The 144,179-nt window shown below is 50.9% G+C and overlaps 1 pseudogene; it reads right to left on the bottom strand.

Annotated features, from left to right (window-relative positions):
* Window positions 1-73,659: 73,659 nt before the first annotated feature.
* On the bottom strand, window positions 73,660-75,351 carry LOC125518777 (annotated as a pseudogene).
* Window positions 75,352-144,179: the final 68,828 nt, after the last annotated feature.

Below are 144,179 nucleotides of genomic sequence, written 5' to 3'. Positions count from 1 at the left end.
GGGGCAAATAGAAGTGGCATGGGGGAGCCGTGCCAGAACGTAGTGGAGCTGCGGCAATAGCCAGCGTGCGGTCAAGGCGGCAGCAGGAGCAATGGGTGTGGCCAGAGCCATAGACAAGCACACGGGAAGCGAGTTCCGGCCACGGCGGTCGAGCGTAGGGACGGTGCTACGGTGGCCAAAATGAAAAAGGGGAGGGGGGAATCGACGGTGGAGCTCACCGCGAGCTCACGAGAGAGGTCAGGACGGCCGGAGGTGGACCGGAGCCGCGGCAACGACGACGAACGTCGGTGATATACGCGATGGAGATGAGCTCGATGGCGAGCATACGGGCTGTCTCGGCTCAATTTAGAGCACATAGGCGAAGGAGACAATGATGGAGAAGCTCTTGGATGCCTTGGCGCGACGAGGGGAGGCTGGTGGCTGCGGGATCGACGGTGGCGCGTTGGCGACCGCGCTCGGGCAAACGAGACAGAGAGGAAGAGGGGAGAATGAGGGGGTGGGAGGCGACTAGGGTTAATAGAGGGGTTGCGGAGCACTTGTAGGTCGCCAGGGATCGATGGATGCTCAGCACGTGGAGAATCCCCGCCATGGACGCGCGGGCATCATCCACGGCGCCTCTGTTAAAAGAGGTAGGAGAAAAAGGTGAAGTTGGGCTGGCTGCGCTACCAATTTTACCAGATGGGCCAAGTGCCCTGTAGTTTAGTTTTTTATTTCTATTTTACATTTTGTTTACTATTTTTTCTTTTATAGCTATTGGTTTGTATTTAGTTTAGATATTATTTTAGTTAAAGTTGAAACTTCCCACATAATTACCTGCTAATATTTTGGTGTTGTCCAAAAAGTTTGAGGTTATTTGGAAATGTTTGAAAAATAGGTTTATATTTAAATGGGAATAATAGGTGTTGCTTGTGCACTTAAATGATGCCTAGGGCAATTTTAAAAATCCATTTAATGTTGGTTCCTACATGTTAAATACTTGGGGAATATTTGCAAACCCTCGAACATTTTTATTTGACAGTTTGAAGAAATAAGAATTTGACTTGTTATTTGACATTTGAATTTGACTCAGATTTCATCAAGTGGCAAATTGGCTTAATAAAACATGGTGACATGGCACATTAGGGTGAGGTTACTGTACCTTGATTATCGGGGTGTTACAAATCTCCTCCACTACAAGAAATCTCGTCCCGAGATTTAAGAGGTAGAGTAAGGAGGAAAAGTCTGGTTGCGAAATTCTAACGGATCTTCTCGGTCTTGGCTGCTATTCTCGAAGAAGTTAATCCCTTTCGTTGATGTCTTCAATTCTCTGCTTCAGGTCATCATGATGAAGTCATCAGCCTTGCTTCGTGAACTCCATCATAATTACGGATAGGTAAGGGGCAACTGGACAACGATAGAATGCTATAAGTGGTAATCATCTGGGGGTTGTCCCGTGAATGAGCACATGACCATCTCTCAAGTTGAACAAATAAAACACATCGAGAGCAAGGTAATAAGGTATAATATGAAGTTTCGAACGGATAGACAATTGTTCAATGTCTGAGACAAGGTGTGAAAGGGGTCCAAAGCAACAAGAATAAGTATTGCACCTGATACCAGAATAGATTACTAGGAAGGTGACCCGTGTATTACCCATGAGGACACGCGCGAGGAGTATCTTTGGAAACAGGGGGTGTACGAGAGAGTCAGGTTTCGATCCTGTGGAACTGTGGGTTATGGGCCCATCATGTGGTTAAAAGTGGGAAGGTCGGTGACATCTTGCACGATCATGTAAGCAAGGCATGTCAGAGGATAGTCTATCGGTCATGTCGGCAACACATCAGTACCAAGGGCGTGGGAGGAAGAGAACCGTCTTCCTGCTCGTTGAACGAGGCAGACCAGTAGGCAAGATTCTCGTCCATCGGTGGTTACCGGAATGCCATCAACAAAAGTAACAAGGTCTTTCTAACAAAGTGGTACAACTTCTTATACAATATAGATCACAAGAAGGTTTAAACAAACCAATGGAAAGGAACAGTGATTATCAAGTTTAAACAGAACAATGGAAAGGAAAATGTGTTTAAACACATATTTCAAGGGCATATTCTTCCTAAGGACAAGCAGAACATATTATCCATGACAGGATATAATGTAGAAAACTCTTTAGGTAAGGGGAGAAAATTTTCATGACATTAACCATACAACAGTGTTTGGACAATAGAGCGAGAAACATTTAGCATGGGGCTTCAAATGTTCTTGTTGAAAATCAGAGTACCACAGACATGCTTCGAGATAGCATTGCATGGTCTTCAATCAAAGGTCAGACTCTGGATACACGAAGGGATTCATCATTAAGCCAAGGAGAGGATGAGGAGGTAGCTGATCGACTCAGCGATAATACAACGAGGTATCCAAAAAGATGGATTTCCACAGTTATGTGAACAAGGAGATAACATTTGTCAGATCAAATGATATAATGATGTATGCTCAAGGAAAAACATACACAATTAAACATTAGTGGAAAAGGGTGCCCAAAGTAGGGTCTTAGGTAGCATGATCAAATTCTAGAATGGTGATTCAGTGATAAATAGTCTAAGAATGAACGTTCGACCATTAACTTCAAAGCAATAGGGTTGCTAGAAATTTAGAATTTACACATCACAGACCATTTGTCGGTATTCCGGTTAGAAACAACACGGAGACCAAGAAATGAACGCAAAAGGCGAGAGATATTACTATATCAAGAATTCTCAAGAGGTGGTAAAATTACCATGACATTCTTGACATAAAAGGTGGTAACATTCCAAGGTAAAGAAGAACAAATGCTGGATTGCAAGGATCTCAAGGTATAACACAAAACATGAATAAGTTTGTGTTTAACGGAAGGCAATAAAGTGGTCGGTGATAACACAAACCATTGAGGGGCGAGGATGGTATTTCTCATCAAGAATTCGATATATATCTTGGAAGAGCTCAGGATGTTGCTGATAACCACGACACATTTTTTGAGAGATTTCATGAAGATGTAATCGGTCGGCGATGACATCAAGTCAAATGATGGTGCAGCGAAAGTGAAATAATACTTGAAGAAGAACTCATAAGAAGTTATGCAGTTCCATGACAATCTCGAGATACTAGGGGGTTAATACTCGACGACAGACCAAAGTAAAGGTTGGACAGGTGTATTGATCCACAGAAGACAAGTGCTTAAACTTTGCCCGAGAAATGAGTTCTTGGTGGCAAGATTACGAATGTGATTGACATCCACCGAGAGACTATGCATTTGACGCTTCAGCCAGTCATGATGCTTATCTTGCTTTTGATGAAGTGCGACAAGAAGTTCTCGGACATTTAGAACACGAGAGCGCTTCCGAGGCCTTTGAGCAATAGTGCTTTCTATGTTGGCTTGAAGAGGGGCACGAGTATTGACTGCCAATGGATAAACACGAGTGATAGCATTGGGCACATAATGACTTGGAATAGGCTAAGTGAAGCTTTGATGGTCTGCATTGTGAAGACATAGCGGCTCCTTTGCAGGGTCAGGGTAAATGGCATCAATATATAGATTGACCTCTGGCAAAAAGACAAGATGATTTCGTGCAGAGGGCTGATAGTTGATTGCAGAGTGAAGATTGATGAGGCGCATGACCCATGGAGCATAGAACTTCAGTCCAAAGATGTCTGAGCCTGATGCTGCCAGTTGACGAATGAAGAAATCTTGTGCATTGAAGCTCTTGCCGTTGAGAATATAGAAGACCAATGTCTTCATTGTACCTTCAAGTTTTGCAGCTGGAGAATGTCCTTTGATAGGCCAGAGAGTTCGCCGTATGATGTCGTAGATGGTGCGTAGCAAATAGTCAAGGTCTTCAACAAAGAACGCCTGGGGATATTCAGCATCTAGAGGCAAAGGCTTCATCATACTGAGCATCTGGCTCATGTTGGGCTCGGGCTTCTGAAAAATGCTCTCCAAAGCATCATGGTGAAGCCTACAACCAGGTTCAAATAGATCGCCTGGAGTGGACAGGCCAGTTAGCTCAATGATATCAAGAGCTTTGGCTTCATGATGGACATTTCCTGTCATCCACTCAAGGACCCAAGTCTTTGGATCCCTATTGTAGCCGCGAATGTGAAGAGTTGCATAAAACTGTAATAGAAGCTCTTCATTCCAGTGTTCCTTGTTTGTGACAAATTGCAGGAGTCCAACATCTCTAAAGCAATCCAACGCTTCTTCTAGACAGAGCAGGCCAGCTATAGCTTCAGTGTCGAGACGCATATGTGGAAATATGCGCCCTTGATTGTATAAGACGCACGAATAGTAGCTGCGGTGCTGATAGCTCCAGAACCGATCCGATGAAATGCGAGGTTTGGAGTATGGGTTCTTGGCGCTGTTGAAGAAGGTGTTATGTTCCACGAAGCCAGTCACATTGAAGACCCTAGGTGAGGTTGCAGTGCCTGGGAATCTTGGAAGTCTTGGCTTGGGCTTCTGGACTTGAGGCCTGTGCTTGAGATGATAGTCAAATTGTGGACCCGCAGCAGGTGGAGGAACCAGAATGGGCCATCGGACCATAATAGGCTGACCATGATCAAATGCCAGCTCAACAGTATGAGGTCTAGGAGGGGGTACAGGAGCATTGGCATTTTCGTTGACATGGGCTGCAAGTGGCACAATAACTTCAGGAGGAATGATTACGTCTGGTGCAACATTGGCTTCAGGGGCCACATTGGCTTCAGGTGCTTCATTATTGGCTTCGGGCATGACGACATCAGTGTCGTCAGCAGTGTTGTTGGTGGTGGTGATGTTAGCTTCAACCCCCACTTGTGTGGCTGGAGGGTTGGACACATTTTCCTCGGGAGCAGCATCTTGGTGGACTGGGGAAGTTGCAACTCGTTTTTCTTCAACTCTTGGTTCTTCTTTATCATCGGCTGATGCAGCCGGAATATCTTCAGCCGTTTTGGCTTCAAACTCAGAGACGTTCACAGTTGGAGTGGCTTCTGGGAACACTTGACATGCAACAGATCGGTGGTGCGCTTCTCCTTCTGGAACACTCGGAAGAGTGACTTGGGGCCTTGGTCCTTTGCGAAGCCTGCGTAACGCTGGCGACGCCTATGGAGAAGGAGTTGGTTGGGCCTCAAAGTCATCATCATCTTGCACTAGTGAGGTGACTTGTGGTTGGGGAGTACTTGGGTTGTCTTGTTGTTGTGGGTGATCAGCCCATGATGCATCCTGAGCAATTGGTGTCAGAGGACGACCAATGCTAATGAGCTCGCTCTGCGTGAGCACAAGCGATGATACCACATTGTGTTCAATCTGAGGAAGGACTTCATCATCTGCTACATTGTCGTGGTTACCAATGTCTTCAGCTGCGGTGGGGTCAACAGCTGGAATATCTTCAGCTTCAGGAGCCTCTGTGGAAGCAGGCTCATGAACTATCATATGTCTTTCTTGTTGTGTGGATTCAGGACGAGCAACAAAAATGGGCTCGACAACAAGGGGCTCTGTGGGAGCAGCCCGATCTTTCTTGGTTTTGCGCTTCTTCTTTGAGGGTGCGTCATCAGATGCTTCAAGATTTTTCCTTTTTCTGGCTTCAGCTTCAGCTTCTCTAGTTTTCTTGAATTCTGAAGCCACTGTGGGGACCTTAGGCTTCGAGCCTGTCATACTAGCTGGGAAGACAATGTGAGGTTCTTCCTGCCTTGATGCTTCTGGTTCTGCCACAGCTGGCTTCTTCTTCTTCCTGGCATCCATTTTGGGGTTGATGCCTGGTCGCCCCAAGGCCTTGCGCTTTTTAGCTTCATTGTAGCCTTGAACACATTTGGCAGCAAGATTCTTCATGCGCTCACGAGAACCTTCGGCTTCATCATGTTTCTTGAGAAATGCTTCCTTGAGCTCGTGTAGCATGATCTTGAAGTTCTGCACATCCTTCACACTGAGTCTGGCCATATGCTTCTTGAGCTGAGCCTTTTCAAAATCAATCTTGTGCTTCAGCTCAACAATTTTCTGCGCAAGAGCTAACTCAGAAGCAATGGCACCGTTGAAGGAGACGCTGAGGCCAATTGGAAGTTGTAGATCATCAAAACTGAGTTCTGTATTGTCAAACCATTCATCGATGAACTTGTTCAGAATCTCAACATCGAAGAGGGGAAGATCATTGAAGATTTCCGCATGCTTGTTGCTCTTAATCAACAGCTCAAGAGCGTCATTGGTAAGATCGTCGTCACTTGACAGATCAATGGCCTCATTTCTCAGAATGGCAGCAGGGGTCAGAGCAGGACTGGAGGAGTGCATAGGCTTTTCTTCTTCATCTCGGTCTTGGAGACGCGAGAGAGATCTTCAGACTGCACACTTGGTGTAGGTGGAGCGGTAGCCAAGGGCTTCACTCATGAAGCTTTTGGTGGAGAGGAAGGCTTCGGAGCCTTGGGTTTCTTCTGCTTCTTCGGCTTCGGAGGTGCAGGCGCTTCATCAGAGTCAGCGTCATCTGCAGGTCGATCCACATCTGCCCCTTGAACCCTGATATGAGTGATGAGATCTTCTAAGTCATAGAAGGGCCCAACCAGATTTGGTTCAGCTTTGCATGTGCCATCGGCACGAGGCGCAGAGGGGCCAGGATTGAATTCTAATCCCCAAGATTTCTTGTTCTCCTTGGCTGAATTCTTGGCAAACTGGAAGTTGCGCTTGAACAGATTGTCATCCCGACAACATAGCAGAGATGTGGGATGAGCATCAGTAGGTTGAGGTCCACGGACCATGCAAGGGAAGAAACCCTGAGCAATGGCTTCAGTTTTGGTCTTGGGTTGAATATTTTTATAGAGAATATCTCCCTAGGGACGCTTGATAGCATTCTTCTCAGCGTACTCCTTGGTGATGAATCTGTACTTAAACCATTGCTCGGCCCAATATCTTCGAATCCTTTGGATTCGAGTTTTGCGTTCATTATAGGTTTCTTAAGGATCAGTTTTGTACAGTTCATGCAGATCAGCTGGCAAATCCTTTGATGTTTCCCTGCGGCGCTGTCTGCCACCCTTCCTCACTGACTTTTGCGAAGCCATGAAGTTCAAACTGTATGGCTTCAACACAGACAAACGCTTCTTGGTCAGACAAGAACTGGCTTCGGGAGAGTTGATATGATGCTGTAAGAATTCTGCAAATGAATGCAGACTATGAGAACCAAGGGATTCTCCCATGGACATGTACCTGTGACAGCAGTAAAGATGCAAGGGAAGGGGAAGAGGTCATATGCATTCTCAGAATATTTTGAAGATAAATCAGTTTGAAGACATTGACCTCATAACGCGAAGACATTCACTTATGTGTTTGAAGTTGGTTCCAGATTTGTACGAATCCAAGAATAGGTACAAGTGAGGATCCAACTAGTTTGGATGCATAAGTGAATATGCTAGGCACAGTATGAGATGCAGAACTAGATAGATCCAAGTTTGTAGTCACAAAAACCACTTTTGGTGAAGAAGGATGAATTGATTAGATCAAAGGACGATAAAAAGTGAGATTTTAATTACCACATGATGAACTGCTAGATGGGAAGAGTAGGAGACCGACCAGTTCGATCCACCGTGCCCTAACTTGGCGACGGAGGACACCTACGGTGGTGGCGGAGAAGACGATGTCCGCGGCCGGTGTGAGCACGGCGTCGGTGAAGTCGCGACAGCTAAGCGCTTCGTCGCCGGCGTCGTCGAGAGCTAGCGGAGGCGCTAGGGTTTTGACGAGGTGGAGAGGTGGAAGAAGGATTTTTGACCGTGAGGGGAAATGTATTTATAAGGAAAAGAATGGCACAACGCAATTACGCAGGTGCCACTGGCGGTTCACATCTGAGGGACACGTGGCGAACATGCAACACATTGAAAGTAGTTCCATGTTCCCACGCCCGTCTGGATTGTCGGGCGGTTGTTCCGGCTTCTCCGGGTTTCAGGCAATAAGGATTAAGCATTTAAAACAAATTAAATGTTTGTCTCTGTGTCTTCTGCTGACAAGGACGCAGAGAAGACATTTGACAGTTTCAATAGAATGCATATGATTTGGATAGATAGATTTGAGGTAGATGCATAGAGAGGTTAGGGTCCGATCACATTCACTTAGATCAAAAGATTCAAATGAAAAGACATAGCTATAAGTGAATGCTGTAGAGGACAGAACACTTAATATATGCATATACCAAGTCAACATTGTGAAGATAATCAAGAAAGCAAATCAATGTTGAAGACAAATCAAGTGTGAAGACTTTCCAAAAGTAACGCCATGAGAAAAACACTTCTAAAGGAAGAATTTGGTGGTGGCGTTACCCACCGTATAGGAAGTATTAGACCCAGACACGGCACACAATTATCGTGGCGCTCCGAAGTCAAATTCCATGTTAATGTATTCACACTCAGAATGTAAGTCTTCATTGATTGAAGATATACTTTACTTCATGTGTTGCACATCTAAGTCATCAACATGCATAAGTGTTAGGATGTGTGCTTGATCACAGGACATTTGAGGATTCCAAGATATTTAGCTCACACGTAACTTGCAAAACCTTTTCTCATCCAAGGGCTTTGTGAAGATATCTGCCAGTTGCTCTTTAGTGTTGACGTGTATGATATCAATATCTTCCTTCATGACATGATCTCTGAGAAAGTGATGACGAATTTCAATGTGCTTTGTCTTCGAGTGCTGAACTGGGTTCTTGGCAATCTTGATGGCGCTTTCATTGTCGCAGTAGAGTGGTACTTGTTTCAGATGGATGCCATAGTCCTAGCGAGTTTGCTTCATCCATAGAAGTTGAGCGCAGCAAGACCCAGCAGCAATGTATTCAGATTTAGCAGTGGAGAGAGATACACAGTTCTGCTTCTTTGAAGACCAACATACAAGTGATCGTCCTAGAAAATGACATGTGACTGATGTAGACTTGCGATCCACCTTGTCACCAGCATAATCAGAATCCAAGAATACAACTAGATCAAATTCTGAGCCCTTTGGATACCATAATCCTAGTGTTGGGGTGTGAGCCAAATATCAAAGAATTCGCTTCACTGCTAAGTGATGCGATTCCTTTGGTGCCGCTTGGAATCGAGCACACATGCAAACACCAAGCATAATATCTGGCCTAGATGCACATAAATAAAGCAAAGAACCAATCATGGAGTGGTATACCTTTTGATCAAACTCTTTACCATTATCGTCGGGACCCAGATGGTGTTTAGCTGGCATTGGTGTCGTGTAACCTTTGCAATCTTGCATTCCAAACTTCCTCAGGCAATCTTTGAGGTATTTCTCTTGAGATATGAAGATGCCATTTCTTTGCTGATGAATTTGAAAACCAAGGAAGAACTTAAACTCAACCATCATGGACATCTGATATTGCTCTTGCATCATGTATCCAAACTCATCACTGTATTTCTGATTAGTGCAGCCGAAGATAATGTCATCCACATATATTTGGCACACAAACAGTTCACCATCATATGTCTTCGTGAAGAGCGTGGGATCCAGGGAACCAGGTTTGAAGCCTTTTCTCTTCAGGAAGTCCTTGAGTGTGTCATACCAAGCACGACGGGCTTGTTTGAGGCCATACAGTGCCTTGTTGAGCTTATAAACCATGTCAGGATGTTTTGGATCTTCAAAGCCAGGCGGTTGTGCAACATACACTTCTTCTTCAATCTTGCCATTGAGAAAGGCACTCTTCACATCCATTTGATACAGAAGAATGTTATGATGATTTGCATAGGCCAGCAGTATGCGTATAGCTTCAAGCCTAGCCATAGGAACAAATGTTTCATCGAAGTCAATTCCTTCAACTTGAGTGTATCCTTGAGCAACGAGATGAGCCTTGTTTCTGACAACTTGACCATGCTCATCTTGCTTGTTGCGATATATCCATTTAGTGCCTATGATATTGTGCTTACAAGGATCAGGACGCTTGACCAGTTCCCGTACATTATTCAGCTCAAATTGTTGAAGCTCTTCTTGCATAGCTTGAATCCATTCAGGTTCCATGAAGGCTTCATTGACTTTCTTGGGTTCAGATATTGAGACGAATGCAAAGTGCCCACAGAAATTTGCTAGTTGTGTTGCCCTTGAACTAGTGAGTGGACCAGGTGCATTGATGCTATCAATTATTTTCTCAATCTGTACTTCATTTGCAACACAAGGATGAACAGGACGAAGATTTTGCTCTCGCTGATCATTGTCATTGTTAGAAGGATTGTCTTCAGGTTGATCAGGTGCAGAGATGATGACTTCCTCTTCGGGCTGTGCTTCAGATGGTATGATTTCTCCAGTTCCCATAAGCTTGATGGATTCACTGGATGTAACTTCATCTAGCACATTTGGCAGGTGCTCTCTTTGCGAGGCGTTAGTCTCATCGAACCGCACATCCACAGTTTCAACCACTTTATTGTGAAAGAGGTTGAAGACTCTGTAGGAGTGCGAATCCTTTCCGTATCCAAGCATAAAACCTTCATGTGCTTTTGGTGCAAATTTTGAAGTGTGATGTGGATCCTTGATCCAACACCTGGCACCAAATACTCTGAAGTAACTGACATTTGGCTTCTTACCAGTGAGGAGCTCATAGGATGTTTTGCTCAGAAGCTTGTGAAGATAAACATGGTTGATGATATGGCATGCAGTATCAATGGCTTCAGGCCATAACTTTCTTGGAGTCTTGTATTCATAGAGCATCGTCCAGGCCATCTCGATGAGTGTTCTGTTCTTGCGTTCCACGATGCCATTCTGCTGTGGCGTGTACGGAGCTGAGAACTCATGAGTGATGCCCAAAGTATCAAGATAAGTGTCGAGGCCGCTGTTCTTGAATTCAGTGCCACTGTCACTTCTCATGTGCTTGATCTTGACGCCATAGTTGTTCATGGCTCGATTGGCGAAGCGTCTGAAGACATCCTGCCTTCAGTCTTGTAGAGGATTATATGCACCCATGTATATCTTGAATAATCATCAACAATGACGAAGCCATAGAGACAAGCAGTAGTAGTAAGAGTTGAGTAGTGAGTGGGACCGAAGAGGTCCATGTGTAGCAGTTCGAAGGGTTGAGCCGTTGTCATGATTGTCTTCGAGGGATGCTTGGCCCTCGTCATCTTTCCAGCTTCGCAGGCACCGCATAACTGATCCTTCTTGAACTTGACGCCCTTGAAGCCTATGATATGCTTCTTCTTTGCAAGAGTGTGCAAATTCCTCATGCCAGCATGCCCTAGCCTCCGATTCCAGAGCCAGCATTCTGAAGCTTTTGCAAGAATACATACGGCAAGCTGTGGTCCTCCTGAGAAATCTACCATGTACAAATCATCTTTCCGATACCCTTCAAATACTAGAGACTTGTCAGATTCCATTAGAACAAAGCAACAATATTTTCCAAACATCACAATCATGTTTAAATCGCAAAGCATTGAGACAAACATGAAGTTGAAACCAAGGGATTGAACAAGCATCACTTTATCCATGTGCCGATCCCTTGAGATTGCAACTCTACATAGACCCAATACCTTGCTTTTACCAGTATCAGCAAATGTGATGCGACTCTTGTCAGATGGATGTAAGGTTGAGTCCATGAGAAGACTTCGCTTGCCAGTCATGTGATTAGTACATCCACTATCAATAATCCATTCTGAAGCAGCTGGTGTCATACCCTATAGTGAAGTTAGGGGGATAGGCTTCACGAAGAGAATTGTGAAGCATAAACATTTGACGGGCAAGTGGATTATGAAATCTTAGATGAAGGTTAGGACTGATAGGGCAAGTAGCAAGCGACTCAGGAACAAAATACATAATAAGACCATTTGGGCATTTGATCTTGCGCCCTACAAGATGTTTAAGGTCCCCGGCAATAGCTTCAGACGCATTTGATTTTCGGCTGGAGACCCTTCCCTACAAAAAAGAGTTAAGCTTTCTTAGCCACCCACATCTTCAAGGGTGGCTTCAAAGCAATGAGTCTAAGTGCATCATCTGAGAACTTTGGCTTTGGAGCCCTAGCAAATAGTCTTGCAGGTGGACAATAGTACTCATAAGAATAAGCAGAGTAGTACTTGGTCTTATGAACATGGCGGTTTGATGAAACGCGCTCATATTCATAGGCCTGAGTATGGTTTCCCTGCAAAACATTTGCGTTACTGCGACTCAGGTGAGTCCTCTGTCTGTATGAAGCCTTTGGACCATATGAAGCCTGTGGTCTGGGGTTTGTCTTGTTCACTTGTGGTGTCATGACGACATACACATGAAGATTTTCTAGACACCTTTTTGGCACCCAGACTTTCTTCATAAGTGGCCCATTCTTGCAGTTAGTACCGATATACCTGGCAAACACTTCACCATTCTGATTCTTAAACAGTTTATAGTTTGCATCAAAGGATTCATCAATAACAATGGGATTAGCACAAGTGAAGCCAGATAGGGTGGATGGATCCACTGAAGGTTCCTTTGCAGCAACCCATGTGGTTTTGGGGTACTGCTCAGGTTTCCAGTAAGAGCCATCAGCATTCATTTTCCTTTCGAACCCAACACCCTCTTTCCTAGGGTTTCGGTTCAGGATCTGCCTTTTGAGGACATCACATAGTGTCTGATGACCTTTGAGACTTTTGTACATCCCTGTTTCAAGCAATGTCTTCAACCTAGCATTTTCATCAGCAATAGCAGTGGCATCCTCAGCAGAGGGGTTAGTTACCACATGAACAGTTGAAGATATTGCAACAGTAGCAGCAGTAGAACATCTAGCAACAGAAGTAGCGTTGTCACGCTCAATGAATTTAAGACATGGTGGTCCAAATCCTTCCTGAGTGGAACTGATCTGTTTGGCGCGAAGTGACTCGTTTTCCTTTTGAAGATCTTCATGAGCCGCTCTCAATTTCTTAAGATCTTTCTTCCTTTGAAGATAATCATAGGAAAGCTTTTCATGAGTTGTTGAGAGCGTTTCATGGCGACTTTCAAGTTCCTCATACTTAACATGAGGATTTTTTATGTCTTCAATTAAGGACTGAGATCGAGTCATTTCAGCGTCTAACAGGTCATCGCTTTTGTCAAACAGTTTTTGAATATGTTCCATAGCTTTCTGTTGTTCAGTTTCAATTTTAGCAAGTGTTTTGTAGCTGGGTTTGGAACCACAATCAGAGTCATCTTCACTGGATGTTTGATAGTGAGTAGTGCGTCAGTTTACCTTGGCACCGCGTGCCATGAAGCAGTAGGTGGGAGCGGAGTTGTCCTTGTCATTAGCATCGGCGTCAGTGATGAAGTCATTGTCTTCAATGTTGAAGATGGACTTGGCAACGTAGGCTGTAGCCAGACTTGCAACGCCAGAATCGTACTCCTCCTCAGACTCCACCTCCGCCTCCTCAGAAGCAGACTCCTCCTCTAAATCCATTTCCTCACCAACAAATGCACGAGCCTTGCCATATGAGCTCTTCTTGTGTGATGAAGACTTGGAAGAAGACTTTGAGTATTTCTTCTTCTTCTTGTCGTCAGAATCATATTCCTTGCTCTTCTTCTTCTTGTTCTCATTGTCCCACTGCGGACACTCAGAGATGTAGTGACCAGGTTTCTTGCACTTGTGGCATGTTCTCTTCTTGTAGTCATGAGCAGAAGCTTCATCATTCCTTGAGCTGGATCGTGAGGACTTTCTGAAGCCTTTCTTCTTGGTGAATTTATGGAACTTCTTCACAAGCATAGCAAGCTCCTTTCCAATGTCTTCAGGATCATCAGAACTGCAATCAGATTCTTCTTTAGATGAGGAAACAACTTTTGCCTTCAAAGCACGAGTTCGCCCATAGTTGGGACCGTAGATGTCTCTTTTCTCAAAAAGCTGAAAATCATGTATGTTGAGCCTTTCAAGTATGTCAGACGGATCGAGTGTCTTGAAGTCAGGGCGTTCTTGAATCACCAGGGCTATGGTGTCAAACGAGCTGTCAAGCGATCTCAGGAGTGTCTTGACGACTTCATGCTTGGTGATCTCAGTAGCGTCGAGGGATTGAAGCTCATTTGTGATGTTAGTGAGTCGATCAAACGTGAGCTGAACATTCTCATTGTCATTTCTCTTGAAGCGGTTGAAGAGGTTGCGAAGGACACTGATTCTTGGATCTCTCTGGGTTGAGACGCCTTCGTTGACCTTGGAGAGCCAGTCCCAGACTAGCTTGGATGTTTCCAGAGCACTCACACGGCCATATTGTCCTATGGTCAGATGACCACAGATGATGTTCTTGGCAGTGGAATCCAGTTGAATGAACTTCTTGACATCAGCAGTGGTGACACCTTCACCAGCCTTGGGGACGCCATTCTTGACGACATACCAGAGGTCGACATCAATGGCTTCCAGATGCATGCACATATTATTCTTCCAGTAGGGATATTCAGTTCCATCAAAGACTGGGCACGCAGCGGAGACTTTGATTATCCCTGCAGTCAACATAGCTAAAACTCCAGGTGGTTAAACCGAATCACGCAGAACAAGGGAGTACCTTGCTCTGATACCAATTGAAAGTGCTAGTGATCGACTAGAGGGGGGTGAATAGGCGATTTTTATGAAAGTCTTCAAAACATGGAGGTGTCGAAGACAAACGATAGAAATAAACCTATTACCATGCAGCGGAAGGTAGACTACACTGAACAAGCCATAGTCAAGTATTCAATGAAATGAAAGCACAAAGACTAATAACAGCTGGGCAGTATAGATCAGGATGGAAGATAGTATGAAGCCAATCAGAACAAGCAGTCACACAGTGAAGACAAATAGATAATGCAAACAGGCAATGACTTCACAAGGACCAATCTGCAAATAAAGAGATGGGAAGGATAGAACCAGTGGCTCGTTGAAGACAATGATTTGTTGGACCAGTTCCAGTTGCTGTGACAACTGTACGTCTAGTTAGGGAGGCTGAGATTCAACTCAGAAGACCGTGTCTTCACCTTATTCCCCTTGAGCTAAGGACACCCAGTCCTCACCCAATTACTCTGGTAAGTCTTCAAGGTAGACTTCCAAACCTTCACAGACTTCATTCACCGGCGATCCACAATGACTCTTGGATGCTCAGAACGCGACGCCTAACCGGCTGGAGGATTCACAATCCTCAAGTGTAATAAGTCTTCAGATCACACAGACAAGAAGACTTAAGTGATGCCTAACACTCTTTGGCTCTGGGTGTTTAGGGCTTTGTCCTCGCAAGGATTTCTCTCTCAAAGCCTTCGAGGTGGGTTGCTATCAAACGACAAAAGCCGTGCACTAACTTTGAGCAGCCAACCAATTTATGGTGTAGGGGGTGGGCTATTTATAGCCACTAGGCAACCCGACCTGATTTGTCCGAAATGACTCTGGGTCACTAAGGAACTGACACGTGTTCCAACAGTCAGATTTCAAACACACACGACAACTTTACTTGAGCTACAAGCAAAGCTGACTTATCGAGCTCTGGATAAGATTTGCTCTCCTTGTCTTTGCTCGAAGACATAGGATTTTAGTTAAGCATCACTTCAGTCATTCTGACTAGTTTACTTGGACCCCACTTAACAGTACGGTGGTTCCTATGACTCAACAAAGAGGAAAAAGAATGACGAAACAACTAAGTCTTCGCGCTCCATAGTCTTCACGCGATGTCTTCTCTTGTCATAGTCTTCAATGTGAATGTCTTCACATACCACCTTTGACATCAATGTCTTCATACATTTTTAGGGGTCATCTCTGGTAGGAAAACCGAATCAATGAGGGACTTCTACCTATGTTATCCTGCAATTCTCACAAACACATTAGTCCATCAACCAGGTTTGTCGTCAATACTCCAAGATCAACTAGGGGTGGCACTAGATGCACTTACAATATTGATGAATATGGGGTTACAAGAGTTGATCTACCACGAGATCAAGATGGCTAAACCCTAGAAGCCTAGCCTATATGACTATGGTGATGAATATATCCTTTCTGGACTAACCCCTCCGGTTTATATAGACACTGGGGGGATCTAGGGTTTACATAGAGTCGGTTACATTAAGAATGAATCTTCATAGTCGGTCACGAAGCTTGGCTTCGATGGCAAGGAGAGTCCAATTCAGACACAGGTACAGTCTTCGGCCTTCATATCTTCACAGCCCATCAGTCCGGCCCATGGATAATAGGCCGGACACCCGAGGACCCCTTAGTCCAGGACTCCCTCAGTATCCCCCAAACCTGTCTTCAGTAGCGAGGTTTTCGGCACACAAATTGTCTTTCGACATTGCAAGGCGGCTTCCTCCTTTAATGATCTCCAAGTGATGTATTCGGCCATTGGTTCCATGTCGCTCCCCTCGGCTTCTGCGCGTTAAATAACTTCGCCTCCCATGTGCCAAGTGAAGGTGGAAGGTCAGGGTATTTTTGCAGATAACACCCCGCCCATGCAAGGGAGAGCGCATATTTAAAGAGATCTGATCTTAGATCCATTTGGCACCATACCGAGGAAATCCCCGGAAACTGCTTGGGAAAAACCATTCCAGCATGGCTAGTGTCCCCAGCTCCTCCACCCGTTCTGGCCCAAAGAAGGGCCAGTGGGAGAGGTGTTCAGTGTCCCACAGTCAATTGATGGAGCTGCAGACGCAGGGATTTCTTCCCCCTGCAGATCTAGTTCCTGTTCGAGTGGGGCTAGATTCCTTCAACGGTGAGATTCAGGCAGAGGACTTCCCCAATCCATCCGGGGGAGAGCGAGTATGTTTCGTCCCCTACGTGCTAAGGGGTGTTGGATTTCCCATTCATCAGTTCCTCCGAGGGCTTCTGGAATACTATGGCCTCCAGTTGCACAACCTCACGCCTGCCTCCGTTCTGCACATTGCAGGTTACGTCACTTTATGTGAATTATTCCTGGGTATTGAGGCTCATTTTGAGCTATGGAGGAAGTTGTTCTGTCTTGTCCCGCGTAACCACGAGGGGTCAATATTTGATGTGGGCGGAGCCGAAGTATGGCGCATCGCTGATACCGGATATCTGTCCGGCACACCAAGGAAGGCATCCAAAGAATGGCCTTCCGAATGGTTCTATATTGAGGACGTCGTGCTTCCCGACGCAGGTGGAAAGGGTCTTCCTGAATTTGCAAGTGTTCCGCTAAAGAAACGCCACAGGTGGCGTCCTCGGAGTCTTGAAGAGGAGGATAGCGTAGAAGTTCGCTAGCTTATGAGCAAGATAAAGACACTAGCTCAGTTAAGACTTACAATAATCAAGGTAATGGCGATCTCCATAGTGCGTGGGGTTCAGTCGCTACAATACAGAGGGCTGCCCATGTGGCACTATAATGGAGAGGATGACGCCTCCCATTATGGCCAGAAGGGTCCAGATACCCCCGCCGCTCTGGCAAAAATATTGGCCGAGCTTTTTAAAGGGGAGTAAGAGGATGTCGGATGTGGGGTTCCGGTAAACCCTTAAGGTTCGAACACTGGGGTGCGCACGAAGTCTTTCCCTCCTACCGATCTACGCTCTTGCTCGCTAAGATCTTGTGGACGAACTTGAAGAACTCGCAACACAGAAAGACACGGGGTTTATACTGGTTCGGGCCACCGTTGTGGTGTAATACCCTACTCCAGTGTGGTGTTGGTGGATTGCCTCTTGGGCTGATGATGAACAATACAAAGGGAAGAACAGCCTCCTGAGGTTGAGGTGTTCTTGTGCTTTCGGACTTGTGTGTATCTCTGTGTACGATCGTCATGGCTTTCGGACTTGTGGTGTAATACCCTACTCCAGTGTGGTGTTGGTGGATTGCCTGGCACCGATCGTCATGGCTTACGTCACGAGAGTCTCGTGAGGTTCGCCCCGCCTTGGTATCTCCGCTCCTCGTGAGCCTGCCTGACCAGGCCACTCCAAAGGAGGTCTTGCGTCGTCCGCCTCGCGAGGCTTGGCCCCTCGCGAGGGTCTTGGATGCTTTGTTGGTGAAGACGGGCCGTACGGCCTGCTAGCTCAGCCATGCCATGGGCCGCAGGCAGGCAGGTCTGGGGACCCCCATTCCCAGAACACCGATAGTAGCCCCCGGGCCCAAGGTGCGCTCGGGCTTGGCTTCACGGTGAAGCCAAGGGTCAAGTTCAGAGCACCGCGGGCCCCAAAAGCCTGCGGCCTTGGTCGATGCGTTGCGGTTGATTGGACGTGGGCGTCTTCCGCTTCCCCAAATTGCCTCGACAACTGCACGACTTGACAAGTCCCTGCGACATGCAAGGGAAACCATTATTACCTGCGATCGTGGGAGACGCTGGTTGGCCTTCTCTTGCTATAAATGGGGAGGGGGCGTAGCCCCCGTTGCCCATCTCTTCCTAGCTTGCTTGCTTCTTCCTCCTTGCTCTACTGGTTGCTCCAATGGCGCCTATCAGAAGGTTCTCCACCGAAGAGAAGGGGCAAGCCCCCCGGGATGTCCCGGAGCCACTCCCACCGAAGAAGAGGTCAATCCATCGCTGTGACGAAGCGGCGATGCAAGTGCCGACGAGGCCTTGGTGCGAGCGGCCTCCACCGGGGTACCCGCTACCCCTGTACGCCCAAGCCGAGGGCTCGGGAGGACGAAGTGACGAGCAGCACCACCCATGCTGCATCCGGGGTCGCCGCGCCACGGCAACGCGTGCTGTCCATGCCGAGGACTCCTCGCGCGAGTTGGTGCTGTGGGTGCCAATGCCTCCGAGCTCCTGGATCCGCTTCCCACGGTTCTTCTCCGACGTGATGCCGCCGAGGGGGCCTCTCAAGCTCTGGCTGCACCACGCCAACTGCAGCGCTCCGGTGACCGGAGCGGAGATCGAAGCGGTCCCCACCGGCAAGATCTTCATGACTCGCGGCTGGGGCGAGGTCGCACGGGTCTGTCGTGCGAGGGGCGCCCTCGCGATCCACTTCGAGTACGACGGCGCCTCCACGCTCTTCTTCAAGGTCTTCGACGCCGAGGGCCGTCACCTGGAGCGTTGCTCCGGAGAAGAGCGCGAGGCTGATGCGCGCTCCGCTCGCGACCACTCCAGCAGCAGCAGCCCTTTGGAGTCCAGCAGTTCTCCTAAGCTCTACGAGACTCCGGAGACAAGCAACGACAGCTACGTCCCCCTGAGCTCTCGGCGTGCTTGGAGCAGGGCTACGGCGTCTGGCCGCCGCCGCCGCTGATCTGGATGGGGTTGGCGCCGGCCTCCCGTGGCCCACTGTTGATGATGGCGTCCGCCATGGAAGGATGTAGATAGGATCCCCTTAGCATCAGCTTTTGTTTCCTGCGAAGAATCATGAATCACCCCGTGGGGGCATGTAAGGATTTGAAATGCCTCTGTAGTTATCTTCCTTATTATGAAGATTTGATGAGCGCGTGTCCCGTCAAGGCTCGGTCCCCCTTTCTTTCCTCGTGATAGCTTGTTGCTCTACGCTGAGGGGTCCCGGTCCCAAGGCGGCTACAACCGTCACTGGTATGCCAGGTCGCGATGCCATGGTCAAGGCCAGAAGTTGTGTAGCCCGAGGTCCAGTAAGAGCCCCTGAGGCGCAATGCTCAGGAGGTCCCCCTAAGCGCCGAAGAGGCCATGGTAAGGAAAGAAAGGAAGATGATTTGGCCGCAACGGGGTTGCAGCATGGTGTCATCGACTACTAGGCCCAAATATTTAGCCGATCCGAGGGCGAGACTTATCTTGCTGACTTCGCGGTGATTCCTAATGTTGCGCTAGGGCTACGCGCAAACTTACGCGACATAGCTAGGCCGGTCCATACGAGTTTTCCTTCTCCCGTGCTCTTCTTAGTGCTCTACGTCCTCAGGTCCTGGCCCTCGAGCGAGCTCAGCCGCCACTGGTATGCCAGGTCTCGATGCTGTGGTCAAGGACAGGGGGTGAGGGCTGGAGAGCCAGTAAGAGCTCCTAAGTCGCGATGCTCAGGAGCCCCCCTTTTAACTCGCAAGTGAATCGCACAAGAGAAAAAGGAGACTCGCTGTGCCGCTTGCTATCCTTCCCGCGGGGTCCCTGTGGACAGGAACAAGAAGAAACATGGTTTGCCGTTACTGCCGCCTGCCTGCCGCTGGTTGGTCCAGATGAAGTGAAGGCACTAAGGGCCTGGTGAGGTGACGTGCATGGCGCGTGCCGCGAGCCAGAGCTCGACCACTCAGATTTCTCGGTCATGGCAGGGACAGACCCATGCACCAGCGTCGTGCCTGTGTAGAGGCCCCGAGGTAGGCGATGATCGAGCAGGTGATAGCAGTTGGCAGGTTAAGCATGAAGAGAAGATTGACTTAGGTAAATGCAGGAAGATACATGCCACCGGGTCCGGCCCGAGCGGCGTGGGGATGATGCAGCCCGAGGGGCGCCCCCAACAAGGTAAGCCAAAGACTTAAGCAAAAGGGGTACATGCCACAGGGACGGACCCATGTGGCCTGGGAATAATGCAGCCCGAGGGGCGCTCCCAGCTTAAATGAACTTGGAAGATGTCACCTGGTTCTGTAGACGAAGTAGAGTTGGTGCAGCTGAGGCCACGCGTTGAAGGAATGGCTCCTCATGAGCCACCGGAGCCCTGAGCCTCGGGAGGCTATGGGGATCGGGAGGCTCCCTGAAGACTGTCTCCATCTCTTCCAGGATGACATGGTACCTGGCCTCCTGAGCCGTCAGTACACGCCGCAGGTTGCGTTGGTAAGCCGACACTACGCTTGGCAAGTCTAAGGGAATGCGAACGTAGTTGTGTGGTGGGCCTCACAATGACCCGCACTTGAAGGCCAGAAGTGCTCTTGAGATGCGGCCCTGTTGAGCCCTGGGATGCCGATGCAGATGCGCAGCCCGGCATCCTCGCCTGGATGGGGGGCTGCGCCTTCTGAGCGGCTGTGGCCGCGCATGGCTCTTGCTTCTTGCAGTTCCTGGTCTTCGTGAGGAACTCCTGAGTGTTGGGCACTCCTTGCCCTATGCTCTCCTGAGGAAAGTGTGCCGTGAAGCACGCTTCCAAGTGGTGCCCAAGCGCCTCCCTCATGAGGTTGGTATGGTCTGACGCTCTCCAAGAGAGAGCCCCCAAGTCCTGCCTGAGGAGGGCGCCGGGTGCGCTTTCCTATGCGGTGGAGGGAGGCACCCCTGGAGCAGGCGCTGATCCTGACGAGGCACCTGATGCGACACCATCTTCTTGGGGTCCTACGCGATGCGGCTGCTTCTTCTTGGGGATGGTCTCCGGAGGGCCTTCACTTCTGCTGTCAGGGATGTCGATTGCTGCGGCTTGGAAGGCGCGCTCAAGGGAGTACACCGCATCCCTTTCTTCACATGGGACCGTGATGATTCCCCCGCTTCCTGGCATCTTGAGGACGTTGCAGCCGTGGTGAGTGACTGCCATGAACTTGGCCAGGGTTGGATACCCAAGAATGGCATTGTACGGTAGGCGGATGTGCGCGATGTCGAAGTCGATGAGCTCGGTGCGGTAGTTCTTGCGCTCCCCGAAGGTGACAGACAGGCGGACTTGCCCTATCAGTGTGGTGGAACCGTTGGTCACTCCAGAGAAAGGCTTGATTGGCTGGAGCTGCTCGTAGGGCACTTGGAGGTTGTCGAACGTGTCGACGGATAGGACGTTGAGCCCTGCACCGCCGTCGATGAGAGTCTTGGTGACTTGCACATTGCTGATGACTGGGGAGCAGAGCATAGGGAGTGCACTAGCGGTGGCTGCGCACTTGAGCTGGTCGGTGATTCGAAGGTGATGGCGCATTGGGACCACCTGAGCGGGCGCGTGGCCTCAAGCTTGGGGACCGTCGCGTTCACCTCGCGAGTGAACTGGTTGAAGATGCACTGAGAGGCTGGGGCCTGAGCATCACCCAAGATGCAAGCGATCGCACGCGGCTCCTGGAAGCCCCCAGCCCCCTCGTCCTGGTGGTGGTCGTCGTTCCTTCTCGGTGGCGGCAACAGGGGAAGACCGGCGTTGCCCTGGGGGCGATCCTCACGACGCGGGTCCCTCCAGGCGCCCTTGCGAGGTTGGTGCTGCCAGCGGTCCTCACGAGGCCGGTCGTGCCACTCCTGGCACGGGCCACGGTCATCCCAGCGTCCGCCTCCGCGTCCTCCTGCACGGCCGTCGCCCCGGTCGTTGTGCTCGGGGCCTCGACAGTAGCGTCCTTCCCGTATGGCTTTGAGCTCTTGGCAGTTGATGGTGTTGTGGGTGTTCAGGTTGTGGAAGGCGCAGAATGGTCGGCCGTTCTTGGACGACTCGGGCCGATCTTTGCCTCGCTTGGTGTCGGGCTCCGCTGCGAGCACTACTGCCTCTTTGCGCTTCACGTCCTTGGCCTAGACCTTCTTCTCCTCCACTCCTGTAGCTGGCAGCTCAAGGTGTAACGCCCCAAGACCGGAGCTTCAGATGCCTTCCAGTGTTTCCGAGATTCATTGTTGATTTGTTTCATCGGTTGCATTCATCTCTGAATCATGTGCATTGCATCATGTCATCATGCAACCCATTTTAAAGCTCAACTAAATAAATTGCATGGATCTTCAGTCCATTTACACCGAGGGAATTCACATGGTGATTCTCTTTATAACATATCCTCCCGATATTAGGGAGCTATTATAAATATTTCCATTCTTTTGGAATTCACCTTAACACACTTGCAAAATCCCAATGCTTTAGTCATCACGTCTCTTGGCCTTTAACTTTGCCCATAAATTCTTTCGTCATTTTCCGGAGCTCCACCAAAAATCGGAACATTTTTCGACACCTCTAATTCCTAGCCCTTGTTCAAACCATTTGAATTAAATTCAAATGACTTTGAATTAAATCCTTGCAATCATGCCTCTCATATTTTTCTTGGAACCAACGCATTTTTGCGAGTCCGGGAATATTATTTGCGTGCGCTAATTCTTTCCCAAGCCCCCTCCATCTTTCTTTTCTTCTCCAATTTTGTTTTATGCTTAGAAATAAAGTTAAAGAGAGAGAGAGAGCAGAGAGCCCAACTGGGCCTCCCTAGGCCCACTCTCGCGCCAGCCCACCTAGGCCACCCGCAGCGAGGCCAGCAGACCTCCCGCGCCGGCCCATAGGCCCAACCGACCCCCACCAATTCTAACCTAGCCCGATCCCCCTCGGTCCTCTTTTTCCCTTCGTCCACCTCCTCGCGCCGCCAGGAGTCCCCGCAGCCCGATCCCCATCTCTCGCTCTCTCCTTCTCCCATCGATCCCTCCTGCGCCGCCTCCACACACATCGCTAGGGAGAGGAGCTCCTCGTGCCTCGACCCGATCCCTCCTCAATGCTGGCCCGCCGACGAGCGTTGTCCCATGCCTGTGCCTCCCTCTTCCGCGAGGCCGCCGTCTCCGCACACCCCCGATCCCGCGCGCCCCTCCTCGTTGCCATGGCCTTCCTCCTGCTTCTCCTCCGCGCGCCATGGCCGCCTCCCGCTTCCTCTGCCGAGTCCTACCTCGTTCCCGTGCCCGCATCCTTCGTCCTCCACGGCCAGCAGGAGCCCCCACACTACTCGTCCCAACCAATTTGGCCAGAGCTCGCTGGAGCCCCAGCACCGGTCGTCGCCGGACGTCCTCCTCGGCTCCACCCTGCCGGCTCACGGCACCGCCGACCTCACTTCAGCTGCGCACCGTCCTCCACCGCCTCCCCGCCAGGGTCCCTCGCAGGCTCCTCCTCGTCGCCTTGCCTTGCCGCTGGACCCTGCTCGGGCGCCGCGCCGCTGCGGCCAGGAGCTCCAGCCTGACCTCCGCCCGTGACAGCTGCTGCTCCCGCGACTCGAGCTGTTGCTCCATGCTTCATCATCTACCGTCGCCTCATTGACATGGCCATCGCCAAGTCCTCCAGGACCCGTGGAGTCTTATATAGGAAAAACCAAGTTCAAAGACTGCCGTGGCCGTGATCTCGTCTAGTACCACTATGGATTCATCAAGACCGCAAGTAACCTTTTGATCGCCAGGACTGAGACCCTAGTTCGACTACATGTTGCTGCCCCGTGCGAGTCCGCCAAGTACCTCGACGTCCGATGCCGAAGTACTAGGTCAACGAGGACCGCCAAGTTCGTCTTCCGCCGTCTCCAAAATCGCCAAGTTCCACGACGAAATGAGAACAACTACCATCGCCGAAGGCCGTCGAGTGAACGTCTACCCACGTCATGTATTTGACCAAGTTCGATGACGACCTCCGAAGAACTCGGATTCGCCAAGTTTTCACTACCATCACCGTGGATCCGACAATATCACGAGTACGACTACTTCCTACGACGACCTTGTACCACCACCGTCGCGAGAACGCCTACTTCCTCTATGAACCCGAACCGCTCCGAGAATGCACCTGGAAGGTATAACCGCCGAGACGATGACCCGTGGACGAAAGCATCTGTTGTATGAGATGCATGTTTAGTTGTTGTTTTCGCCCGTGAACGTTAGTGGTTCCTCCTCGTTTTCATGCCGTCGTTGACTCGTGGGAACCCGGTAACCGGGATCACCTCACCATCTTTTGCACGCTCCCGCCACACTTTCTTTTGCAGCGACGTTCTCAATGAGTTGTCGGAACCGGAACATTGCAGTGGCACCGTTTCGTTATCGTCGCCGTGGCACCCCTTTCTTTCTACTACGGTGAAAAATGCTTCATAATGCTCTTGTCAACTTTTAATAAAAAAATTGCATAAACTTGTTCATGTCATCTGCATCATGATAACAACAATTAAAATGTTTAAATTGTTGTTGCAATAAATTACTAATGCATATGGGGATTTACCGGATTTGTTGTTTGTTATCTCAGGCCCCATTTAAATTGTTTAGATGGTGTAGTTTTGTTATGCCTCACCTCTTGCCATGTTAACCCACATGTAATATTGTTGAGTGCATAACCGAGAGAACTAAATAATTGATGTGGTGTTTCGTCACAATATGCAACTCGTTGCATATTGAGCTCCATTTATTTGTAGGATTGCTTGTGCACTTTGTCATGCCATGTTCATTAAACCGGACATGCATCATACTTGATTGTGCATCATGCCATGTTTATGCGATGGTTGTTTACTTTGTTGTTTGCTTCTTTCCGGTGTTGCTTCTTCGGGTTGATTCCGGTAACGTCGCGTTTGTGAGGAACCGTTCGACTACGTCCGTTTGTCTTCTTCATGGACTCGTTCTTCTTCCTTGCAGGATTTCAGGCAAGATGACCATACCCTCGAAATCACTTCTATCTTTCCTTGCTAGTTGCTCGCTCTTTTGCAATGCCTATGCTGCGATACCTACCACTTGCTTATCATGCCTCCCATATTGTTGAACCAAGCCTCTAACCCACCTTGTCCTAGCAAACCGTTGTTTGGCTATGTTACCGCTTTGCTCAGCCCCTCTTATAGCGTTGTTAGTTGCAGGTGAAGATTGAAGCTTGTTCCATGTTTGGAGCATGGATGTTGTGTTGGGATATCACAATATCTCTTATTTAATTAATGCATCTATATACTTGGTAAAGGGTGGAAGTCTCGGCCTTATGCCTGGTGTTTTGTTCCACTCTTGCCGCCCTAGTTTCCGTCATATCAGTGTTATGTTCCCGGATTTTGCGTTCCTTACGCGGTTGGGTCATAATGGGAACCCCTTGATAGTTCTCCTTGAATAAAACTCCTCCAGCAAGGCCCAACATTGGTTTTACCATTTGCCACCTAGCCTTTTTCTTTCCCTTGAGTCGGCCAGCTCAAGGGTCATCTTATTTTAACCCCCCCGGGCCAGTGCTTCTCTAAGTGTTGGTCCAACTGAGCGATGTCCGAGGCTACCAGGGGCAACTCTAGGCTGGCTTACCCGACGTCTTGCTCCTCCGGTGTGCCCTGAGAACGAGATATGTGCAGCTCCTATTGGGATTTGTCGGCACATCTGGGTGGCTTTGCTGGTCTTGTTTTACCATTGTCGAAATGTCTTGTAACCGGGATTCCGAGCCTGATCGGGTCTTCCCGCTAGAAGGAATATCCTTCGTTGACCGTGGGAGCTTGTGGTGGGCTAAGTTGGGACTCCCCTGCAGGGATTTGAACTTTCGAAAGCTGTGCCCGCGGTTATGGGCAGATGGGAATTTGTTAATGTCCGGTTGTAGAAAACCTGAAGTTGACCTTAATTAAAATACATCAACCGCGTGTGTAACCGTGATGGTCTCTTCTCGGTGGAGTCCGGGAAGTGAACACGGTGTTGGAGTAATGCTTGACGTAGGTTGTTCTAGGGTCACTTCTTGATCATAGTTGTTCGACCGTGCTTTTGCCTTCTCTTCTCGCTCTCTTTTGTGAATATGTTAGCCACCCTATATGCTAGTCGCTTGTTGCAGATCCACCTCATACCTTTACCTTACCTATAAGCTTAAATAGTCTTGATCGCGATGGTGCGAGATTGCTGAGTCCCCGCGACTCACAGATACTTCCAAAACCAGCTTGCAGGTGCCGATGAGACCGTGCAGATGACGCAACCAAGCTCAGGAGGAGCTCGATGAAGATCTTGTCCTTTGTGTTGTTTCGTTCTAGTTGATCAGTAGTGGAGCCCAGTTGGGGTCGATCGGGGATCTGTGTAGCATTTGGGGTAGTCTTCTTTTATTTTGGCTCCGTAGTCGGGCCCTGATTGCATTTGGATGATGTAATGCTTTATTCATGTATTTGTGTGAAGTGGCGATTGTAAGCCAACTATGTATCCTTTTCCCCTTATTGTATTACATTGGTTGTTGTGAAGATTACCTCACTTGCGACATTGCTTTCAATGTGGTTATGCCTCTAAGTCATGCTTCAACACGTGGGAGATATAGCCGCATCGAGGGCGTAACAAGTTGGTATCAGAGCCTTCCCCGACCTTAGGAGCCCCCACTGCTTGATCGAATTAGCTAACGAGTTGAGTCTAGAAAAATGTTTTGAGTCATTTAGGAATTATATATTGGAGAGTTAGGAATTCTTTTTACTCCCCAGTCCCTTCATCGCTCTGGTAAGGCATCCTGACGTAGAGTTTTGACTCTTCTCTTCTCAAATTTCACTAAAAAAAATTTAGGATCACGTGGGTATCTTGGAATCGTTCCGATCGATTTGTGACGAGAACATTGTTCTTGGTGCCTCCTGTCATTTAGGGGTTGTGGCAGTGTCCCGGGGAGTTGAGCTCTGAGGTGTTGTCGTCACAATTTTATCATTGCAGTTCTGGAATACCTGAGTTTAGTTCGCCGACATCGAAAATCTCTTTTATGCAGTTGTTGGTGAGATAACCACGAAGCCACCCAGTACTAGGGCGGGAGTTCGGGAGTATTGCCATTACTCGTATAACGGATGCTTTTCGGAGGTTGAGGTAGATGATTTCCGAAGGTTTCTTAGTTATGTGTTGAAGGATGGATACAGCTGGATGTAGGATTTGCTAGTTTTGGGTGAGATATTATGCTTCCCCTGTATCCCCAACACCTGATTGCATAATTGGGAAGGTTTCAGGAGTTTATAAGTGGGAAATCAAGTAGCTCTTAGGATATCTTTCCGACATATGTATGATATGAAATTGGGGTTCGACGTCTAGTGGTCTGCCTATCCACGGTTGGTTTACAGTGGTCTCGTTGTGTCTTGAAGAGTCCTTGGCTATGCCGACTCGGGGACGCTTCATATGTCATGTGCACTGCCTTGTACATGATGGTGCTGTACGATCGAGCCCGTGTAGGCCCCACCACGAAAACTTCGGACGAAATCTCTATCATATGTTTGTTCCGGCTTATTTTGCAAGCCAATCCTTTGTTTTGTTTTGAGTTGTGGTATTCGAGTTGCTTCGAAGTCAAATGTTGATTCCATACCTTCTCTAAACGGTGTTCTCATACTCCGATGTGAATACAAATCCTTCATGATCATCGATATTGTCATGTCAATCCTTTCCAACCGGCGTGTTTTCTTTTCAAGTGGATCGAACATTTCAACATCCGCAAGATCAAGTATCAGTTCTTCTCAACGGTGTTCATTTCTTCCGTCTCCAAGTTGCCTTTGTTTTTTTCCCACCCTCCCTCCCTTTGTTTTCTTCAAGGACTCAGATTTCTCAATCAAGTATCATTTTATTGGTGGAAGTCTCTCCATTCTTTTCCTTCAATGTTCTTATCCGGTGATTCTCATGAAGATTCTAACGGAACCTCAAGTTCATCATTATTCATTCTCTTTCTTCTCCGGTGGAACTAATTCAAGCTTTGGTGTTGATCATATACCTTTTTCCTCGTTTCAAATACCTTCTCTTATCAGTGCACCTTATTATCATTCCACTTCTCGATATTCAATTGTTCCGGAGTGCTGAAGATATCTCGAGGTTGTTATCTCATTCAAGCCATTTAATTCAATTGGTGGAATCTCTCTTTTCAAGCAATCATTTCAACGGTGTTTCTTTTGAGTGGGCCCTAACCCACAGGTCTTTTCCTAGGATCTTACCTGACTCTTCTTATTTTTCCCGGAGCTATCCTAAATTCTTTTAATGTATGACGTAAGTATGATTTGTCATCACTCATATGTCTTTCTCTAAGATCTCTCAAATTCTTTTCATCGTTGGTTCAACCTTTCCAATTTTAATTCCGGAGTGCCTCAACAATTCTCAGTGGTGGTTCTCGTCATCATTCTCAACATTTGAAGACCGAAGAAGAGTTTTCCTCCATATCTTATTCGTTCTCTCAAGGATCCATGGCTCTAGCTTCGTGTCATCCTCTCATTATTGCTTTCGATTGTGAGATATTCTTTTCACCCATCCGGAGCAATTCAGGACTCTTTTCAGTTTGATTCTCCGAAGACTATCATTACGGGATTATTCATTCCAGCTTTCAGCTATTGTTCTCCAAATCTTACTGGTGCATCATTCAAATTTCTCTAATCAGCCCGGGATCTCTTCGTTTTCTTGTATCTAAATTTTCCCAAGTATCTTTGTTCGTTTTCAAATTCTTACCGGTGATTCATCTCTTTTCTTCGTTCATTCTCAATTCTTACGGTGGTTCGTTCAAGATTTCTCTTCCTCCTTATCATATTTATTTATTCGTTGTTTTAATCCTACCGGTGGTTCGTTGAAGACCTTTCCAAGTTGCGCAATATCTATCTTAACCTTTCTACAAGAATAAGTAGTATGCCAAATCCATTGTTTGTCATCAATTTAATTGGTGAAGGATAAGCATAATGTAATTCTTATTATTGTTTCATCGAGTGAATTCAATTCCTTATTCCGTAGGTTCATCAAAATTCTTGATTTCAATTGTTCTTCTTTCTTATCCGGAGTTCCAAGCTCTAATTATCACGGAGATCCATCTAAATCATTACAAGGTTTTCACCTCGTGTTTTCAACTTCTCTTTCTTTTTGTTATCCTTTTGTTACCGGAGTTTCCTCATGTAGGCTCTACATGTTGGTTCATCAAGGATTTAATTCCTTCTCGTAGTGTTCATCGAGATTCTTTTCAAAGGAGCTCAAGTTTTCTTCATCTTGCAATCGGGAGTGCAATTCTTTCTAATTTATCTTTTGAGATGGTGTTTTGTCACTCTTGACAATTTCCCTTCGTGTTTCACGATTCACAAGTTGTCCGGAATGACATATGTTAAACCATCTTTTTTCATTTCGTTCATGAGATCCTTTGCAATCCATCAATCTCTTCATTGGAGTTATCTTGGGTCATATTTCACCTAAATCCTTCCATTGGGAATGTTGCTCTTTGTGGTGATTATCTATGATCCAAGTTTTATCCTTATCACCTCGGTGGAAGAAGATTTCTATTTTTTTCTATTCTCTCTTCCGGAGGCGTTGTGATGTTGCTCTTTTCTCGCATCATCTCTGTAACACCCTCGATGCGACTATATCTCCCACGTGTCGAGGCACGACTTAGAGGCATAATCGCATTGAAGGCATATGTCGCAAGTTAGGCAATCTTCACAACATCCCATGTAATATGAATAAACAAAGGGCAGATAACATAGTTGGCTTACACTCGCCACGTCAATCAAGTACATAAATAACATTACATCATCCAAACACTCATGGCCCGACTACGGCGCCAAAATAAAGGAGAACCCAACATGCGACAACGGTCCCGATCACCCCCAACTGGGCACCACTACTGATCATCGGGAAAAGAAACATAGTAATGTTGAGAGTCTTCGTCGAACTCCCACTTGAGCTCATACGCGTCTCCTGGAGCGGAAAAATCGGGCCCTGCATCTGGTGTAATAGTAATCTGTGAGCCATAGGGACTCAGCAATCTCGCACCCTCGCGATCAAGACTATTTAAGCTTATAGGTAAGGCAAGGTAAATATGTGGAGCTGCAGCAAGCGACTAGCAAAGATGGTGGCTAACTTATTCGCAAAAGAGAGCGAGAAGAGAAGGCCAAGCACGAGCGAGAAACTAGAGAGCAACCTACGCAAACATTACTCCAACACCGTGTCCACTTCCCGGACTCCGCCGAGAAGAGGCCGTCACGGAAACACACTCAATTGATTCATTTTAATTAAGTTAAGGTTCAAGTTATCTACAACCGGACATTAACAAATTTCCATCTGCCCATAACCGCGGGCACGGCTTTTGAAAAATTCAAATCCCTGCAGGGGAGTCCCAACTTAGCCCATGACAAGCTCTCACGGTCAACGAAGGAATAGACCTCCTCCCAAGACGTTCCGATCAGACTCGGTATCTCGTTAATTCAAGACGCTTCGACAGGTTAAAACAAGACCAGCAACACCGCCCAATGTGCCGACAAATCCCGATAGGAGCTGCACATATCTCTTTCTCAGGGCACACTCAGATGAGCCAGACGTCGGGTAGACCAGCCCAGAGTTGCCCCTCGTAGCCCCGAACATCGCTCGGTTGGACCAACACTCAGAGGAGCACTGGCCCGGGGGGGTAAAATAAGATGACCCTTGAGTCTGCAGATCCCAAGGGAAAGAAAAGGCTAGGTGGCGAATGGTAAAACCAATGTTGGGCATTGCTGGAAAAGCTTTAATCAAGGCGAAATATCAAGGGGTTCCCATTATAACCCAACCGCGTAAGGAACGCAAAATCCGGGAACATAACACCGATATGACGGAAACTAGGGCGGCAAGAGTGGAACAAAACACTAGGCGAGAGGCCGATCCTTCCAACCTTTACCAAGTATATAGATGCATTAAGATAACATGGCCATATAATGATATCCCAACAAGTAAATAAAAGATGTTCCAACAAGGAACGGGCTCCAATCTTCACCTGCAACTAGCAACTCTATAAGAGGGGCTAAACGAAGCGGGTTAGAGGTTTGACATGGCAATTTGGGAGGCTTGCAAGCAAGTGGTAGGCATCGTAGCAATGGCATAGCAAAGAGCGAGCAAACTAGCATAGCAAAGATAGTAGTGATTTCGAGGGTAAGATCATCTTGCCTGCACAGTTGTCAGAGTTGACTGGATCCTCGAAAGCAAACTCAACGGGCTCCTCGTTAGCGAACTCGTCTCCCGGCTCTACCCAAACAAGACAAACAAGCAACAAGGATACAATCAACCACGTGCAAGACCAAGCAATATGATGAAATGACGATATGCTATGCGGGATGCGATGCGGGATGCAAAATGCAAGATATGGCAGGAAATGCATTAATGTGGCCTCAACTTGGAAAACCAAGTGTTCCACTGGAAAGATGATATGAAATCACTTGAAAACGATATAAGGAACGCCGTAATCGGAGTTACGGTTTGGAAATGGCAAGCGATTCAAAAATGACACCGGTCTACGATTTACACCAAGTAGGCATATAAATGCAATGAAATGAACATGCTACAGCAACCAAACATGACAAAAAAATACATGGAAGGGATGCACACAAGATGCTTAACAAAAGTCTAGCACTGAGCTACGGCCAATTCATCCATTAACTGGTTCAAACAAGCATGGAAAAAATGCAAATGACAAACAGATCTCAGACTTAGTGAAATTAACACTTGTCTGGAATTTCAGATCAGGTAGCCCTCTTCGGAGCAACAAAACTACATGCTACAGGATCTGAAAAAGGCAAAGTAAAGCATGGCATGGAGCTACTCAAAGAGCAACAAAAGTCCCTTAGTGACCTTGAGCAAAAACATAATCAGTTTTCATACTTAGTGAAAACTGGTACATGCTGAAATATAACTCAAGTAGGCATGTTTACGAGCTCGATGCACTCACTAAGGTGCAAGTCATGGCAAGACAAGCATACACCCATAAATAAGGCACAAAATTCAAGCTAGACATGGCAAGAACAATAGCATAACATGCACGGATCAACTACAACATCACCGGCAAAATTGCAAATAAGTTGACAATCTGCCCAGATTCACAAAGTAGCAAAAGTAGAGCTCGATTGACTCAAGCTAGGGTGCTCCATAATTTCAAACAATGACATGGATGGATAGAGCACTACAATATTAACAAAACTCCCTTACTGATCATCCTCAAAAGGGGCACGGATGACTAGGAAACAACAAGAGCATATGGCATCATGAGATAAACAGCCCCAGGACTTAGTGAAAACAGAATTAGCAAGTGCACCACTTTGCAAGCTTGCACAAGTCACCACACACATCCTAAAAATTCATGGGTTGCACCTCTGGAAAGATAACAAAACCCTTAACAAAACACATGTAGAACTCATGGGCATATCATGCACACAATAATCATGGCAAAAATGACAAAAGTGCTAAACGGAGTAGCAGATCTGACAATTAACTCAAGTAGCCCTCTTCTAACAGCATTTCGGGCATCCTGATGAACTCAAATGAAAATGATGCAATGTAATGAAATGATGTACTCTCTGAGATGAACATTTTGATATGCTATATGCATGAATCGAAGCTACGGATGCAAAGCTACGGAGCCGCGAACATGGGCATATGAACTAAAAATATCAGGGACTTGGACGAAATTTTACCACCGGATCTAGGGTTTGACCCGGCACGCAGATCGAGGCGGCGGCGCGCACTGTTCACCGGCGGGGCTGGAGCTCGCCGGAGTGGCCGGGGGAGCAAGGGGCCGGCCGGATCTACGCCGGATCCGGCCCGGGCGGCGACGGGCGGCGGCGCACGGCGGGCGGCGCGGTCGAGGCCGGTGCGGCGACCGGAGGCGGCGGGGCCGGCGAGGAACTGCGACGGGGCGGCGATGGTGGCTCGGCGGCCGGAGCGGCGAAGGTGCGGCGGTGCAGAGGCGGAGGCGGCCCCGGAGCCGAGGAGGGAGGCGGCGCGGGGCTGCTCGGCTCGCGGGCTCGCGGGGGCCGGCCTTGGGCCTGGCGGGCCCGCGTGGGCGGCGGCGCGGCGAAGTGGGCACGCCCCCACGTGGCGGCGCACGATTGGGCGGATGCGGCGGGTGGACGTGTCCGGTTAGGCGGCGGACATGCCCGGCGGCGGCGGGGAGATTTTTTTTAGGGTTAGGGGGGAGAGGATCCGCGAATTTGGAATGGGGGTGTATATATAGGCATAGGGGGAGCTAGGAGAGTCCAAATGAGGTGCGGTTTTCGGCCACGCGATCGTGATCGAACGCTCTAGATGATGGAGCAGAGTTAGGTGGGTTTTGGGCCAAATTGGAGGGGTGTTGGGCTACAACACACACGAGGCCTTTTCGGTCCCTCGGTTAACCGTTGGAGTATCAAACGAAGTCCAAATGATACCAAACTTGACAGGCGGTCTACCGGTAGTAAACCAAGGCCGCTTGGCAAGTCTCGGTCCAATCCGGAAATGTTTAATCCCCACACACAAAAGAAAGCTAGAAATGACCACCGGAGGAGAACGAAGCGCCGGAATGCAAAACGGACAACGGGGAAAATGCTCGAATGCATGAGACGAACACGTATGCAAATGCAATGCACATGATGACATGATATGAGATGCATGACAATGACAACAACACATGGAGACAAAAACCCGAACCCGAGAAAATAAATATAACTTAACGCCGGAAACGGCAAGAGTTGGAGTACAAATAGGGAAAGTAATATCCGGGGTGTTACAACACTCCACCACTACGAAAGGATCTCGTCCCGAGATCTAGGACTGAAAGAACGCCGGGTACTCAGAACGGAGGTGATCCTCGCGTTCCCAGGTAGCTTCACGGTCGGAATGGTGTGACCACTTGACTTTGAGAAATTTGATTGACTTGTTGCGAGTCTTGCATTCGGTCTCTTCAAGAATAGCAACTGGGTGCTCACGATAAGAGAGATCTTCTTGGAGCTCAATGTCCTCGAAGTTGACGGTGCGGTCAGGAGTCTTGAAGCACTTTCAAAGCTGAGAGACATGGAACACATCATGAACATTTGCAAAGTTTGAAGGAAGCTCGAGTTGATAGGCGAGGTCACCTCTCTTGCTGACAATCTTGAAAGGTCCCACGTATCTAGGGGAAAGCTTCCCTTTGATACCGAAGTGACAAGTACCTTTCATAGGAGAGACGCGGAGGTACACATGATCTCCGATCTCAAAAGCCAAATCACGGTGCTTACTATCATAGTAGCTCTTCTGACTGGATTGGGCTGCTTTGAGGTTATCACGAATGACTTTGCACATTTCTTCTGCCTCTGTGATTAAGTCATTACCCAAAAACTGACGTTCACCGGTTTCAGACCAGTTGAGAGGGGTACGGCACTTCCTGCCATTCAGAATTTCAAATGGGGCCTTGCCCGAACTTTCTTGAAAACTATTGTTGTAGGAGAATTCAGCATAAGGAAGACAATCCTCCCACTTCATGCCGAAGGAGATCACACAAGCCCTGAGCATATCTTCAAGATCTGGTTGACACGCTCGACTTGACCGCTAGTTTGAGGATGGAAAGCTGTGCTGAAGCGGATGTTCGTGCCCATGGCCTTCTGCAACGAATCCCAAAACTTCGAGGTAAAGATGCTGCCACGGTCTGAAGAGATCACTTGAGGAATACCGTGCAGAGAGACAATACGAGAGGTATAGAGTTCCGCCAATTGAGCTGCAGTGATCGACTCTTTGATAGGCAGAAAATGAGCCACTTTGGTGAGTTTGTCGATGACAACGAATATAGCATCATTGCCACGCTTGGACTTTGGAAACCCAGTCACGAAGTCCATTTCAATGTGGTCAAACTTCCATTATGGAATGGCAAGAGGTTGGAGGAGACCAGCTGGCCTTTGGTGTTCTGCCTTCACTCTTCTACAGACATCACATTCATTCACGAATTGAGCAATCTCACGCTTCATTCGAGTCCACCAATAAGCTTGCTTGAGGTCCTGATACATCTTCGTGCTCCCAGGGTGGATGGAGAGGAGAGAATTGTGAGCCTCGTTCATGATCACTTTACGGAGGTCACCTTTGGGTACAACAATACGATCCTCGAAGAAGAGAGTATCCTTGTCCTCAAGGCGGCAGCACTTGTACTTGGACTGACTCTTGGCAATCCCAATCTTCACCTTTTTCACCATAGCATCAAGAAGCTGAGATTGGCGAATCTGGTCTTCTAAGGTAGGAGAGACTTGAAGGTTGGCGAGGAAACCTTGAGGAACAACTTGCAGATTAAGTTTGCGGAAAGCTTCACAAAGCTCGGGTTGATAAGGCTTGAGAATCAGACTGTTGCAATAAGCCTTCCTGCTCAATGCGTCAGCAATCACATTGTCCTTGCCTGGAGTATACTCGATACTCGGATTATACTCTTGAATCATTTCGACCCATCGAGTCTGCCTGAGGTTGAGATTAGGCTGAGTGAAGATTTACTTGAGACTCTTGTGGTTAGTGAAGATGTCCACTTTTCTTCCCAATAAGAGATGTCTCCAAGTCAAAAGAGCATGCACAACTGCCGCCAACTCGAGGTCATGAGTGGGGTAGTTCTTCGCATTAGGCTTCAACTGGCGAGAGGTATAAGCAACAAATTTCTTCTCTTGCATCAATACCGCGCCAAGACCTTGGAGAGAGGCATCACAAAAGACCTCGTACGGATTGGATTCATCAGGTGGAGTGAGAACTGGAGCAGTGATCAATTTCTCTTTCAAAGTGTTGAAAGCAATGTCACACTCCGGAGACCAAACATACTTGACATGCTTCTGAAGAAGATTTGAGAGAGGCTTCGCGATCTTAGAAACGTTTTTGACGAATCTTCGGCAATAGCTTGCGAGACCGAGGAAGCTACGGAGTTGCTTCACATTCTGAGGAGGTTCCCAATTCACAATTGCAGACACCTTCTCAGGATTCACGGCAATGCCCTTGGCAGAGATGATATGACCAAGATAAAGAACCTCATCGAGCCAAAATTCACACTTTGAGAACTTAGCGTAGAACTGATGTTCTCTGAGCTTATCAAGAACCAAACGCAAGTGCTTGGCATGGTCTTCCTTGTTCTTGGAGAAAACCAGAATGTCGTCGAGATAGACCAAAATGAAGTCATTGGTGTAGGCGTTGAATATGAAATTCATCATGCGAGAGAACGTCGGAGGAGCATTGACGAGACCAAAAGACATGACAGTGTATTCATATGAACCAAAGCTTGTCCTGAAAGCCGTCTTGGGAATATCTTGCTCACGGATCCGAATCTGATGATAACCCATACGGAGATCAAGCTTGGAGAATACTTGAGCACCTTTTAGTTGTTCGAACAGCTCATTGATGTTGGGAAGTGGGTATTTGTTCTTGATGGTCTTCTTGTTCACTGGACGGTAATCAACACAAAGTCGGTCCGTTCCATCCTTCTTCTTCACAAAAAGAACACCACAACCCCACGGAGAAGAACTAGGCCGGATGAGACCCATTTTCTCTTGAATATCGAGTTGCTTCTTCAGCTCCTTCAACTCTTCAAGTCCGAGCTTGTAAGGACGTTTGCACACAGGTTCCGTGCCAGGCTCAAGATCAATAACGAATTCAACTGGCCGGTGCGGAGGCATTCCTGGGAGCTCTTCTGGAAAGACGTCTTGGTATTCGCAAACGACTGGAATTTGCGAGATGGCATCCAATTCACCCTTCTCATTGAGAGAAAACAGACGAATGGTATCATCACGAGCGGCAAAGACAATTACATCCTCAGACGAATGAGTCAATTGAATCTGCCTGGTAGCACAATAAAGATGTGTCTTGTGCTTAGAAAGCCAATCCATTCCGAGAATAAGATCAATATCCGAGTTACCAAGAACCACCGGAGAAGAGAGAAACTTGTAATCGCCCAATGTGATAGAAACATCTGGGGCAATAGCGCTTGCATTCATGAATTTACCCGGAGAAACAACAGATAACTGTCTAGGCAAATCTTGCAAAGGCAACTCATGCTTAGAAACAAATGGCCTCGAGATGAAACAATGCGATGCACCCGTGTCAAAAAGAACTTTAGCTGGAATATCATTAACAGGAAGGTTACCCATAATCACATCTGACGAGTCCTCTGCATGAGCTGCATTCATCAAGTTGACCTTGGCGGACTTGGGGTTATGCTTGACCACAGCTGTACCTACCGATCTGACAGGAGGAGGAGGAGGAAGACGCCTCTGGTTGAAACACTTGTTGGCATAGTGACCCTGTTGGCACTTGTTGCACGTGACCTCTGAAAGCGGACGGTGGTACGGAGCACTCGATCTTGGATCTTGAGACGAAGTCTTGTTCTAAAAGCCAGGGTTGGGTGGGTGGGAAGAACCACTGCCACCTTTTCTCTTCTGCTGATACGGCTGACGGAACAGAGGAGGAGGAAGCCAATACTTCTGCTGCTTGGCCACTTGAGTAGAGGAAGAAGGAGTAACATCTCTGACTCGCTTCTTGGAAGCATCACACCTCAACTGAGCAGCCTCTTGCTTCAGTGCCATGTTGTAGAACTCATCGTATCTCAAGGGTTCAAAGAGAACAAGAGCTAGCTGAATTTCTTCTCTGAGACCACCCCTGAACTGGTATATCATGCTCTTCTCATCAGGGACGTCCTGCTTGGCAAAGCGGGCGAGCTTCTGAAACAACTTGTTGTAGTCATAGACAGACAAAGAGCCTTGCTTCAGATTGCGGAATTCCTCACGCTTGCTTTCAACCACGCTTTGAGGAATATGATGAGCTCGGAAATCTCAACGGAAATCATCCCAAGTGATAGCACGTCCACCTCTGGAGTCCTTGTACTGCTGGAACCATTCTACAGCTTGATCTTTGAGTTGGAAGGAAGCGAACTTGACAAAGTCCTCAGGCCTGACGTTACTGCACTCGAAATGCTTGCACAGATCCACTAGCCAATCGTCAGCATCTGTTGCCTCAACACAATTGTCGAAAGTCTTTGGCCCGTTAGCAAGGAACTGGTTGAGTGTAGCAAAGTGATTCTGATTGCTGCCTTGATTCCCTTGGTTGCGCTCTTGAAGAATTTGCATGATCAACTGTGTGTTTGCATTGGTTGCGGCCATCACAGCTTGCCATGCCTCTGGAGGAGGTGGAGGTGGTGGCGGATCAGGATTCAAAGTCGTGCGCGTTGGAGGAGCCATCCTGAAGAGGTTGACCACCATTAGCACATTGACAGACAAATATTGAAGCTGAATCCAACAGAATGAAAATTGCAACATATAGTCTTCACATCCGAACAAAATGATCGAATGCATTTCTCTTGAAATGGTCACATATCCATAAATTGAGAAGCCACGTAGAATTAAGGTAGAGAAATAAATCAACAAGGTACGGATCAAGAACGAATAATCGGTAAGAAATCCCAATCTCAAACCAATATTTGTGGAAGAAGAACTAGAGCTACAAGAATTCCCACCTATGAAACTCCCGAACCTTTCCGGTTATGCAATCAGGTGTTGGGGATACAGGGGAAGCATAATATCTCACCCAAACTAGCAAATCCTACATCCAGCTGTATCCATCCTTCAACACATAACCAAGAAACCTTCGGAAACCATCTACCTCAACCTTCGAAAAGCATCCGTTATACAAGCTATGTCGATACTCCCGAACTCCCGCCCCAGTACTGGGTGGCGTCGAGGTTATCTCACCAATGAACTGCATAAAAGAGATTTTCGATGTCGGCGTACTAACTCAGGTATTCCAGAACTGCAATGATAAAATTATGATGACAACACCTCAGAGCTCAACTCCCCGGGACACTTCCACTAAACCCCTGACAGGAGGCACCAAGTCAATGTTCTCATCATAAAACCATCGGAACGATTCCAAGATACCCGCGTGATCCTAAAAAAAATTAGTGAAAATTTGAGGAGAGAACAGTCAAAACTCTACGTCACGATGCCTTACCAGAGCGATGAGGAGACTGGGAAGTAAAAAGAATTCCTAAACTCTCCGATATATAATTCCTAAAGACTCAAAACATTTTTCTAGACACAACTCGGCCTCTAAAAACGATCAAGCAATGGGGCTCCTAAGGTCGGGGAAGGCTCTGATACCAACTTGTAACACCCTCGATGCGACTATATCTCCCACGTGTCGAGGCACGACTTAGAGGCATAATCGCATTGAAGGCATATGTCGCAAGTTAGGCAATCTTCACAACATCCCATGTAATATGAATAAACAAAGGGGAGATAACATAGTTGGCTTACACTCGCCACGTCAATCAAGTACATAAATAACATTACATCATCCAAACACTCATGGCCCGACTACGGCACCAAAATAAAGGAGAACCCAACATGCGACAACGGTCCCGATCACCCCCAACTGGGCACCACTACTGATCATCGGGAAAAGAAACATAGTAACGTTGAGATTCTTCGTCGAACTCCCACTTGAGCTCATACACGTCTCCTGGAGCGGAAACATTGGGCCCTGCATCTGGTGTAATAGTAATCTGTGAGCCACAGGGACTCAGCAATCTCGCACCCTCGCGATCAAGACTATTTAAGCTTATAGGTAAGGCAAGGTAAATATGTGGAGCTGCAGCAAGCGACTAGCAAAGATGGTGGCTAACTTATTTGCAAAAGAGAGCGAGAAGAGAAGGCCAAGCACAAGCGAGAAACTAGAGAGCAACATGCGCAAACATTACTCCAACACCGTGTCCACTTCCCGGACTCCGCCGAGAAGAGGCCGTCATGGAAACACACTCAGTTGATTCATTTTAATTAAGTTAAGGTTCAAGTTATCTATAACCGGACATTAACAAATTCCCATCTGCCCATAACCGCGGGCACGGCTTTCCAAAAATTTAAATCCCTGCAGCGGAGTCCCAACTTAGCCCATGACAAGCTCTCACGGTCAACGAAGGAATAGAGCTCCTCCCAAGACGTTCCGATCAGACTCGGTATCTCGGTAATTCAAGACGCTTCGACAGGTTAAAACAAGACCAGCAACACCGCCCGAATGTGCCGACAAATCCCGATAGGAGCTGCACATATCTCTTTCTCAGGGCACACTCAGATGAGCCAGACGTTGGGTAGGCCAGCCCAGAGTTGCCCCTGGTAGCCCCGGACATTGCTCGGTTGGACCAACACTCAGAGGAGCACTGGCCCGGGGGGGTAAAATAAGATGACCCTTGAGTCTGCAGAACCCAAGGGAAAGAAAAGGCTAGGTGGCGAATGGTAAAACCAATGTTGGGCATTGCTGGAAAAGCTTTAATCAAGGCGAAATATCAAGGGGTTCCCATTATAACCCAACCGCGTAAGGAACGCAAAATCCAAGAACATAACACCGATATGACGGGAACTGGGGCGGCAAGAGTGGAACGAAACACTAGGCGAGAGGCCGAGCCTTCCACCCTTTACCAAGTATATAGATGCATTAAGATAACATGGCCATATAATGATATCCCAACAAGTAAATAAAAGATGTTCCAACAAGGAACGGGCTCCAATCTTCACCTGCAACTAGCAACGCAATAAGAGGGGCTGAACGAAGCGGTAACATAGACAATCAACGGTTTGCTAGGACAAGGTGGGTTAGAGGTTTGACATGGAAATTTGGGAGGCTTGCAAGCAAGTGGTAGGCATCGTAGCAATGGCATAGCAAAGAGCGAGCAAACTAGCATAGCAGAGATAGTAGTGATTTCGAGGGAAGATCATCTTGCGTGCACAGTTGTCAGAGTTGACTGGATCCTCGAAAGCAAACTCAACGGGCTCCTCGTTAGAGAAATCGTCTCCCGGCTCTACCCAAACAAGACAAACAAGCAACAAGGATACAATCAACCACGTGCAAGACCAAGCAATATGATGAAATGACGATATGCTATGCGGGATGCGATGCGGGATGCAAAATGCAAGATATGGCAGGAAATGCATGAACCTGGCCTCAACTTGGAAAACCAAGTGTGCCACTGAAAATATGATATGAAATCGCTTGAAAATGATATAAGGAACGCCGGAATCAGAGTTACGGTTTGGAAATGGCAAGCGATTCAAAAATGATACCGGTCTGCGATTTACAGCAAGTAGGCATCTAAATGCAATGAAATGAACATGCTAGAGCAACCAAACATGACAACAAAATACATGGAAGGGATGCACACAAGATGCTTAACAAAAGTCTAGCACTGAGATACGGCCAATTCATCCATTAACGGGTTCAAACAAGCATGGCAAAAATGCAAATGACAAACAGATCTCAGACTTAGTGAAATTAACACTTGTCTGGAATTTCAGATCAGGTAGCCCTCTTCGGAGCAACAAAACTACATGCTACAGGATCTGAACAAGGCAAAGTAAAGCATGGCATGGAGCTACTCAAAGATCTCAACAAAAGTACCTTAGTAACCTTGAGCAAAAAAGGATCAGAAAATACAATTGCAAGCACGTGAACATAGCAAAAACATAATCAGTTTTCATACTTAGTGAAAACTGGCACATGCTGAAATATAACTCAAGTAGGCATGTTTACAAGCTCGATGCACTCACTACGGTGCAAGTCATGGCAAGACAAGCATACATCCATAAAGAAGGCACAAAATTCAAGCTATACATGGCAAGAACAATAGCATAGCATGCACGGATCAACTACAACATCACCGGCAAAATTGCAAACAAGTTGACAATCTGCCCAGATTCACAAAGTAGCAAAAGTAGAGCTCGATTGACTCAAGCTAGGCTGCTCCATAATTTCATACAAAGACATGGATGGATAGAGCACTACAATATTAACAAAACTCCCTTAATGATCATCCTCAAAAGGGGCACGGATCACTAGGAAACAACAAGAACATATGGCATCATGAGATAAACAGCCCCAGGACTTAGTGAAATCACTAAGTCCCTGAAAACAGAATTAGCAAGTGCACCAATTTGCAAGCTTGCACAAGTCACCACACACATCCTAAAACTACATGGGTTGCACCTATGGAAAGAAGACAAAACCCTTAACAAAACACATGTAGAACTCATGGGCATATCATGCACACAATAATCATGGCAAAAATGACAAAAGTGCTAAACGGAGTAGCAGATCTGACAATTAACTCAAGTAGCCCTCTTCTAACAGCATTTCGGGCATCATGATGAACTCAAATGAAAATGATGCAATGTAATGAAATGATGTACTCTCTGAGATGAACATTTTCATATGCTATATGCATGAATCAAAGCTACGGATGCAAAGTTACGGAGCTGCGAACATGGGCATATGAACTAAAAATATCAGGGACTTGGACGAAATTTTACCACCGGATCTAGGGTTTGACCTGGCACGCAGATCGAGGCGGCGGCGCGCATTGTTCACCGGCGGGGCTGGAGCTCGCCGGAGTGGCCGGGGGAGCAAGGGGCCGGCCGGATCTACGCCGGATCCGGCCCGGGCGGCGCGGTCGAGGCCGGTGCGGCGGCCGGAGGCGGCGGGGCCGGCGAGGAACTGTGGCGGGGCGGCGATGGCGGCTCGGCGGCCGGAGCGGCGGGGCGGCGATGGCGGCTCGGTGGCCGGAGCGGCGAAGGTGCGGCGGCGCCGAGGCGGAGGCGGCACCGGAGCCGAGGAGGGAGGCGGCGCGGGGCGGCTCGGCTCGCGAGCTCGCGGGGGCCGGCCTTGGGCCTGGCGGGCCCGCGCGGGCGGCGGCGCGGCGAAGTGGGCACGCCCCCACGTGGCGGAGCGCGATTGGGTGGTTGCGGCGGGCGGACGTGTCCGGTTAGGCGGCGGACATGTCCGGCGGCGGGGGGGAGATTTTTTGTAGGGTTAGGGGGGAGAGGATCCGCGAATTTGGAATGGGGGTGTATATATAGGCATAGGGGGAGCTAGGAGAGTCCAAATGAGGTGCGGTTTTCGGCCACGCGATCGTGATCGAACGCTCTAGATGATGGAGCAGAGTTAGGTGGGTTTTGGGCCAAATTGGAGGGGTGTTGGGCTGCAACACACACGAGGCCTTTTCGGTCCCTCGGTTAACCGTTGGATTATCAAACGAAGTCCAAATGATATGAAACTTGACAGGCGGTCTACGGTAGTAAACCAAGGCCTCTTGGCAAGTCTCGGTCCAATCCGGAAATGTTTAATCCCCACACACGAAAGAAAGCTAGAAATGACCACCGGAGGAGAACGAAGCGCCGGAATGCAAAACGGACAACGAGGAGAATGCTCAAATGCATGAGACGAACACGTATGAAAATGCAATGCACATGATGACATGATATGAGATGCATGACAATGACAACCACACATGGAGACAAAGACCCGAACCCGAGAAAATAAATATAACTTAACGCCGGAAACGGCAAGAGTTGGAGTACAAATAGGGAAAGTTATATCCAGGGTGTTTCAATCTCGGATGATGTTCTTTTCGTGCTTACCCATTTAACCGGAGTGTTGTGCCCCCTTTGCTCAAGTCCTTTTCATCCTATCAAGTCTTACATCTCTTTTCAACCGGAGTGCTATACGAATTTGTTCTTCCTTGTTCCTCTTTTCTAACGGAGTGTTTTCAACTTCGTTCATCTCCGTTGTATTCTTTCTTTCAATTTGTTCAACCTCTCAAAGTTCTTTGGTTCCACTCATTTGTCAAAGAAGCAACTTAGTTTTACCTCTTCTCTTTCTCTTTTGTTTTCCCTCCGGTGCCATTCTAGATCTCGGGACGAGATCCTCTCGTAGTGGTGGAGTGTTGTAACGCCCCAAGACCGGAGCTTCAGATGCCTTCCAGTGTTTTTGAGATTCGTTGTTGATTTGTTTCTTCGGTTGCATTCATCTCTGCATCATGTGCATTGCATCATGTCATCATGCAACCCATTTTAATGCTCAACTAAATAAATTGCATGGATCTTCGGTCCATTTAAACCGAGGGAATTCACATGGTGATTCTCTTTATAACATATCCTCCCGATATTAGGGAGCTATTATAAATATTTCCATTCTTTTGGAATTCACCTTAACACACTTGCAAAATACCAATGCTTTAGTCATCACGTCTCTTGGCCTTTAACTTTGCCCATAAATTCTTTCGTCATTTTCCGGAGCTCCACCAAAAATCGGAACATTTTTGGACACCTCTAATTCCTAGCCCTTGTTCAAACCATTTGAATTAAATTCAAATGACTTTGAATTAAATCCTTGCAATCATGCCTCTCATATTTTTCTTGGAACCAGCGCATTTTTGCAAGTCCGGGAATATTATTTGCGTGCGCTAATTCTTTCCCAAACCCCCTCCATCTTTCTTTTCTTCTCCAATTTTGTTTTATGCTTAGAAATAAAGTTAAAGAGAGAGAGAGAGAAGAGAGCCCAACTGGGCCTCCCTAGGCCCACTCTCGCGCCAGCACACCTAGGCCACCCGCAGCAAGGCCAGCAGACCTCCCGCGCCTGCCCATAGGCCCAGCCGACCCCCACCAATTCTAACCTGGCCCGATCCCCCTCGGTCCTCTTTTCCCTTCGTCCACCTCCTCGCACCGCCAGGAGTCCCGGCAGCCCGATCCCCATCTCTCGCTCTCTCCTTCTCCCATCGATCCCTCCTGCGCCGCCTCCACACACATCGCTAGGGAGAGGAGCTCCTCGTGCCTCGACCCGATCCCTCCTCAACGCCGGCCCGCCGACGAGCGTTGTCCCATGCCTGTGCCTCCCTCTTCCGCGAGGCCGCCGTCTCCGCACACGCCCGATCCCGCGCGCCCCTCCTCGTTGCCATGGCCTTCCTCCTACTTCTCCTCCGCGCGCCATGGCCGCCTCCCGCTTCCTCTGCCGAGTCCTACCTCGTTCCCGTGCCCGCATCCTTCGTCCTCCACAGCCAGCAGGAGCCCCCGCACTGCTCGTCCCAACCGATTTGGCCAGAGCTCGCTGGAGCCCCAGCACCGGTCGTCGCCGGACGTCCTCCTCGGCTCCACCCTGCCGGCTCACGGCACCGCCGACCTCACTTCAGCAGCGCACCGTCCTCCACCGCCTCCCCGCCCGGGTCCCTCGCAGGCTCCTCCTCGTCGCCTTGCCTTGCCGCTGGACCCTGCTCGGGCGCCGCGCCACTGCGGCCAGGAGCTCCAGCCCGACCTCCGCCCGTGACAGCTGCTGCTCCCGCGACTCGAGCTGTTGCTCCGTGCTTCATCATCTACCGTCGCCTCATTGACATGGCCATCGCCGAGTACTCCAGGACCCGTGGAGTCTTATACAGGAAAAACCAAGTTCAAAGACTGCCGTGGCCGTGATCTCGTCCAGTACCACTACGAATTCATCAAGACCGCAAGTACCCTTTTGATCGCCAGGACTGAGACCCTAGTTCGACTACATGTTGCTGCCCCGTGCGAGTCCGCCAAGTACCTCGACGTCCGATGCCGAAAACGGTCATCGAACCGGGAAACGCCAAGTACTAGGTCAACGAGGACCGCCAAGTTCGTCTTCCGCCGTCTCCAAAATCGCCAAGTTCCACGACGAAATGAGAACAACTACCGTCGCCGAAGGCCGTCGAGTGAACGTCTACCCACGTCATGTATTTGACCAAGTTCGATGACGACCTCCGAAGAACTCGGATTCGCCAAGTTTTCACTACCATCACCGTGGATCCGACAAGATCGCGAGTACGACTACTTCCTACGACGACCTTGTACAACCACCGTCGCAAGAACGCCTACTTCCTCTACGAACCCGAACCACTCCGAGAATGCACCTGGAAGGTATAACCACCGAGACGATGACCCGTGGACGAAAGCATCTGTTGTATGAGATGCATGTTTAGTTGTTGTTTTCGCCTGTGAACGTTAGTGGTTCCTCCTCATTGCCATGCCGTCGTTGACTCGTGGGAACCCAGTAACCGGGATCACCTCACCATCTTTTGCACGCTCCCGCCACACTTTCTTTTGCAGCGACGTTCTCAATGAGTTTTCGAAACCGGAACGTTGCAGTGGCACCGTTTCGTTATCGTCGCCGTGGCACCCCTTTCTTTCTACTACGGTGAAAAATGCTTCATAATGCTCTTGTCAACTTTTAATAAAAAAATTGCATAAACTTGTTCATGTCATCTGCATCATGATAACAACAATTAAAATGTTTAAATTGTTGTTGCAATAAATTACTAATGCATATGGGGATTTACCGGATTTGTTGTTTGTTATATCGGGCCCCATTTAAATTGTTTAGATGGTGTAGTTTTGTTATGCCTCACCTCTTGCCATGTTAACCCACATGTAATATTGTTGAGTGCATAACCGAGAGAGAACTAAATAATTGATGTGGTGTTTCGTCAATATGCAACTCGTTGCATATTGAGCTCCATTTAATTTGTAGGATTGCTTGTGCACTTTGTCATGCCATGCTTCATTAAACCGGACATGCATCATACTTGATTGTGCATCATGCCATGTTTATGTGATGGTTGTTTACTTTGTTGTTTGCTTCTTTCCGGTGTTGCTTCTTCGGGTTGATTCCGGTAATGTCGCGTTTGTGAGGAACCGTTCGACTATGTCCGTTTGTCTTCTTCATGGACTCGTTCTTCTTCCTTGCAGGATTTCAGGCAAGATGACCATACCCTCGAAATCACTTCTATCTTTCCTTGCTAGTTGCTTGCTCTTTTGCTATGCCTATGCTGCGATACCTACCACTTGCTTATCATGCCTCCCATATTGTTGAACCAAGCCTCTAACCCACCTTGTCCTAGCAAACCGTTGTTTGGCTATGTTACCGCTTTGCTCAGCCCCTCTTATAGCATTGTTAGTTGCAGGTGAAGATTGAAGCTTGTTCCATGTTTGGAGCATGGATGTTTTGTTGGGATATCACAATATCTCTTTTTTAATTAATGCATCTATATACTTGGTAAAGGGTGGAAGGCTCGGCCTTATGCCTGGTGTTTTGTTCCACTCTTGCCGCCCTAGTTTCCGTCATATCGGTGTTATGTTCCCGGATTTTGCGTCCCTTACGCGGTTGGGTCATAATGGGAACCCCTTGACAGTTCGCCTTGAATAAAACTCCTCCAGCAAGGCCCAACATTGGTTTTACCATTTGCCACCTAGCTTTTTTCTTTCCCTTGAGTCAGCCAGCTCAAGGGTCATCTTATTTTAACCCCCCCGGGCCAGTGCTTCTCTAAGTGTTGGTCCAACTGAGCGATGTCCGAGGCTACCAGGCGCAACTCTGGGCTGGCTTACCCGACGTCTTGCTCATCCGGTGTGCCCTGAGAACGAGATATGTGCAGCTCCTATCGGGATTTGTCGGCACATCTGGGTGGCTTTGCTGGTCTTGTTTTACCATTCTCGAAATGTCTTGTAACCGGGATTTCGAGCCTGATCGGGTCTTCCCGCTAGAAGGAATATCCTTAGTTGACCGTGAGAGCTTGTGATGGGCTAAGTTGGGACTCCCCTGTAGGGATTTGAACTTTCGAAAGCCGTGCCCGCGGTTATGGGCAGATGGGAATTTGTTAATGTCCGGTTGTAGAAAACCTGAAGTTGACCTTAATTAAAATACATCAACCGCGTGTGTAACCGTGATGGTCTCTTCTCGGCGGAGTCCGAGAAGTGAACACGGTGTTGGAGTAATGCTTGACGTAGGTTGTTCTAGGATCACTTCTTGATCATAGTTGTTCGACCGTGCTTTTGCCTTCTCTTCTCGCTCTCTTTTGCGAATATGTTAGCCACCCTATATGCTAGTCGCTTGTCGCAGATCCACCTCATACCTTTACCTTACCTATAAGCTTAAATAGTCTTGATCGCGAGGGTGCGAGATTGCTGAGTCCCCGTGACTCACAGATACTTAAAAAACCAGCTTGCAGGTGCTGATGAGACCGTGCAGATGACGCAACCAAGCTCAGGAGGAGCTCGATGAAGATCTTGTCCTTTGTGTTGTTTCGTTCTAGTTGATCAGTATTGGAGCCCAGTTGGGGTCGATCGGGGATCTGTGTAGCATTTGGGGTAGTCTTGTTTTATTTTGGCTCCGTAGTCGGGCCCTGATTGCATTTGGATGATGTAATGCTTTAATCATGTATTTGTGTGAAGTGGCGATTGTAAGCCAACTATGTATCCTTTTCCCCTTTTTTTATTACATGGGTTGTTGTGAAGATTACCTCACTTGCGACATTGCTTTCAATGTGGTTATGCCTCTAAGTCGTGCTTCGACACGTGGGAGATATAGCCGCATCGAAGGCGTAACATAAGGAGAGAGAGGCGCCCCTCCTCTGCTCTTGCGCACTTGGTTGCCAGGTTGAACAACTCCTGAGATGTGCAAAGCTCCTCATGGATAGCCAGATCTTCCTTCATATTGACGTCACGGATGCCGTCTGAGAACGCGGAGATGATGGCTTCGTCCGTGACCTTGGGGATGTTGAGGCGGGTGTTGTTGAAGCGCTGAATGTATTTCTGGAGGGTCTCTGCTGGTTGTTGCTTGACGCAGCATAGATTGCCCGCGGCCGGTGGGCGGTCGCGAGTGCCCTGGAAGTTGGCGACGAAGCGGTCGCACATCTCGAACCAGGAGGAGATCGAGGCGTGCTGCAGGTTCAGGAGCCAGGAGCGGGCCCCATCCTTGAGAGCCATGGGAAACCAGTTCACCATGACTTTTTCGTCACCGTTGGCTGCTTCGATGCTCAACTCATAGAGCTGTAGGAACTTCGTGGGGTCGGCGGTGCCGTCGTATCGAGGAGGTAGATCTGGCTTGAACTTGCCTGGCCAGGCGACGCTACGTAGTTCGGGGATGAAGGCACGGCAGCCAGCCGTGGTCGCCGGGGCCCGCTTCTGAGGCGGAGCTTGGTCTTGGCGAGGTCCGCGCTGCGCCACTTCAGGCGGCACGCGGTCTTGACGAGGTGGCGCGGGGAGCGCCGGCGCAGCTGCTCGCGGCCGCGGGATTTCTTGGGAGCTTCTTTCTTCATGCACGGGCGCCGGGCGCGGTGGATCACATCGCGGAGGCGCGCGCCTTGGTGCCAAGGCACCGTCTTGGGGTCAAGGCGGTGGAGGCATGCCATGAGCCCCGTCGCCCGCGGCTGGTTGAGGGGGAGGCAGAGAGTGGGACGGCGTCAGAGAGCCCCCTGCGGCACGGACGAGCTCGGTGACGCGGTCGAGCCACTCCTCATAGAGGTCGTCGATGGGGCGGTAACGCAGGAGCTCGTTCGCCGCGATGAGCGCGGCCCGTGCCTCCATGGGAGCACGGTGCGCGTGAGACGAAGAACCAGCAGGGGTGAGTGATGGACTAGCGGTGTGGCCGTCCTACCGCACAGAAGGATGCAGCGAGGACGCCAGCTGCTCGTTCCCCGTCGGGCCGGTGGCAGCGTTGGCGGCGGGAGACGGAGAACAACGAGGCGACCCGCTGACGGGAGCCGTCTGAGCGACGCGGTCGGGGAGGGCAGCCCGGCGCTCAGCTCGAGCACGGCGAGCGTCCGCCATGAAGACGACGGAGCGACGAACTGATGGAAGGGAAGCTATGGCGCACCACTACGTGGCGCGTCAAATGTCGGATGTGGGGTTCCGGCAAACCGTTAAGGTTCGAACATTGGGGTGCGCGCGAAGTCTTTCCTTCCTACCGATCTACGCTCTTGCTCGCTAAGATCTTGCGGACGAACTCGATGAACTCGCAACACAGAAAGACATGGGGTTTATACTGGTTTGGGCCACCGTTTTGGTGTAATACCCTACTCCAGTGTGGTGGTGGTGGATTGCCTCTTGGGCTGATGATGAAAAATACAAGTGGAAGAACAGCCTCCTGAGGTTGAGGTGTTCTTGTGCTTTCGGACTTGTGTGTATCTCTGGGTCCGATCAGTCCCCCCCTACTATGGTGGCTAGTCCTATTTATAGAGGCCCTGGTCCTCTTCAAAAATATTGAGCAGGAAGGGAGCCAACAATGGCGGGCTAATTCAAAGGGGGACAGCTAGTACAAGCTATCCTGACAAAAGCAGTCTTCGCCTGCGAAAAGCTCTAGGGTGATGTCGTCTTGGGCTCCACGAGGACCTCCGCCTGGTCTTGGTCTTGTTGCACCGAAATGGCAACCTTTGCCTGAGGCCTCGGTACTCCGTGGCTGCGCTTGCCTCCTTTGCACCAAAGGGGAAACAAGGACGTTGCGCGCGTTGGCGCCCGCCTGGCACCGATCGTCATGGCTTACATCATGAGAGTCTCGTGAGGTTCGCCCCGCCTTGGTATCTCCGCTCCTCTTGAGCCTGCCCGACCATGCCACTCCAGAGGAGGTCTTGCGTTGTCCGCCTCGCTAGGCTTGGCCCCTCGCGAGGGTCTTGGATGCATTGTTAGTGAAGACGGGCCGTACGGCCTGCTGGCTCAGCCACACCATGGGCCGCAGGCAGGCAGCTTTAACACCCACGATGCGGCTATATCTCCCACGTGTCGGAGTACGACTTAGAGTCATAACCGCATAGTAGGCATGTCGCAAGAGGGGTAATCTTTACACATCCCATGTACTGAATAAGATACCGATAAAGAGTTGGCTTACAATCTCCACTTCACACAATACATAAGTATAGCATTGCATCAACCAGAATACAATCATGGTCCGACTACGGAACCAAAATAAAGACAACCCCAAATGCATAAGATCCCCGATCGCCCCAACTGGGCTCCACTACTGATCGTCTAGAAAGGAAACATAGTAACGTCCTGAATCCTCGTCGAACTCCCACTTGAGTTCGGTCGCATCCCCTGGAATGGCTTCATCGGCACCTGCATCTGGTTTTGGAAGTAATCTGTGAGTCATGGGGACTCAACAATCTCACACCCTCACGATCAAGACTATTTAAGCTTATGGGTAGGAAACGGTAGTGAGGTGGTGCTGCAGCAAGCACTAGCATATATGGTGGCTAACATACGCAAAGGAGAGCGAGAAGAGGAGCAAGGCATGGTCGATAATCTATGATCAAGAAGTGATCCTAGAACTACTTACGTTCAAGCATAACACGAGACCGTGTTCTCTTCCCGGACTCCGCCGAAAAGAGACCATCACGACTACACACGCGGTTGATTCATTTTAATTAAGTTAAGTGTCGGGTTTCCTCCAATCGGATATTAACAAATTCCCATCTTCCCATAACCACAGGTTGGACCAACACTCAGAGGAGCACTGGCCCCGGGGGTTTAAAATAAAGATGACCCTTGAGTCTGCGGAACCCAAGGGAAAAAGGCTTAGGTGGCAAATGGTAAAACCAAGGTTGAGCCTTGCTGGAGGAGTTTTATTCAAGGCGAACTGTCAAGGGGTTCCCATTATAACCCAACCGCGTAAGGAACGCAAAATCAAGGAACATAACACCGGTATGACGGAAACTAGGGCGGCAAGAGTGGAACAAAACACCAGGCATAAGGCCAAGCCTTCCACCCTTTACCAAATATATAGGTGCATTAAAGTAATCAAGATATAATAATGATATCCCAACAACAAACATGTTCCAACAAGGAACAAACTCCAATATTCACTTGCAACTAGCAACGCTATAAGAGGGGCTGAGCAAAGCGGTAACATAGCCAAACAATGGTTTGCTAGGACAAGGTGGGTTAGTGGTTTGACATGGAAATATGGGAGGCATGATAAAGCATGTGGTAGGTATCGCAGCAAAGCATAGCAATAGAGCGAGCAACTAGCAAGCAAAGATAGAAGTGATTTCGAGGGTATGGTCATCTTGCCTGCAAAGTTCTCCAAGTTGACGTAAGCTTGATCCTCGTAAGCGTACTCAATGGGTTCCTCGATCATGAACTCGTCTCCCGGCTCTACCCAAGGCAAGAACACAAGCAAAAGATACCACAATCAACCACGGTGCAATGCGCAAGCAACATGATGCAAAACATGGTAAGATATGCGGGATGTAATATGCAATGCATATGCGTGCTCCAGAAGGAAAAGATTGAACCAGGCCTCAACTTGGCAAACCAAGAGAGCCGCTGGAAATATGAGTTAATTTTGGTCGAAATCGATATAAAGATCGCCGGAAACGGATGCACGGTTTGCAAATGGCAAGCAAAACAATAATGGCACGATTCTGCGATTAACAGCAGAATGCCATCTAAAATGCAACAAGAAACTAAGCTACTGCACTCTAACGTAGCAACAAAGCACATGGCAGTGATCTACTCAAGATGCTTGACAAAAGATGAACACTGAGCTACGGCTAAATCACACAATAGCAGGTTCAAACAAGCATGGCAAAAGTGCAAAAGATATCAGCTTCACAGACTTAGTGAAAATACTAACATGTCAGGAATTAACATCAGGAAGCAAAGTTTAGAGCAAGATAACAACATGCTACAGGATCAGCACATAGCAAAGTAAGGCATGGCAGGCATCTACTCAAAGCATATAACAAAAGTCCCTTACTGACCATAAGCCAAAAAGGATCAGAAAATATGATGGCACCCATGTAAACATAGCACGTTTCGTTAACAGATCCAGACTTAGCAGAAAACTGGACATGGCATAAACAGAGTTACATAGGCATGTTTGTGAGCTCGATGCACTCAACACAAGGCATTTCATGACAATATAAGCATACACCCAGCAAGAAGACATGATCAAGAAGCTAAACATGGCAAGAACAATCTCATAGCATGCGTGCATCAACTACAACAACCTTGGCAAAATTGATTAACACGTAAACAATGTGCCAGGAACATTTTATAGCGAAAGTAGAGCAAGATTGGGTCTTGCTACGATACTCCATAAATGCAAACAAGGACATGGATGGGTAGAGCATAACCATATGCCCAAAACATCCTTACTGAACATACTCAAAAGAGTCATGGATCACTCTGCAGCAACATGAATACATGGCATAAAAATAACAATAGGGAAATGACTTAGTGAAAATCTTAGTCCCTGAAATCAGCAACATCACGAGAGCTACTTTGCATGCTTGTGCTAGTCAACACATTGATCACAAAAATACATGGCATACACCCCTGTAAATATGGCATGACATAGCCCAAAACACATGTAGGGCTCAAGTTCATAGGAGGCACAGAATAATCATGGCAAAAATGGCAAATGCTCATAATCTGATAAGAATCAGGAACTAACATTTTATAGCACTCTTGCAACAGAATTTTAGGCACCAAGATGGACTCAAACAAGCATGGTGCAATGGAACAAAATGAAGAGGACATCCTAACGAACAATTTGATATATCACACGCCCAAAACAGAGCTACAATGACAAAGTTATGATGCGATGAACATGGCTTGAAAATATGCAGAAAAAGACTTAGAGGAAAACGGGTCAACTCTAGGGTTTGCTCAGATCCAGATCTGGGCGGCGCGGACTTCGAGGCATGCCAGAGTTGATGGAGGAGGCCGGAGGAGGGAGGAGCTCGCCGGCGAGGGGGCGCTTCCGGTCGCCGGGACGCTGGCGCGGGCGCCGGCGGAGCTTGGGGTGGCGCGTCCGGACGGCGACGGCGGCGCCGGAGTGCGGGCGATGAGCGGCGCGAAGGCGGTGGCGGCGGCGTGTGGGAGGCGGTCGGTGGGAGGAAGTTAGGCGGCGGCGCGATGATGAACGCCGGTCGGGCGGAGGATGGCGGAGCTGGGAGCGGGAGGACGCGGGCGGCGGCGCGGAGGCGATGGGCCTCGCGGGCCGGCGGCGATGGGAGCGGCACGGGCACAGGTGGCGGCGCACGATTCATCTGGGCGTGGCGGCGATTTTCGTCCGGTGCGGACCGGACGTGTCCGGCGGCAGCGGGGGTGGATCTAGGGTTTTTGGACCGCAAATTTGGACAGGGAGAGCACATATTTATAGGTAGAGGGAGCTAGGAGAGTCCAAATGATGTGCGGTTTTCGGCCACGCGATCGTGATCGAACAGCCGAGAGGATGTACGGGTTTGGATGGGTTTTGGGACACTTTGTAAGGGTGTTGGGCTGCAACACACATGAGGCCTTTACGATTCCCCGATTAACCGTTGGAGTATCAAACAAACTCCAAATGGCACGAAACTTGACAGGCGGTCTACCGGTAGTGTACCAAGGCCGCTTGGAAAATCTCAGTCCACTCCGAGAATATTTTACACCCACACATGAAAAGAGGCAAAAGGGGGTGCCGGAGGACATAGGAGTGCCGTAATGCAAAACGAACAACAGGGAAAATGCTCGGATGCTTGAGATGAACACGTATGCAAATGCGATGCACATGATGACATGATATGAGATGCATGGCATGGACAAAATACAAAACGAAGACAAAGCCCAACCACAAGGGAATATCATAACTTAGAGCCGAAAATGGCAAGAGTTGGAATACAAATATGGCAAGTTACATACGGGGTGTTACAGCAGGTCTGGGGACCCCCGTTCCCAGAACGCCGACAGAGGAGTTTCTTCACATTAAGCACAGAGATGGATATTCTATGTACAATCCTCCCAGTTGGGTAAGCTTTGCCCTTTCAATTCCCCTCATTCCCCTTCCAGATTACCTTTGATAAATTTCAAGTCTGTTTGTTATGGCAGCACTGGCGGAAGATCACCGAAGGACTTCATAGTCCTGCCTACAGCCGGAGATCCACAACCGAGAACTAGATACTGGGTTGAAGAGGATCCAGATATATTCGTGGTGCTCGCGGGGGGGGGGGGGTGTTCTACCAGACAAGCTATGATGGCACAGAAGTGGCCATAACCGCCGACTATCCTGGCCTTCTTCCTGCTTCTCATGTAAATAATTAAGAAACACCTTCTCTAAAAGAGTGCTCTTATTCTGCCTCACCCATCACACTGTATTGTGCTTCACAGGGGAGACGTTCGGCGATTTCGAAGAGATCGGCTCCCACACCGGACAAGCCTTCCAAGAGGAAAGCAAACGAAGACACCACCGTGCCTTCATCGAAGAGGTATGAATTCGCCAACCTGCCCCTGAGCAGTCACGTCCAACCATGACCTTCCCGTTTTCCATTTGCAAGGAGGAAGGCGCGCCAGACTATATCCGGGGGTCCAAGCGGCTGTACTTCCCACAACCAGGATTCAAATCCTGCTGTGAAGACGGGGGCTGATGCAGGGGCGACGCCGGACAGTCCTCCAGCCAAGGACACAGACGATGTATCCGTCACCAAGTCGGAAGTGGAGAGTGCTATGAATCATCGGTGCCGCCGGGCCATTTTACAGGATCCTGGCTTTTTGGAAGAGTCGTTTAACGCCTTCAACGCAGCCGATGCATACATCCGGGCTGCTCGAGATGGGATTAGCAGGGCCACAATGCAACATTTGAAAGATGTGCAGGTAAATTCGCTTTGTCTGACTATGATAACCATATGCCAGTATCCCCCGAGACTTAAAGGAGTTGAAACAACTGATTTAAGGATCAATGTACAACCAAGTGCTTACAGAGAAGAATACCCAGCTAGCTCAGGAAATAGAAAAGTGTCAGCGCTAGTTGCTTGCTGCTAACGCCGAACTGGAGAAATACAAGGCATCTCCAGGTAATATTTTCCTCCATCGAAAATTCATAAGGCTATACCGATAGTGTGAATCTGGGTTCTAATCTTTGTGTTGGGTCATTTAGACCAAGTACGAGAGCAGCTGGATGCCGCTCGAAGCGAAGAACACAGAGCCAAAAAGCTACTAGTGGCGGGCGAGCGTGTATTGACAAAGGTCGTTGAAGAGAAAAAGAAACTCCAGGATTCGAACATCAACCTAGGCAAAGAACTAAAAGATGTGCGAGCGCAGCTAGCCGACTCTGTGAAGGAGAATAAGAAGCTCCTAGGCAGCATATTCAGTATGTGGACGCTTTTATCTTATAACAGTTTGGAGGTAGCGGTAGCTGATATAGCTGTAATTGCAGGTGTGTTGACGAACCGCCCCGAAGAGGAAGCGACCGAATCATCAAATGAGCTTCTGCAGGAGCTGTCGCAGTTGCACAAGCAAGCTCGGCAGGCTATGCGGAATGTAGCGAAGGCTTTATGGCCATCCGACTCCCCTCCAGGAAGCATGGAGAAGCTGGTAGAGCTGTTCAAGGGAGCGCGCGGCGTATCCGGCTATGGAAGATATCTGCCTGCTGAGAGGGTGCTTGAGAGGCCTGGGCCATGGGAAAGACACGCTATACCAAGATGGATCCTAACCACATCGCTCGTGTCAGGCCGGTAGGGCCAAATGGGGAAGAAATTCTCGTTAGTATAGTATATGACCAAGTAGAGGTGGCCACCAAATATTCTCAACAGGATTGTAAGTTAGACTGCCTGTTGGAAGGTGTAGAGGAAGAGGTGTTCGAGATCCAAGTGATTGTGTACTTTCCTCATCTAGCTGAATTGTATATCATTTGTCATGGCAGACCTTTTCGCTTCCACCTCCAGACCAGAAGGTGCAGAGTGTTTCCGAATATCGTCGCGGCCGAATAGGCCGGGGTATGCCTGGAAAACTAAGCATAGGGGTCATAGTTGCTTGAACAGACAAGTTGTATCCGGCTAGCTATGTTATATTACATTGATATCGTAAGAAACATCTTCCAAAGAGAATAGTTCCATTAAGGGTTCCTTTCTCTGGGTGTGCATTCATTTAATGTACATGTCCGAGTTGTGATGCGAGCACCACAGTTTGTATCACTTATGGGGGTGCACAATGGAGTGAGTTTTAGAAAACATCTTTAATTCACCGACCAAATATTCCCTTAAGAACGCTAGCTTTCGGCTTCACCCAGTTTGAGGTAAACATCCGGATGACCCGGCAGTAACAATCACAGAGGTGCTCCCTTTATGCCCTAGCCAAACTAACGGGAACGTAGGGCATAAGCACAGGAGCCAGGCAACCCAGCTGGGCAAAAACTTAAGTCATATCGATGCATATAGTGCCGAAGAAAAGGTACATATGGAAAAACTCATATGTGAGGAGCTTAATGCTCAAGGAATGACAAGAACTTGTGTCCGAGAAGCCCCCAGGTACAAGTAACATACATATTTAGATATGTATGTGTCGATGGTGTGCGGTCTAGCCATACCAAAGCTTTAAAGCAAGAAAGAAGAAAATAATCGAAAAAGAGAGAATAAAAATAATGGAAGCTATAGGGGAGGAGGAGACGAGCACGAGGTTTGGCGCTAGGCATAGAATCTTCGGATTCTGGCCGCGTTCCAGGGGTTCGGCTCGAGGCGATTTTCTGATGCATCGCGAAGACGATACGCTCCTCCGGTGAGAATTTCGTCAATTATGAAGGGACCCTCCCATTTGGGCTTGAGTTTGTCCTTTTTCTTCTCAAGTAGGCGTAGAACGAGTTCGCCAACGTTGTAAGTTTTGGCCCGTACTTCTCTGCTTTGATATCTTCGAGCCTGTTGTTGGTAAAATGTTGAACGGGATTTTGCGACATCGCGTTCCTCCTCCAGGGCAACTAGGTCATCCTGCCGATCAAGCTCTGCTTCTCTCTCTTCGTACATATGCACTCGAGGTGAGTCGTGAATAATATCGCAGGGCAATACGACCTCTGCGCCATACACCATGAAGAAAGGTGTGTATCCGATAGTGCGGTTGGGCATGGTCCGCAGCCCCCAGAGTACGGAGTCGAACTCCTCAACCCAGTGCTTGTCTGATTCTTTCAATGACCGCACTAGTCTGGGCTTGATGCCGCTCATAATAAGACCATTAGCTCATTCGACTTGACCATTGGTATGTGGGAGGTAGATGGAGGCGTAATCGAGTTTGATACCTAGATTAGTACACCAGGTTTTTACTTCGTCGGCTGTGAAATTGGAGTCATTGTCCGTGATGATGCTATGTGGGACACCGTAACGGTGCACAACACCGGATATGAAGTCTATCACCGGGCCGGACTCAGCCGTTTTGACCGGCTTGGCCTCTATCCACTTAGTGAATTTGTCCACCATAACCAGCAGATATTTTTCTTATGGCTTCCCCCTTTAAGGGATCCAACCATATCGATTCCCTAGACTACAAAAAGCCAAGTGATGGGGATTGTTTGTAAGGCGGTGGGGGGGCATATGGCTTTGATTGGCAAAGAGTTGGCATCCGATGCAACGTTGGACAAGGTCCTGTGCATCTGCTCGGGCCGTCAGCCAATAAAACCCTGTAGGGAAGGCCCTGCTAACAAGGGCCCGAGCTGCGGCATGGTGACCGCCGAGCCCAGCATGAATTTCAGCCAAGAGCTATCGCCCCTCCTCCTCGGATATACATCGTTGAAGGACTCCAGTGGCGCTTTTCTTGTAGAGTTCTCCATCATGAACCTTATAGGCCTTTGAACAGCGGACAATACACCGGGCCTCATTCTGGTCCTCAGGAAGCTCTTTCGTATTGAGGTAGGACAGGAAGGCTTCGGTTCATGGGGCAATGACTGCCATGATGAGATGCGTCGATGGTGTTATTTCGATGGCTGAGCCCTCGACGACGTCGGTGTTTCCGGGGTCCTGGATTATGTCCGGCTCCGGACTAGTATTGTCGTTTTCCCCCCGCCACACCATGGATGGCTTGAATAGCTTTTCCAACAAAATGTTGGGTGGGACGGGGTCGCCCTTAGCGCCGATACGAGCAAGAACATCCGCCGCTTGATTACTTTCTCGGGCCACATGATGGAACTCGAGCCCCTCGAACCAGGCAGACATTTTTATGACTGCGTTATGATATGTTTCCATCTTCGGATCTTTAGCATTGAAATCTCCGTTTATTTAAGATATTGCCAGGTTGGAATCCCCGCGTACTTCTAGGCGTTGTATGCCCATGGAGACGGCCATCCGGAGACCATGTAATAAGGCCTTGTATTCGGCTGCGTTATTGGAGTCTGTGTATAGTATTTGGAGAACGTACTGGACAATGTCTCCAGTAGGGAAGGTTAAAACGACACCCGCTCCTAACCCTGCCAGCATTTTGGAGCCATCAAAGTACATGACCCAATTGGAGTATGTGCCATACTCTTTAGGGAGTTCGGCCTCTGTCCATTCGGCAACAAAGTTGGCCAGTACTTGGGATTTGATAGCTCGACGCGGTTTATATGTAATGTCAAATGGGAGGAGTTCAATGGCCTATTTGGCAATCCGACCCATAGCATCGCGGTTGTTTATACTGTTATTTAGTGGTACTTCGGAGGCCACCGTGATCGAAATGGAACTAATGACGGAGCTTTCGGGATGCCATGAAGACCGCATATGCTATTTTTTGATAATGAGGGTACCGGGATTTGCATGGTGCAAGGACAGTAGGTGCGTAGTATACTAGATTCTGAAGCGGGAATTTATGTCTGTCCTTTTCTCGTTCGACAACGAGTACGGCGCTCACCACCTGGTGTGTTGCCGATATGTATAATAACATCGGTTCGCCGGCATTTGGTGCGGCCAAAATTGGATTGCCCGCAAGAAGGGTTTTTATTTCCTCCAGCCTGGCTGTTGCCGCATCCGTCCACTCGTAGTGGTCGGTTCGTCGTAGAAGATGATAGAGTGGCAGTGCTTTTTCTCCCAATCTGGAGATAAAGCGGCTTAGAGCTGCTACGCAACCTGCAAGCTTTTGGACTTGTTTAAGGTCTGTTTGCTTAGCCAATTGTGACAAAGCTCGGATCTTGGCTGGGTTTGCTTCGATTCCTCTATTTGAAATGATGAAGCCCAGCAGTTTTCCCACGGGGATGCCGAAGACACATTTTTCCGGGTTGAGATTAATGTCAAACGTCGGAAGGTTGTCGAATGTAAGATGTAGGTCGTCTATTAGTGTTTCGACGTGCCTGGTTTTGATGACGACGTCATCGACATAAGCTTCTATTGTTTTGCCGATCTGTTTCTCCAGGCATGTTTGAATCATTCGTTGGTATGTGGCGCCGGCGTTCTTGAGCCAAAAGGGCATGGTGTTGAAGCAGAATGGCCCATATGAGGGGATAAATGTTGCTGCGGCTTGATCGGACTCCTTCATTTTGATTTCATGGTATCTAGAATACACATCGAGGAAACACAGTGAGTCATGTCCTGCGGTGGCGTCAATGATTTGATCAATGCGGGGGAGGGGGAAGGGATCCTTAGGGCAAGCCTTGTTGAGGTCTTTGAAATCGATGCACAGGCGCCAGGATTTGTCCTTCTTTGGTACGATCACCAGGTTTGCCAGCCAGTCCGGGTGTTTAATTTCTCTAATGAATCCGTCCTCGATGAGTTTAGCCAGCTCCTCCCCCATGTCTTGTCACTTCGGTTCGGATAAGCGCCGCAGTGATTGCTTGGCCGGTTTGAACCCCTTTAATATATTGAGGCTATGTTCGGCCCGCTCCCGTGGGATCCCTGGCATATCGGAAGGGTGCCAGGCGAATATGTCCCAGTTTTCGCGCAAGAATTCTCGTAGTGCTGTGTCAACTGTTGGGTTCAGTTGAGCTCCGATAGATGCTGTTTTCTTGGGGTCCATTGGGTGGACCTGAAATTTGACTAATTCTTCTGCTGGTTTGAAGGAGGTGGATTTAGGGCGCTTGTCGAGGATCACGTCGTCCATGTCCACCGTGGAGGGTAGTGTGGTTAATTCTTCGGTTGCGAGGGCTTTGGACAGCTCCTCCAGGGCCAGGGATGCAGTTTTGTTTTCAGCGCGGAGTGCTATGTCCGGATCGCTGACAAGAGTGATTATTCCATTTGGGCCGGGCATTTTGAACTTCATATACCCGTAATGGGGTATGGCCTGAGAGCGTGTAAAAGCATCCCGCCCCAACAGGGCATGATATCCGCTCCTGAAAGAAGCCACTTGGAAAGTTATTTCTTCGGACCGGTAGTTCTCCAGTGTGCCGAATACTACGTCAAGTGTGATTTTGACCGCGCATCGCGCCTCCCGACTAGGGATAATTCCTCGGAAGGTTGTGTTACTTTGCATGATGCGGCTCCTGTCTATTTCCATTTTATGGAGTGTGTCCTCGTAAATGAGGTTTAGTCCGCTGCCGCCGTCCATGAGGACCTTGGTAAGTCGAAACCCGTCCATGATGGGACTGAGGACTAACGCGGCTGGCACTCGTACTGTTTCTGTACTTTGGTTCGTCGCCGGCGTTGAATGTTATAGCCGTGTCGTTCCAGAAGTTTATCGCAGCAATTTGGCAGACTTCGGCGAGCTCGTGAAGTGCCCTTTTGTGCTTCTTGTTTGAAGCGAATGTCTCAAAAGACCGTCAATACTCTTGAATTATCGTCCCCTGGGGGATGCCGTTCTGGGTCGTTTTTGATAAGGATGTCCTCGCCGCTCTTGGCTACCTGTCGTAGTATCCAACATGCTCTAAGGCTATGGGTTGCCATGGTATCTGGCGTTGTTTGTATTTTGCATGGGCCATCGAGCCATCCCACCAGAACGGTGCCGTGACGCATAGCGGTTTTGTGTTTCCTGACTGTTGGACTAGGGGTGCTGCGAGGGTGCGCCCTTTTCGCCTGTATGGGGAGTTGAGTTGGGACTGACGGTTCCTAGTGAGCTGCCTGAGTTTTCCAGGTGCTCTCCATTGCTCTGTACTTTTGTACGATGGTTGCTAATGTCGGCGTTCTGGGAACGGGGGTCCCCAGACTTTCCTGCCTGCGGCCTGCGGCGTGGCTCAAAGGGGGGCCCAGCATGGCCCATCTTCATCAACACAGACCCAAGACCCTCGCGAGGGGCCATGCCTCGCGGGGCAGACGACACGGAGCTTCCTCAGGCACGACCTCACCAGGCTGGCTCGCGAGGAGGCGGAGAGATCAAGGCGGGGTACCTCACGAGGTGCCCGTGACGCAAGCCATGACAACCAAGGGCGCCAGGCGGGCGCCAGCCCGCGCAGTGTCCTCCTTTCCCCTTTGGTGCAAAGGGGGCAAGCGCAGCCGCGGGGTACCGAGGCATCAGGCAAAGGTTGCCATTTCGGTGCAACAAGACCAAGACCAGGAGGACTGCAAGACGGAGGTCATCGTGGAGCCCAAGACGGCGTCACCACCAGAGCTTTGTGTAGGCGAGGACCACCAGAGCTTTGTGTAGGCGGGCGCACCCCAGTGTTCGAACCTCAAGGCTCTGCCGGAACCCGAAATCCGACATTTGCCGTGCCAGGTAGGGGTGCGCCGGAATTCGTCTTCCACCATCCCGTTCTCCTCTGACCATCGCGCCCATGTCTGACGCTCGTCGGGCCCGCGCCGAGCGCCGGGCCGCTCTCGCTTCCCTCATCACCCAGACGGCTCCAGTCGGTGGGCGTCCTCGCCGTTCCCCGTCACCTGCCGTCAACACCGCCACCAGCCCGGCGGGGGACGAGCAGCAAGCATCGTCTCAGCATCCGCCAGTGCGGCAAGACGGCCGCACCGCTACTCCCTCGCTCACCCCAGCTGGTTCTTCGTCCCGCGCGCTCCGCGCACCCACGGAGGCTCGAGCTGCGCTCATCGCGGCAAACGAGCTCCTGCGCTACCGTCCCATCGACGACGTCTACGAAGAATGGCTCGACCGCGTCGCCGAGCTCGTCCGCGCCGCAGGGGGCTCTCCTACGCCATCCGTTCCGCTGCACCGCACCCCGCACCGCGCTGGCAATGAGGCTCCGACGGCGCCCCGGCCGCCTCCTCCTCCAGAAGGCGCCATGGCTCCAAGGCGCATGGCCCCTGGGTAGAACCCGCTCCATCAGGTGCCAACGCGGCAAGAGCAGAGCTGCCAAGAAGTCCCTCGCCCGCAAGAAGCTGCCCGGGCGCTCCCTGCTCCAGCACGTCACGACCATGCTCCTGCGCCCGCACGCCAAGACCCCGCTGCTCCTAGCTGCAGCGTGTGGGGGCATGCAAGACCAAGCTCTTTGTCACCCAAGGCCTCCCATTACCACAGCAGGCTGCCGTGCCTTCACCATCGAGCTACGCAGCGTCGCGTGGCCCGGCAAGTTCAAGCCAGACCTACCTCCTCGTTACGACGGCACGGACGACCCTGCGGAGTTCCTCCAGCTCTATGAGCTGGGCATCGAAGCTGCCAACGGAGACGAGAAGGTCGTGGCGAACTGGTTTCCCATGGCGCTCAAGGACGGGGCCCGCACCTAGCTCCTGAACCTGGCTCCAGGCACGATCTACTCCTGGGACGAGATGCGCACCCGCTTCATCGCCAACTTCCAAGGTACTCGCGACCGGCCACCCGCCGTGAGTGACATGCACTGCATCAAGCAACAACCCGGGGAGACCCTGCAGAAGTACATCCAGCGCTTCAACAATGCACGCCTCAAGATTACCAAGGCGACTGAGGAGGCCATCATCTCAGCCTTCTTCGGCGGCGTGCGTGATGTCAAGATGAAGGAGGAGCTGGCGATGCATGAAGACCTGTGCACTTCCTTGGAGCTATTCAACTTGGCAACCAAGTGCGCCAGGGCTGAGGAAGGGCGTCTCTCCCTCCTCGAGCTGCCTGCCGCAGACCCAGAAAAGAAGAAGCCCGAGGCCAAGGATGTGGAGCGCAAGGGGGCTGCCGTGCTCGCGGCAGAACCAGACACGAAGCGGGGCAGAGATCTGCCCGAACCTCCCAAGGGCAGTCGATACTGTGTGTACCATGACCTCCACACCCACAACACCAACGAATGTCAAGAGCTCCGAGCCGTGCGAGAAGGAAGGATCGGCCGTCGCCCCGACCGCGGTGACCGGGGCTACGGTCGAGGAGGAGGAAGGAACGCAGGACGCTGGGAAGACCGCGGCCTGCGCCAAGGGTGGCGCGATCAACCTCGCGAGGATCGCTGGCAAGATCCACCTCACGAGGGAGACTGGAGGTATCAGCCTTGCGAGGATCGCCCGCAAGGCAACGCAGGCCTCCCTCCGCTGCCGCCGCAGCCAAGGAGAAACGAGGACCACCACCAGGACGAGGGGGCTGGGGGCTTCCAGGAGCCGCGCGCGATCGCCTGCATCCGGGGCGGGGCTCAAGCCCCAGCCTCTCAACGCATCTTCAAGCAGTTCGCCCACGAAGTGAATGCAGTCCTCCCCAAGCTCGAAGCCACGCGCCCTCTCAGGTGGTCGGTGTGCGCCATCACGTTCAGCTCAGGAGATCAGCTCAAGTGTGCGGCTATAGCCGGAGTCCTCCCGATTCTTTGTTCCCCAATCATCAGCAACGTGGTGGTCACCAGGACCCTCATCGATGGCGGGGCAGGGCTCAACGTCCTGTCCGTGGAAACATTCAACAATCTCCAAGTGCCCTACAGCCAGCATCAGCCAACCAAGCCTTTCTCCGGAGTCACCGACGGCTCCACGGTCCCGATTGGGCAGGTCCGTCTCCCTGTCACCTTCGGGGCACGCGACAACTACCGCACCGACCTCATCGACTTCGACGTCGCTCACATTCGCCTGCCGTACAAAGCCATCCTTGGGTACCCAGCGCTGGCAAGTTCATGGCCGTAACTCACCATGGCTACAACGTCCTCAAGATGCCAGGAAGTGGCGGAGTCATCACGGTGCCCTGTGAAGAGAAGGACGTGGTGCGTTCCCTGGAACGAGCCTTTCAGGCCGCGTCACTGGAAGACCCGGATCGCGGAAGCAGGAGGCTTCCCGAGACCGCCCCCAAGAAGAAGAAGACATCGTCCAGCCTGGCCCCTCAGGAGGCAGGCCCCTCAGGGCCCGCGCCAGCCCAGGGGGAACCTCCTTCCATCGCATAGGAAAGCGCCCCCGGCGCCCTCCTCAGGCAGGGCTCGGGGGCTCTCCCCTAGAGGGCCACCGACCTGGCTAAGGTCACGAGGGAGGCGCTTGGGCACCACATGGAGGCGTGTTTCGAAGCACGTTTCCCTCAAGAAGGAGTAAGGCAAGGAGAGCCAGACCCTCAGGAGTTCGTCAGCAAGGCCATTCAGGAGCTACAGGAGTCAAGAGTCATGAAAGGCGGCCGCCGCCTACCAGCAGTGGCTCCCCATCCAGGCGAGGATGGTGGGCTACGCGTCCGCATCGACATACCAGGGCTCAATCGAGTCACCTCTCTGGAGAGCCTCTGGCCCTCGCGAGTGGGGCGCTGCGGAGGTCCACCCCTCAGCTATGTTCGCATGCCTTACGGCTTGCCGAACGCGGCTGCCACGTACCAGCGCCTCATGAGGGGCATCACGGAGGCACAAGAGGCCAGGCGTTCCGCAGCCCTTGCGGAGATGGAGATGGTCCACGAGGAGCCACCAGCGCCTCCGGAGCCTCCCGAGGCCCCTAGGCCTGGGGGCTCGTGAGGATCAGCTTCCGCAGCCCACAGAGTCTGCTACACCAACACTCCTTCGTCCTCAACATCATCAGGTGACATCTTTCAAGTTTCACTTCCAGCTGGGAGCGCCCCCCAGGGCTGCATTATTCCCAGGCCGCGTGGGTCCGTCCCTGCGGCATGTATCCCTTTTATTTCATGTTGTTAGCTTACTTTGTTGGGGGCGCCCCTCGGGCTGCATCATCCCCAAGTCGCTCGGGCCTGACCCAGTGACGTCCACCTTCCTAGCATCTATTTGAATGAATCCACTCCTCCGCGGCTAATGAGTTTGACCTAGTTGCCCGCTCAACTGACGCCAACTGACGGAGCTGCTCCCAAACGGCACGCTGCTTGTGCATGGGTCCGTCCCTGCAACACCGACAAACCTGAATGGTTGAGCTTTGGCCGCGGCAGCCCCGCATGGTGCCACCTCGTCAAGCCTTCAGTGCCTCATCGCCCCACGGAAGCAACCAACGGCTGACTGTCAATTGTCAAGGCAACCCCTCGTTCTTTCTATGATAGGTCTACAGGATCTCCTAAAGGAGCTGCGTCAGGCGAGGCCCTTGCGGTGTCTCCTTCACTCTCATCCGCGCGAACCACTTGCACGTTAAAGGGGGGTGCCTGAGCATCGCGACTCAGGGCTCCTACTAGCTCTCCAGCCCTCACCCTCTGGCCTTGTCCACGGCATCACGACCTGGCATACCAGCGACGGCTGAGACTCGCTCAAGGGCCGGGACCCGAGGACGTAGAGCAGAAAGGGGAGCAAAGGCGAGAGGGGAGGGACACGCGAGGACCTCGCCGAGCAACCTCACGCCTGCCGATGCACGGACCCGGCGACACACCAGAGAGCGACCCCTGATTCTCGAGATAAGTCACCACCCGGAAGCACCAGCTACCGTGGCACCATCCCCGCACCTAATGCAATCCCCGTGTTAGCGACGCCGCTCTCCTTTCTCACCGAACGACGGCTGCTTGAGTGCCAAAGGGGACCTCCTGAGCATCGTGACTCAGGGGCTCTTACCGGACTCCGGGTCACTCACCTCCTGGCCTTGACCACGGCATCGCGACCTGGCATACCAGCGACGGCTGAAGCCGCCTTGGGACTGGGACCTGTCGGCGTAGAGCACCAAGCCCTCGTGAGGTTCGAAAGGGAGAACTGAGCTAAGACGGAATGTGCAACTCGCACAATTCTACGACAAGGGTTATATTAACAAAACAGGATCACAGGCACCTTACAAGCCCCCACGGGATGCGTCTTTGATTCCTCGCAGGGAACAGATCCTAAAAGGACGCTAACTACACGCGCCCCTGCAAAAGACGCCATCATCAACAGTGGGACATCAAGCACCGGCGCCAACCCCATCCAGATCAGAGGCAGCGATGGCCTGACGAGCCCGCCCTGCTCCAGGAGCGGCGCCGGCTCAGGGGCTCGTAGCTGTTGTCGCTCGTCTCCGGAGTCGCGAAGAGCTCGCCGGAGTTGCTGGAACCTCCGACGCCTCCGCCGCCTGAGGAGCCGCCAAGGGAGGGGTCGGCGGGCCCAGTCCTCGCCGCAGCAGGGTCCCGGCCACCTCTCCCGGGGCAGCACTCGAGCCGGCGCCCGTTCGCATCGAAGGCCTTGAAGAACATCACCGAAGCACCGTCGTACTCCAAGTGGATCGCGAAGGCGCCTCTTGTCCTACAAACCCGGGCGACTTCGCTCCAGCCTCGAGTCATGAAGACCTCGCCCGGGGCAACGACCGCGACCTCTGCCTCGGTCGCGAGGGTGCTGCAACCGGCGTGCTGCAGCCAAAGCTCCAGGAGTTCTCCCCGCGGGTCGATGGAGGCGAAGAAGGGAGGAAGGCGAATCCAAGACTGAGGAGGCATGGCGGCACGGAGCACGAACTCTCGGGAGGAGCCCTCAGTGTGGACCCCAGGGGGAACGACCCACACCTTCATGACCCATCGGCGCCGATGGCTGCGCCGCCCGTGGCGATCAGCATCAGCTCCTTCAGGGCCCTCGTTGTGGGCGTACAAGGGAAGCGGGAACCCAGGCGGTGCCCGGTCGCACCAGGGCCTCGACACCACCTGATGGGCCCCCTCGTCCGGGCCGCGGAGGACGAGCCGTTTCTTCGGTGGGGGCAGGTCTGGTTCCTCTCGGGGAGCCTTTCCCTTCTCTGTCGACGAGAACCGGCGGATCGGAGCCATCGCAGCAAGACGGAGCAAGGACCGGGAAGAAGGAGAAGCAAGAAGGGATGGACTGGAAGGGCACGCGCCGTTCCGTACTTATGGTCGGCGAAGGCCAACCGCCGACCTCCACGATCGCAGGTAATCATGACCTGCTTTGCATGCAGGGACTTGTCCGATCCGTGCAGTTGCCGAGGCGCCATGGGGAAGTGGAGACGCCCACGTCCAATCAACCGCCACGCGGCGCCCAAGACTGCAGGCTGTTAGGGCCCACGGTGCTTCACTCTTGCCCTTCCGCCTCCCTACACGGCCAAGTCCGGGCGCGCCTTTGGCCCGGGGGCTACTGTCGGTGTTCTGGGAACGGGGGTCCCCAGACTTGCCTGCCTGCGGCCTGCGGCGTGGCTCAAAGGGGGGCCCCAGCACGGCCGATCTTCATCAACACAGACCCAAGACCCTCGCGAGGGGCCAAGCCTCGCGGGGCGGACGACACGGAGCTTCCTCAGGCACGGCCTCACCAGGCTGGCTCGCGAGGAGGCGGAGAGATCAAGGCGGGGTACCTCACGAGGTGCCCGTGACGCAAGCCATGACGACCAAGGGCGCCAGGCGGGCGCCAGCCCGCGCAGTGTCCTCCTTTCCCCTTTGGTGCAAAGGGGGCAAGCGCAGCCGCGGGGTACCGAGGCATCAGGCAAAGGTTGCCATTTCGGTGCAACAAGACCAAGACCAGGAGGACTGCAAGATGGAGGTCATCGTGGAGGCCAAGACGGCGTCACCACCAGAGCTTTGTGCAGTCGAGGATCAACTTTAGTCAGGATAAGTGTACCAGGTGTTCCCCTTCAAGATGGCCAATTGTTGGCGCCCTTCCCGCTCAATATTTGGGAAGAGGCCCAGGGCCATTGTCTATAAATAGGACCAGCCACCCACAGAGAGGTGAACGGACAGAGAAAGGCTCGAGATCGAGCATCGAGGATCAAGGATCGGATCGAAATCAGAGAGAGAAGGGTGACTGAACTCCTCCTAGCAGTTCGTCCCCCCCCCCCAGAAAAGAACAGACCCTCGCGAGGCTGTTCTTCCTTGTATTGTCCATCATCATCAGCCCAAGAGGCAATCCACCACACCACACAGTGGAGTAGGGTATTACACCACAACGGTGGCCCGAACTAGTATAAATCCTGTGTTTCTTGTGCTGTTCTTTCCTTAGCTTAGATCTTAGCGAGGCGGAGGGGTGCAGGTAGGTAGGAGGCGAAATCTCCACGCGCACCCCAGTGTTCGAACCTCAAGGGTCTGCCGGAACCCGAAATCCGACAGCTAAGTCAGTGAATTTCAGTACGCAGTGGCGATTGATGGCGTTGAGGATTCCTTCGTTTGCGCAATTGTTGCAGAACGCTGATATTGCGTCCTCATCACGACAATCTTTTATCTTGTCCTTGACAAGGAGGAATCTGACCCAGAAGTGGTGGACCGTTTCCTGAGACTGTTGTTTTATGCTCATGAGAGAGTCTATATTCGGGTGGGTGGGTGGAATTAGATCCGAACCCCGACCAGACCATTTATTCGGAGTCTGATGACCTTCCAGGCTTAACAGTCTAGGTTCCGGAATATATTTTGATTGTTTAGGGCCTCCGTCCAATGCTATGTTCGAAGGGCTGGTCGCGTCCTTTAACGGGTGGGTATCCGGCTCTTCCTGATTGGCGGTCCGATCATAGTTTGTCTTTTGTATAGGCGAAGACTCGCCGTCCTGTTCCACGACTACCGCAATCTGGTGGGTGACCGGTAGGGTCTCGATTTCTCCTTGATCAGTTTTAGGCCCGATCTGATCATAGTCTGTGGCTATTCCCAAAGAGGCGATGCGATCTATGAGTTCATTTAAAGGTGAAAGCTCTGTTGGATCCATCTTCTTGGAGTGCTCGGAGTTGATGAGAAGGGGTTTTTTGATGGCTCGAGAGGTCATCGTCGGTTCAATGGCCGAACGGGCGATCATAGTAGAGCCGCCCAACCGGAGGGTTTGGCCCAGGGCCAGAGCTCCCCCGGAGGTGATGTTGTCTTTAAGGACAAGGCGAGCCACTGAGCCTTTTGTCGACGGCACAGTGGGACTCTCAATGAAAGCACCAATGTCAGTGTCAAAACCGGCGGATCTCGGGTAGGGGGTCCCGAACTGTGCGTCTAGGATCGATGGTAACAGGAGATAGGGGACACAATGTTTACCCAGGTTCGGGCCCTCTCTATGGAGGTAATACCCTACGTCCTTCTTGATTGATATTGATGAATATGGGTGTTACAAGAGTTGCTCTACCATGAGATCAAGATGGCTAAACCCTAGAAGCCTAGCCTATATGACTATGGTGATGAATATATCCTTTCCGGACTAACCCCTCCGGTTTATATAGACACTGGGGGGTCTAGGGTTTACATAGAGTCGGTTACATTAAGAAGGGATCTTCATAGTCGGTTGCCAAGCTTGCCTTCCACTCCAAGGACAGTCCAATCCGGACACAGGTACAGTCTTCGGCCTTCATATCTTCAAAGCCCATCAGTCCGGCCCATGGATAATAGGCCAGACACCCGAGGACCCCTTAGTCCAGGACTCCCTCACCCGGCCCACCTTCTGGGACGCGGAGCAGCTGGGGGCAGCAGCCCACACCATTGCCGGCTGCTATCACCAACGTCCCAACCTGCTCCAGGAGATGACGGGGTCGGAGGGGCTCCAGCCGGCAGACCTGCTGGCCGCCTTCGTCTACCTCCGAGTGTCGTCCCTCCAATTCCGGCCGCACCCGATATGCGACATGAGCGACCGTCGGGACCTTTGCCGGATGTCGACAAAGGAACTGCCGACTGCCAAGGTAGTCCGACATGTCAATTATTTCTCCAACAGCCAGCTCACCAAAGAGGACTGGAGCTTCGGCAAGCCGCCATACAGCCGCGCCAACCCTCCGCCTATAGTGAGTATCTGGCCCCCCCTTCTTTGGTCATGCTATACTCTTCATCCGTCCTGACCACCTGAATGCGGTGCAGCAGTTTGCCGGCTAGGAGGCAGCTGCTGCGCTGGCTCCCGGCCACCAATGGATGCTGAACCGGGAGGTGAGCAACATGGGCGACCCCGAGCTGGGGGCGGCAGCATTGGAGGAAGACGACACCGTCGGAGGGGGCGGCGATGGGGCAGGTGTAGCCGCAGGAGGCAGCGCAGGAGGAGGTGACGTCCGGGACTGGCCGGATGACAAAGAAGACAGCGACGGGCAATGCCACTCTGGAGGCGTTGATCGAACAGGAGCCGGCTCCTCGACGGTGCAGCCGACAGGCGAGGCGCCGATTGGAGCACCCGGCGCGTCTAAACGCCACGCCAAGGGGGAGATGTTCGGCAGCCGGCCGACAAAAAAGACCAAGTCGACAGCTGCCACAACCAAGAGGCAAGATGCCACGTAGGTGGCCGCCGTCAAGAAGACCCCGAAGTCGCGCCCAATGATGTCTGCGTAAGTGTTTTGATTGCTTGTCTTGATTCTTTTCGTATTGGCTTGGCTGCTTTTCTCTCACAATCATCTTACTTTTTCTTGCTTCGCCATGCAGGCCTCCCCTCTCATTGTCACAGGTCCCGTCTGCCTCGGTGATCTGGGCAGCGAGCGGCCCTGAGAAGGACCGCCGCATGGACCCATCCACCACCCTTCGGGAGGAGACGAAGGGGAACGCGGGAGAGGCACGGGAAGAGCGGGAGGCTGCTGCACGATTGGAGGCCCAGGCGGCGAGCATGACGCAGGGGGAGGCCGAGGCCGCAACCAAGGCACAGGCGGATGCAACGGCCAAGGCACAGGCGGAGGTAGACGCGACCAGGCAGTGCCGCGGTTCAGGAGGCCACCGACCCGCAGCAGCCGGAGCCACCGGTGGTAGAGGATCGGACGCCGACTGGTGGAGCTGGAGCTGACCATATGGCGCCAGGGCAGGGGCGACCGATCCCATCATCCCGGAGCATGCCCGGTGCGTGCCGTGTGCTAACAGGCAGGGTGGCGGCCGTCCCGAAGGGCCAAAGGTGCCGCTAGCCAGCACCGAGCTAGTGACAAGCCGACGCCCATCGCGGGCCGCTTCTGCGCCGAGGCTGATGGAGGTTGGGGCCGCGAGCTTGTTGGTGCCTGACACCAAAGCCACAAGCTCCTCTCCGCCTGGTTAGACGCCAGGAGCTGGCTCGGCCGCCCTGAACATCGCGGTGAACAACGTCCTGGACCAGTTCAATACCCACGGTGCCACCCTTCTGAAGGCTAGGCATGAGGTGCTGGCGATGCAGGTGTCCGTCAGGGTATACTTCTCAACCTTGCTATTTGTTTTTTCACAATCTTCAATGGGAGCGCACCAGCGTACCCACTGGGTGTAGCCCCCGAGTTCCAAGCCAGCTGCTAAGCAGGGGGGTTGGAACTTCAAGGCGTATTTCTGAATGCTGAAATGTAGCTCTTGTCGCAGGACTAATACAATCTGCGTGTGGCCGCCTACAACTCCCAGAATTAGCTGCTGACCAAGCGGATTATCATGCTAAACCAGAGCCGTGGTAAGTAGGTCATCTTTTAGTGGGGGCGCGCAAGCGCACCCACTAGGTGTAGCCCCCGAGATTCGGGCCGGCTGCTGAGCAGTCGGGCCAGATCTTCTGGCGACTTCTTGATTTTTGTTGATGCTGATGCTTATTTCTTGCTTTTTTAGAGGCCGCCGCCTAGCTGCGGACGCGCGTGGGCGAATTCGGGGGCCAGCTCCAGGCCAAGGAGCAGGAGCGTAGCCAGGCGGCCGCAGAGCGCGACCGAATTGAGATGGAGCTGGCAGACCTGGCGGCCCAGCACAAGGAGGAGGTCCAGCAGGTGAAGGACGGGGAGGCGCTCCTCAAAGCTGAGTTCGAGTCCCAGCGCTTGAGCTGGGCTGACCAAGAGAAGTACCTATCGTAAGGATATTCTGTGATTGAGGATATGCTCGAAGGTAGATTATTTCTTCCTATATTGCTTAGTCGCCAGCCACTTCAGGGGGCCGACTTCTAACTCTTTAGTCTTCTTTTGAATAGAGTATTTCCCTGGTTGCTCTGTTCCAATCTGGCAGGCCATTGAGGCGTGGCGCGATTAGCGGAGGAGGACGGGCTCGGATATTCCACAGAACTAGCCCCGGACTCTGGGGGAGCAGCTCTTGGCCATTCAGATGCGCCTTGAGCCAGCCGACCACCTGTTTTGCCGTCTTCAGCTCGTCGGGTTGTAGGTCCTGGCGGGACTCTGGCCAGACATGCAGGCGCCCCGGACTCCCAGTTGGACCGCCGACTGGTTGGAGGCGGCGGCCAAGCAGCTCGAGGCTTGGAAAGGTGTGCGGCATGGGCGGGCACCGGGATGGCACTGGAGTTCGTCAAGGCGTGGTACCCGGACATGCGCTTGGCCCAGCTGGCCACTTTCCGCCAGGAGGCCGGGCTAGAGCTGGAGGCGGAGCATGACGAGATCGTCAAGCACGCGGCCGCCCTTGCCGACTATGCTGACATCAGGGTCTTCGTCCCGGAGCGGGCGGAAGACAATACTGAGGTGCCGCCCTCCTGGTTCGGGCTGGACCCGAATGTGGGGGAGGACTCGGCAGAGGAGATCGCCTCCAGTGACGAGGGCGTCGAGAGCGTGGACGGGGACGATGATGATGGCACCCCAGATGAGGAGATCACCAGCGGACCTCGCCTGCTCCGCCTTCAGCCAGCAGGCAGTCAGAGACTACATCACCCGCTGCCGACCAAGCTAGGACCAGCCAGTCGGACGCCCCGTCAACTGGTGCTACAGCCACCGCCGACCCGTCCGTGCCGCCTTCCGCCCCTCTGGCCTAGTTATCTTTTGAGTTTTTCTGTCTTGCACTCGAATGAACAAGTTAATCATGCACAATTCGACCTACTGGGGGTGTATTTCAAACTCTATTTAATGTTGGCCTTGGGCCTTTTGCGATGTAAAAAATTTATTTTCACGCATGCTTGTGCTTTTGCCGGGTTCGGGTTTGGTTTTTCCTTTGCTCTATTTGGCTTTTTCTTTTATCGTCTTCTTTTAGGTGCCGCCCTACCAGCCGGACTGGCACACTGCGGTCTGTGGCTGGGTTAGGGACTTGGCTATTTTAGAATAGGCAAGTTACTTTGGCCGCCTAGAGCGTAGCTAGTCGAGCGAGAAGCGGGTGAGGCAAGGGGCCGACTTGGCCTATACTGGCGTTCTTCCTTAGTCATCTTCCGTGTGCACGGTGTTTCCGGCATTTAGCTCTTGCTAGCCCGACAGTCACGCTGCGAGCTATAGCTAAAGCGAACAGATGGCTTTGGCATCGGCACACTACTTAGCCGACATTGGGTGGTGCCAACTTAGGTCAAGGCGGTGGGCCCCCGGGCCAGTTGACCGGACCTGGCCAGGGCAAAAGAATGAGAGAACACATTCATAGGTGAAGCTTATCATATAGATAAAAAGTTAGCCCCTGAGTGCGCCTCGGGGGGATGTTGTCTTTGCTTAATACAAAGGTAGCCTGGTATACACTTCATCAACTGTAAAATGGGCAGAGAAGATTCGCGTTCCATGGTCGTTCCGTCTCTTGGCCTGGATTGTCCCTCTTGCGTGCCCTGAGCTTCTGCGTGTCGATTAGGTAGTAGGAGTCGTTGCCCAGGGGCTTGCTGAGGATGAAAGGACCCTCCCATGGCGCCGAGAGCTTATGCTGGCCGGTTGTCCACTGGATCAGCCGGAGCACAAGGTCCCCTTCGCGGAAAGCACGCGACTTGACCTTCCTGCTGTGGTAGCGGCATAGGCTCTGCTGGTAGTTGACGGACCTACTGAGTGCTAGCAGCCGGGCCTCTTCCAGCAGATCAACATCGTCTTCGCACGCCTCCTTCGCTTCCGCCTCTGTGTACATGGTGACGCGAGGCAAGTCAAACTCAATGTCAGTTGGGATGACGGCCTCGGCCCCATACACGAGGAAGAAGGGTGTGAAGCAGGTTGCTTTGTTTAGCATAGGACGAAGACTCCAAAGGACGGCCGGCAGCTCCTTGATCCAGCAGTCGGCCAAGCACTCCAGAGGCTCGACCAGTCGGGGCTTGATGCCAGATAGGATAAGGCCATTTTCTTGCTCCACCTGGCCGTTTGATTGCGGATGGGCAACAGACGCTAAGTCCAATCGGATACCTTGCGTCACGTAGAAACGAGCCAAGGCACCTTTGGTGAAATTTGTGCCATTGTCGGTGCTGGTGCTGTGCGGGATGCCGAACGGTGATATCCGCAATGAAGGTGACAACAGTTGGACCATTCAGCTTCTTGATTGGCTTTGCTTCCATCCACTTTGTGAACTTGTCCACGGTAACTAACAGATGGGTCATGCCACCGCATGTTGTCTTGAATGGGCCCACCATGTCCAACCCCCACACGGAAAATGGCCAAGTAAGGGGATGGTCTTGAGTGCAGAAGCCGGTAGGTATTGCTTGGAGCTGAAGCGCTGGCACCCCTTGCACTTGCGGACCAACTCCTTGGCGTCGTCTAAAGTAGTCGGCCAGAAAAAACCATGGCAGAAAGCTTTGGCGATGAGGGATCTGGAGGCGGCATGGTGGCCACATTCGCCTTGATGAATATCCCTTAGGATCGCTATGCCCTTCTCCGGCTCCATGCAGCGCTGGAAGACACCGGTCACACTGCGCCTGACAAGTTCTCTGTTGACTATCGTGTATGCTGCCGCCCGGCGTTGCACCTGCCGGGCCAAGATCTCGTTGGTTGGTAGCTCTCGGCTCACCAGGAAGTTGAGGATGGGTTGTGCCCAAGATGGTGCTTCTATCACTATCATGACAGCAACCGGTACCAGGCTGGTCGGGTTGGGAGGCGGTGGGTCGGAGCCGGCCGCTGCTTGCTGCGTCGTTGGAGTCCCCGGGCCGACTGCTGCAGTCCCGGGGCCGGGTTCGAGTGCTGCAGCTCCTCCACTTGCCGAAGTCCCCAGGCCGACTACTGAAGTCCCCGAGCCGGATCCGACTGCTCCGAGGTCAGCCAGCACTAAGATGGACTCTGATTCCAGTGAAGGCTTGACAGACGGCTTGCGCAGGCACTCTAGGGAGACAACTGCTGGTATGGCCTGCCGGGTGGAGCCGATCCGGGCTAGGACATCGGCTTGCTCGTTGTCGGTCCGTGGCACGTGGAGGAACTTGCACCCGTCGAAGTGCGCACTGATCTGCTGGACGAGGAAGTGGTAGCTTGCCATGTTTGCGTCCTTGGTGTCCCAGTCGCTAGACGACTGCTAGACCACCAAGTCCGAGTCGCTGTAGCACAGAATCCGGTGGATGCCGATCTCCTTGGCTAAGCAGAGTCCGTGGACGAGTGCCTCGTACTCGGCCACGTTGTTGAGGGCAGCAAACTGGATCTGCAGCATGTACTTGAGCTTGTCTCCCTTGAGAGAGGTGAGGATGTTGTAGGCTCCCAAACTGGTGCGCATCCTCGAAACATCAAAGTGCATCTGGCAGTGAGTAGAATCCGGCGTTGGTGGCAGGTACTAGGTCTCGGCCCAGTCGACTAGGAAGTCGGCTAGCGCTTGGGACATGATGGTGGTGCGGGGCTAGTAGAGGATGGTGTGGGGAGCCAGCTCGATGGCCCACTTTTCCAGCCGGCCTGATGCATCTCTGTTGCCTATGATCTCGGCAAGGGGAGCAGTGCAGACGACCGTGATGGTGCGCTCCTGGAAGTACTTCTTGAGCTTCTTGGTGGCAAAGTACACGCCTTAGCACATCTTCTAGTAGTGGGGGTAGTTCTGCTTGGAGGCAGACAACACCTTGCTCAGGTACTAGACCGGCTGGGCCCTGCCGTCCTCTGGGCGCTCGACCACGATCATTGTGCTGACCACCCGGCTGGTAGCAGTGTTGTAGAGGAACATGGGCTCTTTAGTAGCCAGAGTAGCCAGGATAGGCGGCATGGACAGCATCCGCTTGAGCTGGAGGAAGGCCCCGTCCGCCGGGCCAGTACACTCGAAGCTTGTGGTCTTCTTCATCAGCTGGTACAAGGGGAGGGCCTTCTCACCCAGCCAACTGATGAACCGGCTGAGAGATGCCAAGCACCCCGTGAACTTCTGGATGTCCCGCAGTCGGGTCGGCCTCTGCATCCCGCGCTCGGAAACAAGGAAACCAAGAAGTTGGCCGGCTAGTACTCCGAAGACACGCTTCTCCGAGTTGAGCTTGATCTGAAAACGGCACAAATTGTCGAAGGTCTCCTTGAGATCCTCCAAAAGGGTGCCGCACTTCTCCGTCTTCACCACAATATCGTCTACACAGATGTGGGCATTTCTGTCGAGTTGCTTGAGGAGGCACTTCTGCATGCAATGCGGAAAGGTGGCGCCGGCATTCCTCAAGCCGAACGTCATGGTCAGGTAGCAGAAGGCTCCGTATGGTGTGATGAAGGCAGTCTTCAGCTGATCGGCCGGGTTCAGCTTGATCTGGTGGTAGCCGGAGTAGGCATCCAAGAAGGACAGCAGCTCGCAGCTGGCCGTGGAGTTGATCACTTGATCTATCTGGGCCAAGGCAAAATGGTCCTTGGGGAAGGCTTTGTTGAGGCTAGTGTAGTCGATACACATATCCCGCTAGTTATTCTTCTTCAAAATGAGGACTGGGTTGGCAAGCTAGTCCGGGTAGAACACTTCCATGATAAAGCCAACTGCCAGAAGCCGGGCGATTTCTTCACCAATGATCCTTCTCTTCTCTTCTGATAGGCGGCGGAGGGGTTGCTGTTGGGGAACACAACAATTTCAAAAAAATTGCTACGCACACACATGATCATGGTGATGGATAGCAACGAGAGGGGAGAGTGTGTCCACGTACCCTCGTAGACCGAAAGCGGAAGCATTAGCACAACGCGGTTGATGTAGTCATACGTCTTCACGATCCGACCGATCAAGTAACAAACGCACGGCACCTCCGAGTTATGCACATGTTCAACTCGATGACGTCCCTCGAACTCCGATCCAGCCAAGCTTTGAGGGAGAGTTCCGTCAGCATGACGGCGTGGTGACAATGTTGATGTTCTACCGTCGTAGGGCTTCGCCTAAGCACCTCTATGATATTGTCGAGGTGGACTATGGTGGAGAGGGGCACCACACATGACTAAAAGATCCAAGGGATCAATTTGTGTCTATGGGGTGCCCCTGGCCACGTATATAAAGGAGTGGAGGAGGGCAGGGGGCCAGCCACCCTAGGTGCGCCCCATGAGGAGTCCTAGTAGGAGAGGAGAGGGAACAAGAGAGAGGGGAAAGGAAAGGGGGGCGCCACCCCCCTCCTTGTCCAATTCGTTGTGGGGGAGGGGGCGCACGGCTGCCCTTTGGCCGCCCCTACTCTCCTCCATTAGGGCCCAATAGGCCCATTAATCTCCCCGGGGGGTTCCGGTAACCCCCCAGTACTTCGGTATAGACCCAAAACTCCCCGAAACCATTCCGGTGTCCGAACTTTACGTCTCGATCATTTTGAGACTCCTCGTTATGTCTGTGATCACATCCGGGACTCCGAACTACCTTCGATATATCAAAAACCATAAATTCATAATATAACCATCATCGAACTTTAAGCGTGCAGACCGTACGGGTTCGAGAACTATGTAGACATGACCGAGACACGTCAACGGCCAATAACCAATAGAGGAACCTGGATGCTCATATTGGTTCCTACATATTCTATGAAGATCTTTATCGGTCAAACTGCATAACAACATACGTTGTTCCCTTTGTCATCGGTATGTTACTTGCTCGAGATTCGATCGTCGGTATCTCAATACCTAGTTCAATCTCGTTACCGGCAAGTCTATTTACTCATTCCGTAATGCATTATCCCGCAACTAACTCATTAGTTACATTGCTTGCAAGGCTTATAGCGATGTGCTTTACCGAGAGGGCCCAGAGACACCTCTCCGACAATCGGAGTGACAAATCCTAATCTTGATCTATGCCAACTCAACAAGTACCATCGGAGACACCTGTAGAGCACCTTTATAATCACCCAGTTATGTTGTGACGTTTGGTAGCACACAAAGTGTTCCTCCGGTAAACGGGAGTTGCATAATCTCATAGTCATAGGAACATGTCGTGGCCGGGTTTCATTCTCTTTAAAAATGAAAAGTGCTACTCTAGCTAGAGTAAACGGTAAATTTTGACACTTTTCATTCTCTTTCTATCTTTTGTCGTCGTCGGGTTTTGAGTCTTTACTCAACTTCACACCTTGCAACACAGGCAAGAACTCCTTCTTTGACTGTTCCATTTTGAACTACTTCAAAATCTTGTCAAGGTATGTACTCATTGAAAAAACTTATCAAGCGTCTTGATCTATCTCAATAGATCTTGATGCTCAATATGTAAGTAGCTTCACCGAGGTCATTATTTGAAAAACTCCTTTCAAAAACTCCTTTATGCTTTCCAGAAAATTCTACATTATTTCCGATCAACAATATGTCATTCACATATATTTATCAGAAATGCTTTAGTGCTCCCACTCACTTTCTTCTAAATACAGGCTTCACCACAAGTCTATATAAAACTATATGCTTTAATTAACTCATCAAAGCGTATATTCCAACTCCGAGATGCTTGCACCAGTCTACAGATGGATCGCTGGAGCTTGCACATTTTGTTAGCACCTTTAGGATTGACAAAATCTTCTAGTTGCATCATATAAAACTCTTCTTTAATAAATCCATTAAGGATTGCAGTTTTGTTATCCATTTGCCATATTTCATAAAATGCAGCAATTTCTAACATGATTCGGACAGACTTTAAGCATCGATACGAGTGAGAAAATCTCATCGCAGTCAACACCTTAAACATTGTCAAAACCTTTTTTGACAAGTCTAGCTTTGTAGATAGTAACACTACTATCAGCGTCCATCTTCCTCTTGAAGATCCATTTATTTTCTATGGCTTGCCGATCATCGGGCAAGTCAACCAAAGTCCACACTTTGTTCTCATACATGGATCCCATCTCAGATTTCATGGCCTCAATCCATTTCACAGAATCTGGGCTCATCACCGCTTCCTCATAGTTCGTAGGTTCGTCATGGTCAATTAAAATGACCTCCAGAACAGGATTACCGTACCACTGTGGTGTGGATCTCACTCTGGTTGACCTACGAGGTTCGGTAGTAACTTGATCTGAAGTTACATGATCATCATCATTATCTTCCTCACTAATTGGTGTAGGAGTCACAGAAAAAGATTTCTGTGATGAACTACTTTCCAATAAGGGAGCAGATACAGTTACCTCATCAAGTTCTACTTTCCTCCCACTCACTTCTTTCGAGAGAAACTCCTTCTCTAGAAAGGATCCATTCTCAGCAACAAATATTTTGCCTTCGGATCTATGATAGAAGGTGTAACCAACAGTTACTTTTGGGTTACCTATGAAGAAGCACTTCTCCGACTTGGGTTTGAGCTTATCAAGATGAAACTTTTTCACATAAGCATCGCAATCCCAAACTTTAAGAAACGACAGCTTAGGTTTCTTGCTAAACCACAGTTCGTACGGTGTCGTCTCAACGGATTTAGATGGTGCCCTTTTTAATGTAAATGCAGCTGTCTCTAATGCATAAACCCCAAAATGATAGTGGTAAATCGGTAAGAGACATCATAGATTGCAGTATATCAAATAAAGTACGGTTTATGACGTTCGGACACACCATTACGATGTGGTGTTCCAGGTGGCATGAGTTTGTGAAACTATTCCACATTGTTTTAATTTAAGGCCAAACTCGTAACTCAAATATTCACCTCTGCGATCAGATCGTAGAAACTTTATTTTCTTGTTATGATGATTTTCCACTTCACTCTGAAATTCTATGAACTTTTAAAATGTTTCAGACTTAAGTTTCTTCAAGTAGATATACCCATACTTGCTCATATCATCTGTGATGGTCAGAAAAATAACGATACCCGCCGCGAGCCTCAACACTCATCGGACTGCATACATCAGTATGTACTATTCCCAAAAGGTATGTTGCTCGCTCCATTGTTCCGGAGAATGGAGTCTTAGTCATCTTACCCATCAGGCATGGTTCGCAAGCATCAACTGATTCATAATCAAGTGATTCCAAAAGCCCATCAGCATGGATTTTCTTCATGCGCTTTACACCGATATGACCTAAACGGCAGTGCCACAAATAAGTTGCACTATCATTATTAACTTCGCATCTTTTGGCATCAATATTATGAATATGTGTATGACTACAATCGAGATCCAACAAACTATTTTCATTGGGTGTATGACCATCGAAGGTTTTATTCATGTAAATAGAACAACAATTATTCTCTGATTTTAAATGAATAACCGTATTGCAATAAATATGATCAAATCATATTCATGCTCAACGCAAACACCAAATAACATTTATTTAGGTCTAACACTAATCCCGAAAGTATAGGGAGTGTGCGATGATGATCATATCATTCTTGGAACTACTTCCAACACACATCGTCACTTCACCCTTGACTAGTCTCTATTTATTCTGCAACTCCCGTTTCAAGTTACTACTCTTAGCAATTGAATTAGTATCAAATACCGAGGGGTTGCTATAAAAACTAGTGAAGTACACATCAATAACATGTATATCCAATATACCTTTGTTCACCTTGCCATCCTTCTTATCTGCCAAATACTTGGGGCAATTCCGCTTCCAGTGACCAGTCCCTTTGCAGTAGAAGCACTTAGTCTCAGCCTTAGGTCAAGAATTGGGCTTCTTCACTTGAGCAACAACTTGCTTCCCGTTCTTCTTGAAGTTCCCTTTCTTTCCCTTTGCCCATTTCTTGAAACTAGTGGTCTTGTTAATCATCAACACTTGATGCTCTTTCTTGATTTCTACCTTCATCGATTTCATCATCATGAAAAGCTCGGGAATCGTTTACATCATCCCTTGCATACTATAGTTCATCACAAAGTTCTACTAACTTGGTGATGGTGACTAGAGAATTCTGTCAATCACTATTTTATCTAGAAGATTAACTCCCACTTGATTCAAGTGATTGTAGTACCCAGACAATCTGAGCACATGCTCACTGCTTGAGCTATTCTCCTCCATCTTTTAGCTATAGAACTTTGTTGGAGACTTCATATCTCTCAACTCGGGTATTTTCTTGAAATATTAACTTCAACTCCTGGAACATCTCATATGATCCATGACGCTCAAAACGTCTTTGAAGTCCCGATTCTAAGCTGTTAAGCATGGTGCACTAAACTATCAAGTAGTGATCATATTGGGCTAGCCAAACGTTCATAACGTATGTATCTACTCCTGCAATAGGTCTGTCACCTAGCAGTGCATCAAGGACATAATTCTTCTATGCAGCAATGAGGATAATCCTCAGATCACAGATCCAATCCGCATCATTGCTACTAACATCTTTCAACTTAGTTTTCTCTAGGAACATATCAAAAATAAAACAGGGAGCTAAACGCGAGCTATTGATCTACAACATAGATATGCTAATACTACCAGGACTAAGTTCATGATAAATTAAAGTTCAATTAATCATATTACTTAAGAACTCCCACTTAGATAGATATCCCTCTAATCATCTAAGTGATCACGTGATCCAAATCAACTAAACCATGTCCGATCATCACGCGAGATGGAGTAGTTTTCAATGGTGAACATCACTATGTTGATCATATCTACTATACGATTCACGCTCGACCATTCGGTCTTAGTGTTCCGAGGCCATATCTGCATATGCTAGGCTCGTCAAGTTTAACCCAAGTATTCCGCGTGTGCAAAACTGGCTCGCACCCGTTGTAGATGGACGTAGAGCTTATCACACCCGATCATCACATGGTGTCTGGGCACGACGAACTTTGGCAATGGTGTATACTCAGGGAGAACACTTTTACCTTGAAATTTAGTGAGAGATCATCTTATAACACTACCGTTGAACTAAGAAAAATAAGATGTATAAAAGACAAACATCACACGCAATCAAAATATGTGACATGATATGGCCATCATCATCTTGTGCCTTTGATCTCCATCTCCAAATTACTGTCATGATCTCCATCGTCACTGGCATGACACTATGATCTCCATCATCTTGATCTTTATCAATGCGTCGTCTCATGGCGTCTCGCCAATTATTGCTTTTGCAACTATTGCTATCGCATAGCGATTAAGTAAAGCAATTATATGGCGCTTGCATATTATGCAATGAAGAGACAACCATAAGGCTCCTGCCAGTTGCCGATAACTTAAACAAAACATGATCATCTCATACAAAAATTTATATCTCATCATGTCTTAACCATATCACATCCCAACATGCCCTGCAAAAACAAGTTAGACATCCTCTACTTTATTGTTGCAAGTTTTGCTACGGGCTGAGCAAGAACCGTTCTTACCTACGCATCAAACCACAACGATAGTTCATCAAGTTAGTGTTGTTTTAACCTTTGCAAGGACCGGGCGTAGCCACACTCAGTTCAACTAAAGTTGGAGAAACTGACACCCGCTAGCCACCTGTGTGCGAAGCACGTCGGTAGAACCAGTCTCGCGTAAGCGTACGCGTAATGTCGGTCCGGGCCGCTTCATCCAACAATACCGCCGAACCAAAGTATGACATGCTGGTAAGCAGTATGACTTGTATCGCCCAAAACTCACTTGTGTTCTACTCGTGCATATAACATCTACGCATAAAACCTGGCTCGGATGCCACTGTTGGGGAACACAGTAATTTCAAAAAAATTCCTATGCACACACAGGATCATGGTGACACATAGCAACGAGAGGGGAGAGTGTGTCCACGTACCCTCGTAGACGGAAAGCGGAAGCGTTAGCACAACGCGGTTGATGTAGTCGTACGTCTTCACGATCCGACCGATCAAGTACCGAACGCATGGCACCTCCGAGTTCTGCACATGTTCAACTCGATGACGTCCCTCGAACTCCGATCCAACCGAGCTTTGAGGGAGAGTTTCATTAGCATGACGGCGTGGTGACGATGTTGATGTTCTACCGTCGCAGGGCTTCGCCTAAGCACCGCTACGATATTGTCGAGGTGGACTATGGTGGAGAGGGGCACCGCACACGGCTAAAAGATCCAAGGGATCAATTTGTGTCTATGGGGTGCCCCCTGGCCACGTATATAAAGGAGTGGAGGAGGAGGAGCGGGCCGGCCACCCTAGGCATGCCCCATGAGGAGTCATACTCCCACCGGGAGTATGACTCCCCCTTTTCCATGTGGGAGTAGGAGAGAAGAGGGAAGGAGAGAGAGGGGAAAGGAAAGGGGGGCTCCGCCCCCCCCCCCCTCCTTGCCAGTTCGGACTAGGGGGAGGGGGCGAGCGGCTGCCCTTTGGCCGCCCCTCCTCTTCTCCATTAGGGCCCAATAGGCCCATTAGTCTCCCCGGGGGGTTCCGGTAACCCCCCGGTACTCCGGAATATGCCTGAAACTCCCCGCAACCATTCCGGTGTCCGAACATAGTCGTCCAATATATCTATCTTTACGTCTCAACAATTTCACGACTCCTCGTTATGTTCTTGATCACATCTCGGACTCTGAACTACCTTTGGTACATCAAAAACCATAAACTCATAATATAACCATCATCGAACTTTAAGTGTGCGGACCCTACGGGTTCGAGAACTATGTAGACATGACCGAGACACGTCTCTAATCAATAACCAATAGCGGAACCTGGATGCTCATATTGGTTCCTACATATTCTACGAAGATCTTTATCGGTCAAACCGCATAACAACATATGTTGTTCCCTTTGTCATCGGTATGTTACTTACCCGAGATTCGATCGTCGGTATCTCAATACCTAGTTCAATCTCGTTACCGGAAAGTCTGTTTACTCGTTCCGTAATACATCATCCCGCAACTAACTCATTAGTCACAGTGCTTGCAAGGCCTATAGTGATGTGTATTACCGAGTGGGCCCAGAGATACCTCTCCGACGATCGGAGTGACAGATCCTAATCTCGAAATACGCCAACTCAACAAGTACCTTTGGAGACACCTGTAGAGCACCTTTATAATCACCCAGTTATGTTGTGACATTTGGTAGCACACAAAGTGTTCCTCCGGTAAATGGGAGTTGCATAATCTCATAGTCATAGGAACATGTATAAGTCATGAAGAAAGCAATAGCAACATACTAAACGATCAAGTGCTAAGCTAATGGAATGGGTCAAGTCAATCACATCATTCTCCTAATGATGTGATCCTGTTAATCAAATGACAACTCATGTCTATGGTTAGGAAACTTAACCATCTTTGATTAATGAGCTAGTCAAGTAGAGGCATACTAGTGACACTATGTTTGTCTATGTATTCACACATGTACTACGTTTCCAGTTAATACAATTCTAGCATGAATAATAAACATTTATCATGAAATAAGGAAATAAATAGTAACTTTATTATTACCTCTAGGGCATATTTCCTTCACTTGCTTGACTCGCTTTGCATCCGATCTCACATGTAGCTTGTGCTCGGCGAAATCCGTCGAAACACCCGGCATGTCCTGGGGACCATGCAAAGATGTCCCGATTCTCACAGAGGAAGTCAACGAGCTCGCTTTCCTATTTGTTGTCGAGGTTAGACCCCACGATAGCGTATCTCTTCAGGTGAACCGGGTCCAAGGAGATCTTCTTGGTCTCCTTGGCCGGCTGGAAGGAGCATTGGGCCTCCGCGTCCTTGGGGTCGGATGGTATGGCCGGCTGCTCGCTGGCCATGGCCACCGCCCGGTCAAGGAGACGCTTCTCTTCGGCGATGACAAGGGACTCGGCCAGCCGGCTGCTGGCAGCTGCGCACATGAGCAACTTCTGGTAGTCGCCGGCAATGGTGATGATGCCCTTGGGACCCGACGTCTTCATCTTCAGGTAGGCGTAGTGCGGCACTGCCACGAATTTGGCCAGTGCAGGCCGGCCCAAGAGCGTGTGGTAGGGGCTATCCAGATCACCACCTCAAACCAGATTGGTTCGCGACGGAAGTGGAGGTTGTCACCGAACAGAACGTCAATCTTGATCTTGCCGATCGGTAAGCAGGAAAGTCCGGGGACGATGCCATGGAACATGATCCGACTACGCAGGAACTACCTTTCCTTGATGCCTTGCTTCTCCATGGTGTCATGGTAGAGGATGTGGATGCTGCTGCTGCCGTCTATCGGGATTTGGGAGAAGCGGTAAGCCTGCCTCTCTGTTGAGAAGGTGGAGCCCGGCACCATCACATAAGCACCCGGTGAGGGCATCATGGTCGGGTGATCTTCACGGCTCCAGTTGACGGGCCTCTCAGACCAATGCATGAATTGGGGGACCTCTGAGGCAACGGCATTCACCCCGAGATTGTGCTGGCATCGACTATGCTTGTCGTCGGCTTCACTAGTGAAGATGACGTAGGTGGCATTGGCATCGGGGAACTCATCTTGGAGCATGCTGACTAGGCCGGCTGGCGGAGGCGGCACGCCTTCGCTCTTAGCAATTCTGGTGAGCCAGTTGCACTTCCAAGTGGTGTGCTTGGACGGCTTCGCACCGCTGTGGAACTTGCATGGAGCACCGTGGGCTTGCTCGAAGGAGAAGGCGGGCAGCCAAGCACCCTTGCCGGCCTTCTATCACTTGGGGCCGGGTTGCCCATTTGGCTGCTGGTCTTCGACAGTTGCCACTTGCCGGCTGTTGGAAGCCGGCTGCTGGGCCCTGCGTTTGTTGTCGTTCGGCTGTTGGCGCCAGTTGGAGTCACCAGCCGGCGTTAGCAGAGCCGGCGGGAGCACCTTGCCAGACACGTCAACCCGGGTCTCTGACTTCATGGAGGAGTCGGCGGTGGCGTACTTGTCCGCCACGACCAGAAGCTCGTACAATGTTGCTGGCTCGTCGCATAAGAGCTTGTGCTTGAGTAGAGTGCCCTCTCTGCACCTGGAGGTGAAGTACTCGATGGCCAGCACCACATGCACCCCTTCGCATGAGTTGTGCAGCTCGTCCCAGTGTGTCAGGTAGTCGCGGGTGCACTCAGTCGGACCTTGAACACACATGGACAACTGGCGGGGTTTAGGGGGGCGCTTGTAGGTGCTGGTGAAGTTCCGGATGAAGACATCGACAAAGTCCAGCCAGCTATTGACACTGTAGGGCTTGAGGTTGTCCAGCCATGTCCAGGTCGTGCCCTGGAGCATGAGAGGAACATACTTCACGGCAACGTGCTTATTTCTGTTTGCTATGCTGACTGCCGTCAAGTAGTCGGTCAGCCAGTCCTCCGGCTTCACGGAGCCGGTGTACTTGGGAGTGTCTTGAGGGAGCTAGAACCCTTTGGGGAATGGCTCATCGCGGATGCGGGGGCCGACGCAGGTGTCGCAGGAAACCACAGCCACCTATGGGACCAGGAGGTCCCTTGCTAGTTCGGCAGGGGGGCGATGCATTGCACAAAGAGCACAGGGGCATGTGATAGTGCGGCAGGGATCACAGAGGCAATTTACCCAGGTTCAAGCCACTGTTAGGCGTAAAACCGTACTCTTGTTTTGGTGGATTGATGGTGGAAAAGGTGGTGGTGGAGCGTGGTAAACTTGCCCGGCAGGGATTGCCTTGGGGCAGCAGCGACTATGCGCGTATGGGGGTGTGAGTTATCCAACCTTCTAACCCTTTTTAGGGTTGCCATGGGCCTCCTTTTATAGATCAAGGGGTAACCACGGTGGCAAAGTAATCATTATACAAAGATATGATAGCAAACAATGCTATCATACCTAACTCTACGGGCCAACAGGGCACATTAAATGCACCTCTTAGTGTGACATCACTGGTTGCCCGGCAAGGCTTGTCGGGCTATCCCGCCAGCTCCGCGCCTGTTCTCATGATACGTCGTAGGACGGGTGTCATCTTTGGGTTTCTCCTGTAGGAAATGGCTGCCATGTGGCGAATGGCTACCACTCAATCACCTTGCGGCTTGACATTGCACTTATTGACGACGTGGGTCGTGCTTGAGTGGTCGGTGATGTGGGTTTCCCTTCGTGAGCCCCGGCAGGCCCTGCCGGGGTGTTTTGGTTGTATTCTTCTGGAGGTGGCCTTGCCCCTTGCCGGGCTCGACTGCCTAGCAAGGGAGGCCCTTCTCTTGTCGATATTCTGCTTTCTTGGCTCGATGTTGGTCTTTCTAGTCTGCATGCTAGTAGTTCGAATATCTTGGTCCTTGTACACTGACTTGGGCTAGTGCTTCGATCTTATTCCTGTGCCTATGCACAATCAGGGCAACAGACCCAGGGTTTGTTGCACCGATAGAAGCCCCCAGGCCTGGCCCGAACACGCTGCCGAGCGTCGTCGGGGTAGGGCCTAATAAGTGCACAGGCAAGGGTTACTAGAGAGGCTGGTCTCTTGAGGACTTCTTTGCTTCTTCATTATCCTTAATCTCGGGCTAGTTTCCAGTTTCAGTAATGGCTCGTGAATGGCTTGTGAATCTCTTGAGGCCTCCTTTGCTTCTTCATTATCCTTAATCTCTTGAGGCCTCCTTTGCTTCTTCATTATCCTTAATCTCGGGCTTCTTCATTATACTAGAGAGGCTAGTCTCTTGAGGCGTCGCGTAAAGCCAATAGTGGTGGGACCGCTTCAGTAGTGCCTCGTGAATGAGTTTAACGCATGGGGTAGAAACAGCTAATCCACTCTTCCCACCACGCCCTTATCCTTGGCCACATATGCTACATGCATCGCGCGGGGTAGGTAACGGAGACGCGTGGTGCGGAAGAGCATCATGGTGAGGGCCCGGTTATCGTGAATTGGTGGAGGAGGACGGTGGTCGCCCATTCGATGGAGTAGCTGCCCTCCTTGCCCTGCCTATAAAAGGGAGGGACGGAGGATGGTGGAGTCATTCATCATCGCACTTCTCTTCTCCCTCGCTTCTATACTTCTACTGGTCCTGCCGGGGAGGGGAGCCTGGGCTAGCCCCCGGGCTCTTGGTCGCGGCCAATGCTGCTACACGCCGGTGTTGATACTCGGAGAGTGAGCCTGGTCCTTAGCATGATGAACTTCTTGGTTCCTTCGAGGCTTAGTTGGGAGGCGGGGCTGGAGATCGTTGGTAATCCCAACATTGCTCCTCCCGGAAGTCTTGGGGCTGATGTCGACGAAAGGAACGCCTTCTTGCCCGCCAAGGTGGGGAGCGGCGCGCCTCCAGCCCCCTGGCCGTTCTGGCCGCTTGCAGTTTCTTCACTGGAGGCGTTGGACTTGAGTCTTGGCGCTTCTCCGGAGCAGCGGTGGTGAGGAGAAAACGAGGGAAGACGGAGAAGGCGGGTGGCAGGGGGTCATGCCGGAGTACGATGGTGTGGATGCCTTCACCTCCGACTGGTGACCAGTCGCCTCGTCTTTTCGTTCTTCCCCTCCCTCCATGACACCGTCATCACGAACCTCTTCGGGTGATAGCTGGGGAGGGATGTTCTCTTGGCGCCTTCTCCTCACCTCCAACAGTCTTTCGGCTGAGCTTTGGTGGATGACTCCACTGGTGCTCAAGCCGGGGCTTCTTCTTGGCTCTAGAAGGGGTGACCAGGGGGTGCCACCCTGTCCTCCGCACTCCTCCTTTGCAACCTCGCCACTCCCGGTCTTGTCAGGCCGTGACAAGCGGGTCCTGACGGGACCAGGGTGGGCTCCTGCTTAGGTTCTCCTTTTCTTGTCTTTTCCTCCTTCCGCCACAGCGCCTGAAGGAGGGAAAACGAAAAGAGGGGATTACGGGGCACTTATCTTTTTTCAATCTTAAATTTGTAGGCAAACGCCAAATTTTAATTCGAATAATGTAATCTCCCGTGCCCAAGTTTGTGTTCTGTAATACTTGTACTTGTGTCTGCATATTAATGAAAAAGTTGAACCTTGCCGGGAACTCGTGCATGTGTATGTCCATGCAGAGGTGAAACACCTCTTTAACGTAAATAAATGACTTTTCCCCGGTAGGCTATCTTGCCGGTACCCTGTTTATCTGCCGGAGAATAGCGTCTGTCGGGGAACGGGCAGAGGGACCAGCCCCCCGCCAACTCTTTTTTTCCAAAGGCCACTACGACTATCCTAACCGAAGCAGCATTCTAGTCATGGATGGGAGCACCTAAGTTTCAAAAGAGAGGCAAGGCTTTCTAATGCACAAGTTATAGCCTACAGAACACTAATGGACAGGAGGAAAAACTTATCTGTTTGGCTTGCCGGGGATCGCAGTGTTGGGTAGTCTTCTCAACTCCTTCACGAAGCCAAGTTCATGACAGGAACCTAAAACTTCATGCAGATGAGAGTGAATGCAGGATGCAATAGTATCTATATGCATATACAAATATTCATGCAGTTATCTTGGTGTGCTCATGCATGCATGCAATCTTAGTTGGGGGCCCCGTGAAAGCACAAGTGGTCCCTGGGTGATTTTGCTAATTAATGTCAATATATCTCTTGTTGGACTAATATTTTCATCTAGTATATTTCAGATTAGTTCAACTGTGGAGTGGCTTGGACAAGAGGATGTGGAACCCCTTCAAGAAGCTAGGGACAAGGATTGGCAAAAGCTCAAGACTCTGCATTTTCACTTTAGTGATCCAAGATCACATTGAGTCCATGGGAAAGCCAATACTATTAAAAGGGGATGAGGTGTTGCTTAATGGCTTGCTTGCTCAAAATGCTCAGTGATACGCTCCAGAGCCCTCAACCACTTTCTCATTTCCACATATGTCCTAAACCTAAAGTCAAACTCGGCGCCACCAATTTCTATCTGGCGCCACCGAGTTCACTTGACATAGCCATTGCCAGAAACCCTAATCAATTCGGTCTCATCGATGGTATCTCTGTTTCACCGATGGTATCTCGGTCCCATCGAGATGGGCTTGCAAACTCTCTATTGCCTGTTGTAACTATTTCTGTCTCACCAAGATATGCAATCGGTCCCACCGAGTTTGCTTGACAAACTCTCTATTTTGCTTATTACCAAAATCGGTCTCACCGAGTTTGTGTAATCGGTCAAACCGAGTTGAGGTTTTACCCTAAGCCTAGCTCATCGGTTGCACCGAGTTGATAATATCGGTCCCACCAAAATGCCTAACATTCACATTTTGAACTAAAATGGTCTGACCGAGTTTGTCGATTCGGACTCACCAAGTTTGGTGAATCGGTCCCACCCATCCTCCATTCATGGAGAGAGCCATCAGAACGTGCCTACACTTCCAGCATTCATTTTCTGAGAGAGAACCACCTACTCGTGTGTTGAGACCAAGATATTCCAATCCAACCACAAGAATCTTGATCTCTAGCCTTCCCCAAGTTGCTTTCCACTCAAATCATCTTTCCACCATATCCAAATCTGTGAAAGAGAGTTGAGTGTTGTGGAGACTATCGTTTGAAGCACACGATCAAGGAGTTCATCATCAACATACCATTATTACCTTTTGGAGAGTGGTGTCTCCTAGATTGGTTAGGTGTTACTTGGGAGCTTCCGTCAAGATTGTGGAGTTGAACCAAAGAGTTTGTAAGGCCAAGGAGATTGCCTACTTCATGAAGATCTACCCAAGTGAGGCAAGTCCTTCGTGGGCGATGGCCATGGTGGGATAGACAAGGTTGCTTCTTCGTGGACCCTTCATGGGTGGAGCCCTCCATGGACTTGCAAAACCTTTACCCTTCGTGGGTTGAAGTCTACATCAACGTGGATGTACGATAGCACCACCTATCTGAACCACGCCAAAAATCTTCGTGTCTCCAATTGCGTTTGCACACTCCAATCCCATCCCTTTACTTTCTTGAAAGTTGCATGCTTTACATTCCGCTGCTCATATACTCTTGTCATGCTTGCTTGAAATGTATTGTGAATGTTTAAACTTGTGCTAAAACTCCACCTTAACTTAAAGAAATTAAAAACTACTACTTTTCCTTGTTGAGGGTCTAATCACCCCTCCTCTAGACACCTCTTCTCGATCCTACACCCCCTACAACACTTCTTTATTTTCTCTTGCACGGGCTCATCGCTTCGGCTTTGTACAAGGGGTTACATGCAACTGAGGCAAGGCCTGCACAAAAGGGTGGATGTCGGGCAGGTCCCTACAGCCGCGCCTTACGGGTAGAACTTGCGGAGATGCTCAATATTCCATGAGTTTTGCAACTGAGTGCCATATCCAGTCTCCAGACGGACTGCGCTAGGTTTGGTGACTCGTGCTACCCGGTAAGGGCCTTCCGACTTCGGTGACAACTTGTGTGTACCCTTGGCGGACTGAACGCGCCTAAGGACAAGGTCACCTTACTAAAAACACCAGGCACGAACCATGTCGCTGTGGTGGCGACGCAGGGCTTGCTGGTAGCGTGCAACATGTGTAGCAGCTCGGAGACGGTTCTTCTCAAGTAGCACAGCGTCGTCACGCCGGTGCTGATCTTGTGCAACTTCATCATAGGTAAGCACTTGAGGCGACCCGTAAATGAGTTCCGTGGGGATAACTGCTTCCGCCCCGTAGACTAGGGAGAAGGGAGTCTTCGCGGTAGCTCGGTTTGGTGTCGTTCTAAGGGACCAGAGAACTATCGGGAGCTCCTCGATCCACCGCCTGTCGTGCTTCTGCAGCGTATTGAAAGTTCTCATCTTGAGTCCACGTAGCACTTCAACATTCTCTCTCCCTGCTTGTCCATTGCTCCGGGGGTGTGCCACAGAGGCAAATGAGATCTTGCATCTGAGGGCATGAACATATTGCATGAAGGCGTGGCTCGTGAACTGGGTGCAGTTGTCGGTGATGATCCTTGTCGGAACTCCAAAACGACACACCAATTCTTTCAAGAACTTGATAGCTAACTGGGCAGTCACCTTTCTCACGGCAGTCACTTTCGGACACTTTGTAAACTTGTCGATGGCAACAAACAAGAATTCAAAGCCCCTGATTGCTCGGGGGAAGGGGCCGAGGATATCGAACCCCAGACCAAAAATGACCATGATAGAGGGTTTGTTTGAAGAGCTTGGGTAGGCAGGTGTGTTTTCTTGGAATGGAACAGGCGGGCTTCACATTTTGTGACGAGCTCGACCGCATCTTGGAGGGCAGTGGGCCAATAGAATCCTTACCGGAATGCTTTCCCAACTAATGCCCTTGATCCATGATAGCCCACAAGTATATGGGATCGCAACAGCTTTCGAGGGTATTCAACCCAAATTTATTGATTCGACACAAGGGGAGCCAAAGAATATTCTCAAGTATTAGCAGCTGAGTTGTCAATCCAACCAAACCTGGAAACTTAGTATCTGCAGCAAAGTGTTTAGTAGCAAAGTAATATGATAGTGGTGGTAGCAGCAACAAAAGTAAAGACAGCAAAAGTAATGTTTTTGGTATTTTGTAGTGATTGTAACAGTAGCAGCGGGAAAGTAAATAAGCAAGAACTAGTATATGGAAAACTCGTAGGCACCGGATCAGTGATGGATAATTATGCCGGATGCGGTTCATCACGTAACAGTCATAACATAGGGTGCACAGTACTAGCTCCAATTTATCAATGTAATGTAGGCATGTATTCCATATATAGTCATACATGCTTATGGAAAAGAACTTGCATGCCATCTTTTTTCCTACCCTCCCGTGGAAGCGGGGTCCTGTTGGAAACTAAGGGATATTAAGGCCTCCTTTCAATAGAGAACCGGAACAAAGCATTAGCACATAGTGAATACATGAACTCCTCAAACTATGGTCATCACCGGGAGTGGTCCTGATTATTGTCACTTCGGGGTTGCCGGATCATAACACATAGTAGGTGACTATAGACTTGCAAGATAGGATCAAGAACTCATATATATTCATGAAAACATAATAGGTTTAGATCTGAAATCATGGCACTCGGGCCCTAGTGACAAGCATTAAGCATAGCAAAGTCATACCAACATCAATCTCAGAACATAGTGGATACTAGGGATCAAACCATAACAAAACTAACTCGATTACATGATAAATCTCATCCAACCCATCACCGTCCAACAAGCCTACGATGGAATTACTCACGCACGGCGGTGAGCATCATGAAATTGGTGACGGAGGATGGTTGATGATGACGACGGCAATGAATCCCCCTCTTCGGAGCCCCGAACAGACTCCAGATCAGCCCTCCCGAGAGGTTTTAGGGCTTGGCGGCGGCTCTGTATCGTAAAACACGATGATTTCTTCTCTTTGATTTTTTTTCTCCGAAAGCAAATATATAGAGTTGGAGTTGGCGTCGGAGGGTTTCCAGGGGGCCCACGAGGTAGGGGGCGCGGCCTAAGGGGGGCGCTCCCCCCACCCTCGTGAGAAGGGTGTGGGCCCCCTGGTCTTCATCTTTGGCGAGGATTTTTTATTGTTTTTTCTAAGATGTTCCGTGGAGTTTCAGGTCATTCTGAGAATATTTGTTTTCTGCACATAAAACAACACCATGGCAATTCTGCTGAAAACAGCGTCAGTCCGGGTTAGTTCCATTCAAATCATATAAGTTAGAGTCCAAAACAATGGCAAAAGTGTTTGGAAAAGTAGATACGGCGGAGACATATCAATCCAATGTGGGAGCCGCACATTCCTCTGTGACTCTCAGCCAGTAGTTCCTTTCCATCTTCCTGGCAGACACACTTCAATTTCACACCGTTGGGCCTTCTTCTGTACAAAGTGTCATCGACAAACTAATACATACTGGCCCTCCAGGCTACTTTCTCAGCGTCATCTTGCTCCCCAAGAAGTTCTTCGGTTTGGAGAAACTGGACAATGTGCCTTGCCCAAGTTGGAGTCTGGGGCACGGCAACGAGGACTAGCGGCACCTCCTCTGCGGCGGGAGCACCACCCTCATTCGCGGGGTTCGTGGACCCGGCTGGAGGGGGTGGACCGGTAGGCTGTGAGGAGTTGTTTCCGGCAGGGAATATGCCGTGAGCGCACGGCTCGACCGGGAGAGGCTTTCTGGTGTCCAACTTTCTTCTCTTCCGGGCCATTGTTGCTGGGGGTATCGAGGGTTGAGTGATATGGAGAACAAAAGTTCCTGGTTCCACAGGAAGCTTCTGCGCAGCACACTTTGACAGATGATCAGCTATGCTATTTTTCGCACGTGGTATGTGCTCTGTTTGCAATCCGTCAAAGTGCTCCTCTAATATCGTCATTTCCTCGCCGTATGCCTCCATCAATGGACTTTGGTAATCCTTGTTGACTTGTCTCACCACAAGCTGTGAATCTCCTCGAATGATCAACTTCTTGATTCCCAATTCAAATGCAATCCTGAGCCCGGCGAAATGCATTTGGACGACGTACTTCAAGTGCTCCCCAGAGGGGGCAACAAGAAGCATGCCAGCTCCTGCACCCTATAGGTAAAAGGCACCATCAAAATACATAATCCATTTTTGGGGTGATTCCTTGCTGGGGATAGCTGTTTTTGTTACTTCCTCATTAGGGGTTGGCATCCATTCTGCAATAAACTCTGCCAATGCCCTGCTCTCAATAGTTGATGTGCTCTCAAACTTCAAACCAAAGCTGGATAACTCCAAAGCCCACTCCACTATCCTGCCGGTAGCCTCATGGTTTCGGAGTATCCTTTGTAACCGAAAACGAGTAACAACCGTGATCTCATGGGATTGGAAGTAGTGGTGAAGTTTCCTTGAGGCCATAATGAGACCAAAGATCAACATATGCATGCCATAGTACCTCGATCTAGCCCCTATAACAAGGAGCTGACAAAGTACCCTGGGCGCTGCACCACTTTCTTCCTTCCCGCGTCCTTGGGGTTGCTATCGTTGTCGTGCTCATTGCTGTCCCGATCCTTCTCTGACGCTTCCGTTTCCTGCTCACTTTCTACCTCATACACTTCTCTCAACGCTACCAGGGCCGCACTAACCACTTGGTTCGTTGCCGACAAGTATAGCAGCAATGGCTCCTGGGGTTTGGGAGCAACCAAGTTAGGCATAGAGGACAAGTAGGCCTTCAACTCTTGCAAAGTTGCATCTTCTTCTGGGGTCCATCTCATAGGCCGACCTTCTTCAAAATTTTGATGAATGTCAGGGCACGCTCGGCAGACTTGGAGTTGAATCTGCTTAGCACGGCAACACATCCCATCAGGAGCCTCACATCCTTTACTGTCCTTGGCGCTTGGATCTGCTCGATGGCCTTGATCTTGTCGGGGTTGGCTTCGATCCCGTGGAGGGATACAAAGAATGCAAGCAACTTGCAGGAGGGAACACCAAATACACACTTCTCCGGGTTAAGCTTCAGGGTGATCTTGCGCAGATTATCAAACGTCTCTTCCAAATCCTGAATAAGGGTGGCCTTATCCTTGGTCTTGACCAAAATATCATCCATATAGGCTTCTATGTTTGTGAGCAACTGTGGCTCAAAACCAATCTGGATTGCCCTTGCAAAAGTGGACCCGACACCCTTTAATCCGAATGGCATACAGACAAAGCAGTGCGTACCACACGGGGTGATGAACGACGTCTTCTCTTCATTTTCCTTGGACATGAAGATTTGGTGGTACCCAGAGTATACGTCCAAAAAGGAGAACAACTCACAACCTGAAGTGGAGTCCACAATCTGGTCGATGCGCAACAAGGGAAATCGGTCTTTCGGGCAAGCCTTGTTGAGATCTGTGAAATCTATGCAAAGCCTCCATTTCCTATTAGCCTTACGGACAACCACTGGATTTGCCAACCACGTGGGATGCAATACTCCTCTGACCAAACCAGCTATCTCAAGTTTCTTAATCTCTTCTGCAATGAACTGATGTCTCTCCAAAGCCCGCTTCCGTAGTTTCTGCTTGACAGGTCGGGCATGTGGGCAGACAGCAAGGTGGTGCTCGCTTACCTCCCTAGGAGCACTGGGGATATCAGATGGTTGCCAGGCAAGCACATTGATATTCGCCCGCAGGAAGGCAACGAGCGCGCTTTCGAATTTGTCATCGAGGGTGGCGCTGATAGTACAAGTACCATCAACGCCACCCAACCCCACCGGGACCTTCTTCACTTGGGGCACAGCAACTTTGGATCTCTTGTTGTTAGAACACTCCGGCACGTCGTCAACGGGTGTCATGCGCTCAGTGGGGGCACGCTTCCTGGACTCTTTGCCGGAGGTCTTACGGCCTCTCTACTTTCATTTGCTTTCCTTGTAGGGAGCTGCCGCGACCGCACCTCGGTACATCTTGTCCACCCAAATAATTGCATCCTTCTCATCTAATGGGATGGTGATGACTCCCAGTGGACCAGGCATCTTCAAGGTGTTGTCAGCATAGTGAGATGTTTCCATGAACTTAGCCAGGGTTGGGCATCCCAGGATCCCATTGTACGGCAGGGGGAGATCGACCACATCGAACACAATCCTCTCAGTCCAATAGTTCAGTTCTCCCCCGAACTTTATCGGCAACGTGATCTTTCCCTTAGGATTGCTCCTGCCGGGATTAACTCGTTGAAACATGCAGGAAACCTCTAGCTCTTCCTCTCCTATCTAAAGCTTGCTCATGACTGCCACAGAAATCAGATTCAACCCAGCCCCGCCGTCCACCAGCATCTTTTTGACCTTGAGGTTGCGGATTGTTGGAGAGACGAACAACGGCAAACATCCTACTGCAGTAGTACAGCTCGGATGTTCCTCCTCATCAAAGATGATGGGCGTACGGGACCATTTGAGCGGCTTCCGTGCTTCTGGCGCTAGCTCCACGACATTGACCTCACGTGCCCACCGCTTGAGCTGGCGGTGAGAAGCGTGCAAAGATGCACCTTTGTCAATGCAAAGGGCGCCTGTGGCCTTCTGAAACTCTTGATCACTGGTTTCCTATTCATCCCCTCCATCACTCTCATCCTCACAGATTTCCTTCTCTCGACCTCTGGCGGGATTTCCATGGTTCCAAAAGGGCTTGCCGGGGTGATTTACTTCACCGCCTCGGCCCTTACTGCCAGCAACATTCTGACCTTTTTCCTTATCACGCTTCTCATAGTATGCTTTCTGCTTCTTGACAAGCTACTCAACTTGGTAACACTCTTGAAGGTCATGGCCTTTGGTCCGACGAATCTTGCAATATGGCCCATCACCTTTCCCGGCCTTCTCGGTAGCAGCGACCTCCCAAGAGTCAATGCATAGGGCAGCTTCCTTGCCAGGGCCCTCAGATTTAGCCTTCATGCCGGTACTAGGCATACCAGATCCTTCAACAGTCATTACTGCCTTATCTCTTCGCTCCTTACTGCGCTTCTTGCTCTTCTTCTGACTAGTTGATTCATCCTCATCCTCTGAATCAACATTGATGCAATCTTCCTCCCGGGGTAATCTCCTTCCCTCCTCCATCCGAGAACACTTATCCACTAACGTGTAAAGCTCATTTACAGTCTTGGGCAACCGCACGTTCATCTTGGAATGGATGCGGCGGTTGCGCACATTGGACTGGAAGGCAGCTAGCACGGCTGCCGGATGGATATTTGGGATATTTCTATGAACTTTGCTGAATCTCTATAAATACTTATGGTGGGTTTATCCTTCCTTCTGCTGGACAAGCTGCAAATAGCTGGGCCTACCAGGTTCTCGATGACCGCCAGTGAAGGCGCCAATGAACTCGTGGCAGAGGTCGGCCCATGACGAGATGGTGTTCTCTAGTAGGTGCATCAGCCAAGATCTCACATTGGAATTGACGGCCAAAGGGAAGTAGTTGGCAAACACCTTCTCATCTCCCCCCCCCCCCGGCAGCCTGAACAACAATGGTGTAGATGCTTAGGAACTCTGCCGAGTTCAGCCTCCCGTCGTACTTCTCAGGGATCTCTGGCTTGAACGTGCGAACGGACGGCCAATGGACTTGCCACAATTCTTGTGTAAAAGAAGGGCAGCCAACCTCGAAAGGTAGGCACCCGCCAACACCAATCACAGGCTCATCGACGTTGAGGCCGTCGTACTCGGCGGTCTGGCGAAGGTCATTGCGGTGCTACTTGACTATGACGCGCACGTCTCCTCTCTGCCCATCCTCCGGGGCTCGCCGTTCGCCTGGGCGTACTCAAGGGTCAGAGGATGCCATCGATACATCATCGTGATCTTGATTTTGTTGCACTTGCGCTGGCTTCCATGGTGGGGACCGCACCATGGGGATGGCCCCTTCCGTACGGTCGGCAGCATGAGTTGTTGTCGCTTGGGGAGGCTGTGGCGGGCCAACTCTCCACGAGCCCCCAACTTCGGCGAAACCGAGCAAACTCTGGATGGTGGCACACCGTTCATCCATCTGCTCGTCCATTGGCGGAAAACCTCAGCAGCAGCTCAGCTCGCGCCATGGCCTCTGAGGCCATACTTGGCAGGGTTGTTGATGAAGTCAATCGTACCGTCGCGTGGGTCCTGATGGTGCCAGCGGCGGTAATGCTGCGCCCCCGCTGTCGCTGTGGGGTGACCACCTAGGCGTGGTGCGGTGCGGGTGGCTTGACGGCCAGCGGCTCCATCGAGCGTGGCGGCTTGGTAGGCCCATCCCGAGGGAGGTGCACACGTAACGACCACACCCGTGGTGGGGGCGGCCGGTGGGCGGCGGTTCGCCCCGGTCCGAGCATTGTTGTTGTGGCTATGCCCGTCAGCGGGCAAGAGGGGCGTAGATGGAGTGGCTTCCTCACCCGCACCTTGGAGAGCACGACCGTCGGGGTGTTGTTGATGCAACTCTCCTCCGGTGCCTCCTTCTACGTCGGCTGCGGGAGACGTGGTGATGGGGCCGCCTGCTCCAATCGCTTCCTCAACAACGTCCGCGTCCTCGTGCGTCTCTGCACCCCCCGCAGCGTTGGAGGCCGCGGGCGGCGGAGCCTTCGAGGTGGATGGGTGGGCCGAAGGACCGGACTTCTTCTTGGGCACCATGGTCGATGGCGTCGTCGAAGATGGCGATGGTGATGAAGATGACACGATGTGCACGCCTTTGGATTCGCGCAAGCAAGCCACCTACCTGGCGCGCCAAAGATTTTTGCGGGAAACCACGGCCACCTATGGGACCAGGAGGTCCCTTGTAGGTACGGCAGGGGGGCGACGTGTTGCACAAAGAGCGGAGGGGCGTGGGACAGCGCGGAAGGGATCACACAAGCAATTTACACAGGTTCAGGCCGCCATGAGGCGTAAAACCCTACTCCTGCTTTGGTGGATTGCGTGTGGAAAAGGTGGTGGTGGAGCATAGTACACTTGCCCGGCAGGGATTGCCTTGGGGCAGCAGCGACTACGCGTGTATGGGGGTGTGAGTTATCCAACCTTATAGCCCTTTTTAGGGTTGTCATGGGCCTCCTATTATAGATCAAGGGGTAACCACAGTGGCAAAGTAGTCATTATACACTGATAGGATAGCAAACAGTGCTATCATACCTAACTCTGTGGGCCGACAGGGTGCATTAAATGCACTGCTTAGTGTCACATCACTGGCCCGGCAAGGCTTGCTGGGCTATCTTGCCAGCTTTGCGCTGTTCTCGTGACACGTCGCAGGACGGGTGTCATCTGTGGGTTTCTCCTATAGGAAATGGCTGCCATGTGGCGAATGGCTGCCACTCAATAACCTTGCGGCTTGACACCACACTAATTCATGACATGGGTCGTGCTTGAGTGGTTGGTGAGGTGGTTTTTCCTTCGTGAGCCCCAGCAGGCCCTGCCGGGGTGTTTTGGTTGTATTCTTCTGGTGGTGGCCTTGTCCCTTGCCGGGCTCACATGCCCGACAAGGGAGGCCCTTCTCTTGTCGACATTCCACTTTCTTGGCTCGATCTTGGTCTTTCTGGTCTGCATGCTAGTCCTTCAAATATCTTGGTCCTTGTACACTTACTTGGGCTGGTGCTTCGATCTTATTCCTGTGCCAGTGCACAGTCAGGGCAACAAACCCAGGCCTTGTTGCACTGACAGTAGGCCAGGCCGATCTTGTCTTCCTCTACTATAGTCAGGGACCGAGCGAGCCGCTCAATCCTGTGGCGCACATCGTTCTCAATGACTACTTCGCAGGGGCCCAGCCGGCCTTCGAGAGTCGGATGATCTACTGGCGGCAGATAGGCCAGCCTCTCCTTGCGAGGGGGAGGCGGACGCTCATCCCATCCGTGCTCCACTTTCGAGTGGTTCGCAGTGGACCAGGTGATGACTCCCAGTGGACCAGGCATCTTCAAGGTGTTGTCGGCATGGTGAGGTGTTGCCATGAACTTAGCCAAAGTCTGGCATCCCAGGATCCCATTGTATGGCAGGGGGAGATCGACCACATCAAACACAATCCTCTCAGTCCAGTAGTTCAGTTCTCCCCCGAACTTTACCGGCAATGTGATCTTTCCCTTAGGATGGCTCCTGCCGGGATTAACTCCTTGAAATGTGCAGGAAACCTCTAGCTCTTCCTCTCCTATCTAAAGCTTGCTGATGACTGCCGGGGAAATCAGATAAAACCCAGCCCCGCCGTCCACCAGCATCTTTTTGACCTTGAGGTTGTGGATTGTTGGAGAGACCAACAACGACAAACATCCTGCCGCAGTAGTACAACTAGGATGTTCCTCCTCGTCAAAGATGATGGGTGTATGGGACCATTTGAGCGGCTTCCGTGCTTCTGGCGCTAGCTCCACGACATTGACCTCCCGTGCCCACCACTTGAGCTGGCGGTGAGAAGCGTGCAAAGATGCAGCTTTGTCAATGCACAGGGCGCCTGTGGCCTTCTGAAACTCTTGATCACTGGTTTCCTATTCATCCCCTCCATCACTCTCATCCTCACAGATTTCCTTCTCTCGACCTCTAGCGGTCTTTCCATGGTTCCAAAAGGGCTAGCCGGGGTTATTTACTTCACCGCCTCGACCCTTACCTCCAGCAACATTCTGACCTTTTTCCTTATCACGCTTCTCATAGTATGATGTCTGCTTCTTGACAAGCTACTCAACTTGGTAACACTCTTGAAGGTCGTGGCCTTTGGTCCGATGAATCTTGCAATATGGCCCATCACCTTTCCCGGCCTTCTCGGTAGCAGCGGCCTCCCGACAGTCAATGCACAGGGCAGCTTCCTTGCCAGGGGCCTTAGCTTTGGCCGTCATGCCGGTACTAGGCGTACCAGATCCTTCAACAGTCGTTACTTCCTTATCTCTACGCTACTTACTTCGCTTCTTGCTCTTCTTCTGACTAGTTGATTCATCCTCATCCTCTCAATCAACATTGATGCAATCTTCCTCCCAGGGTAATCTCCTTCCCTCCTCCATCCCAGAACACTTATCCACGAACGTGTAAAGCTCATTTACAGTCTTGGGAAACCGCACGTTCATCTTGGAACGGATGCGGCGGTTGCGCACATTGGACTGGAAGGCAGCTATCACGACTGCCGGATGGATATTTGGGATATTTCTATGACCTTTGCTGAATCTCTGTAAATACTTATGGAGGGTGTCTCCTTCCTTCTACTGGACAAGCTGCAAATCGCTGGGCCTACCGAGTTCTTGATGACCGCCAGTGAACGTGCTAATGAACTCGTGGTAGAGGTCGGCCCATGACGAGATGGAGTTCTCCGGTAGGTGCATCAGCCAAGATCTCACATTGGAATTGATGGCCAAAGGGAAGTAGTTGGCAAACACCTTCTCATCTCCCCCCGGCAGCCTGAACAGCGATGGTGTAGATGCTCAGGAACTCAGCCGAGTTCAGCCTCCCATCGTACTTCTCAGGGATCTCTTGCTTGAACGTGCAAACGAACGGCCAACGGACTTGCCGCAACTCTTGTGTAAAGGAAGGGCAGCCAACCTCGAAAGGTAGGCACCCACCAACACCAATCACGGGCTCGTCAACGTTGAGGCCGTCGTACCCGTCGGTCTGGCGAGGGTCATCGCGGCGCTGCTTGACTAGGACGCGCACGTCTCCTCTCTGCCCATCCTCCGGGGCTCGACGTTCGCCTGGGCGTACTCAAGGGTCAGAGGAGGCCATCGAGATATCGTCGTGATCTTGATTTTGTTGCACTCGCGCTGGCTGCCGTGGTGGGGACTGCACCATGGGGATGGCCCCTTCCGTACGGTCGGCTGCATGAGTTGTTGTCGCTTCGGGAGGCTGTGGTGGGCCAACTCGCCATGAGCCCCCAACTTCAGCGAAACCGAGCAAACTCTGGATGGTGGCACACCATTCGTCCATCTTCTCGGCCACTGGCGCAAAACCTTAGCAGCAGCTCTGCTCGCACCATGGCCTCTGAGGCCATACTTGGCAGGGCTGTCGATGAAGTCGATCATACCGTCGCTTGGCTCCTGATGGTGCCAGCGGTGGTAATGTTGCGCCCCCGCTGTCGCTGCGGGGTGACCACCTAGGCATGGTGCGGTGAGGGTGGCTTGAGGGCTAGCGGCTCCGTCGAGCATGGCAGCTTGGTAGGAACATCCCAAGGGAGGTGCACGCGCAACAACCGCACCCCTGGTGGGGGCGGGCGGTGGGCGGCGGTTCGCCCTGATCTGAGCATCGTTGTTGTGGCTATGCCCGTCGGCGGGCGAGAGGGGCGCAGATGGAGTGGCTTCCTCACCCGCACCTTGGAGAGCGCGGCCGTCGGGGTGTTGTTGATGCTACTCTCCTCCGGTGCCTCCTTCTCCTACGTCGGCTGCGGGAGAAGTGGTGATGGGGCCGCCTACTCCAATCGCTTCCCAACAACGTCCGCGTCCCCGTGCATCTCCGCACCCCCCACAGCATTGGAGGCCATAGGCGGTGAAGCCTTCGAGGTGGATGGGTGGGCCGAAGGACCGGACTTCTTCTTGGGCGCCATGGTCGATGGCATCGCCGAAGATGTCGACGGTGATGAAGATAATGCGATGCGCACGCCTTCGGATTCGCACAAGCGAGCCCCCTACCTGGCGCGCCAAACATGTCGCGGGAAACCAAGGCCACCTATGGGACCAGGAGGTCCCTTGTTGGTTCGGTAGGGGGAGAAGCGTTGCACAAAGAGCGGAGGGGTGTGGGACAGCGCGGAAGGGATCACACAAGCAATTTACACAGGTTCAGGCCGCCATGAGGCGTAAAACCCTACTCCTGCTTTGGTGGATTGATGGTGGAAAAGGTGGTGATGGAGCGTAGTACACTTTCCCGACAGGGATTGCCTTGGGACAGCAGCGACTACGCGTGTATGGGGGTGTGAGTTATCCAACCTTATAGCCCTTTTTAGGGTTGTCATGGGCCTCCTTTTATAGATCAAGGGGTAACCATAGTGGCAAAGTAGTCATTATACATTGATATGATAGCAAACAATGCTATCATACCTAACTCTGCGGGCCGACAGGGTCCATTAAATGCACCGCTTAGTGTCACATCACTGGCCCGGCAAGGCTTGCTGGGCTATCTCGCCAGCTTCGCACCTGTTCTCGTGACATGTCGCAGGACGGGTGTCATCTGTGGGTCTCTCCTATAGGAAATGGCTGCCATGTGGCGAATGGCTGCTACTCAATAACCTTGCGACTTGACACCACACTGATTCACGACGTGGGTCGTGCTTGAGTGGTCGGTGAGGTGGTTTTGCCTCCGTGAGCCCCAGCAGGCCCTACCGGGGTGTTTTGGTTGTATTCTTCTGGTGGTGGCCTTGTCCCTTGCCGGGCTCGCCTTCCCGACAAGGGAGGCCCTTCTCTTGTCGACATTCCACTTTCTTGGCTCGATCTTGGTCTTTTTGGTCTGCATGCTAGTCCTTCAAATATCTTGGTCCTTGTACACTGACTTGGGCTGGTGCTTCGATCTTATTCCCGTGCCTGTGCACTATCAGGGAAACAAACCCAGGGCGTGTTGCACTGACAGCAGGCCAGGCCGATCTTGTCTTCCTCTACTACAGTCAGGGACCGAGCGAGCCGCTCGATCCTATGGCGCGCATCGTTCTTGACGACTCCTTTGCAGGGGCCCAGCCGGCCTTCGAGAGTCGGATGATCTACAGGCGGCAGAGAGGCCAGCCTCTCCCTGCGAGGGGGTGGCAGACGATCATCCCGCTGGTGCTCCACTCTCGAGCGGCTCGCAGTGGACCAGGTGATGACTCCCAGTGGACCAGACATCTTCAAGGTGTTGTCGGCATAGTGAGATGTTGCCATGAACTTAGCCAGGGTCGGGCGTCCCAGGATCCCACTGTACAGCAAGGGGAGATCGGCCACATCAAACACAATCCTCTTAGTCCAGTAGTTCAGTTCTCCCCCGAACTTTACCGGCAACGTGATCTTTCTCTTAGGATGGCTCCTGCCGGGATTAACTCCTTGAAACATGCGGGAAACCTCTAGCTCTTCCTCTTCTATCTAAAGCTTGCTGATGACTGCCGGGGAAATCAGATTCAACCCAACCCTGCCGTCCACCAGCAACTTTTTGACCTTGAGGTTGCGGATTGTTGGAGAGACCAACAACGGCAAACATCCTCCCGCAGTAGTACAGCTAGGATGTTCCTCCTCGTCAAAGATGATGGGTGTACGGGACCATTTGAGCGGCTTCCGTGCTTCTGGTGCTAGCTCCACGACATTGACCTCATGTGCCCACCGCTTGGGCTGGCGATGAGAGGCGTGCAAAGATGCACCTTTGTCAATGCACAGGGCGCCTGTGGCCTTCTAAAACTCTTGATCACTGGTTTCCTATTCATCCCCTCCATCACTCTCATCCTCACATATTACCTTCTCTCGACCTCTGGCGGGATTTCCATGGAAAAATGGCTTGCCTGGGTGATTTACTAAACCGCCTCGGCCCTTACCGCCAGCAATATTCTGACCTTTTTCCTTATCATGCTTCTCATAGTATGATTTCTGCTTCTTGACAAGCTACTCAACTTGGTAACACTCTTGAAGGTCGTGGCCTTTGGTCCGATGAATCTTGCAATATGGCCCATCACCTTTCCCGGCCTTCTCGGCAGCAGCGGCCTCCCGACAGTCAATGCACAGGGCAGCTTCCTTGCCAGGGGCCTCAGCTTTGGCCTTCATGCCGGTACTAGGCGTACCAGATCCTTCCACAGTCATTACTTCCTTATCTCTTCGCTTCTTACTACGCTTCTTGCTCTTCTTCTGACTAGTTGATTCATCCTCATCCTCTGAATCAACATTGATGCAATCTTCCTCCCCGAGTAATCTCCTTCCCTCCTCTATCCGAGAACACTTATCCACTAACGTGTAAAGCTCATTTACAATCTTGGGCAACCGCACCTTCATCTTGGAACGGATGCGGCAGTTGCGCACATTGGACTGGAAGGCAGCTATCACGGCTGCCGGATGGATATTTGGGATATTTCTATGACCTTTGCTGAATCTCTGTAAATACTTATGGAGGGTTTCTCCTTCCTTCTACTGGACAAGCTGCAAATCGCCGGGCCTACCAGGTTCTTGATGACCGCCAGTGAAGGCGCCAATGAACTCGTGGCGGAGATCATCCCATGATGAGATGGAGTTCTCTGGTAGGTGCATCAGCCAAGATCTCACATTGGAATTGACGGCCAAAGGGAAGTAGTTAGCAAACACCTTCTCATCTCCCACCGGGCAGCCTGAACAGCGATGGCATAGATGCTCAAGAACTCTGCCGAGTTCAGCCTCCCGTCGTACTTCTTAGGGATCTCTGGCTTGAATGTGCCAACGGACGGCCAACGGACTTGCCGCAACTCTTGTGTAAAGGAAGGGTAGCCAACCTCGGAAGGTAGGCACCCGCCAACACCAATCACAGGCTCGTCGATGTTGAGGCCGTCATACCCGTCGGTCTGGCGAAGGTCATCGCGGCGCTGCTCGACTACGACGCGCATGTCTCCTCTCTGCCCATCCTCCAAGGCTCAATGTTCGCCTGGGCGTACTCAAGGGTTAGAGGAGGCCATCGAGACATCATCGTGATCTTGATTTTGTTGCACTCGCGCTGGCTGCCATGGTGGGGACTGCACCATGGGGATGGCCCCTTCCGTACGGTCGGCAGCATGAGTTGTTGTCGCTTGGGGAGGCTGTGGCGGGCCAACTCGCCAAAAGCCCCCAACTTCGGCGAAAATGAGCAAACTCTAGATGGTGGCATGCCATTCTTCCATCTGCTCGACCGCTGGCGCAAAACCTCAGCAGAAGCTCAGCTCGCGCCATGGCCTCTGAGGCCATAATTGGCAGGGTTTTCGATGAAGTCGATCGTACCGTCGTGTGGCTCCTGATGGTGCCAGCGGAGGTAATGCTGCACCCCCGCTGTCGCTGCGGGGCAACCACCTGGGCATGGTGCAGTGAGGGTGGCTTGAGGGTCGGCGGCTCCGTCGAGCGTGGCGGCTTGGTAGGCCCATCCCGAGGGAGGTGCACGTGCAACGACCGCACCCGTGGTGGGGGCGGCCGATGGGCGGGTGTTCGCCCCGGTCTGAGCATCGTTGCTGTGGTGATGCCCGTCGGCGGGCGAGAGGGGCGCAGATGGAGTGGCTTCCTCGCCCACACCTTGGAGAGCGCGGCCGTCGGGGTGTTGTTGATGCTACTCTCCTCCGGTGGCTCCTTCTTCTACGTTGGCTGCGGGAGAACTGGTGATGGGGCTGCCTGCTCTAATCGCTTCCCCAACAACGTCTGCGTCCTCTTGCGTCTCCACACCCCCCGCATCTTAGGAGGCTGCGGGCGGCGGAGCCTTCGAGGTGGATGGGTGGGCTGAAGGACCGGACTTCTTCTTTGGTGCCATGGTCGGTGGCGTCGTCGAAGATGGCAATGGTGATGAAGATGGCGCGATGCGCACGCCTTCGGATTCGCACAAGCGAGCCCCCTACCTGGCGCGCCAAAGATGTCGCAGGAAACCACGGCCACCTATGGGACTAGGAGATCCCTTGTTGGTTCGGCAGGGGGGCGACGCATTGCACAAAGAGCGGAGGGGCGTGGGACAGCGCGGAAGGGATCACACAAGCAATTTACACAGGTTCAGGCCGCCAAGAGGCGTAAAACCCTACTCCTGCTTTGGTGGATTGATGGTGGAAAAGGTGGTGGTGGAGCGTAGTACACTTGCCTGGCAGGGATTGCCTTGGGGCAGCAACGACTACGCGTGTATGGGGGTGTGAGTTATCCAACCTTATAGCCCTTTTTAGGGTTGTCATGGGCCTTGAGGGAGTCCTGGATTAGGGGGTCTCCGGACAGCCGGACTATCTCCATTGGCCGGACTGTTAGACTATGAAGATACAAGGTTGAAGACTTCGCCTCGTGTCCGTATGGGACTCTACTTGGCGTGGAAGGCAAGCTAGGCAATACAAATATGGATATCTCCTCCTTTGTAACCGACCTTCTGTAACCCTAACCCTCTCCGGTGTCTATATAAACCAAAGGGTTTTAGTCCGTAGGACAACAACCACAACAGACAATCATACCATAGGCAAGCTTCTAGGGTTTAGCCTCTCTGGTCTCGTGGTAGATCTACTCTTGTACTACCCATATCATCAATATTAATCAAGCAGGACGTAGGGTTTTACCTCCATCAAGAGGGCCCGAACCTCGGTAAAACATCGTGTCCCCTGCCTCCTGTTACCATCCAGCCTAGACGCACAGTTCGGGACCCCCTACCCGAGATCCGCCGGTTTTGACACCGACATTGGTGCCTTCATTGAGAGTTCCTCTGTGTCATCGCCGTCAGGCTTGATGGCTCCTACTATCATCGATAGCGACGCGGTCCAGGGTGAGACTTTTCTCCCCGGACAGATCTTCGTATTCAGCGGCTTTGCACTGTGGGCTAATTTGCTTGGCCTTCTGGAGCAGATTGAAAGCTACACCCCTGGCCGTCAGGTCAGATTTGGAAGTTTGAACTACACGGCCGACATCCGCGGAGACTAGATCTTCGACGGATTCGAGCCACAGCCGGGCACGCCGCACTGTCGTGATGGGTATGACCTAGCTCTGCCGCCGAACAGTACCCCAGAAGCCGTGCCCGCATCAGCTCCGACCCTTAGCTCTGAGCCAACTGCGCCAATCGAGGACGGGTGGTTAGACACCGCCTCAGGGGCTGCAGTCTCAACGGCGGTCGAGCCAAACATCAGCATAACCCTCTGCGCAGCCCGTGACTCCAAGGTGTCGGGCTCTTTTTCTGACTCCGAACCACCCGCGCCCCTGCCAATCGAATCCGATTGGGCGCCGATCATGGAATTCACCGCCGCGGATATCTTTTAGCACTCGCCCTTCGGCGACATTCTGAATTCACTAAGGTCTCTCTCTTTGTCAGGAGAGCCCTAGCCGGACTATGGCCAACAGGACTGGGATGCGGACGACGAAGAAATTCGACGCCCACCCACCACCCACTTTGTAGCCACTGTCGATGATTTAACCGACATGCTCGACTTTGACTCTGAAGACATCGACGGTATGGACGACGATGTAGGAGACGAACATGAACCAGCACCTATAGGGCACTGGAAAGCCACCTCGTCATATGACATATACATGGTGGATACACCCAACGAAGGCAATGGCAACGAGATAGCGGAGGATTACCCCTCCAAGAAGCAACCCAAGCGCCGACGTCAGCGGTGCCGCTCTAAGTCCCGCCAAAGCAAAAGTGGTGATACCGGCACAGGAGATAATAACACTCTGGGTGGTGCCGAAGACAACAACAATCCCCTCCAGCAAGATTTAGAGAAGGAGGATGAAGGAGCCAGCTCTCCTAAGAGAGAGGCACACGGAGAGGAGGAGGATGACAATTACATCCCCCCCTCCGAAGACGAGGAAAGCCTCGGCGACGATGAATTCGCCATCCCAGAGGATCCCGTCGAACAAGAGCGCTTCAAGCGCCGGCTTATGGCCACGGCAAATAGCCTGAAGAAAAAGCAGCAGCAGCTTCAAACTAATCAAGATGTGCTAACTGACAGATGGACTGAAGTCCTCGTGTCCGAGGAATATAAACTCGAGCGCCCCTCCAAGAATTAGCCAAAGTGCAGGTTACTACCCTGACTGGAGGAAGAAGCGTATGATACGGCTGATCGGCCACCTCGTGGCCGCGGTAGAGAGGCATTCCAGCCAAAAGCTCAGCCTCCACCCCGACGCCATTCAAATAAAAAGGCATGCGGAGATACGCTAGACCTGGGAGACATATTGGATGACAAAGAAAAGCATGCAAGATCGATCTATGGATCACGACGGCGCACCACTCTGCGAGACGATAAACGTCACGCCGGATACAGTAAAAGAAAATCTGGCCGGGCTGAACACAGCGGGCAAGACTCATTCGAGTTGCGTCCGATATAGCCCAATACAGAGGCGCCGCACACCCCTTATGCTTCACAGACGAAGTCATGGAACATCAATTCCCAGAAGGTTTCAAACCTGTAAATATTGAATCATACGACGGCACAACAGATCCCATAGTATGGATTGAGGATTTCCTCCTCCACATCCACATGGCCCGCGGTGATGACTTACACGCTATCAAATACCTCCCCATAAAGCTCAAAGGACCAGCGCGGCATTGGCTTAACAGCTTGCCAGCGGACTCCATTAGCTGTTGGGAAGATCTGGAAGCCGCATTCCTCGACAACTTCCAGGGCACTTATGTGCGGCCACCAGACACTGATGACTTGAGCCACATAATTCAGCAGCCAGAAGAGTCGGCTAGGCAATTCTGGACTCGGTTCCTTACGAAGAAAAATCAAATGGTCGACTGTTCAGATGTGGAGGCCTAAGCGGCTTTCAAACACAACATCCGAGACGAGTGGCTAGCCCGGCACCTTGGTCAGGAAAAGCCGAAATCTATGGCAGCTCTGACGACGCTCATGAACCGCTTTTGTGCGGGAGAAGACAGCTGGCTGGCTCGCAGTAATAACATATCAAAGAACCATGGTACCTCAGATACCAAGGACGGCAATAGCAGGTCACGTCGCAACAAACATAAGCGCCGCATTAACAGCGAAAATACTGAGGATACGGCAGTCAATGGTGGATTCAAAGGCTCTAAACCCAGTCAGCGGAAAAAGCCGTTCAAACAAAGTATGCCGGGTCCATCCAGCTTGGACCGTATACTCGATCGCTCATGTCAAATACACGGCACCCCAGACAAGCCAGCCAAACACACCAACAGGGATTGTTGGGTGTTCAAGCAGGCCGGCAAGTTAATTGCCGAAAACAAGGACAAGGGGCCGCATAGCGATGACGATGAGGAGCCCCGGCAGCCGCACACCGGTGGGCAGAAGAGGTTTCCCCCGCAAGTGTGGACGGTGAACATGATATACGCAACCCACATCCCCAAGAGGGAGCGGAAGCGTGCGCTCAGGGACGTATATGCGTTGGAGCCAGTCGCCCCAAAGTTCAACCCTTGGTCCTCCTGCCCGATCACCTCCGATCACAGGGACCACCCCACTAGTATCCGTCATGGCGGATTCGCCGCACTGGTCCTAGACCCAATCATTGACGGATTTCACCTCACTCGAGTCCTTATGGATGGCAGCAGCAGCCTGAACCTGCTTTATCAGAACACAGTGCGCAAAATGGGTATAGACCCCTGAAGGATCAAACCCACAAAAACAACCTTTAAGGGCGTCATTCCAGGTGTAGAGGCCCATTGCACAGGCTCAGTTACACTGGAAGTGGTCTTTGGATCCCCGGATAATTTCCGAAGCGAAGATTTAATCTTCGATATAGTCCCATTCCGCAGTGGTTATCACGCGCTGCTCGGGCAAACCGCATTCGCTAGATTCAATGCGGTACCGCATTATGCATACCTCAAGCTCAAGATGACAGGACCTCGCGGAGTTATTACAGTCAATGGAAACACAGAGCGCTCTCTCCGAACAGAGGGGCACACCGTGGCCCTCGCAGCAGAAGCGCAAAGCAGCCTCTCCACGCAATCAACCAGTTTGGTGCTTCAAAACCCGAACACCTTCAAGCGCGCTCGGGGCAATCGGCAAATAGACCGCCTGGCATGATCTGAGCTCGCGTAGCAATACGGCGGCCACCCCAATCCCAGCCCAACGGCGAAATTAGTGCCGCGCGTACATAATTACGCATTAAAAATACCATGGGCACAGGTGGGGAGGGAGGCACAACTGCGGCACGCCCCAAAACGCGGCCTAAACCGCACTAGGGGCTTCCCGTTTGGTTATTTTCCCTTTTTCTTTCAGGACCTTAATATCTTGAAACACGGTCCGGCAGCACTATTGCCAAACACATGATGCAGCAACCAAGGAGGCAGACAACTATGTCATACCACGGAATTCCCAGGTTGATTACAGTAATGAGTGAAATATTCAAGTTAATATCATTCCTCAGCTTGCCCTTGCAAGGGACATAGTCCTACTCTTTGCTTATCGCACTATCTGTATCACTCTGCTTTAACGCAATTTTTTAATAAACAATGCATGACATTACGACTATTATTGCATTCTTGTTATATATATATATGTGTGTGTGTGTGTTCATTAATGACGCCTTGCAACCGTACACTCTGGTACGGCCAATACACCAGGGGCTTACATACCCCACAATACGGTGTGAAAAGTCCGAACACTTTCACAAGTGCAGCACCCCGAACTTATAGCATTATATGCATCAGCTCCGAATCATGTCTTTGGTCAAATGTTGGGTTTGCCTGGCTCCTATGTTTTTGTAACTTACGTTCCGCTCTATCGGCTAAGGTAGCGCTAGGGGAACTACTGCGATTGTGCCCCGTTTCTGCCAGGCTTAGCACCTCAGTAGAGAAAGCTAAAACTGACTGTCATGATAAGGCAAGAGACTGGTCGCTGTTCGGCGACGTTTTTCGAGTCCCTAAATACTTATGCCATTTAGGGCGAGGGGCCGGCCCTGTCCGGCTTATAGGCGTGTCTCGCGCCCCGAATTCGGCCTTCCGAATTCCAGGGGCTTCGCCGAAATTTAAAATTATAGAATTCTATGGCTAAGTGAGAGTGATAAAGCATTATTAGTCCGGTTGCCTTGTTCGTTGTGCTAAGCACCTCCCTCGAAGGACACAAATATGGGAACAAGAGTGCTCAGGTTTATCCCGAACACCCCAGCACTCGCGGCATGGGGGCAGAAGCCGAGGACTAGCCATCTCTCAGATTGGATAAATGGCCAAACAGAAGGTAATATTTTAAATTCACACAAGCGTTGCATAGCGCATATGAAACAAGTCTTCATCATACAGGATCATATGAGCAAGTCTCATTCAAATATTACATCTTTTGAACACTCATCCGCGATGAGACGGGCACCCGGCAGAACACCCTCGTAGTACATCTCGGGGTGGCGGTGCTCCTTTCCCTCCGGCGGCCCCTCCTTGATCAGCTTCACGGCGTCTAGCTTGACCCACTGCAATTTCACACGGGCGAAAGCCCGGCGTGCACCTTCAATGCAGACAGATCGCTTGACGACCTCCAGCCGCGGGCAGGCATCCACAAGCCGCCTCACCAGGCTGAAGAAGCTGTTCGGAAGGGCGTCGCCAGGCCACAGCCGGATAATAAAGCTCTTCATGGCCCGATCGGCCGCCTTATGTAGCTCGACCATCTACTTCAGCTGGTCGCTCATTGGCACCGGGTGTTCGGCCTCAGCATACTGAGACCAGAACAGCTTCTCCGTTGAGCTTCCATCCTCGGCCTGGTAAAATTGTGCGGCATCGGACACACTGCAGGGCAGATCTGTGAATGCTCCTGGAGAGCTCCGGATTCGGGTAAGTAATCGGTAATTTACTTTTACATGCTTGCTTTGCATATAGAAAGCCTTACCCGCCGCTATCTTCTTCATCGTGTCGATATCTTAGAGGCCCTTTTGGGCTTCGGCCTTGGCACTTTTTACACTCTCGAGGGCCGCGGCAAGCTTAGACTCCCGCGTCTTTGAGTCAAGCTCCAACTCCTCGTGCTTCGCCACGAGAGCCTGGAGCTCTTGCTGCACCTCGCCCAGCCGAGCCTCGTGCTTCTCTCGCTCGGTGCGCTGCTTGGCCGCTTTATCTTCGGCCTTGGTTAGCGCTTGCTTCAGGGTCGCCAGCTCGGTCGTGGCCCCTGGCAAACATACAATGATCCTGTCATTTTGCAATCGCGTCCTTTTTTATATATACATATCTATAGACAGGGTATTACTTACCCTTGTTCTCCTCGAGCTGCCTCTTGGCAAGGCCGAGCTCTTTCCTGGACCCCTCAAGGTCCTGCTTCAGTATGTCGACCTCCGTAGTCAGTGCGGCAGACGCCAGCAGCGAAGCCTGCATATGCATATTGACACAATTATTTTAGACTCCTGCGATATTATTTGATCCTCTGTTTGGCTTTTCTTTGTGAACACCGAACAAAGCATCAGGGGCTACTGTCTATGTGGTAATATTTCTACTACATTTTAAAACACTTACCTCGAAGCCTGTTAGAAGGCTGGCACATGCTTTAGTCAATCCGCTCTCGGCGGACTAAACCTTCTGGATCACCGCACTCATGATAGTGCGGTGCTCCTCGTCGATGGAAGCGCTGTGAAGCGCTTCCAGCAGATAGAGGTCACCGGCACAGGTGTCTTGCCCCTTTTAGAAGGAGGCCGCCTGCCTGAGCCTGGAACCGCTGGAGGTTCCGGCGCGGTGTTCGGCTGAGGGTCGAACTCGGAGCTCTCAGGGGCCCCGTCCCCTCGGCTCCCAGAGTCCGGAAGGTCACCTTGAGGCGCCTCCGGGACAGTCTCCCCTCGATCCGGTGCCTCTTGAGACAACACCTCGGCGTCGTCAGCAGGATGAGGGGAGGTGGCAGTTGGGACTGGATTGCTATCCATGTCCGACAAGCCCAAGGAGCCGTCCGACGATACATCGATACTGGCTCGGGGCGGCCTGCATAATTGTGTTCGGGGTTAGGGAAAGCAGTGCGACAAAGGAATCCTATGGGTTAATCTGGTATCCGAATACTTAAGATCTCCCCGGGGGCTTGGCCCTGGGCAACCACTCGACTTCGCCTTCGTCGGCGGCGGTGGAGCTGTCCGGAAGGAGAGTCCTTCCCTTCTTGGACCCTTCGCCCCCCCCCCCCCCCCCCGAGTTGGGGCAGCCTTCCTTTTCCTGTCTCCCCTAGTCGGTGGGGGAGCATCTTCTTCTTCTTCCTCGTCTTTGGGGGAAAAGTGTGCCGCAGAGTCATCAGACGGTGAGTCCGACGACGCCTGGCGTCGGGAACTCTTTCGGGTTCCCTTGGCCTTCTTGGTCTTCTCCGGCACCGTATAAGGGGCCAGAGTCAACATCTTCGCCAAAAGAGCATCTGCGGGGCCTTCGGGCAAAGGAGCCAGACAGTCGATCTGTCCGGCCATCTTCTGCCAGTCCTGTCAAAGGTACGGGAGTTTAGATCCCGCATAGAGTCAATCTATAAAAAACAAGTATCCTGTGAAAGGTAAAGCAGCTTACCGCACTGGCTTGGCGCTTCGCGCTGAATCTGTGATCCACAGTAATAGGAGGGCGGACCTCGGCACTTTTGAACAGCACCCTCCAGGCATCTTCATGAGTCGTGTCGAAGAGCCTGTTCAGAGTTCGATGTTGCGCCGGGTCGAACTCCCACAAGTTGAACTCCCGTTGTTGGCACGGGAGGATCCGGCGGATGAGCATAACTTGGAATATGTTGACAAGCTTGAGCTTCTTGTTCACCATGTTTTGAATACATGTTTGGAGTCCGGTCAGCTCTTCCGAACAACCCGGGACAGGCCCTTCTCTTTCCAGGAGGTGAGCCGCATGGGGATGCCAGATCGGAACTCGAGGGCCGCTGCCCATACAGGGTCGCGCGGCTCGGTGATGTAGAACCACCCCGATTGCCACCCCTTTATGGTTTCCACAAAGGAGCCCTCGAGCCATGTTACGTTGGGCATCTTGCCCACCATGGCGCCTCCGCACTCCGCCTGGCGGCCGCCCACCACCTTCGGCTTGACATTGAAGGTCTTCAGCCATAAGCCGAAGTGGGGCTTAATGCGGAGGAAGGCCTCGCACACGACGATAAACGCCGAGATGTTGAGGATGAAGTTCGGGGCCAGATCGTGGAAATCCAGGCCGTAATAGAACATGAGCCCCCGGACGAATGGATGGAGAGGGAATCCCAGTCCGCGGAGGAAATGGGTGAGGAATACTACCCTCTCATGGGGCCTGGGGGTGGGGATGAGCTGCCCCTCATCTGGGAGCTGGTGCGCGACGTCGTCGGGCCGGTATCTGGCTCTCCTCAGTTTCTTGATGTCTCCCTCCGTGACGGAGGAGACCATCCACCTGCCTCCCACTCCGGACATGGTTGGAGAAGGTTGAGGTGGGAAGAGCGGACTTGGGCGCTAGAGCTCGAGTGTGCGAAAACGGATGAGCAAAGGAGGAAGAAGGCGTGGATAGAAAGGTGAATCCTTATCCCTTTATATGGGTGGACGAAGCTAAGCGTCCCCACTTGCCTGGTAAAACTCGCTTATCCCCCAAGCGCCACAATTGATGGCGCGGCTGGGTTACCCATGCCCGTATTGATGAGAATCCCGTAATAAGGGGACACGATCTCTGCTTTGACAAGATGTGTCGAAAAACTGCCTCGCGTTATGTGTGGGGCTGGTTAAAGGAAACGGTTCGAATAATCACCGGGCCATGACATAACGTCGTGCTGCCAAAACAAGTCAGCAAGTTGGATTTGCAAAAATATTATTCTCTCTATGGCGGTATATGGAACTTATTTTGCAGGGTCGGACACTATCCTCGTATTTAAATTCTTCTGTGATGTATTCGGAGAAGGAACCCGCCTTGCAATGCCGAAGACAATACTGCACGCCAGACTCATCGTCATTGAAGCCTGGTTCAGGGGCTACTGAGGGAGTCCTGGATTAGGGGGTCTCCGGACAGCCGGACTATCTCCATTGGCCGAACTGTTAGACTATGAAGATACAAGATTGAAGACTTCGTCTTGTGTCCGGATGCGACTCTACTTGGCGTGGAAGGCAAGCTAGGCAATACGAATATGGATATCTCCTCCTTTGTAACCGACTTTGTGTAACCCTAACCCTCTCCGGTGTCTATATAAATCGAAGGGTTTTAGTCTGTAGGACAACAACCACAACAGACAATCATACCATAGGCTAGCTTCTAGGGATTAGCCTCTCTGATCTCGTGGTAGATCTACTCTTGTACTACCCATATCATCAATATTAATCAAGTAGGACGTAGGGTTTTACCTCCATCAAGAGGGCCCGAACCTGGGTAAAGCATCGTGTCCCCTGCCTCTTGTTACCATCCAGCCTAGATGCACAGTTTGGGACCCCCTACCCAAGATCCGCCGGTTTTGACACTGACAGGCCTCATTTTATAGATCAAGGGGTAACCACAGTGGCAAAGTAGTCATTATACACTGATATGATAGCAAACAGTGTTATCATACCTAACTTTGCGGGCTGACAGGGTGCATTAAATGCACCGCTTAGTGTCACATCACAGGCCCGGCAAGGCTTGCTGGGCTATCTCGCCATCTTCGCGCCCGTTCTCGTGACACGTTGCAGGATGGGTGTCATCTGCGGGTTTCTCCTATAGGAAATGGCTGCCATGTGGCGAATGGCTGCCACTCAATAACCTTGCGGCTTGACACCACACTGATTCACGACGTGGGTCGTGCTTGAGTGGTTGGTGAGGTGGTTTTGCCTCCGTGAGCCCCAGCAGGCCCTGCCGGGGTGTTTCAGTTGTATTCTTCTATTGGTGGCCTTGTCCCTTGCCGGGATCGCCTGCCCGACAAGGGATGCCCTTCTCTTGTTGACATTCCGCTTTCTGGGCTTGATCTTGGTCTTTCTGGTCTGCATACTAGTCCTTCGAATATCTTGGTCCTTGTACACTGACTTGGGATGGTGCTTCGATCTTATTCCCGTGCATGTGCACAGTCAGGGCAACAAACCTAGGGTTTGTTGCACTGATAGCAGGCCAGGCCGATCTTGTCTTCCTCTACTACAGTCAGGGAGCGAGCGAGCCGCTCGATCCTGTGGCGCGCATCGTTCTCGACGACTCCTTCGCAGGGGCCCAGCCGGCCTTTGAGAGTCGGATGATCTACAGGCGGCGGAGAGGCCAGCCTCTCCCTACAAGGGGGAGGCGGACGCTCATCCCGCCGATGCTCCACTCGTGGACAATCATGCTGGCTACGCACAACCATAAAGCGAGTGTGTCGGCTGTGGCGAGCAGCCGGCTCCGGGTCTTGCTGATCACGGCTGCCGCCTGTTGGGTACCGAGAGGTCGCTTCATGCTCGCGGTGGGGCACGTGATTCTCGGCTTGCCAGCCGGCTTCCACCTCGTGGTTGTACGCGTCTTGATGTATGTTCGCGGTGTCGAGGAGCTCCTGGAGGTGGTTTATCTTGTTGGGCAGCTCTTAGCTCTCCAGGTGCTCGATCTCATCTGATGCCGCCTGGGTGGCACTAGGGTGGCATAGATCGGGCACCCAACCCCCAGTATGATGGCTATGGTCGCGCCGTGTTGCCGAACGGCGCCGGCTCGGCTGGGCGCCAGCAGCCGGCGTGCCGCCTGAGATGTGGTTGATCTCACGCTGATTAGTGTCAGCGCGACGCTTCATGGCCGCCATCTTGTCGGCGCTGTCGAGGAGCTGGACACAGTGCCGCTCCATCAGCATTGGCAGCCATGGGAGTGGCCAGGCCCTGCATGGCCACTCACAGCGGGTCCTGGGCAGCCCCATCAGAGGCCCCGCTGTGGCTAGTGACCTGTGATGAAGCCATGCACCTAGGGTAGGGTCAGTGATCTGTCCAAGATACCCTCCCCAAGGACATCTCTAAAAGAACCAGAAGCAGTCGAAGAAAAATCATCATCCACTCGACCATGAAGCCATGTTCCACTCGACAGTCTTGAAGACACTCGACCGAACGGACAACCACTCGACTACCAGAAGATCTAGAGCCACTCCACTCTACAACGGTCGGGATTTAAGTCATAGCCTTAATGGTCATTATGTACTTTTATTACAGGCGTTACCAGTAACGTCTCCATCTTTATGTACCTTAAACCCTTTGTAACTGAGGGCGGGAGGGGTCTGGCGAACTCTATATAAGCCACCCCCCTCCTCAGGGACAAGGGTTCGCACCCCCTGTAACACACACGCATATAATCCAGTCGACCACTTCCGGGCTCCGAGACGTAGGGTTGTTACTTCCTCCGAGAAGGGCCTCAACTCGTAAAACTCGTCTGTACAACTCCTCCATAGCTAGGATCTTGCCTCTACATACCTACCCCCATTCTACTGTCAGACTTAGAACCACGACAGTTGGCGCCCACCATGGGGCAGGTGTCTTAGCAACTTTTTGGAGAAGTTGCAATTTTTCCGATCCCCTTCATCATTGTTTCAGGCGGAGGTTTGGCTGAGGGCCGCGAGATCTGTCTCGGCACGCTCGTGTTGGTCGCCGACGACTCCGCTTGGCTTCAGGAGGCTCCACTCGATGTCGACGCACTCCCCGTCCGCGGGGCAACGCACTTTCGCGCGTGCGTCCGCGGCGTCCTCCTGCGGCAGCCGTCGACCCAGTATCGGCCGACTCTTGTAGCTTACCCCTCCCTGCGGGCCGCCGGAGCAAACGTTCCGGTCGATCGAGGCTTCAGCAGTGGGTGAAGCATGCGGTGGCTCGCCAGTCGGCCACCCCCCAAGTCGCGGCAATCGAGCCTGATGAAACCCTCTATGGCATGTTCGATCTGTCGACTGGCTCCGTAGAGACTGCATCAGAGTGTGACAGCAGCGACCCTGCGGCGGAAGTTTTGATGGTCAATGGACCACGCAGTCCTCCTGGCTTCACCCGTGAGCACGGAGGCGATGGGGGCGGTGGTCCGTCGCGTGTTCATGAAGAGTACCGCCCTGAACCCCTCTCTTCACAGCGGAGAGAAGAACTTTGCCGCCGGAACATGGATGCACTTCACACTCCTATCGTTGGAGAAACCCCTGAGGCCCAGGCCTTGGAGGAGGCGCGCGTGGCCAACTTGGCTGAGCGCACTCGACTAGAGAACCTCCAGCGCGCACTCAACGAGCGTGCTCCCGAATCCAGTCAACTTTTTCCGCCTCTGACTCAGGTATACCGAACTCCAATCCAGAATCTCGCAGCTGCGGCCCGAATAGCGGAGTCAATTCTACCTTCCCAGTCAGAAGCTGGTCGGGGTTTGGTGCAGATCCGGGCCTTACTCCGAGCCGCGGGTGAGCAGAACACAGTAGTATCTCAGTCTCGGAATAGGATTCACAGCAGATCCGTGGTTGCAGACACAGTCCAGTCGACTCATAGCCCAAGATCGCCCCTGAGGCGTGAGGGACGTGGAGATCGACGAGATCAGTACAGAAGCCGCGAGCAGTATGATCACTGAGTCGATCACGACGATCATTGTCGAGTGCCCACGCCACCCCCAAGGAGTGGATCGTACGTGCCTCGGCAACAGGATGACAGACGCCCTCACAGTGGTGGGCGAAGGATTCCAGTGGACCCCAGGGAACCGGGCTTTGACGCGAGATCTATTCTCGTTTAGGGTCTGGTCGACAGAAACAGAGCTCACAGAGAAGGTCCCGATAGAGATTTTCCAACCAGTAGCAGAGCGCCTGTCTCAGGTCCAGAGTGCTTCAGCAGAGCCATCAGGGCTGCGGTGATTCCTCCCAACTTCAAGTTGGCGACTGGAGTCAGTAAGTTCACTAGTGAGTCCAAGCCTGATACTTGGCTTGACGATTACCGAGTGGCTGTTCAGATCGGTGGTAGCAGATGAAGTGGCCATGAAACACCTTCCTTTGATGTTGGAGGGCTCAGCCAGAGCGTGGTTGAATCAGTTAGCACTTGGTAGCATTTGTACTTGGGAAGATCTTTCGCGAGTATTTGTCAGAACATTTTAAAGTACTTGCAAACGGCCGGCAGGGCTGACAGAATTACAATGTTGCATTCAGAAACCGAATGAAACTTTGAGAGATTATATCCAGAGATGGATCACATTGCACCACACGGTGGAGAATGTGTCTGATCATCAGGCAATTTGTGCCTTTAAAGAAGGCATCAAATATCGGGAGTTGAATATGAAATTCGGTCGGACAGGAGATATGACTCTGACTCGGATGATGGAAATGCCCACCAAGTACGCCAATGGTGAAGAAGAAGACCGACTCCGGAGTGGCAAGCACAAAACAGTCGCCCACGAAACCGGAGGAGGAAACTCCAGTCGGAAGCAGAAGCGCAAAGCCGAGCTAGCCGCTCTTGGTGAAGCCTTAGCCATGACTCAAGGAAAGTTCAAGGGGAAGCCCAAAGGGTCGTGGAACCCCAAGAAAGTAAAAGATCAAGATGGTAATGATGTGCTGGATTTACCATGCCACATTCACACCAAAAAAGATGAAGAGGGTAATTTCATTTACCAGAAGCATACCACTCGACAGTGTCGACTCCTAATCCAGCAATTGCGAGAGAAACAGCCCAAGGAAAAGGAGAAAGAAGCAGACCAGGTTGAGGACGAGGAAGAGGACGATGATGGTTATCCCGTGAATTCCACTCTGATGATTTTCACCGACGTTGAGAGTAAAAGTCGATTGAAAGTCATCAATAGAGAAGTGAACATGGTCGCTCCGGTGACGCACAGTTATTTGAAGTGGTCCCAGACTGTCATTACATTCGACCAGTCCGATCACCCAGCACACATAGCCACCCCTGGGAGGCAAGCGTTGGTGGTCGACCCAGTAGTCGAAGGCACCCGACTGACTAAGGTTCTGATGGATGGTGGCAGTGGCCTGAATATACTGTATGCAGAGACGTTGAAAGGAATGGGCATTCCGATGTCCAGACTCAGTGAAAGAAATATGAGTTTCCATGGGATCATTCCCGGCAAGAAGGCTGCATCACTCGGCCAGATTGCTCTCGACATGATTTTCGGTGATTTCAAGAATTACCGCAAAGAAAAGTTGACATTTGAAGTTCTGGATTTCCAGAGTGCCTATCATGCTATTCTGGGCAGGCCAGCTTATGCACGTTTTATGGCTCGACCATGTTACATGTACCTCAAATTGAAGATGCCTGGTCCCAGAGGGGTGATCACTATCACTGGTAGTCGGAAGAAGGCGGAAGAGTGCTTCCAGAAGGGCTCAAAGATCGCCGATGCACAAATGGCCGTAGTAGAATTGCAGGAATATCAAAAAAATTCAGATCCGAGTGATTTGTTGCGAGCCAAGAAGCCTGCCATAGATTCAGCATTCCAGTCGTCTGGCGAAACAAAGTCGATTCACATTCACCCGATGGATCCCAATGCTGCTCCGACTCACATTTCAACAACACTCGACTCCAAATAGGAAGAAGCGCTCATCCAGTTCCTCCGTGAGAACTGGGACATCTTTGCATGGAAACCTTCGGACATGCCAGGTGTTCCCAGGGGACTGGCTGAGCATCGTTTGCGAGTCGACCCGAAAGTGAAACCAGTCAAAGAACATCTTCGACGGTCCGCCGTACAGAAGAGGAAGGCAATCGGTGAAGAGGTGGCTCAGCTTTTGGAAGCTGAGTTTATCCGTGAGATTTACCACTCCGAGTGGTTAGCTAATGTTGTCGTGGTCCCAAAGAAGGACAACTCACTTCGCATGTGCATCGACTTCAAACATATCAATCAGGCCTTCCCGAAAGATCACTTTCCTCTCCCTCGCATCGACCAAATAGTCGACTCGACTGCGGGGTGCGAGCGTTTGTCCTTTTTGGACGCCTATTCTGGGTACCACCAGATCCGTCTGTACAGACCCAATGAGATAAAAACAGCTTTCATCACCCCATTTGGGTGCTTCCGTTTGTCACTATGCCATTTGGTTTGAAGAACGCTGGAGCCACATTCATGCGGATGATTCAGAAGTGCCTGCTCACTCAGATCAGTCGGAATGTGGAAGCATACATGGATGACATTGTGGTCAAGTCATGTAAAGGTTCCGACCTACTGGCTGACCTTGCTGAAACCTTTGCCAACCTCAGAAGGTATGACATCAAGCTTAATCCATCAAAGTGCATGTTTGGAGTTCCAGGCGGAAAATTACTCGGTTTTCTCGTTTCTAAACGAGGGATCGACGCTAACCCAGAGAAAGTGGGTGCCATACTCCGGATGAAACTCCCTGTGCGTGTGCATGATGTCCAGAAGCTTACTAGTTGTTTGGCCGCCCTAAGTCGATCCATTTCTCGCCTCGGTGAAAAGGCACTGCCTCTTTACCGACTGATGAAGAAATCAGATAAGTTCGAGTGGACTCCTGAAGCTGATGCAGCATTTGCAGAGCTAAAAGCCCTACTTTCCACCCAGCCGGTGCTTGCTGCCCCAATCAGCAAAGAGACTTTACTGCTTTATATAGCAGCCAATGGACAAGTTGTCAGTACAGTACTTACGGTCGAGCAGGAAGAAGAGGGAAAAGCCTATAAAGTTCAACGCCCGATTTATTATGTTTCTGAAGTTCTGACTCCGTCAAAGCAGAGATATCCACACTATCAGAAGCTTGTTTATGGGATTTACATGACCACAAAGAAGGTTGCACACTATTTCTCTGATCACTCTATCACAGTCGTCAGCGATGCTCCATTGTCGGAGATTCTGCACAATAGAGATGCAACTGGTCGAGTGGAAAAATTGGCGATTGAACTTCTTCCTTTAGATATCAAGTTTGAGGCAAAGAAAGCTATCAAGTTCCAAGCAGTGGCAGATTTCCTCGCCGAGTGGATCGAACAACAACTGTCGACTCAAGTTCACTCGGAGCACTGGACCATGTTCTTTGATGGGTCCAAGATGCTGAATGGTTCTGGTGCTAGGGTGGTACCGGTATCCCCCCGAGGATACAAGCTCAGATACGTTCTCCAGATTCACTTTGATTCCTCCAATAAGGAAGCAGAGTATGAAGCACTCCTATATGGGTTACGTATGGTCATTTCACTCGGCGTCCGTCGCCTGATGGTTTACGGCGACTCAGATTTGGTGGTCAATCAAGTGATGAAAGAATGGGACGTTAGAAGCCCAGCTATGACTGGTTACTGCAATGCGGTGAGGAAGTTGGAAAAGAAGTTTGAGGGGTTAGAGCTCCATCACATACCTCGTCTGAAAAATCAAGCAGCTGATGATTTGGCAAAGATAGGTTCCAAGAGAGAAGCCATTCCCAGCAATGTGTTTTTGGAACATATTCACACACCGACAGTTCAGGAAGATCCTTTCACGGAAGAGCCCCCGCAGCCTAAGAGCGCCACAGATCCGACTAAAGTCGAGATCCCAGCCGTGGTCGATCTAATCATGGAGGTCCTGGTCATTACTCCCGACTGGACAATGCCATACATTGCGTACATCCTTAGGAAGGAACTCCCAGAGGACGAAGAAGAGGCTCGACAGATCGTCCGTCGATCCAAAGCCTTTACTGTGATAAGAGGACAACTATTCAGGGAAAGCGTGACTGGAGCCAGTCAGAAATGCATAACGCCAGAAGAAGGTCGAATGATCCTCAACGACATCCACTCGGGGACCTGTGGTCACCATGCGTCCTCTCGGGCCATCGTGGCTAAAGCATACCGAGCCAGATTTTATTGGCCACGAGCAAATGAAATGGTGAAAGATATAGTCGACAGATGTGAAGGCTGCCAGTTTTACTCTGACATGTCTCACAAGCCAGCGTCAGCCCTGAAGACCATTCCCCTCGTCTGGCCCTTTGCTATTTGGGGATTAGATATGGTTGGACCACTGAGAACTAGTAGGAGCGGCTTCACTCATGTGCTCGTAGCAGTCGACAAGTTTACCAAATGGATTGAAGCTAAACCTATCAAGAATCTTGAAGCCAGCACCGCTGTCAGTTTTGTTAGGGAATTGACATTCAGATATGGAGTTCCACACAGCATCATCACTGACAATGGGTCGAACTTCGATTCTGATGAGTTTAGAGCTTTCTGTGCTTCTCAAGGCACATGAGTTGACTATGCTTCGGTCGCTCACCCGCGGTCGAATGGACAAGCAGAAAGAGCAAATGGCCTAATTCTCAAAGGACTGAAACCCCGACTGATGCGTGATCTCAAACACGCAGCAGGTGCTTGGGTCGATGAACTTCCATCAGTTCTTTGGGGTTTGAGGACAACTCCTAATCGGTCGACTGGACGAACTCCTTTCTTTTTTGTCTATGGAGCCGAAGCTGTTCTACCAAGTGACCTGCTCCACAACGTACCCCGAGTCGAGCTCTTCTCTGAAGAAGAAGCAGAACAGGCCCGGCAAGATTCAGTCGATCTCTTAGAGGAGGAAAGAGAGATGGCCTTAATCCGGTCGACCATTTATCAGCAAGACTTGCGTCGATTCCACGCCAGAAACGTGAGGGGTCAAGCCTTTCAAGAGGGAGACTTGGTTCTTCGAGTGGATCAACAGAAGCCACACAAGCTCGCCCCGGCTTGGGAAGGCCCCTTCATCATCACCAGAGTTGTCCACAATGGAGCATACCATCTTTACCGTGTCGAGCATCAGAAAGACAAGCCACGAGCTTGGAATGCGGAGCTGCTCCGCCTCTTTTATACTTAAGTACTCGTTCGAATAAAGTGTAATAAGAAGTACCTTTGTAATTTGTTTATCAAACACAAGAGCTTTACAGTCTTCTCACACGATTGTTGTTGTTTTTATTTACCTCTGAAATCCCCCAGTGGGTGGGCTTAGCCGCGAATCCGTTTCGCCTAAGTTCGAAAGAAAATCCTACCGAGTGATGAGCAAGCCTCTCACTCGGGGGGCTTAGCCGCGAATCCATTTCACCTAAGTTCGAAAGAAAATCCTACCGAGTGGTGAGCAAGCCTCCCACTCGGGGCTTAGCTGCAGTCCAGTACTCGCCTAAGTTTAAAAAATCCTACAGAGTGGTGAGCAATCCTCCCACTCGGGGGCTTAGCTGCAGTCCAGTACTCGCCTAAGATTAAAAAATCCTACCGAGTGGTGTGCAATCCTCCAACTCGGAGGCTTAGCTGTAGTCCGGTACTCGCCTAAGTTTAAAAAATCCTACCGAGTGGTGAGCAATCCTCCCACTCGGGAGCTTAGCTGCAGTCCAGTACTCGCCTAAGTTTAAAAAAATCCTACCGAGTGGTGAGCAATCCTCCCACTCGGGGGCTTAGCTGCAGTCCAGTACTCGCCTAAGTTTAAAAAATCCTACGGAGTGGCGAGCAATCCTCTCACTCGGGGGCTTAGCTGTAGTCCAGTACTCGCCTAAGTTTGTAAAATCCTACTGAGTGGTGAGGAAGCCTCCCACTCGGGGGCTTAGCTGCAGTCTAGTACTCGCCTAAGTTTAAAAATCCTACCGAGTGGTGAGCAATCCTCCCACTTGGGGGCTTAGCTGCAGTCCAGTACTCGCCTAAGTTTAAAAAATCCTACCGAGTGGTGAGCAATCCTCCCACTCGGGGGCTTAGCTGCAGTCCAGTACTCGCCTAAGTTTAAAAAATCCTACCGAGTGGTGAGCAATCCTCCCACTCGGGGGCTTAGCTGCAGTCCAGTACTCGCCTAAGTTTGTAAAATCGTACCGAGTGGTGAGCAATCCTCCCACTCGGGGGCTTAGCTGTAGTCCAGTACTCGCCTAAGTTTGTAAAATCCTACCGAGTGGTGAGCAATCCTCACACTCGGAGACTTAGCTACAGTCCAGTACTCGCCTAAGTTTATAAAATCCTTTCCCTAAGAGCTACACCACCAGTACAACGTACGCTCCATCCCTACCCGCAAGGACGCCGAGGTGCAGGTCGACCGTGGTCTTCTCCTCCGAGCTACGCCACCAATACAACGTACACTCCATCCTTGTTCGCAAGGACGACGAAGCGCAGGTCGACTGCAACCTTCTCCTCCGTGCTACGCCACAAATACAACGTACGCTCCATTCTTGTCCGCAAGGACAACAAAGCACAGGTCGACTGCAACCTTCTCCTTCGAGCTACGCCACAAGTACAACGTGCGCTCCATCGTTGTCCGCAAGGACGGCGAGGTGCAGGTCGAATGCAACCTACTCCTCTGAGCTACGCCACATATACAACGGAGCAGATCCAAAAGCAATCGCAAGCATACTCAAAAGCAATTCGGATAAATCCTAAAGTTCCAAGAAACAAATCAAAAGTATTCGAGCATCAAACCCCAAGGAGTTTAATGGTTACAGCAATCACTCAGCATTCCGAGGCAAATTTAAGACAGGGTCAGATCTCATAGTTTGTTCACTCGGCAGGAGGAGGGCTGGCGGGTTCGACAAATTCGTCCAAGTCGATTCCATCTGCGATCCGAGTGGCAGCAACGATGAAAGTCTCCATAAAGGACTGGAAGTCATGCCTTTTGGTGTTGGCGACCTTGATCGCCGCCAGCTTGTCTTCTCGAGCTTCCTTGAAGTGGACTCTTACCAAGGACAACGCCACATCAGCACCACACCGGGCAGAGGACTTCTTCCATTCTTGCACTCAACCAGGGATCTCCTCGAGCCGAGCCATCAGAGATTCCAGGGCATTTTGAAGTGTCGCCCCTGGCCAGAGTAATGGGTCGATTCATGAAACTGCCACCTTCAGACGCGCGAGGTAACTTGTGATGCTGGCGACACGGGACTCCAGTCGGAGCACGTTCATGGCAGTTTTGTCACAAACTGGAGAAGCGATAGGGTCCAGAACCGTCTCGATCCTTCCAGTTTCCTCGTCAAAGTTTTGGCAGAATTCTGCAGTCAAAGAGTTAGTGAGTCGACTGGACAGGATTAACTTACAAGAAGCAAAACAGTCTGTTTAAAATGAGTACCTTCTGGCATAAGATAGAGCTTCTTAGCAAGAGTTCTCAGATAGGCTTCCGTGTCATTTCTCTTGCGGACCGCAGACTCCAACTTCTCATTCAGGGCAATTTTATCCTTCTTCAGACAACTCACTTCTCGGTTAGACTCATTGAGACAGGACTTCAGCTTGTTCACCTCCCCTTCCAACGCTCCGACTGAAGCCAGCTTTTGGTCTGCAAGGGCAGTCTTATCTTGGGCTTCCTTCTGCGTAGCTGCAAGGTCCAAGTCCTTCTTCTCTAGAGCCAACTTCATTTTCTCTGCAAAAGAAGCAATCGGATCAAACAAGAGATCGAAGAAATATCGTAAAAGACGATCGACGTGAACAGTCGACAGGCAGTTACCTTCCATACCAGCAGCTTCATCTTGAGCTTTCTTCAAATTCTGTTGGGCCAACTCCAAGTCGAGGTTGAGTTGCCTTTGCTTCTCCTCAAGTTCAGCAAACATGGAAATGAGAGTACAAGATTTCTGCAGGAGGTAAAAGCCATGTCAATCCACAAGATCAAAGGTTATTTACTCAGACCCCAGCCGACTGCCCGCAGTCGACTGTGGTCTCGGGGACTACACCCAGCGGGTGCACTTGGCGTGCCCCCACTTATTCAGACCCAACTTGACAAAAAAACAAAGGGAAGAAAGCAACTATTCAGACCCCGGCCAACTACCAGCAGTCGACCACGGTCTCGAGGACTACACCCAGTGGGTGCACTTGATGTGCCCCCACTGGTTTGGATCTCATTCGACCGGCCAGACCGAGTCGAGCGGAAGAAAAGAAAGTCAAAAGAACTCAGACCCCAATCGACTGCCCGTAGTCAACTGCGGTCTCAGGGACTACACCCAGTGGGTGCACTTAGCGTGCCCCCACCGGTTCAGATCCTACTCGCCCAGACCGAGTGGAAGAGCGCAAATACCAAAGGCAACAAAACACCCAGCGGGTGTATAGATTAGATGCAAACAATAAGAGATTGTATGGAAGAAAACATTTCGGGTAGCATAACCTAATAGAACAAGGTTAGTCAGAAGTTTACTTACCTAGACATTGGCCCGGAGAGCAGTGCTGGCGTCGTAAGCAGCCTGGCTATTCTCGTGCACCGTATTCATCCGCTCCATCATCACGTTAGCCTGACGGATGGCTTCCGCAGCCGCGTCCGACTGGTTCTCCGGAACATGGTAGTTGGTGAAGAAGGGGGCAGACGACCCAGGTGCGGCATCTTGGAGCTCCGGAGTGTGAGATTGGATGACTGAAGGAAACACCGGTACAATCGACGGTGCAGGGCGCTCACTTGACAAGGGTACATCAAAAGTTACAGAGGCCCCGCCTGCGTCTTCAGATTGACGGACGGTTGGTGTTATCATTGGTCCCTGCTGAGACGTCTTGCCAGCTGCTACTTTTTTGTTCTTTCTGGGCCTGGGGGGGCACATCTTCATCATCATCTGGAAGATCGATGACGTTGGGTGGAGCTGCAGAGAGATCAGTCGACCCCAAGTGAATTGCTAGAATTCAATCGACCGAGTAATCAAGGACAAGATCATAAGAGTTTTTACCTGGGTTGGAGGTAACTGCGTCTTCCATCTCCTCGTCTCGATATTGGTAGGAAGAGGTTCCCGATGTAGCAGCACTACAAATGTCCACACTCAGTCGGTTATGTTCTGTTGCTCGATTCGACGAAAAGAATGGATCAGATGATTACCCAGAGATGGTGGGGACGATCACTTTGATTCTGGGCAAAGCCTTCGGTGGTTTAGAGGAGGTGGCTTTCGATGCTTTTGGCGCAGGAGGCGACACAACCTTGAGCTGCTTTGATGCCTTCTCAGTCGGCACTGGGGAAGACGTCCGGGGGTGCTTCGAAGTTTGCCCAGTCGGCGCGGTCGCCAAGACCGGGGTGCTCGCTGGGTCGTGAGCGTGCTTGGATCTCCTCTCTCTGCGAGGAGGCGAATTGACCTCTTCGTCATCACTCGAGTCGTCGCTCTCTTCGTCCTCCTCCGCATCCGAGTGCCACTCGCCACTCTCGCCCCCGCTCGCCCCTTCCTCAACGTCTTGCTCCTGCACTCCGTTGGGCATCGAGTACATATCAATGAGAGACTGAAAGGACAACGAGCAAAAGAAATACAGTCGACCATCAACAAAGTGCTACACAATGAATCGAGAAGATACTTGATAATGCAGAATCACACCTGTTCCGGCTGGCACGAATGGTCGAATGGAATCACCCTCCTAGACCCCCGGGGATTATCTTTGTTGCTGGTGATTCCTCTCAGCCACTTCTCCACCGTGTCTTCGCTAACGTCCTCCGGGTGGATCTGAGTGGAGTCCTCGAGACCCGAGTACATCCACATCGGATGGTCATGGGCTTGGAGCGGTTGGATGCGTCGACTGAGAAAGACCTCCAACAGGACCATCCCAATCACCCCGTCGCGGACAAGTTGGACGACCCGCTCGACCAACGCCTTGACCTGCGCCTTCTCTTCTGGGATCACCCTCAAGGAGGAGGGCTTCTCCACTCGAGCCAGGGAAAAGGGGGGGAAGTCCAGTCGACTGACCCGGGGTCGGCTGGTCCTTACAGTAAAACCAGGTCGACTACCAGCCCCGGACCGAGTCAGGAAGGATCATCGCTGGGAAGGTACTCTTGTTCCTCATTTGGATTCCAAGGCCCCCACACATGCATGACTGACTTGGGACGATTCTAGGGGAAGCAAAACTAACTTTCTCAAATTCATGGCAGCAACTTGCATCGAATGCACATGAATGAGAGGGAGTCACTTCTTTCATCCAACATATGCTTCACAAAAGAGACATGAAGATAATGCTTATAAAAGTTTCCAACACTAGCTTAATGTTCAACAAAATCATGGAGAAGATAAGGATGTTGTCGATGGGCTCAACAACAATTCATCCAGGTTTCCATAAAAATGGAATTCCACAATTATGTGAACACGGTGATTGCATTAGTCAGACCCAAAGATGTAATGGTGTATGCCCGAGGAAACAACCACGGACAAGACAACATTACAAACATCGTTGGTTCTGATTTGATTTGAGGATAGCCCACACTCAAATCAAAGTTTGGACAAGACAATAGATCCAATAACTGATCACGAGGACCAATCGATGAAGATATCATCTTTCTTCAACACACACACACAAGAAGATATCCCTTAACATGAACTAAGTCAGACAAGCTTTTATCTTCCAACTCTCCAAGTTGTTGCTTGGCTTAACCAACTAGCTCAGGGGTATCCAACACAGATTCTTGGAGAAAGAGTGGTTTATTGGAAAACCAACTTGATCACGAACTCAACATATCGGTCAGGGGACGGCCTGGTGATACTTCCGTGAAGATATCTAGAAAATCACGAACCACCGATATGTCTCTAAGCTCGAGAACGATCTTGCTTTTCAAGGCAAGACAACATGATCAGAAGAGCAAGGGATTCAATCCTAACTCAAGATCGAAGAGTGCACCAGAAATAAGAACAAGGTAGCACGATCAATCCTAGAATAGTCATTAGATAACCAACACGCTAAGAATGATATTAATGTCCATTAATTACCAAGCAACACGGTTGCTAGGAGTATTGATTTCACACATCATGGTTCACTTGTCGGCATTCCGGTTGTGACAACATGGGACCGAGGAATGAAAAATGATGGCAAGAAGTATCACAGCGTTAAGAATTCATGAGAGATGCTGCAATTCTCATGACAATCCTGACATAAAGGGGGTAATACTCCGAGGTAGAACAGAACAAAAGCTGGATTGGCATTTTGATCTATGGAATACAGCTACTTTGACCAGTCCAAGAAATGGATGAGGTGCTAGAGTTTGTTTCTCCTAGTCATTCCGGAATAGAATGGCTTGACGTACCACAAGAATAATAGGCATCGATAACACGAATGCACAACTAGTCCTGACTATCAATTGATAGATAAAGGTCAGAATACAACTAAAGAGAACAACTCAAAGGAAAATATGATTTTCTGAGTTGTGGACACATAGATTAGTATGTCAAACAAGTTCGACATATTTCTTCCAGATAACCCATGCAGAAAGGTAGAACTGGCAGAGTCACAATATAGGATGGAGAACTCATCAAGAGCACTCTTATTTTGATATTTTGGTTCAAAAGAACTTCCACCGAGGATGGCTCATGGTGTTGGAAGAATGATAAACAATGAACCTCAAGGACTATCACAAAGGTTACTAATATCCTAAAGGAACGACCAAACACTATCTACACGAATTAAGTAGAGTGAATCTTGGGTTAAGAACCCAGAAATAGAATGTCTACTAACTAAATGGCATCACGGGATGCTTTCGAGAATAATGGCCAGAATCATCACACTGGGAACAAAAAGCATTGCTCGAGTACTGGTTGATTTCCAGGATGCCTAGGGTCATAATACTAGATCCATCTTATATGTCGAGGCAGTAGAGTACCTCAACAGACCATTTAGTGTGCTTAATCTGGCCCAAAAGGGCATCAGGAATGGGAGGAAGGGATTTGCAAATGCATCAGACTGCTTAGAAACCTGGGATGACTCGGACAGCATAACGACTGTAAATGCTTAGGAAAAGATTTGAAACATTCACAAGGATTTGCATAGTCACTTAACAACATCATATCAAGGTTCTGGTTCAACTGGCAACATACTAAAAGTAGTAGAAACTGAACTGAGGCCTGGAACCAACAATCTTGAGATTCTACGGATTAGTAACACGTGAACCTGATAGAAAGAAGAGAAAGCCTAGTTCCTTAACCCCGTAGGAAAGATAGGATGACTCGGATCAGAAGGGCATAAGGTATAAGGAGTAAAAAGAGCCTTACGTTCCCATCCACAATCAATTCCCTTATATAACTAAAGAATTTCTAGACTCAACTTCGACCAGTTTGGCTTGGTAATCCTACAGGCAGTCAGGCTCTGATACCAAAGCTGTCAGGACCCCGATCCTGAGCCACATCGATCTAGCATGTAACACATCATATCGCTTTGCGGCCGCACGCACGGTATTCCCACGGGTGCCACCTTACCTGGCCCGGGACCGTTTGCGCCTTTTGGCTCACGTATATGATAGTGTCGCTAGCATCCATATGATAGAGAACCCGGGCCAACATGACTAGTCATGAACCCAAAGTAGCACTAACTTATAGGGACAGGCATACATGACCCAGCAACGAATGTGTCGGTCATCAGCGAGTGAATTCGGGCTGTAGCAACTGGGATAGCAGGACTCCGGGATTCCGGGCAGTAGCAGGATAATAGGACTCTGAAAGACACTGCGTGACATTTCCCCGAAGGGATAGACACAGGATCGAAGAAGGACACATGCCGGCCAGTCTAAGTGTTCCGGAGCAGTGGCAACTTGGCTAACAGGACTCCGGTAAACCGGGCTATAGCACACTACCATGGCTCAGTGGAAGCACTAGACTACATTTCCCCATAAGAGAGGCTACCAAGGATAGACAACTAGGTTGTCTGATCCCACACATACCAAGCATTTTAAATCATAAACACAATATGCTCGATATGTGCAAATACAACATGGCATCACAACAAAACTCTACAACTCAAAGTATTTATTCATTAGGCTCCGAGGAGCCAAGTATTACAAACATGGGTCTCATGACCCCACATACAGAGCATACAAGCAACAAGCACATGCGGAAGCTTAACTTGTCTGAGTATAGACAACTACAAGAGAAAAAGGCTGAGAAACCTGACTATCTACAAGATCCTGCCGAGGGCACAAAATCGTAGCTGAGGTATTAAGCTAAACGTCGAAGTCCACACGAAACTACTAGTGAAACTGAAGTCTCTCTGCAAAACATACATTAAGCAAACGTGAGTACAAATGTACCCAGCAAGACTTACATCAGAACTAACTACATATGCATCATTATCAACAAAGGAATGGTGGGGTTTAACTGCAGCAAGCCAGCTTTGACTCAGTGGCTAACCTAAACTACTACTGCAAGTAACTCTTTTGAGGTGGCGCACACGAGTCCACATATTCACCAATCAATACACCATTATGGATCTGCTCCAGTCTCCCTACGAGAACGCCATCCATAGCACTCACGCTTATCTTGCACATTTTAGAGTATCCACTTTCACTTGTCTATGAACTGTACAGGCAACCCAGAGGTCCTTTATCGCGGGCGCGGCTATTCGAATAGACGATGTTAACCCTGCAGGGGTGTACTTCTTCACACACGCTCTCGCCACTTACCGCCATGTACACGTCATGTATCTCGGCAACCTTCAAGCAGAAGCCTGGCGAGGGTGTCGGACACAACCTAACTAACTTCACAAGTCTCTAGTCTTGGTTTATCGCCTATTCGGGTTCCATCTGCAAGGAAATCCGGCCGGGGTGTCACTCACGGCCCCAAACGATGTGTGCAGGGTTCCTGAGACACCAAACAGGTGACTTGGTACACCGTGCCATGGTGTATCTATTGCATCATAGCCCACCCATAGGGTCAGCGCTACACACGGCCTCCAACACATATCCTACAAACACCAGAAACTAGTTGCAACTCCTGGACAGAGATCAAGGCGATTAATAAGTCGAGAGGGTCCATTGGTTGCGGGCCCAACGCATGGTAGTAGCTGTTCATGGATCACAAACACAGAACTCAGTTCCTGAGGACGGTTTCAATGAGACAACCCACCATGTACTCCTACATGGCCTCTCACCGCTACCTTTACCAAATCGCGTTCACACACTTAGCTCACACACAGTAGGACATGTTCACAACTTTCTAATTCATCCCCGATGAATCAGACCTGACACAACTCGAAGAAATAGCAGGCATGACAAACAAGCATGAATGAGTAGGCACATCAGGGCTCAAACAACTCCTACTCATGCTAGTGGGTTTCATCTATTTACTGTGGCAATGACAGGTCATGCAGAGGAAAGGGGTTCAACTACCGCATCATATAACAGTTGAATCATTGTTGTCCTAATGCAGTAAAAGAGAGCATGAGTGAGAGAGTGGGATTGTATTGGAATGAACAAGGAGGTTTTGCTTGCCTGGCACTTCTGAAGATACAATATCTCTTCATCGGTGTCATCGAACTCATCGTCGGAACCACGTCTACTGAGAGGGGACAAATACCGGCAACAGAGAAGAAACACAATCAATGCGATGCAACAATATGATGCATGAATGTGATATGTCAAATGAGTGTGTTGGGCTAATGCATCTATAACCAGATGGGTTTGAGCTATTTTGAACCAAAGATTCAAAGTTCAAACTCATTTGTGATCTTAAATAGTGCTTTATCATGTTTTGCACTAAACAGTAAGTTAACTTGTTTAAACATGCATGAAACCAATACAGATGGATAGATTGGATTTTTCTGATCATTTTTCATATATAACACTTTGCATTTGGAGTTATAGATTAATTTCAATGATTTTTAGAAGTTTATAACAATTTCTGGAATTTTCGAATAAGTTTAAATCCAGAAAATTCTTTCCTGCGTCAGCACTACGTCACTGTGATGTCAGCAGGTCAACGGGGCGGTCCAGGTCAAACCTGACGTGTGGGGTCCACACGTCAGTGACACAGGGCTGGTAAGTGTCGCTGGCAGGTGGGCCTGGTCAACGGCCACATCAGCAGGGTCAATTCTGACGCGTGGGTTCCGCTGGTTATAAACGAATCTAAGTAGGAAATAAACCCAGGGTTAATTAAGCATGGGGTCCATATGTAAGTGGCACAGTGATTAGCTAATGGCATCATTAGTGCTAACTAAGAGTGCCATGTCGGCTCGTCGGAGTTTCACCGACGATGACCAAAAACGCGGCGGAGACGCACTAGGGTGGCTCGGGTTTCACCTACAGGCTGCGGTTTGAGCCGCGGTTGGTCTCTACGGCTAGTTGGAGCTCGCGCGCATCTAATGGAGCAAGCAGGGGGGGCTACGGTGGCCTATGGTGACGGCAGCAGCTAGCTTGGTGGCGGTCGGAGCTCGGCCGTTGACGTAAACAACGACGCAGCATGTGGGAGGATCAGCAACTAGCATCTACGGGTTCTACGCGTGCCCACGAGGCCAGCAGGCATATGCACGGGACCATTTGGTCACCGGGACCTCGTCGACGACGAGCTCAGGCGGTGGCACAGTCCAGCGTAGGCGACGCGGTGGCTACGACGTACAAGCATGGCCAATTAAAGGGGGGTTCGGGGCATGAGCTCATGGTGAGCACGTTGGGCGGGTCGACGAGCTCGGGGAAGCACCGGAGTGAGCGGTGCGGCGTGAGGGATCTCCGGCGGCCAACGATGAAGATGAAGACGACGACGCTGCTTCAGGCATTCCGCGGGCGCGTGCTTCATCCTGGTGCTCCATGGCGTCGAGGCGGAGCGCCTGGACACGATGGGAAGACGTGGGGTGGCTGGTGAGCGCAGCTATGGCGAACGGCGGCGATAATCGCGCTCGGGTGAGTTCGGGGAAGGGGCTAGAGTGCGTGGGAGAGAGCAGAGAGTGAGGTAGAAGAACCAGGGGGCTCTGCGTGTCTCCAGGCACTCGAACCAGGGCGGGGAGGAAGCAGGAGGTGGAAGTAGGAGGTGGCCAGGGTCGAGCGCGCGCGCGACAGCGAGCTACTCCTACTGGCAGGAGGTAGACGAAGCGGTGGGGGTGGTGGGATGGGCTCTACAGTGCTTGACTGGCTGGGGGTGCCAGGTAAGTTGGCCCAGGTGAGTCCTTCTCTCCCTCTCTCTTTTCTAATTATTTCTATTTTCTATTTTCTGTAATTGTTTTGGCTTTATTAAAAATGCCAGAGCATTTCCAAAAATCATGAGACTGCTTGTGGCCACTGTTTGGATTATTTCCAACAGTGAACATTTCAGTTCATGAATATTTGTACATTTAAAATAATATATAAAATTTAAATGCCCAAATGCAAATAAGGTATGATTTAATTCAGTGACCCAATGTTGTCCTAGAAAAATGTGAACCACTTTTGTCAGAGCTTCTAGACCAAGTCAAAGATGATGAACATTTTTTAAGGGCATTTCAGGTTCATTGAAAAAGTATTTTAGTAACCCTAGTTGGATTAAGTGGTGCTGGGGGGTTTCTGCCATCCCCATTTCAACTTTAATTAAAACTTAAACATGATGCAACACAAGATTCTAGCACTAAGCATTACTAGAACTAGGGAAGTGACAGAGATGTTCAACATGGCGACCAAGTGCGCGAGAGCTAAGGAGGGACGTGTCTCCCTTCTCGAACTTCCAGTCGCCGACCCGGAAGACAAGAAGGCCAAGACCAAGGACGTGAAGCGCAAGAGGTCTGCCATGCTTGCGGCAGAGCCAGAGATGAAGCGCGTCTGCGACCACCCCGAGTCGTCCAAGACCAACCGCCCGTTCCGCGCCTTCCACAACGTGCACAACCACAACACCAACGACTATCAAGAGCTCAGGGCCATCCACGACGGGCGCTTCGGTCGACGCCCCGAGCGCAACGACCGAGGCTATGGCCGTGGAGGAGGCCGAAGTGGAGGACGCTGGGACGACCGCGGCCCCCGCCAGGAGTGGCGTGACCGGCCTCGCGAGGATCGCTGGCAGGACTAGCTAGCCTCGTGAGGACCACCCTCAAGGCAACGCTGGACTCCCTCCACTGCCGCCACCGACAAGGAGGAACGACAACCATCACCCGGACGAGGGGGCTAGGGGCTTCCAGGAGCCTCGCGTCGTCACCTGCATCCTGGGTGGCGCTCAGTCCCCAACCTCCCAGCGCATCTGCAAGCAGTTTGCTCGTGAGGTGAATGCGGCCCACCACAGGCTTGAGGCCACGCGCCCATTCAGGTGGTCCAAGTACACCATTACCTTCAGCTCATCCGACCAGCTCAAGTGCACGGCAACTGGCGGCGCCCTCCTGATGCTTTGCTTGCCCATCATCAGCAACGTCCTCGTCACCAAGACCCTCATTGATGGCGGCGCAGGGCTCAATGTCCTCTCCGTCAAAATGTTCGACCGCCTCCAAGTGTCGTATGATCAGCTGCAGCCAACCAAGCCCTTCTCAGGAGTGACCGACGGCTCCACCACCCCAATAGGGCAGGTCCGCCTCCCTGTCACCTTCGGTAAGCGTGACAACTACTGCACTGAGCCCATCAACTTCGACGTCGCCCACAACCGCCTGCCATATAACGCCATCCTTGGGTATCCAGCCCTGGCCAAGTTTATGGCAGGAAGCTGCAGTGTCATCACGGTCGCCTGTGAGGAAAAGGACACGGTGTGCTCTCTCGAGTGCGCTTACCAGGCTACAGGGGCCGAAGACCCAGATAACGAAGGCGCCGTCTACCCTCCTGAGGCTGTCCCCAAGAAGAAGAAGCAGTTGCGCAGCAAGGAGCTTCAGGAGAGCGTGTCTCCAGCAGCACCACCTCAAGACCTGCGCTCGCAGATGGGGCGCCCCCCTCTCTTGCATAGGAAGGCGCACCTGGCGCCATCCTTAGGTTGCGCTCGGGGGCTCTTTTCTAGAGGGCCTCTGACCTAGCCAAAGTCACGAGGGAGGCGCTCGGGCACCACGGGGAGGCATCCTTCAACGCACGCTTCCTTCATTAGGGCACAAGGCGTGGAGTGTCTGGTGCTCAGGAGTTCATCAAGGCGGTCGAGGAGCTTCAAGAGGCGAGAATCATGCACGGCAACCGCCACCCACCACCTGGCAGAGCTCCTCGCCCTGGCGAGGATGACGAGCTACGCGTCTACGTCGACGTCCCAGCACTCAATAGGGCGGCATCTCAGGAGGTTTCTGGCCTTCACGCATTGGTCGGTGCGAGGGTCCACCTCACGGCTATGTTCGCATGCCATTCGGTCTGCCGAATGCGGCTGTCACCTTCCAGGGCCACCTACGGAGCGCTTGCTACCTCTTGAGCTTGCTTTGGATTTCCCCAAAGAGGAAAGGATGACGCAGCAGAGTAGCGTAAGTATTTCCCTCAGTTTTTGAGAACCAAGGTATCAATCTAGTAGGAGGCCACGCTCAAGTCCCTCGTACCTGCACAAAACGACAGCTACTCACAACCAACGCGATTAGGGGTTGTCAATCCCTTCACGGTCACTTACGAGAGTGAGATCTGATAGATATAATATTTTTGGTATTTTTGGTATAGAGATGCAAAGTGAAAAGTAAAAGGCAAAGTAAAAAAGAAAAGCAATATTAAAGTGATGGAGATGAAGGAAATATGCCCTAGAGGCAATAATAAAGTTATTATTTATTTCCTTATATCATGATAAATGTTTATTATTCATGCTAGAATTGTATTAACCGGAAACATAATACATGTGTGAATACATAGACAAACTTAGTGTCACTAGTATGCCTCTACTTGACTAGCTCGTTAATCAAAGATGGTTATGTTTCCTAACCATGAACAAAGTGTTGTTATTTGATTAACAAGGTCACATCATTAGTTGAATGATCTGATTGACATGACCCACTCCATTAGCTTAGCACCCGATCGTTTAGTATGTTGCTATTGCTTTCTTCATGACATATACATGTTCCTATGACTATGAGATTATGCAACTCCCGTTTGCCGGAGGAACACTTTGGGTGCTACCAAACGTCACAACATAACTGGGTGATTATAAAGGAGCATTACAGGTGTCTCCAAAGGTAGATGTTGGGTTGGCGTATTTCGAGATTAGGATTTGTCACTCCGATTGTCGGAGAGGTATCTCTGGGCCCTCTCGGTAATGCACATCACTTAAGCCTTGCAAGCATTGCAACTAAATGAGTTAGTTGCGGGATGATGTATTACAGAACGAGTAAAGAGACTTGCCGGTAACGAGGTTGAACTAGGTATTGGATACCGACGATCGAATCTCGGACAAGTAACATACCGATGACAAAGGGAACAACGTATGTTGTTATGCGGTCTGACCGATAAAGATCTTCGTAGAATATGTAGGAGCCAATATGGGCATCCAGGTCCCGCTATTGGTTATTGACCGGAGACGTGTCTCGGTCATGTCTACATTGTTCTCGAACCCGTAGGGTCCGCACGCTTAAGGTTACGATGACAGTTATATTATGAGTTTATGCATTTTGATGTACCGAAGGTTGTTCGAAGTCCCGGATTTGATCACGGACATGACGAGGAGTCTCGAAATGGTCGAGACATAAAGATTGATATATTGGAAGCCTATGTTTGGATATCGGAAGTGTTCCGGGTGAAATCGGGATTTTACCGGAGTACCGGGAGGGTTACCGGAACCCCCCCGGGAGCTATATGGGCCATAGTGGGCCTTAGTGGAAAAGAGAAGGGGCTGCCCTAGATGGGCTGCGCGCCTCCCCCTTCCCCTAGTCCTATTAGGACTAGGAGAGGTGGCCGGCCCCCTCCTCCTCTTTTCCCCCTCCGCGAATCCTATTCCAACTAGGATTGGGGGGGGGGAATCCTACTCCCAGAGGGAGTAGGACTCTCCTGGCGCACCCCTTGTGGCCGGCCAGCCTCCCCCCTTTTGGTCCTTTATACACTGAGGTAGAGGCACCCTAGAACACACAAGTTGATCCACGTGATCTATTCCTTAGCCGTGTGTGGTGCCCCCAGCCACCATATTCCTCGATAATACTGTAGCGGAGTTTAGGCGAAGCCCTGCTGCTGTAGTGCATCAAGATCGTCACCACGCCATCGTGCTGACGGAACTCTTCCCCGACACTTTGCTGGATCGGAGTCCGGGGATCGTCATCGAGCTGAACGTGTGCTCGAACTCGGAGGTGCCGTAGTTTCGGTACTTGATCGGTTGGATCGTGAAGACGTACGACTACTTCCTCTACGTTGCGTCAACGCTTCCGCAGTCGGTCTGCGTGGGTACGTAGACATCACTCTCCCCTCTCGTTGCTATGCATCACATGATCTTGCGTGTGCGTAGGAAAATTTTTGAAATTACTATGAAACCCAACAGGAGATTGATATGATGAGAATAGACCCGGGGGCCATAGGTTTCACTAGTGGCTTCTCTCAAGAGCATAAGTATTCTACGGTGGGTGAACAAATTATTGTTGAGCAATTGACAGAATTGAGCATAGTTATGAGAATATCTAGGCATGATCATGTATATAGGCATCACGTCCGTGACAAGTAGACTGAAACGATTCTGCATCTACTACTATTACTCCACTCATCGACCGCTATCCAGCATGCATCTAGATTATTAAGTTAAAAACAGAGTAACGCTTTAAGCAAGATGACATGATGTAGAGAGATAAATTCATGCAATATGAAATAAACCCCATCTTGTTATCCTCGATGGCAACGATGCAATACGTGCCTTGCTGCACCTTCTATCACTGGGAAAGGACACCGCAAGATCGAACCCAAAGCTAAGCACTTCTCCCATGGCAAGAAAAACCAATCTAGTAGGCCAAACCAAACTGATAATTCAAAGAGACTTGCAAAGATAACCAATCATACATAAAAGAATTCAGAGAAGATTCAAATATTATTCATAGATAGACTTGATCATAAACCCACAATTCATCGGTCTCAACAAACGCACCGCAAAAAAGAAGAAGATTACATCGAATAGATCTCCGCAAGAGAGGGGAGAACTTTGTATTGAGATCCAAAAAGAGAGAAGAAGCCATCTAGCTAATAACTATGGACCCGAAGGTCTGAGGTAAACTACTCACACTTCATCGGAGAGGCTATGATGATGTAGAAGCCCTCCGTGATGACGGCCCTCTCCGGCGGAGCTCCGGAACAGGCCCCAAGATGGGATCTCGTGGATACAGAAAGTTGCGGCGGTGGAATTAGGTTTTTGGCTCCGTATCTGTTTGTTTGGGGGTACGTAGGTATATATAGGAGGAAGAAGTACGTCGGTGGAGCTTCGGTGGGCCCACGAGGGTGGGGGCGCGCCTGGGGGTATAGGGCGCGCCCCCCTACCTCGTGCCCACCTCGAAGCTTCCTTGGCATAGGGTCCAAGTCTCCTGGGTCATATTCGGGAAGAAAATCACGTTCCAGAAAGGTTTATTCCGTTTGGACTCCGTTTGATATTCCGTTTCTTCAAAACACTGAAATAGGAAAAAAAACAGCAATTCTGGGTTGGGCCTCCGGTTAATAGGTTAGTCCCAAAAATAATATAAAAGTGGAAAATAAAGCCCAATATAGTCCAAAACATTAGATAATATAGCATGGAGCAATCAAAAATTATAGATACGTTGGAGACGTATCAGCGCTCTGGCGGCTCAGGAGGCCAGGCACCACACAATCCTGGTGGAGATGGCGATGGTTCTTCATGAGCCGCCCGGGCCCCCGATGCCTCTTGAGGCTCAGGACCCGGGCGACTCGTGAGGAGCCACTCCTTCAGCATGCATCCCCAGCCACTTCAACATCCCTTCAGCAATGGTACCAGGTGACTCTTTCCGATTCGTTCAGTTGGGGGTGCCCCTCGGGAAGCATTATCCCCAAGTCGCACGGGCCTGTCCCTGCGATGTGTATCCCTTTTGCATCTCTAGCTTACTCTATTGGGGGCACCCCTCGGGCTGCATCATCCCCAGGCCGCGTGGATTCGTCCCTACGGCATGTATCATTCTTGCATTTATCCAAGCTAGCTTGTCTCTCCTCATGAGCTACTTTATGATTATCGCCTACCTATTTATTACCCATCGCGGCCTCTCGTGTTGCTAATCGGACACTTGCTCATCCCGCAACGGGGGTTTCACATGCTGGCACGGCGCTTGTGCTCGGGTCCGTCCCTGCAACGCTGATAAACCTGTGTGATCGAGCTCTCGCTCGCGGCCCGCTCCGCGCACGTCAACTCACCAGATCCGCGGTGCCTTCATCTTCTTGTGGAAGGATCAGTGGCAGGACAGCAAACACGGCTACGTGCTGCATTCTCCCCTCGCACTAACCCACAGGAATCTACGGGACACGGTTACAGGTGGCCTCGCCGACCGCCCTCCTTTCATGTGATTCGCTTGCGCGTTAAAGGGGGGCTCCTAAGCATCGCGCCTCAGGAGCCCCAACTGACTCTCCAGCCCTCACCGTCTGGCCTTCACCACGGCACCACGACCTGGCATACCAGCGGCGGCTGAGCTTGCTCGAGGGTTGGGACCCGAGGACACAGAGCATTTAGATAAGCAAGGAAGGGGGAAGCCGGCGTGAGCCTCACCCAATAACACCGCCGCTGAAGCACAAACCGGGCGCCATACAAGGAACTACCTCGGCTCGCCTAAATAAGTCACATATCCGCATTAGCATGACATCGCAATTGGGATTTTTTATTCAGGCAGCCCTGCTCCAGCGATGCCGCCTTCCTTTTTTGCCTTTTGGACGCTGCTTGCACGCCAAAGGGGACCTCTTGAGCATCGCCCCTCAAGAGCTCTTACCGCACCTCGGGCCGCTTGATACGTCTCCAACGTATCTATAATTTTTGATTGTTCCATGCTATTATATTATCTGTTTTGGATGTTTGATGGGCTTTATTATGCACTTTTATATTATTTTTGGGACTAACCTATTAACCGAAGGCCCAGTTCAAATTGCCGTTTTTTACCTATTTCAATGTTTCGCAGAAAAGGAAAATCAAACAGAATCCAAACGGAATGAAACCTCCGCGAGGATCTTTTTTGGAACAAACGTGATCCAGGAGACTTGGAGTGGATGTCAAGAAAGAAGCGAGGAGGCCACGAGGCAGGAGGGTGTGCCCAGGAGGGCCAGGCGCGCCCCCACCCTCATGGGCCCCTCGCAGCTCCACCGACCTACTTCTTCCTCCTATATATACCCATATACACTAAAAACATCCGAGAGCACCACGAAACCCTATTTACACTGACGCAACCTTCTGTACCCGTGAGATCCCATCTTGGGGCCTTTTCCGGCGCTCCGCCGGAGGGGGAATTGATCACGGAGGGCTTCTACATCAACACCATAGCCTCTCTGATGATGTGTGAGTAGTTTACCACAGACCTTTGGGTCTATAGTTATTAGCTAGATGGCTTCTTCTCCCTCTTTGGATCTCAATACAAAGTTATCCTTGGTTCTCTTGGAGAACTATTCGATGTAATTCTTTTTGCGGTGTGTTTGTCAAGATCCAATGAATTGTGGGTTTATGATCAAGATTATCTATGAACAATATTTGATTCTTATCTGAAATCTTGTATCCATGATTTAATATCTTTGTAAGTCTTTGTCGGATTTCGGGTTCCGGCAGACCCTTGAGGTTCGAACACTGGGGTGCGCGCGGAGATTTCGCCTCCTACCTACCTGCACCCCTCCGCCTCGCTAAGATCTAAGCTATGGAAAGAACAACACGAATGACACAGGGTTTATACTGGTTCGGGCCACCATTGTGGTGTAATACCCTACTCCAGTGTGTGGTGTGGTGGATTGCCTCTTGGGCTGATGATGACGAACAATACAAGGAAGAACAGCCTCGCGAGGGTCTGCTCTTGGCTGGGGCGATGAACTGCTGGGAGGAGTTCAGTCACCCTTCTCTCTCTCTCTCTGATTCTGATTTTTTTCCTCTCTCTCTACTTCTCTCGTCTTTCTCTCGTCTCTCCCCCTCGTCCCTTTCGATCTCGTGGGGGGCTTGTCCTATTTATAGAGGCCCTGGTCCTCTTCCCAAATATCGAGCGGGAAGGGAGCCAACAATGGCGGGCTAATTTGAAGGGGGACAGCTAGTACCAGCTATCCTGACAAAAGTAGTCTTCGCCTGCACAAAGCTCTGGTGGTGACGCCGTCTTGGGCTCCACGATGACCTCCGTCTTGCAGTCCTCCTGGTCTTGGTCTTGTTGCACCGAAATGGCAACCTTTGCCTGATGCCTCGGTACTCCGCGGCTGCGCTTGCTCCCTTTGCACCAAAGAGGAAAGGAGGACGCTGTGCGGGCTGGCACCCGCCTGGCGCCTTTGGTCGTCATGGCTTGCGTCACGGGCACCTCGTGCGGTACCTCGCCTTGATCTCTCCGCCTCCTCGCGAGCCAGCCTGATGAGGCCGTGCTTGAGGAAGCTCCGCGTCGTCCGCCCCGCGAGGCTTGGCCCCTCGCGAGGGTCTTGGGTCTGTGTTGATGAAGATGGGCCGTGCTGGGCCCCCTTTTGAGCCACGCCGCAGGCCGCAGGCAGGCAAGTCTGGGGACCCCCGTTCCCAGAACGCCGACAGTAGCCCCCGGGCCCGAGGCGCGCCCGGACTTGGCCGTGCAGGGAGGCGGAAGGGCAAGAGCGAAGCGCCGCGGGCCCTAACAGCCTGCGGCCTTGGGCGCCGCGTGGCGGTTGATTGGACGTGAGCGTCTCCACTTCCCCATGGCGCCTCGGCAACTGCATGGATTGGACAAGTCCCTGCATGCAAAGCGGGTCATGATTACCTGCGATCGTGGAGGTCGACGGTTGGCCTTCGCCAGCCATAAGTACGGGACGGTGCGCACCCTTCCAGTTTATCCCCCCTTGCTTCTCCTTCTTCTTCATGGCCCCGTCGAGGAGGTTCTCGGCTGCAGAGAAGGGGAAGGCTCACCAGGTTGAGCCTGCCTCTCCCCCGCCCAAGCGCGGCCGAGGGCGCCCTCGCAAACATCCTGTGGCCACCACGGCAGCTCCCCGCGGCCGTGGAGACGGTTTCCAGCGCGGCGACGGGCGGATTGCTGCGGCCGGGGGGCGCGCTCCGGTCACGCGTCCCCCTAGGCCGTGCTTTCGCGCTGCAGAGGTGCTGTCGGAGTTTGTCGTGTGGTCGGCG

Source organism: Triticum urartu, chromosome 7 (genome assembly GCF_003073215.2).
Source record: "Triticum urartu cultivar G1812 chromosome 7, Tu2.1, whole genome shotgun sequence".
NCBI classification, from domain to species: Eukaryota; Viridiplantae; Streptophyta; class Magnoliopsida; order Poales; family Poaceae; genus Triticum; species Triticum urartu.
The sequence above is the reverse complement of the archived record's forward strand: the minus strand, read 5'-3'. Positions and strand labels throughout refer to the sequence as shown.